The 144179-nt window shown below is 32.6% G+C and overlaps 4 protein-coding genes and 1 long non-coding RNA gene across 6 annotated transcripts; 4 read left to right on the top strand and 1 right to left on the bottom strand.

Moving 5' to 3' along the window:
• Positions 1–22816: 22816 nt before the first annotated feature.
• On the top strand, positions 22817–27962 carry LOC127720205 (uncharacterized). The gene is made up of 2 exons (XR_007990665.1): positions 22817–22925; positions 27496–27962. It is a non-coding gene; the product is annotated as an uncharacterized LOC127720205 (long non-coding RNA).
• Positions 27963–75688: 47726 nt separating this feature from the next.
• On the top strand, positions 75689–95693 carry LOC127720204 (sialin-like). Its single transcript, XM_052226680.1, has 11 exons — positions 75689–75954; positions 81421–81635; positions 83325–83558; positions 85691–85778; positions 86797–86892; positions 88317–88447; positions 89282–89431; positions 90485–90617; positions 91489–91639; positions 94064–94154; positions 95463–95693. The coding sequence occupies exons 1-11, from the start codon at positions 75909–75911 to the stop codon at positions 95610–95612; spliced, it is 1485 nt and encodes a 494-aa protein (XP_052082640.1). The 5' UTR covers positions 75689–75908; the 3' UTR covers positions 95613–95693.
• Positions 95694–104902: 9209 nt separating this feature from the next.
• Positions 104903–115735, bottom strand: LOC127720203 (uncharacterized). Of its 2 annotated transcripts, none has more exons than XM_052226677.1 (5): positions 115663–115735; positions 108628–109260; positions 107161–107199; positions 105977–106043; positions 104903–105731 (listed from the first exon to the last, which is right to left on the bottom strand). In XM_052226677.1, exons 2-5 carry the CDS (start codon positions 109255–109257, stop codon positions 104953–104955), a joined length of 1515 nt encoding a protein of 504 aa, XP_052082637.1. In that variant the 5' UTR covers positions 109258–109260; positions 115663–115735; the 3' UTR covers positions 104903–104952. The 2 variants fall into 2 exon arrangements, with proteins under 2 accessions (XP_052082637.1, XP_052082638.1); XM_052226678.1 differs by lacking the exon at positions 115663–115735 and adding an exon at positions 111507–111608.
• Positions 115736–117961: 2226 nt separating this feature from the next.
• LOC127720202 (basic phospholipase A2 homolog 1-like) lies at positions 117962–125392 on the top strand. The gene is made up of 5 exons (XM_052226676.1): positions 117962–117982; positions 120441–120504; positions 121705–121843; positions 123428–123543; positions 124812–125392. Exons 2-5 carry the CDS (start codon positions 120453–120455, stop codon positions 125000–125002), a joined length of 498 nt encoding a protein of 165 aa, XP_052082636.1. The 5' UTR covers positions 117962–117982; positions 120441–120452; the 3' UTR covers positions 125003–125392.
• Positions 125393–128354: 2962 nt separating this feature from the next.
• LOC127720201 (uncharacterized) lies at positions 128355–139284 on the top strand. Its single transcript, XM_052226675.1, has 6 exons — positions 128355–128497; positions 129070–129217; positions 129765–129847; positions 130524–130665; positions 132245–132369; positions 139071–139284. The coding sequence occupies exons 1-6, from the start codon at positions 128495–128497 to the stop codon at positions 139188–139190; spliced, it is 621 nt and encodes a 206-aa protein (XP_052082635.1). The 5' UTR covers positions 128355–128494; the 3' UTR covers positions 139191–139284.
• The last annotated feature ends 4895 nt before the right edge of the window (positions 139285–144179 follow it).

Genomic DNA, 144179 nt, shown 5'->3' with positions numbered 1-144179 from the left:
GTCAAATACGAAAGGAGAGAGTTAAATATGTGAATCGCTGTTAATGGCCTTTTTAACATATTTTTATTCGAGAGTCACTGATGAGTCTTTTGTAGACGAAACGCGCGTCTGGTGCAAATGCAAAATTTCAATCCTGGTATCTATAATGAGTTTATTTATTAACTTTACCTTACAATGTGCTAACATAAAAGAAATCACATGGATTTGAGATTTAAAAGCGGATAGGGCAAACAGTGTTCATTCGGGTATGGAACCAGAGTTAATCTTTTTACATGTTTAACACTTTTTAAATGGAAACAGCAGTAGAATTATTTATAGTTAATTCAAAACGCATGTAACCTCTTTCAATTTCGCCATCGATTTAGGAGCAAGGTCATGTTAGTATTTCAATATGATTACAAAACGCAAATGAGTTAGACTTCGAAAAGCATATATTACTTTGTATAACTAGCATATTTCTTTGTTTACTTGTATCATACCTTCTTAAAATATGGCAAATTAATATCTCCTTGATATTCACTACAATCGCTGTGTTTAATTAAACACAGAGAGTTTAATTAAACACAGAGAAACATAATGATGCCTATTTGGAGAAAGTGGTATTTTGGAACTTTAAAAACTTCAAAAGATGGCTGTTTCTGGTACAATATAACATAGATTGCATTCTGATTTGATGAAACAACTTCCTTGAGCTATACACCATAAATTCGCTTTATTTTAGACTTAATATGATTATTTATTGATTTTAGTGCAAAATTGCAATTTTCTGTAAATATTCGCAATTAACCTCTTATGAAAAAAAAAGATGTGGTATGATTGCCAATGAGAAAACTCTCCACCGGAGACCAAACGACATAGAGGTTAATAACTATAGGTTACCCTAAGGCCTTCAACAATGAACAAAATCCATACCGCTGTTCAATAAGATTCATTTCGTTTTAGAAAAAAAGGATAAAAATCACACAAGAACCAGACAAGGTCATTTTACTTTATGTTTCCAAAATGTACGAATGTTCATTTTTGACCTTAGACCTTTATTTAACGGAAGTTGCACCGTACAAATTATCGAAGAGCGAGCAAAACAAATGGTACAGATAATAAGTTTTCGAATGATATATTATATAGCCGTATGTTATGTAGATGCAGTACATTTGTCAACTTGGAGGTTTTTAACAAAATGTCATACGCCAACTTATATTTTCAACCGTTTTTTGTAAGTTTCGTTGTACTCAGGTTTTTGTTTTCTAATTATTATTTTGTGAACTGGCTTGATTTTTATCTTCGTCTCTTCGTCGACTTTTGAAAGTCCCTTCATTATTTCATCCTCTTTGTTGCAAAGCGCTATAAACTATTTCATGTATTTACAAGAAAGATATTTTCTGTGATTTTACCACAGGTAACTCACTAAAGACTGTAGGCAAGGCCAATAATAAAACGAATATTCTTTCAGACGATGGCACAGGCTACCAGTTTTTTGTTGGTGCTTCAGATTTGGAAAACGAAGGTGTGTGGAAATGGATCACACCAAATTCAATGAACTACTTCAATTTTAAGACACCACAGCAACCAAACAATTATGACATTCAATTCCCGTCTTTTCCTGCAAATTGTGGAACACTTTTTAGTGATGGAGGTATTGACAAAAGAGGATTCTTGTTTGATGAGTATTGCAACCAGAAAAAAAAGTTCATATGTGATATTTAAACATTCTAAACATTTGCGCTTTTACATTTTTCATATAACAGCAAATGTAAAAGTCAATGAAATATGATTCTCATGTATGTTAGATGTTTAGAAATTGTCTGAGCCATGAAGAAAACACTGTGTTGTAAATTTGAAATGAAGTTTTTGTAGGTGATAGAACATACCGTTTATGAAATACACTCTCTCGATAAATTTAAAATTAGGTAAATATAAATACAAGGGTAAACAAAAAAGAAACAACACTGTTAAAATCTTGTGTGTCCGAATCGCGCTTCATTTTTGGACTATGTATTGAGATATCACCTTCCGGAGATGTTCATGTTGAATAATATTTAGATCAAAAGTAATTAAAAGTCTAAGGGGGTTGTAAATATATGGAGAGTGGAAACAGTCAAATGTGAGAGATATTTTCAAGTACTCTTCTTAATCAAGATCTTGCAATGCTTGTTTATAGTTTAATAATTTAGGTGCAATAATTTGGTGTAACTATAGGACACAATAGGAACAGACTGATTTTGAAAATAAAGCGGAGTTTTCTGTTTTTTGTGATGAAGAAAATTTCTGATGTTGATTGCATTGATTCCATTATTTGGAAACGGAATTGGAAGGCATTTCCTATTTTCAGCGTGCAATGGTTCTGATCTCACTGTTGTAAATAGACGGAGAGTAAACATCACAAATCATACTTACGAGTTTGTATATTGGGAAAACATATCTATTTATCTTTTTTCAAGGGCATAATCTATTAAACATTTTTAAAAGTTTACAGTCAGTGAAAATAAAATGGTCTAGCAAGCAGATGATAGAGATGTAAAAAATGTCATCAAAGCTCCCAGTGAGTGATCTAGATTTGGAAGGCATTTAACATTAGGACTATGGTAATGTTTTTGACCATGACTACGCCTGGATCTTAATAAACTCATCATAGATACCAGGACTAAAATTTTACACTTACGCAAGACGCGCGTTTCGTCTACAAAAGACTCATCAGTGAGGCTCGAATCAAAAATATTTAAAAGGCCAAATAAAGTACGAAGTTGAAGAGCATTGAGAAACAAAAATTCCTAAAAGTTTTGCCAAATACAGCTAAGGTAATCTATTCCTGAAGTAGAAAAGCCTTAGTATTTCAAATTCAAAAAAAAAGTTTTGTTAACAGTTAATTCATTATTATGAACATATCAATGATAACTCAAGTCAACACAGAAGTGCTGACTACTGGGCTTAAGCTACTGTTGAATAAACGCATTACATTTACATCCCTGCAGGCTGTATTAGACAAATTTTCTACATCTTTATGTTATCATTACCTTTATCATAATCATTATCATTATCATTATCATTATCATTATCATTATCATTATCGTTATTATTGCCGTACCTATTTCCAATATCCAGAAATTCATTCTATCTGTTCGTAAAGGCGTACTAAGTATATTGATATTAGTATGGTTGTTAATTTTTTTTTTAATGATGCGTACTTTCATGAATAAATAAGGATCATTGTTATGTTATTTAAAATGGTTATAAATAATCCTGGATATCAGATTTTTATTATCAGACCGGTGTTGGTTTATCATATTACGCAATGTTCGTCGAGTTATACCAATATAAAGTAGCCCATACAAGGTACACTCTAGTCCGTAAATAACATGATTCATGAAACAGTCCAGAAGCTCAAAGGATTTTGTGTAATAGGTTTTACCTGTTAAATTACTAGTGAATTCTGGAGTAATGATAAGCATATTGTATATCTTACATGTGTTTTTTTTTTCCTTTTTTTTTCTGTTGGTATATAATATCTGATAACAATCTGAACACCGGAACTAAATCCAGTAGTTTTTCATATGAGAAGCAATTGTGTTGAAATATATGCAAATGAATCACTATTGAAGAATGGACCGTCACTATTTTGCATCGTGTAAATTCAAATTGAAACTGTATTTTAATATGGAAAACGAACCTGCAATTCAAATTAAGATGAAATAACACATGTTTAAATCATTTAAGTGTGTACATCTTTCAAAATAAACAAATGAAATCATAATTTAAAAAAATATATTAAATATCTCATTTTAATAATGAAACAAATAATAATAATAGTATTTATCATACCTCTATCTGTTTTTCTATATAAAATCAGATATGGATTTAATGCCTTTTTTACCTAGGGACAATAGTTCATCGGAAGCAAACCATTTCTCGAACTTCAAGTGTTTTTAGCTTTGACGTTTAGTAACTTCAATAAGAGAGATTTACAAAACACGAATGACGATTAATCAGACGCCACAGCTGGTATAGTTGTGGTTTGCTTTGAATATTTCGTCTATTGGTCGGGGCGTCAAGAAATAGTAATTGTCTTGAATTATCTAATGGAAATATCCCTCAATACAGCAGCTATCAAGTAATTGTACATAATACAACAACAATAACAACAATAATTTCAGTTCCCATGGCAACGACAGCCATCTTGATGATGCCATACCCCGATTGCACAATTTTATATAGTGGTCTACATTATGGTATAGTTCCATGAATATTGTTCAAGCCAATTCTGAGAAATAGCATAGACAAAAAAGTGTGGAAGAATAAATATAATAATAAGAAAAAAGAAACGAACAATAACAATATGTCACCCTAACTCCGTTGAGGGTGCCGTAAAAAGAAACGTAGAATAACAGTATGTCACCCGAACTCCGTTGAGGGTGCCATACTAATCTGTGTTTTGATTCTGTTCTTGAAAAACTAGTCATATTAAAACAAATTTAAAGAAGATTTAACATGTTTATAGATTTGTGAAAGTTCGTTCTGTATTGGGTGGAGTGGACGAAATTGTTTTTAAATAAATCTTATAATCTGGATACCAATATTTTAATATGAATCTTATTCGAATACAGAAAACAATACATCATAAAATATGATGAAGTCATTAGACAGTATAACTATAATAAGTAAATTTACTCTATTCATAAATTGATGCTATATTCAGTTCTTCTTATCTATCACTTTTTTAGACAAGTTATTTGGGATTCAAGCGAGGCACCGAACAGTAGAATTAACAAGAAACAGATAGAGATAACTAAAATGTCTTTGACCATACGTTTAAACCATGTTTTCAATTTACTTCAGTTTTCTGAAGTGGCTTCAGTGCTTTAAGATGCCAAAGTTTCTTATATTTAAACAGGAAAGAATTTGTTTGCCGTCTCCTGTCTGTTCGAGTACAATTAATTGATATGTTGATGTACTAACTTCAAAATTGACGCCCGTATTGGATTAAGGTAACATTTCAATGAGATGCAAAGAGAAAATCAGTATCAGTTAGAGAGACATTAGTTCGCGTAATGATTCTTACTTCAAATTCAAATTAATCAAAAGGTGCAATGACATTCAGTAGTGTGATACATATTGATGAACGCATGGCACAAGTTTCAAAAACCATCAGTGGGTACAATGTGGACAGCTAATTGGTCCAGCGAAAGTGTCAATGGTTTGCGTAATTGCACAATTAAAATCAAATGTCTACAAGTATTACTGTGGATTTTTTTTCCGTTGTATACCGTGGATATCGTGGTAACATGTGAACCACGAAATCAAATATCTACGAAAATTCAATTTTTTGTCAATCCACGAACTTTTTTACCATTTAAAATAAATGAATCCACAGTAGCCCAAGTTCAAAAGCGAAGCAAAAATAACTGAAGGACGAAAAAGGGTCCGTGCGATAATAGTGTCAAAAACTATCAGATAGAACAAGGTATGATAACGGTTTATTAGCAAATGATACTAGTTTTCCAATAATCATCATCGGGTACTCCGTACACCAAAAACATTTAAAGACGATAAGGTTTAATGTTTGGCAATTGCACAAATCGAATAGTGTTACACTTGAAGGTTCAAATCACATGATGTTGAGTCTTTTAAGCATATTCGGTTTTATCAACTCATCATAGTGCACATCTGGTGAAGTAAAATTGGTACAATAAATGTGAAACTTATTGGAGCCATGATATGGTACTGGTGAAACATGAATGAACCAACAGCTTCAGCGAATAATATGAATGTCAAAGGAAAGAATATTAGAATTATTGAAATGCATGAAATTAGAAAATAAATTTTAAAGAATGCCATATGAAAATAAATATTTGATAGTAGCTAGTTGAAGAAACTGCCGCTTTATTGTCACGCGCATCGTTGACAGTGATGTATCGTCATATAAATTGATTGATATGCTCATTTTAGTTTGGTGTAAATATTTTGCAATTTTAACCTTCCGTTTAAGTCTGATAAATGAGATAAAGGTCAATTTTAGCACAAGTTAAACTATTTCCATTTATGATCTTTTTAATTTGTTAAATTCAGGAATTTCTTATCAAGACTGATAAACCTTAGAAGCGACGAGAGAGTTTTCAGAGAACGACAAAAAGTGGTTGTTCCAATGATAGTGTCAAAAATGACTTGTTAGAATATGGTCATTTCCTTCAATCAAAAGGAGTAGGTCCGGTAAGGGCCGATTTTGGCCTCAAATTTCAGGTTCATATGACGAAGGATTTTGGACACTTTTTGAACACTAAAGTGTCTATTTCAGTTGATTCTATTAGTTTATGTGAAAGATTTTAACTGATTTAGTCATTAAAAACGCTCCGATTCAAGCTTAAATATGAAAAATATATCAAATATGCCAAAAATGTCACTTTTCAGATGGTTTTTGTCAAAAATGAAAGTGAACGCATCCGTGTTCATCCGCAACCTTTATATATGTTATGTATTATCATCAAATACAACTTACATTTCAATATTAAGAATGAACACAAATGCGGCCACTTTCATTTTAGACAGAAACCGTCTAAAATTTAACTAAAATGCTAAAATTGTGAAGATTTCAGTAATTTAGCCTGACTAAACGATGCTAGTACCCGATATATGTGCATTGTATTGTAAAAAACAGCCCATATTTATGTAGCAGAAGCATTCTTCTTACCAATAAATAACTTAAAGTTTACATTTTAACAATTTTGTAAAACTGCTATATTATGGGGCCAAATAGGGGTCTTACTGGACCTACTCCTTTATCGAAGAATGTATAACGATTTCGACGTGTGACCGAACAAAATATTATTTAGTATTTACCGTTTGGTGGCACAAGAGGAATAAATCTTTCTTTTTTATACTATTTGTTACAGGAGCTGGATAATTCCGGAATAATTATGTTCACGAGTTGGTTTATAGCTATTTTTTGAGTACTGACAAAAATAAGTGGTTATAATAAGTTATAGAACATAAGAAAGAATGTTTAAATTCAACTTATCATCGAGTTCAACTTGACGTTACAATTCATCACATCATGCAAGTATACACACGGGTATTTGTTCAAACGAATACATCTTCCCAACAAATGTTGTGAAAACATCGAAATTTTCCCACATTTATTTTCTTTTATGCGTTCCAGTTGAGATAGTTTTATTCTTTGAAACCAATCTTCTCTTATGAAATCAATATTAAGAGTTCTATCCCGTACACCATGCATTTCACGATTTAGGGACAAAACATTCAATGAAAATCAATTTGATATGTCTCCGTTTAAGAACAGTTCATATCGTGATTCAAATTAATAGTCAGCCAATTTTCCATCGGACTTTGGTGAACATTTAATCATTTAATAATAATTTATAACATACTTTTTTTGATTCGCTGATTATTAGAATTTAGAATCCATAAAAATGCGAAGGTTCGTCCAAGGTATTTTTTTGTTTTGTTTTATAAAAAGACCGTAAACCCACTTATTCATGGTATGGTATCAATATTTCTGACCTGACACTTCGTACTTTTTATTGCTTAATTCTTTAGAATTTAATATGCAATGTTTCGGGTTCTTTCGGGAAATAATCATCCCAGGTAAACCCTCATCAGAGGCCGACCTTTATATATTTATTTTATATCTAGTATAGTAGATAGATGTGTGTCTGTTTCATAACAGTTTTTTTTCAAATTTACTACACGTGCAAATAGGTCTACGTTGTAGCTAGTCTTTTTACAGACTCTTTGTTTTATAAAAAGACCATAAACCCACTTATTCATGGTATGGTATCAATATTTCTGACCTGACACTACGTACTTTTTATTGCTTAATTCTTTAGAATTTAATATGCAATGTTTCGGGTTCTTTCGGGAATAATCCCTGGTAAACCCTCATCAGAGGTCGACCTTTATATATTTATTTTATATCTAGTACAGAAGATAGATGTGTGTCTGTTTCATAACAGTTTTTTTTTTTCAAATTTACTACACGTGCATATAGGTCTACGTTGTAGCTAGTCTTTTTACAGACTAAAGAAACTGACCAAGTAGATCAGCACCTTTGGTTAATTATTCATATATATAAAATGAAAAGACTTACTGTCTTTATTCTCGTAATCTTATCTATCATAAATCTACACGAGATCTAATAGAGATAGTAGTTATCAGTGCTATACTGTTGAATTCACACTAGACTGTCGTGTATGTTTTAACACCTATTTGATAATATACAAATGTCTCCATGTTTAACAATTGAAGAGGTTTGTGTAGATACCATGTCGGGTCTATGCATGAATATAACAGGAACCATTCTGTTTTCCCTTGTACGTGATCTCTTGAAATAAATCGGCATCACGTCTTTTTACATCTGTTTCACAGTATAATGATTGTATACTAAAGCCTCCCGTGGTGGGGTATTGTGAATCAATGTCTTCGGCTTAATGATTAATTATCATGTTGCCAATATTCTTATTGTTTTTAAACCAATATCTGGTTTGGATTTAGATAGTTTTTTTTTTTTTATTTAGTTTTTTTTGGCAATCGGATCTTTCCGAATTATATACAAAATTTTGTTATTACCGTGTTAAGATATTCAAGATATTTCTGCCACTTGTTTTTTTAATATTTGGTTTCTTTCGAAGTTGCTGTCTGCATCTATGCTAACTTAGCCTAACTGTTTTGTTAGGGAGAAATCCGCAAGACATTTACACTTTAGAACGTATTTATACGTTTATCTTATAAGTACATGTTGCTATTGTTTCTAAGAATTCTCGTACCTTCAGAAGGAATGAAAACAATGTACTATTTCAAATAGTTGTTCACTTTGTTCACCTTCTTCATTAAATATATTAAATCCATCAATTCTCATTCTTTAGTGGAATTTAATATTATTTTCGTAGGGTATTTCTCTGTTTTATGTCTATAATTATGGTTAAATATAGCAATATCAGATATTCCCAGGGAGGCAACTCTGCCCATTCAAACGCCAACGATCTGTTGCTAGTATAATAGTATAACTTTCGTTGTTCATTGACAATCATATTTATTTGTTATTAGTTTCCATGTAACCTTCAACGGCTTGACATAATAGTTATTATCGATATTAGTTGCTTAACGTCCTGTTGCCAATATTTCATGTATGTTTAGGACTGTGATATAGTGATGACATAAGGTTGTTTACTAGTATAATAGTATAACTTCCATAGTTCGTTGACAATCATATTAGTTTTAGTTAGTTTACATGCAACCTTCTAAGGTTTGACATGAGACAGCGATAAATTAACGATTTTTGGTTGCTTAACATCCAGTGGCAAATATTTCATGTATGTTAAGGAATATGATATAGTGATGACATAAGGTTGTTTGCTAGTATAATAGTATAACTTCCATAGTTCATTGACAATCATATTAATTTGTAGTTAGTTTCCATGCTGCCTTGTAAGGTTTGACATGATATAGCGTTCTTATAAAACAATTTTTTGTGTCTGAACATTTCATTTAGGCCAAACTATGGCAACAAAGAAAACTTTGAAGCTCTGAAAGAGCCAATGGATAAATGTCTGATAGAGGCCAAAGAACAGGCATATCAGTCGGTGCTTAATATACTAGGTACCCGCGTGCAAGAACTAAATTCCACCATCAGTACCGTGTTAAACACAGGAATATCGTTCTTTGATATCAACAGCCCACCAAGTGGAGAGGCTAGGACTAAACTAGCCAAAGAGGCCAACAATATTAATGAGGAGAACACATTAAAGTTGAGAAAGTTCATTACGGACATGAGACACAAATCCCGTTCTGACAAAGAGAGCCCTAGAGGGCCAACCAGAGAAAGGGACGAAAGAAGAACCCCATACTCCAGGAACAAAAGACGAGATAAGACTCCCAAAAACAAATCTAGAAAACAAAGAGACAATGAATCTAAAAACAATGACCTGCTGAGTATGTTCAAGGACCTTATAAAAAGGCGCTAACACTAGTGAATAAACATACCTTGTTGTGAACTTCTAAACTATGTATATACATGTATTAATACTATACAGTTCATAATTATATGTTTTCACAACTCAATTTTGTTTATTATTGATTAATGAGAGTCATCTGATCAAGTACTTAAATATTGATTATCAATGAAATATGGAAGTTATACTATTAAACTAGCAAGCAACCATGTTTCATCGTTATATCATGTAAAACCCTAGAAGGAACATCGAAATTGATAACAAGTTAACATAAAAGGAAAGTTTGTACTATAATACTAGCAAACACCCTCAAGTAATCACAATAGCAGTGTCCTAAACCAACATGTAATATGTGCCACTGGACATTAAACTAACAACAATCAATCATACATCATTATATTAACGGAAGTTATACTATTATACTAGTAGACGAACTTATGTCATCACATTATCATCGTCCTAAACATACATGAAATATGTGCCACTGGACGTTAAACAAACAACAATCAACCATACATCATGATATCAACGGAAGTTATGCTTTTATACTAGCAGACGAAATTATGTCATCCCATTACCATCGTCCTAAAGATACATGAAATATGTGCCGCTGGACATCAAGAAACAAACAATAAATCATTCATCAGTGTATCTCATTGAGAAAGCTTACAATTAGTGTTTTAGTAAATACAAATGAAATACATGGCAGTGAAAATTAGAAGAAGTCACTAGTTAATATTCCTAAGGGAATATAAATAATAACACCAATACAGAAATAAGAAGTGTATGCCTATCTACCAGTGGCTACGCCTATATTCCCAAATCTAAGAATTCGATTGGTTGCCGTAATAATTATCATCTATTATTCAGTTTACATAAGGCTCTAATAATGACCTTTATTTCAACAAAGCGCAATTCTGCCATTGATCACTGACACCATTGATAATCATGGGTCATACTAGAAGATATTATAAAAACAAGAAAAGAAATAAAACAAAGAATAAGCATATAAGATTTAAACACAATCTTGCTATTGAATATAAGAAACGGGACCTAAACTTTCATAAAGAGTTCGTCCTTAACTTATCTAAAAGAGATATAACTGAAACTGAATTTAAAGTTATAGCAAAAGGTTTAAAATTTGTTCCTACAAACAAATGTAACCACAGACAATTGATAAAAGATTTTCAATCATTTGAGAGGTCGTTGCGACTGAAATATTATTTCGGTACTAATGTACGCATAGCAACTAAAAACCACCCTTTCAAAATTAAGTCTAACTTTCAAGTTCCAATCATTGGCGATAATTCAATAGAAAAATACATTTTCTACACAAAACACGAACTATCAAAATATATGCCGAAGATTAAATACAATATATCTAAATCGGAACGTGAATGCATACAGAAATTAAAAATCGACAATACTATATGTATTCATAAAGCCGATAAAAATAACACGACTGTAATACAGAATAAACGTGATTATCTTATTGAAGGCGAATCCCAATTAAATGACGGTATTCACTATACTAAAATAATAAATATTGACATAGAAAACACCAGAAAAATAGTCAATAAAATGGTATACCGTATGAAAGAAAATGATGAAATAGACGAAATGTCTTTCAAATTCTTACGAGAAGAAGGTAAAACATTTAAAACTCCAAAAGCCTACTTCCTTCCTAAGATTCACAAACTTAGTACGGAAACATTAGAAATGTACCAAAATAAATGTATGAATAAAGAAAAAGTACATGTACCAGGTCGACCGATTATTAGCCAATGCTCGGGACCACTACTAAATATTGGAAAATACCTAAATTATTTTCTTCTTCCACTGGTGAAGACACAAGATACATATCTATCAGATACTAGCGATTTTATCAGATACATAGAAAATACTCACACGGAACAGAGTGATTTGCTTGTTTCCTATGATATAACATCGTTGTATACTAATCTTAATTTCAATGAAATTAAAACGGCTATAGAAAATACGCTTACAGACCATGTAAATCAAGAATATGATATTAAAAGACCATCTACAGAAAGTCTACTTGATATTCTTAGTATTTTACTGACAAAAAATGAATTTACTTTTAATGAAAACGCATATAAACAAATCGTTGGCGTTTCAATGGGCTGAGTTGCTTCCCCGAAAATATCTGATATTGCTATATTTGACCATATAAATAATATTATAGAACAATATCCATACGAAGATAATATTAAATTTCATAAACGAATGAGAGATGATGGCTTTATTATATTTAATGGAAGCAGTGAGCAAATTAAACAACTATTTGAAATAGCAAATAAGAAACATAACCTGCTGAAATTCACGTTTGAAATAAATACTCATACTATGAAATTCTTAGATGTTGTATTGTATAAAGGAAAACGGTTCACCACATCTAAGATACTAGATGTAAACTGTTACACCAAACCCACTGAAAAGTTTCAGTGTATACATAGAAGCTCGAGTCATGCTCCTACCTGTTTCTCTTCTTTTATTAAAGGAGAAGGGACTAGAATTCTTAGAAACACCAGCAGTAAGGACGAATTTAATAAACGTATTAAACTGTTTATAGATAAATTATCTAGACGGGGTTACACGAAAGAAATTGTCAGTCAAATATTGCACAAAATTCTTATATGTCCATGTTTCTACACGGCAGGGTACCTACACATATTTCTTCAAATGCTAAACATGGAGACTTTTGTATAAGATAAGATAAGATATTTTATTTCCAATTATGGGCCCCAAAGGGCATAAACATTACAACATCAATAATTTTTCATAATACAATAAAAACAATGAGGTAAAAAAAAAAAGTTAAACGAGAACTATTTAAGTTCTTAAAGAATACGTAGATAAAGAATCTATAGTATGTTTTTTTTTTAATACTAATGCATTTTATTGCAAGTGTGGTTGATATAGAAAACAAACAAGCAGCCCAAAAAGAAAAAAAAGAAAAATAGATATCCATATATGTATAGTACACAAAAAGTTGGATCAATTAAACATATAATAATTAGCCAAAAAGAAAGTAGAAATTAAGCATGTCCATGACTCATCCTGTGTCAGCAGCAAATAGGAAAGCATTATGGTTTCCTAAAGGCAGCTGACACCAGGGGGCGATACCTTATGGGCCATAGGCATGTAAAATGTGTGTAAATGTCTCTTTCCTACCTGTATCAAAAGCAAACAAGGAAGCATCATAGGTAACTTGAATGCAGTTGATACCAGGGGACGATGCCTCAAGGATATAAGAGAACATTTGAATAAATAATATATCTTAACAATTATTTTTTTTTTTAATCGGCTAGTATGTTTGTGATATTCAGATGAATATAATTTTCTATGTCCAATCAAATGTATATACACACATAGATTTCCTTTAACTAATCTTCACTAAGGAAGATGTTTGTATATAAAATTACATATTATTTTAAGTAACTCAACATTTTCTACACTAAATAACCAGATAATTTTGCTTTGACTGCTCATATGATTAAAATAAGAATTATATTTTGCAATACTAGCTAACATACAATTTCTATCATCCTCAAATTTGTTACAATCAAATAGAAAATGAGCCTCATCTTCGACAGTATTGGAAGAACATTTATTACATATTCTGTTAATTCGGGGAATACCCTGATATCTACCTAATTCTATTTGTAATCTATGAGAAGATACACGTAATTTAGTAAAACTTCATCTTAGTTCAAAATTCTTGATCAATGTTAGATATTTTTCAAAACCAAAATTTGTTTTGTATAAAAGGTAGGTTTTCAGTTTACTGTCTGAAAATTTATCTATTTGTTTTTTCCAACAGCTAATAAACAATATTGATAGCTTGGTTTGTATATATTTCTTAAATTTGTATAAGGATTCACAAAATGGAGCATTTATGGCATTTGTATAGTCAATACCAAGTATTTTAAAAACAACATTTATTGAACCATACCATGATGTTATATTCATGTGATGTAGTGTCTTTGATTGTGTATATGCCTCTTTTAATAGAGGAAAATTATTACCTAAATTCTCTAATCTATACCAGTACAATAACATTCCTTTTATAATATTAAAATATATTGGAAATCTTCCAAGTTCAGATAACACTGCAGCATTTGTTGTTTTCTTGTGTACCCCAAGTATAAATTTACAAAATTTTATATGAAGTTTCTCACAGGGTAAACCTGAATATAATTTTTCAAAAGATATATCTTCCTTCTTACATTTAGAGGAAAGAGAATTAAACACCCCCCATATTTCGCTACCATATAATAAAATAGGTTTTACAGTGTGGTCAAAAACATGAATACTTGTTTTTACATCAGGATTAAGTGATAAAAGATCTTTCCTTAATTTGAAATGATATTATCATATAGATGATAAAACAAACACGCCAGTATACCCTGAATTCAACAATATGACATTGATAAATACTATCTCTACTATATCCCGTGTAGACTTATGTTGAAGTAATTAGTGATAAAAATAAAGACAATAAGTCTCTTCATTAATTAAACAAAAGTGCTGATCAACTTGGTCAGTTTCTCTTCAGTCTGTAAAAAGACTAGCTACAACGTGGACCTATATGCACGTGTAGTTAATAAATTAAAAAAACTGTTATGAAACAGACACACATCTATCTATGATATTAGATATGAAATAAATACATAAAGGTCGGCCTCTGATGAGGGTTTACCTGGGAATACTCCCGAAAGAACCCGAAACATTGCATATTAAATTCTAAAGAATTAAGCAATAAAAAGTACGTAGTGTCAGGTAAGAAATATTGATACCATACCATGAATAAGTGGGTTTATGGTCTTTTTATAAAACTATAAGGTCAGAAATATTGATACCATACCATGAATAAGTGGGTTTATGGTCTTTTTATAAAACAAAAGTATAAAAATCACACAAGAACCAGACAAGGTCATTTTACTTTATGTTTCCAAAATGTACGAATGTTCATTTTTGACCTTAGACCTCCATTTAATGGAAGTTGCACCGTACAAATTATCGAAGAGCGAGCAAAACAAATGGTACAGATAATAAGTTTTCGAATGATATATTATATAGCCGTATGTTATGTAGATGCAGTACATTTGTCAACTTGGAGGATTTTAACAAAATGTCCTACGCCAACTTATATTTTCAACCGTTTTTTGTAAGTTTCGTTGTACTCAGATTTTTGTTTTCTATTTATTATTTTGTGAACTGGCTTGATTTTTATCTTCGTCTCTTCGTCGACTTTTGAAAGTCCCTTCATTATTTCATCCTCTTTGTTGCAAAGCGCTATAAACTATTTCATGTATTTACAAGAAAGATATTTTCTGTGATTTTACCACAGGTAACTCACTAAAGACTGTAGGCAAGGCCAATAATAAAACGAATATTCTTTCAGACGATGGCACAGGCTACCAGTTTTTTGTTGGTGCTTCCGATTTGGAAAACGAAGGTGTGTGGAAATGGATCACACCAAATTCAATGAACTACTTCAATTTTAAGACACCACAGCAACCAAACAATTATGACATTCAATTCACGTCTTTTCCTGCAAATTGTGGAACACTTTTTAGTGATGGAGGTATTGGCAAAAGAGGATTCTTGTTTGATGAGTATTGCAACCAGAAAAAAAGTTCATATGTAAAATTTAAACATTCTAAACATTTGCGCTTTTACATTTTTCATATAACAGCAAATATAAAAGTCAATGAAATATGATTCTCATGTATGTTAGATGTTTAGAAATTGTCTGAGCCATGAAGAAAACACTGTGTTGTAAATTTGATATGAAGTTTTTGTAGGTGATAGAACATACCGTTTATGAAATACACTCTCTCGATAAATTTAAAATTAGGTAAATATAAATACAAGGGTAAACAAAAAAGAAACAACACTGTTAAAATCTTGTGTGTCCGAATCGCGCTTCATTTTGGGACTATGTATTGAGATATCACCTTCCGGAGATGTTCATGTTGAATTATATTTAGATCAAAAGTAATTAAAAGTCTAAGGGGGTTGTAAATATATGGAGAGTGGAAACAGTCAAATGTGAGAGATATTTTCAAGTACTCTTCTTAATCAAGATCTTGCAATGCTTGTTTATAGTTTAATAATTTAGGTGCAATTATTTTGGTGTAACTATAGGACACAGTAGGAACAGACTGATTTTGAAAATAAAGCGGAGTTTTTCCTTTTTGTGATGAAGAAAATTGCTGATATTGATTGCATTGATTCCATTATTTGAAAACGGAATTGGAAGGCATTTCCTATTTTCATCGTGCAATGGTTCTGATCTCACTGTTTTAAATAGACGGAGAGTAAACATCACAAATCATACTTACGAGTTTGTATATTGGGAACACATATCTATTTATCTTTTTTCAAGGGCATAATCTATTAAACATTTTTAAAAGTTTACAGTCAGTGAAAATAGAATGGTCTAGCAAGCGGATGATATAGATGTAAAACATGTCATCAAAGCTCCCAGTGAGTGATCTAGATTTGGAAGGCATTTAACATTAGGACTATGGTAATGTTTTTGACCATGACTACGCCTGGATCTTAATAAACTCATCATAGATACCAGGACTAAAATTTTACACTTACGCAAGACGCGCGTTTCGTCTACAAAAGACTCATCAGTGAGGCTCGAATCAAAAAATATTTAAAAGGCCAAATAAAGTACGAAGTTGAAGAGCATTGAGAAACAAAAATTCCTAAAAGTTTTGCCAAATACAGCTAAGGTAATCTATTCCTGAAGTAGAAAAGCCTTAGTATTTCAAAAGTTCAAAGTTTTGTTAACAGTTAATTCATTATTATGAACATATCAATGATAACTCAAGTCAACACAGAAGTGCTGACTACTGGGCTTAAGCTACTGTTGAATAAACGCATTACATTTACATCCCTGCAGGCTGTATTAGACAAATTTTCTACATCTTTATGTTATCATTACCTTTATCATAATCATTATCATTATCATTATCATTATCATTATCGTTATTATTGCCGTACCTATTTCCAATATCCAGAAATTCATTCTATCTGTTCGGAAAGGCGTACTAAGTATATTGATATTAGTATGGTTGTTAATTTTTTTTTAATGATGCGTACTTTCATGAATAAAAAAGGATCATTGTTATGTTATTTAAAATGGTTATAAATAATCCTGGATATCAGATTTTTATTATCAGACCGGTGTTGGTTTATCATATTACGCAATGTTCGCCGAGTTTTACCAATATAAAGTAGCCCATACAAGGTAACACACTCTAGTCCGTAAATAACATGATTCATGAAACAGTCCAGAAGCTCAAAAGATTTTGTGAAATAGGTTTTACCTGTTAAATTACTAGTGAATTCTGGAGTAATGATAAGCATATTGTATATTTTACATGTGTTTTTTTCCTTTTTTTTTCTGTTGGTATATAATATCTGATAACAATCTGAACACCGGAACTAAATCCAGTAGTTTTTCATATGAGAAGCAATTGTGTTGAAATATATGCAAATGAATCACTATTGAAGAATGGACCGTCACTATTTTGCAACGTGTAAATTCAAATTGAAAGATAAGATAAGATAAGATAAGAAAACTTTATTTTGATTCGGCATAAGTTAAAAGACACAACACAAGCTCTAAGGAGCTTTTGACCGAATATAAAAACATATACATAACATAAAAACAGTCTAATTTGACATATAAAACAACCTGTTATACGAAGTTAAATCTCACTTACATAGCATGCAATAAAAATTTAGCAACAAATTTAAAATGAAATAAAACATGCTAGACCAGAGCAAACAAAAGCAACATAAATAATAAACATCTCAAGAATTATCTGCAAGCAGAACATCGACATTCCAAACCATTCCAGGACTGAACAAGACTTTTAAAATGTGAAAAACTATTTTCAGTCCTGAAATGGTTTGGAAGGCTGTTCCATAAAGTAGCAGCAGCAAATTTGAAAGATTTTTTACCGTAACGGGTTGACTTTACCTGTGGAACATCTAGAATATTTACATACCGGAAAGAATACTTAGATTTTTTGACACTCACCAAATTTTGTAAGCACACAGGAGCTATATTATTTATAATCTTAAAAGTTTCTAGAGCCATTGTTCTAATCCGTCTAATCTGCAAGGAGGGCACCTTAGCTTTAAGTAAGAGGTCCTCGTAGGGGCTGGTAAAATCCTCATATACAAAACGGAGTGCTCTTTCCTGCACCTTTTCTAATTTTTTGGAATTTTTCTCAGTGCAAAAATGCCATGCCAAAGGACAAAAATTAAAATTACTAAGAATAAAGGTATGAAAAATAGTAAGTTTACTAAGTCTATCCAAAACTGAGCCCAAACGTTTTAAAACATTTAATTGCTGTGATGCCCTCCTACAGATTGAGCTGATATGAACATCAAAATTTAACTGATAGTCAATTTCAATGCCTAATAATTTAACTGTTTTTTCACATGTAAGGTTCGAGTTTTGAATACGTATAGATGGGTTTTGTTCAAAGGTCTTTTTGCCAACAGCCAAAACTTGAAACTTATCGGGATTTGCTTGCATTTTATTCACCCGGAACCACTCAATAAGTATTTTTGACTCAGATTCTAAAGTTGAAATTAATAAATCAAAATCTGGAGTACAGAAAGACAAAGTATTGTCATCTGCATAGTTATATAAACTACCATTTTTAACAAAAAGAAAAATATCATTTATAAATATGTTAAACAACAATGGCCCTAGTATAGAACCCTGTGGTACGCCTTTATGGATGTCAGCCAAATCACTCAGAACATTGTTGACTTTAATTTGTTGTTTACGATTAGATAAATAGGACTTTAAAAGAGCAACTGCATGGGGGGATACACCATATGCTGATAATTTATCTAGCAAGATATTGTGAGGCAGGCAGTCAAAAGCCTTAGAAAGATCCATTAATACCGCTGCAATGTACTGGTTTTTATCGAGAGCTTCACGCCAATCTTCTAACACTCTGAGAAGTGTGGTCTGACATCCATGTCCACGTCTAAAAGCACACAAAAAAGGATTAAATATTTTATCAAAGTATTCAGTTAGTTGAATTTCATATATTTTTTCAAAGATTTTAGAAAATATGGGTAAGACACTAACTGGTCTATAGTTTGTTTTTAATAATGGGTCACTCTTTTTATGAAGGGGGGTCACTTGGGCTTCTTTAAGTTTGTCAGGGAAACAGTTATTTTCAATTGATAAATTTACAAGAGTTGTCAGCTGTGGTGCAATATAAGATTTACAATTTTTTACTATTTTTGCCGGAATACCATCAGCTCCTGTAGCCTTCTTTATGTTTATTTTATTCAAGATTTTATTGACATTTTCGTTAGATACTTTCTTAAATTCAAAGTCAGAGACATGCTTTCTGTTACTCAAAATTTCTTTTATACTTGGGTGATTTGAGGGGTCATATACCACATCTGCTCCAATTTTGTCTGCTACTGTGGAGAAAAAAATATTAAAAACATTTGAAACTTCATTTGGACTATTTACAATTTTGTCATTTTCACACAATAAGATTTTTTGTTCTCCACAGTTCCCCTTTTTTGAGAAAAATGGTTTGACTGTTTTCCAAAACTCGCATGATTTTGACCCACCAGAGCAACGTTCTAAAAAGTATACTTTTATTGATTTTCTCTTTATCTTAGTTACCAAATTTCTTTGTTTTCTAAATTTCTCCCAATTTTTGTCACTCCGGTTTTTAGTATATTGTGAATAAAGCATTTGTTTTCTATATATGGCCCCTCTCAGTTCTTTATTCATACATGGCAGTGGTTTTCTTCTTTGACACCTAGATTTGACAGGTGCATGTTTATTTAATATATTTTTAAAATCTTTTTCATAATCATCATAAATACTATTTAAATCTTTCTCAGTACAGTTTTCTGAAATCTTTATTTTCTGTAAATCATTTGTAAATTTGTCAATATCAAAAGTTTTGTAACTTCTATATGTTACGTCCTTGCATTTTTGTGCAGGTAAATTCCCTTTCACAACTGTAGAAATAATATTGTGACAGTCACTAACACCATTTGGACTATTTGTTGTTTTAAAACACAAATTCTTTTTACTTGTAATAATAACATCCACAAGGGATGGGTTACAACCCTTTTTAAAACATGTTGGACCTTTAACCAGTTGTGATAAGTTGAAAATATCACATATATCATGTAAAGTCTGAGATTTTTCAGCAGACAACATATCAAAATTAAGGTCACCAAAAATAATAATATTTTCATATGACACAAAACATTTATCTAGTGATTTTGTAAAATTATCAATAAAGTCAATGGATTCAATGCCTTTTTTTACCTAGGGACAATAGTTCATCGGAAGCAAACCATTTCTCGAACTTCAAGTGTTTTTAGCTTTGACGTTTAGTAACTTCAATAATAGAGATTTACAAAACACGAATGACGATTAATCAGACGCCACAGCTTGTATAGTTGTGGTTTGCTTTGAATATTTCGTCTATAGGTCGGGGCGTAAAGAAATAGTAATTGTCTTGAATTATCTAATGGAAATATCCCTCGATACAGCAGCTATCAAGTAATTGTACATAATACAACAACAATAACAACAATTATTTCAGTTTCCATGGCAACGACAGCCATCTTGATGATGCCATACCCCGATTGCACAATTTTATATAGTGGTCTACATTATGGAATAGTTCCATCAATATTGTTCAAGCCAATTCTGAGAAATAGCATGGACAAAAAAATGTGGAAGAATAAATATAATAATAAGAAAAAAAGAAACGAACAATAACAATATGTCACCCTAACTCCGTTGAGGGTGCCATAAAAAGAAACGTAGAATAACAGTATGTCACCCCAACTCCGTTGAGGGTGCCATACTAATCTGTGTTTTGATTCTGCTCTTGAAAAACTAGTCATATTAAAACTAAATTAAAGAAGATTTAACATGTTTATAGATTGATGAAAGTTCGTTCTGTATTGGGTGGAGTGGACGAAATTGTTTTTAAATAAATCTTATAATCTGGATACCAATATTTTAATATGAATCTTATTCGAATACAGAAAACAATACATCATATAATATGATGAAGTCATTAGACAGTATAACTATAATAAGTAAATTTACTCTATTCATAAATTGAGGCTATATTCAGTTCTTCTTATCTATCACTTTTTTAGACAAGTTATTTGGGATTCAAGCGAGGCACCGAACAGTAGAATTAACAAGAAACAGATAGAGATAACTAAAATGTCTTTGACCATACGCTTAAACCATGTTTTCAATTTACTTCAGTTTTCTGAAGTGGCTTCAGTGCTTTAAGATGCCAAAGTTTCTTATAATTAAACAAGAAAGAATTTGTTTGCCGTCTCCTGTCTGTTCGAGTACAATTGATATGTTGATGTACTAACTTCAAAAATGACGCCCGTATTGGATTAAGGTAACATTACAATGAGATGCAAAGGGAAAATCAGTATCAGTTAGAGAGACATTAGTTCGCGTTGTGATTCTTACTTCAAATTCAAATTAATCAAAAGGTGCAATGACATTCAGTAGTGTGATACATATTCATGAACACATGGCACAAGTTTCAAAAACCATCCGTGGGTACAATGTGGACAGCTAATTGGTCCAGCGAAAGTGCCAATGGTTTGCGTAATTGCACAATTAAAATCAATTGTCTACAAGTATTACTGTGGATTTTTTCCCGTTGTATACCGTGGATATCGTGGTAACATGAGAACCACGAAATCAAATATCTACGAAAATTCAATTTTTTGTCAATCCACGAACTTTTTGACCATTTAAAATAAATGAATCCACAGTAGCCCAAGTTCAAAAGCGAAGCAATAATAACTGAAGAACGAAAAAGGGTCCGTGCAATAATAGTGTAATAAATTATCAGATGGACAATGGTATGGTAACGGTTTATTAGCAAATAATACTAGTTTTCCAATAATCATCATCGGGTACTTCGTACACCAAAAACATTTAAAGACAATAAGGTTTTAATGTTTGTTTAGTGTTACACCAATGTTCAAATCACATGATGTTAAGTCTTTTAAGCATATTCGGTTTTATCAACTCATCATAGTGCACATCTGGTGAAGTAAAATTGGTACCATAAATGTGAAACTTATTTGAGCCATGATATGATAATGGTGAAACATGAATGAACCAACAGCTTCAGCGAATAATATGAAGAGATAAATTAATTTCGAAGGAAAGAATATTAGAATTATTGAAATGCACGAAATTAGAAAATAAATTTTAAAGAATGCCATATGAAAATAAAGATTTGATGGTAGCTTGTTGAAGAAACTGTGGCTTTATTGTCAAGCGCATCGTTAACATTGATTGATATATTCATTTTAGTTTGGTGTAAATATTTTGCAATTTAAACCTTCCGTATAAATCTGATAAATGAGAGAAACGTCAATTTTAGCACAAGTTAAACTATTTCCATTTGTGATCTTTTTTCTTTGTTAAATTCAGATATTTCTTATCAAGACTGACTTTTTAAACCTGAGCAGCGACGAGACAATTTTCGGAGAACGACAAAAAGTGGTTGTTGCAATGATAGTGTCAAAAATGACTTATTAGAATATGGTACATTTCCTTTAATCAAAATTTATCGAAAAATGTATAAAGATTTCGACGTGTGACCGAACAAAACATTATTTAGTATTTACTGTTTGGTGGCACAAGAGGAATAAATCATTCTTTTTTTATACTATTTGTTACAGGAGTGGATAATTCCGGAATAATTATTTTCACGAGTTGGTTTATAGCTGTTTTTGAGTACTGACATAAATTAACATTTATTGTAAATAAAAGACTTTTTGGCTGGAATTTCCGATAATATTGATTTTATTAATGCCATGTGTGTAAGAAGGCATTTCTTTGTTTAAGTATATCAACATGAGGTCAAGGACTGCATCTTCAATGCATGATCATCTAATTACATTATCTGATTGGTCAGTTCTTGAGATCGGTAATTAATATCAAATTTCTACATGTGCTCGGACATGCGGTCATTCGCCTTTGTTTTGGGAGAGAGAAAAGATCGTTTTTGAATTTTATCTGAAAACCCTCCCATTTCCCTCCCTTTTAAGCGCTATTATATAGGACATTTATTTTTCTTTAAACATCAATTAAGGACAATATTCATTGTATTGTTTATATACTTTGTATATATATATATGTTGGTGAGTTAATTTTTTCAACTAGTGTATTATTAGTTTATTTAATCAGAGAATAAATCACGTCTTTCCCTATAATGGTTGTGTCACAATAGGGATCGATTTTGGTACAATTGAAGTACTTTATACATATTGGTTGGTTTTAAAAATTGGTTTTGGAGTATTAATTAGCATATCATAATCAAACTTAATTTTAAACATGAGTATATTTTGCTTGATATATCATCATATCAACTATGTTTAATTTGCCGGACAAGCACTTTGGTTTAAAAATTTTACTTATATAGTAACATTCTTTAAATTTTGTGATAATACAGGACTTCTTTTTTTATTTTTTGTTTTATGTATTTATAGCAAAATGCCAAAGCAGAAAAGCAGAACAAGAAGAAAGGCTGTTCCACAAAACCTGGTAGAGGATGTTCACGATTTAGTGGAGGAACAAAGTCAGGAGTTAACACCAATATACAGGCCACCAGTGCGGAGACGCAAGGCCAGACAAACAGCTCCTGAAAATCTGTCAGTTTGTGAAACAAATACTAAACAGTCGTCTGTTCCAACCGCAAATGACATTGCTGATGCTTTGTTCCTGAAGTTTCAAAGTTCTGGCGTTCAACTTGTCAAAGACAATACAGCAGTTCCAATTAATGACTTAACTGGTATATTGTCGTCATCATCTATACAACCAGAAAATTCTTCAACTTCTGACTCCCAGGGACCAATGTTAGCTGTCTTTCAACCACCAGTTTCCACAGATCCTAATATCAACACTCCTTCTGATGGTGAGCTGCTAAACTCAAATGAAGAAAATCCATATGCATGTGAAATGTTGAGACATACTATACCTTTAGATTACCATGTCAGCAATAAGGTTAAATCTGATGTTTGGTGTGATAATTATGTAAATTTTGCTCTATTGTTACCTTCTAATATTGATAATACATGTAATGAATCAACATTATTTGAAAATTTAAATATTACGATTTCAAATAGGAAACATAACAAAGAGCTTTTGTCCATTCACCAATGGACAAATGCTTTTGATATATTTATGTCTATATATCTTGAAAAGAATTTGAGGTCTGCTAAAGCATTGATAAAATATGGTTTTAATGTACGGTCATTATGCAAGTCCTTGGGTTTCCAAGCCGCTAAATTATATGCAATTTACATCAAAGTTTTGTAAACTTAAACACCAATGTGAACACTGCAGCAAGAAACACTGTACCCTTACATATCCAGAGCAAAAAGGAAAACAAGCAAACTTTGTCAAAACTTCCAACACCAATAAAGGTTGAAAATTTAAAACACTTTTTAGCAGGTTATGAAACAGTTGAAAGATAAATTGATTCATGGTTTTTCTTTTGGATTTTCAATTAATTCTTGTTTTTCTACATCCCTAAATAAACAGATTTTTCCTCCAAATCATAAAAGTGCAAGGGAAAATTATCATGTTGTGCAATCAAAACTGAATAAAGAGATTGAAGCAGGTAGAGTTAAGGGTCCTTTTACAAAGCCCCCTTTCCCTCTCTTTGTATGCTCCCCTTTGGGTTTAGTTCCAAAAAAGGAACCCAATTCTTATCGATTAATACATGATTTGTCGTATCCTAAGGGTGACTCTGTAAACTCTGGTATTTCCCCAGAATTTTCGGCTGTACAATACCAAAACATTGAAACAGTTATAGATTTAGTCCAATCTTATGGATCAAATTGTCTATTGTCCAAAACAGATATTGATCAATCAAAACACAACTCCCTACTACTTGCATTATTATCTACGGTATTGAAATTGATTCTACTCAGATGGTAGCTCGTTTACCTATGGAAAAAATTGAAAAAATTTTGCAATTATTGAGTAAATACAAATTTAAACGCAGTATCTCACTTAGAGAATTGCAATCCTTATTGGGTCTTTTAAATTTTGCATGCGGAGTTATCATACCTGGAAGAGCCTTTTTACGTAGGCTTTTTGACCTGACTATAGGCCATACATCTCCTCATTATAGAATCGATCTTAATTCTGATGCAAGATTAAATCTGAAGTTATGGTACAATTTTATTGAAAATTACAATGGTAAATCTTGTTTTTTATTTAAAGAATGGGTTTCATCAGATTTTTTAAAACTTTTTTCTGATGCTGCAGGTACATATGGTGGTTTTGCTGCAGTTTTTGGCAGCAAATGGTTTTCAGGTGAATGGCCACCGGAGTTAGTCGATTTACACATTACAGTGAAAGAACTTTTCCCGATTGTGTTAGCTATTGATATATGGGGCCCTCTATTGGCAAATCATAAAATACTGTTTTTAACAGATAATTCAGCTGTTGCTGAAATTATAAATAAAATATCATCTCGCGAAAAGAATATTATGAAATTGATTCGAAGATTAGTGCTAGCTGCATTAAAGTACAATATCTATTTTAGAGCCAAACATATTCCTGGAAAAACAAACGTTATTTGTGACTTGTTGTCTCGTTTTTCATTTCAGGAAGCTCATCAGATTGCTCCTTGGTTAAGTCCAACTCCTGTGGCCATTCCACCTCAATTTTTGCATCTATGACTGATAAGCTTGTTAGTGCATCATTATCTGATGCTACTGTGTCATCATATAATAGAATGCTAAGTGTGTATTCAAATTTTTGTCAGAAAATTTTTCCAGGAGTTATTGTACTTCCATCTACTCATGTCATGGTTGCTCATTTTATTTCACATTTGTTTATTCAAAATTATCAACCCTCTACAATTGCGTCATACATATCAGCCATCAGTTTTATACATAAAATTAAGTTCTTACAGGATCCAACAGACACATTTTTTATTAAAAAAATGTTAAAAGGTACAAAACAGTTGAGACATTCTGTTGATACACGGCTGCCAATAACCTATGATATTCTTGTAAAATTAGTTAAGGCTTTACCAAAAGTAATAGTTGACATTTATAATCAAGTTTTGTTAAAGGCTATGATGTCTACAGCTTATTTTTGTTTCTTACGTATTGGAGAAATTGCAGTTAAAACTGAGTCTGAATTCTATAGAGTAATTCAAAGGGAAGATATAAAGTTTGAAAGAGTAAATGGTCATGTGAGCAATATGACAATTACTATGAAGTTCTACAAACATAGTAATCTGCAAAGTAAGACATTATCAATAGCTAGACGTCCTGAAAATTATCTATGTCCTGTTAAAGCTATTGAGGAATACCTAAGGTTACATAATTGTCCACTTGGCCCTTTATTTCGATTTAAATGTGGAAAACCTGTTTCAGGTTTTTATTTCAATTCTTCATTAAAAAGTTTGCTTAATTTCGTAGGTTTAGACACAAATTTTTATAAAGGTCACAGTTTCAGAATTGGAGCTGCGACATCTGCAGCTGCCAGAGGTGTGCCTTTAGCCTTGATCCAAAACATGGGTAGATGGAAGTCAAACGCTTTTCAACATTATATTCGACTTGATAATTTTCACACTTAGATTTGATATAATCACAGTCGCTTACTAAGTGCTTTGGTAGAGGTCAACATGGCTTGCTTTACCTTATTGTGATTCATTTTTTGTAAGGATTAACAAGACTGTTTTTTACATGTTAGAATTATTTACTTTTGTAGAGGTCAACATGGTTTGCACTGCAAATTTAAGTTTTTGCCATCAGTCATTTACTATATATGTAATGGTATTTATTTGGTTGGTAGAGGTCAACATGACTTGCTTTACCTTTCATTTATAAGTTTCATTATATTTAGTATATATTATTTTTTGTTTTGTTTATAATCTGTGTTTATATTTTTGTAGAGGTCAACATGGTTTGCTCTACACTTTTACTTGAAATGCAAAAGTTAAAAGGTGTATATTTTATTCCATTTTGGGTGTTTTTGTTGAGGTCAACATGGCTTGCTCAATTTTTCTAGTTCTGGAGTTCCTTAAGTTGAATACAGAGTCCTCGGGTGGGGATCCCTCTTGGGATTTGTGGCACTTTTTCAACCCCACCTTTGCTTATTAAAGTCATTGTCATTTATGCAGTACTATTATAATTGTTAAGATGTAAGTTGCATTTTAAATTTATTTCTGAATAAATGACATTTTACTCAACTTGTTTTTTATTAACAGCAAACATAGCTCAGACTCTTTGATCTAGGTCATTTATACAAGGTTTTCTCGTTGTTATCTGTGTCTAGGAACATTAGCTGATAAAATAACATTTATTGTAGATAAAAGACTTTTTGGCTGGAATTTCCGATAATATTGATTTTATTAATACCATGTGTGTAAGAAGGCATTTCTTTGTTTGAGTATATCAACATGAGGTCAAGGACTGCATGTTCAATGCATGATCATCTAATAACATTATCTGATTGGTCAGTTCTTGAGATCGGTAATTAATATCAAATTTCTACATGTGCTCGGACATGCGGTCATTCGCCTTTGTTTTGGGAGAGAGAAAAGATCGTTTTTGAATTTTATCTGAAAACCCTCCCATTTCCCTCCCTTTTAAGCGTTATTATATAGGACATTTATTTTTCTTTAAACATCAATTAAGGACAATATTCATTGTATTGTTTATATACTTTGTATATATATATGTTGGTGAGTTAATTTTTTCAACTCACTTTTATTTTTGTCATTTTTATGATGTTTATTATGTTAGGGTGTGGAACTTTTTCAACCCCACCTTTGCTTATTAAAGTCATTGTCATTTATGCAGTACTATTATAATTGTTAAGATGTAAGTTGCATTTTAAATTAATTTCTGAATAAATGACATTTTACTCAACTTGTGTTTTATTAACAGCAAACATAGCCTAGACTCTTTGATCTAGGTCATTTATACAAGGTTTTCTCGTTGTTATCTGTGTCTAGGAACATTAGCTGACAAAAAAGTGGTTATGATAAGTTATAGAATATAAGAAATAATGTTTAAATTCAACTTATCATCGAGTTCAACTTGACGTTACAATTCATCACATCATGCAAGTACACACACGGTTACTTGTTCAAACGAATACATCTTCCCAACAAATGTTGTGAAAACATCGAAATTTTCTTACTTTTTTTTTCTTTTATGCGTTCCAGTGCGATAGTTTTATTCCTTTGAAACCAATCTTCTCTTATGAATTCAATATTAAGAGTTCTATCCCGCACACCACGCATTTCACTATTTATGGACAAAACATTCAATGAAAATCAATTTGATATGTCTCCGTTTAAGAACAGTTCATGTCGTGATTCAAATTAATTGTCAGCCAATTTTCCATCGGACTGTGATGAACATTTAATAATAATTTATAACATACTTTTTTTGATTCGCTGTTTGTCAATTTAGAATCCATAAAAATGCTAAGGTTCGTCCAAGGTTTTTGGTCAATAGCTTTTTAATGAGTTTAAGTTCTTTGCTTTCAAAATTTTGATTTTGATAGTTCCCAATGAAGGTAGATAAAATAAAGTTTCGGATGGAACACATTTTTACAAGTTTTTTTGTTTTTTGTTGTTGTTATTAAAATCATTGTCTGAGCTCTCCTCGGTGAACTGTTTGGTTTTTTTTATTTATTTTTTTTCATTAGGCTAGTCTTTTGTTTGTTGTTTTATACTTCTTTTTATTGCTTCTTGCGTTCAATTCGGTATCTAATTTTTATTGGTTATTGTTTTTTATATTATATTTTTAATGTCAATTTTCTAATTTTGTAATTGCTGTCTATAGTTCAACGATTTATTGCTTTAATTGCTCGTTTATGGTATTTTATCACATTTTCATTGCTATTTATAATAGCATTTATGACGGATGTCATATCTATAGCAAATTGTACATACCCTTTCAAAGCACCTGATGTCACCCACGGTTTTAGTGGAGTTGGGGTTCCATATCAATAGTCTTACAAAAATCGGCTTTAAAGCGTAGAATAATATATCATGTTTTCATATAAACAGATTATTTTTTGGTACGCCAGACGCGCATTCTGTCTTCATAAGACATATATCAGTCGAGTTCATAAATAGAATTGTATAATCAAAACAAGTTTAAGAGCATTACAAACATAAAATTCCAAATAGATGTACCACATCCTGCTGCGGCATTTACGCCTAGGGTTAGGACATCTCAGTCTTTTGAAAAGCTCAAAACTTAACAAACATTAAATTAGCAGAAAGTGGCCGTATCAGATCCAACGTTTTTTCATGTCAGCATAAGATCATCACCTATCGTAAGATCAACCAAGCTGACTATGTGCAACAGCAAAGGAGAAGCTGAAGATACCGAAGTGATTTTCAAACTCATTAGTCGGTAAAAAAATGACAATTCAATTTTTTGGATGACGAATTGTCGTTTTCTTTTTTACCTTTAAGTCATGTTCCTTTGTTAACATTGATATATAATTGAAATCTTCATTCAAATTCAATGATTATGTAGATTGCAATAAATCTCTTATCATTTTCATTTTTTTTAAATTAAATGTGACTGGTCTTTTATAAATTCCTTCGTTGGCTAAAATTTCGATAGACACTATATCATGTATATGTTACTACTTCGATGACTTATGTTAACTCTTTGTCGACTTAAATGTGATTTATTTCTGCTCGATACACACGGAAAGAATCATGCGGTTTTAAAAGGTATTTTTTAGAAGAAAAAATAAAAATAAAAATATTTTGTTTTAAAATCTTTAGGATTTAACACGTTTCTTTTAATCTTTTTTTTTTTTTAGTGCATAGGCAACTCAACACATCAAAAACCTAGAAAACATAAGTTAAACTTTCATTATTGTTATATAAACAATCATGTTATGGTAATAATGGGTTCAAGGATTACTCAACATATTTGTAGCTATGATCAACTTAGTAAGTTATTAATCACACTGCTTTGATAAATGTCAAAGTGTGGTTCTATCTGTCTTTCAGGTTATATCAGAAACGGAAGCATCGGACATTTTTCATTAGAAAATGCTGACAATATGTTTATTGATCATGAAAGCCATTAATAATGGTCCAAACGAAAACTTTCATTCAATGTTAATATTATGTACATGTGCCTGTCCCAAGTCAGGAGCCTGTTGTTCAGTGGTTTTCGTTGGTTCATGTCTGTCATATTTGTTTTTCGTAAACTATTTGGTTATGAATGAGGCCTTTGGTTTTCTCAATTGAATTGTTTCATATATTTCATGTCGGGGCCTTTTATAGCCGACTATACGGTATGGGTTTTTCTCATTGTTGAGATCGTACGCTTGCCTATAATTGCTTACATCCACTTCATTTGAACACTAGTGGATAATTGTCTCATTACCAATCATCATCCACATCTCCTTATTTTTATATATAGTCTACAAAAACGCCTTCAAAACATTGTCCTTGACATGCTTCACAAAAGTGTTGATTGATGTGGCCATTACCTTTTCATAAACGTGCACAAAAATGTAATTCCGACACATGCATGCGTGTTTTCCAACATCCGATACTTGTACTTACAACTCACTCTGCGTTTAAAAATTCCATTGAAATATTCATTTTCGCCTGTTCTATTTTGTAGAGATTTTTTGCCAGTTTATTGCTAACAGATGTTCTTAGAAAAAAGCCGGTAGAAAAAAAGGTGGAATCCACTTATTATCAAGGTTGATTAAAAATAAGATGTGATAAAATTGTTGAAAAAGTTCTTATCCACCCGACACCAACGAGAAAAACCGCTACCATACAGTAGGCTATAGGTAAAACAAACAAACAAACGTGAACAAATGAAAATCAATTCAAACAAGTAAACTTAATTGGCTTTTTTATGATAAAAAATTAATGTAAAATAAAATTTGACAGACAGTAACCATCGACATCTATTGACGTACAGGCACATGCAGAATGTAGCCGGGTTGAACAATTTTGCTAACATTTAAATCTCTTTCTCAGCTGGAAGAGTAGTGTACTAACACAATATAACTGCTAACTGTAAAAACAGTTGAAGAAGGCTATTTCATATAATTATTTCAAAGCACAGAAACAGCTAATTAAAAAAAAAAGATACAAACAAGCAATCTAAGAGTACCAACAGTTAAACAAAAGAAGTCAAAAATAATAATTAAGTCATGTTTTTCCAGGCTTCATATAAGTCATTTACACATCAAAAAGATTTAAGACGTCATAAACAGTGTGAAAAAAGCAAAGCATTGTGCAATGCCAAAACATAAGTATCGATATGATATAAATTAAGAAGCTTTAATTTATCAATAACACTATTATATGTATTAGTGTCGATAAAGACGATTTCCAAAGATCATTCTCGAGTGATCAGTTTTATTTTACACTGCAAAAGTGATTCATCCTAGAATGTTCGTTTACTTTTATTATTACAAAAGTAAATAACAAATAATGTATATTTAGTACATGTAATAAGGAAACTAGTTAAATCACATAAAGATTAGTTGTAGAACCCTTACTAGGAATTGAGTTCAAAAGATATTTGACAGTTTTATGAAGTTAAATAGCCAATGCAAAGTACAGATATTCGAATATTTATAGCCCTTAAGTTGAGATGAAGAGAGCTAATTTATCAACTAGTTTGAAATCAGACAAACGATCATTTCTGATTTTGACCGTAAGCTTTTATTCTTTACAATACGGAAACAGTTTACTATATAAAAGGGGAGTAACTGGTGGCCAAATGAATAACCACAATCTGCATATAATCTATGTTTCAACAAGTACAATCTTACAGCTTTAATCATCTCATACAAAATACAGAATGGTGATATGCATGACAATGAGTCATTTATTTTATTTGTCTTCAAAAGTTTATATCCAATGACTTTGACATTTGAGAGCAAGATACATGTAGAAAAAGAGTATCTGACAAATTCAACAGTATTTGCTTCCTAACTCGCAACTTAAATAAAGTATAAGTCATATATAGCATATTTACTTTATAACATGTAAGGATTAACATCGCATTGAGCTGGTCACAACGACGCTTTCATTCATATCCAATTCAGATAAGTACTTTAATAAATAAAGGTAACTTTAAACTTAGTACATGACGAACATTAAGTGACTAGTTCAGTAGATCATTACCATTAATCATGGCATGTTCTGTTAATAAGAACAAACATGAAAAACTGATTAAGTTGCTTAATTATTGCTTTATTACAGATATTAAACCTTCTGCAACTGCATTCGAACTTCTGGCCATTTATAATGAAGGCACATAATAAGCGTTCTACACAGGAAGTACGGTAATGTAGTACAACGATTTAGATATAAATATATCAAAATCAACATTTGCTGAATCTATTATTTTACTTTTCTTTCAAAGAATGTTATTTCTATATACAATACCTTTATAATAGATAAATCTATATCGAAAAATGACAAACGAAATCTAAAACATTTTAAAAACATTTAGATTCATTTAAAAGAAATACGATCGCGACAATATTATCTACTGTAACATGTAATTATTGACTACATATATTTGCATTAAATGTCTACCATTCAATTTAGGTTTATATTCACAAACAATGATAAACTAAAGATCTTGAATATGTCGAATACTGGTATTATTAGTATTATCATGCTGAAAATATTTAGCCGTAAGTGCACTTTATGTTAATATTAAATCTCCGAAACAATCGTTATGCTCAATTTTTCCTCTTCTTCTTTCTTCTTCTTCTTCTTCTTCTTCAACATATTCCTGAGTAGATGCTGCCCTCTCCCTCATAATGTTAAACTGTAGTCGGGCACTGTTTTTTTTGTATTGTAACGCGGTGTGTATCTTGGAATAACATTACTAAAATGAAATATGTTTAATTCTGAAATAGACATACGAAACATTAACACACACATCTCCTTTTTCTTTATAAAATAATTTTACATCTCATGGTAAGTAATTTCTAAAGTGATCGTTACAGACTTAAACCTAAGCTAAGTTCAAAGATTCAACAGTAACAGTATTTTGTGTTTTGAGGGGTAGTGTCGTCATCACTTGTACTTCAAAACAGTTTCCCGAGTAACTATTTGAGTATGTCTTCCATTTTACCTATTTCAAATCTAGAAACTATCTGGTCAATATAAGAATTAAAAGATGTGGTATGATTTATTGCCTTTTATAGCTTACTATGCGGTAAGGTATTTGCTCATTGTTGAAGGCCCTATGGTCACCTATGGTTGTTAACTTCTATGTCATTTGGTCTCTAGTGGAGGAACGTCTAATGGCAATCATACCACATACTCCTATTTTTATATGGAATGACATGAAATTCAGCAAAATGACAAAATTGGGTAAAGATCGTGATTATTTAACTTGTGCATTATTAAAAATAACGAGGAGCACGACTGACGCCCACAAATATATGTACACAGTATGCATCTGGTAAAAGGAGAAAAATAAGTTTTGGCGACACGTTCACACAATTTCAATTTAGCCTAATTGTTTTTTCAGTTAACCTTTTTGGCTAAAATAATGAAAAACTAAATATTCCATATGGCAACCTTTTTATGATTTCATAGCTAAATCGTGTCCTCAAGACATTTATTCACACACTTTCTGAACGCTTTTTATAAACTTAAAGCCGTTAATAAAAAATGACTTTCATACAGCTTTCCATTTTGGTAGATTTCTAGGGCTTAATATTCTCATTTTAATTTCTTAAAAAAGGGGTTAAGTCTTTGGTAAGGGACAAACCACTGTACATTGATATTACGTTTTTTAAACCATTCAAAAGAATGTATTATAATCTTCTTCGTTACAGTGATTATGTTCTTCTGTTTCACACGAGTGTTTACAAACTTATCGTCGATTCAACTTACTATAGTTTGAAACTCATCATTTATTGGAAGAGTTATCTTTCTTAACTAAGCGTACTCTATGTATAAAGTGAAATTCTACTTCGAATAAGAGTATGTTTCTTTTTATTTAATAGTTACTCGCGTATTCAAGTAGTTATACATTCTTTGATTTTGATATTTTGGGTTTGAGCGTTTTTTACGAAAGGAAATCAGAATAAAACTTCGGAAAAACCAAATTTATAATGTTCTTTTTGTCATTATCTAGCACTGGATCGGTATTGCTTCTCTTCGAGGATATCATCAGCTCAGAGGTTAGTGCTTTAATTGGAACAGAGACTATTTGTAATATACTTTTCTTAAGGTGGTACCCAACACCTTGACTAATATTAATTTGGCTCGTTTAATTTTCATAAAATTTTGACAAAATGTTTACTTTGACCCTTTGACAAAAATACAAAAATTTCAAAAAATTTGAACCAACCACTTTATCAGAAAAATTTCTTTGGTTATATAGCAGTTTGACAAACACTAATTTTGATCTTTGAGAAGCTTAATATTTCCTTAACAATACAACGTAATTAAAACGTTTAGCTGATTTTTACAGAGTTATCTCCCTGTAGTGTTAGGTACCACCTTAAATTATCAGTTGATAAATTTTGAAAATATAACAAATCAGAGGTTGTTTTAGGCTAGTACTCTATTTTTTGAAATTTCATAAGTATTTTATGTGCTTTTTACTGATCTGAGGAGCATTTTAAACCAGTTTCTCTAACGTTACTCTTTTTACATCTCTTTCTAACGGGAAAAAGAGGGTTGAGTTATAAAAAACATGTCTAACGGTTGCACATATTCTTTGTGAGATGAACATAATCATCATAAAAAGGGAGTGATAAAATGGAGAAGTTAGCAATTATAGGGCACCGCACGGCCTTCAACAATGAGCAAAACTCATACCCCATACTACGCTAGAAAAGGTCTCGAAATAACAAATGTAAAAAAAACTCAAACAAGAACTCTAAGTGCCTGGTTTATGTAAAAAAAACATGTCTTTTGAGGTCCACTAAAAATGTGAATAAGTTGGCCATCCTTTACTCTTATGGGTTACATATTACAAGTAAATTTATAGTGCTTACTTTTATAGAAAATGCTCCTCGTTACCTCTTTCTACTCCCTTTCATACATTCTGCAGCAATCAAAATGGTTTACAGAGTTTCTATGAAATCACTTTTTTAGGGCGGTGTATGTCAACATTGGTGTTAAACGTTAGAGTGCATATAAGATGTTTAACTTCTTCACACTACACAATCATTTCACATTCGGAATTTAAAGAAGGATTAAAATAATTGCTTGAAAATAAATGGAAAACGTAGATAAATATGTCTAATATTTTGTAATCATCTTTTGAAAAAGCGCTATCTACTAAAAAATTATGTTAAACTAATATTCTGTTTTCTTTGTTTCCTTTTTTCCTTTTAACGTTGTCAATTTGTTGTTTGAGTTATTACCAGCATATAAATCACGTTTGGTCGACGTGTTTTAAACGGAACTTCGATATTTCTATAGAAAGCAGCTGTGCTCCTTTTCTAGCTGATTTGATTCATACGTGACATAATTTATGCAGACGCTCATCAAAGGAGACTTAAAAAAGCTATGAGTAGGAACAATTGTCACCTCACAGTCCATTACGTGAAGCTTCGGCGACGATAGTGATCGTTTCTGTCTTATTGAACATGTGATCAAGGGTACTATGGATATGGTTAAGTATTCTTCAAGTCATGATCATCAACTAGAAATTAACAGTGAGGTTCATTTCAGACCTATAGAAATAACTATATATATCTTGTATATTTTCATTGCAGCAAATTTATACAGATTATAAAGTTCCTAGTTCCGTTGTCAATAAATAAAAAATTTTAACGAGAGAAATTTATGTATTACTGAAAAATTATTACACCAGGGTTTTCGATATCACAAACTAGTCAAAACATTTACTAAATTTTATCATCGGTATAAGGACATCATTCGTAAATATAGCTCAACATGCAGACTTCTTATACGTTCAGGTATTTCACATCCAATTTGTTTATGGAAATATTCTTTATAAAGCACAAAAATGTCAGTATTCACCTCTGAAACTAACAAAACCTTTAAATAGAATTATTAAGAAGGGATATAGTTACGATACTGTTGTCAGGTCATTAAAGATTGCATATTTTGGCGTTAATATTGATTCACTTATAGGGTCTTTGCATCGGCACTAAACACATTTATTTAAAAACCAGTTGTTGGCATGACACGGGTTATGTTCTTCTCATATATGTTATGATGGTATGATACTAAACCCCTAACGGGAAGGATTGTGCCTGATATTCATATGATGAAGACATAATCTTTCAATCAGTTTAATTGAAGTCTGGAGCTGGCATGTCAGTTAACTGCTAGTAGTCTGTTGTTATTTATGTTTTATTGTCATTTTGTTTATTTTCTTTGGTTACATCTTCTGACATCAGACTCGGACTTCTCTTGAACTGAATTTTAATGTGCGTATTGTTATGCGTTTACTTTTCTACATTGGCTAGAGGTATAGGGGGAGGGTTGAGATCTCATAAACATGTTTAACCCCGCCGCATTTTTGCGCCTGTCCCAAGTCAGGAGCCTCTAGCCTTTGTTAGTCTTGTATTATTTTTAATTTTAGTTTCTTGTGTACAATTTGGAGTTTAGTATGGCGTTCATTATCACTGAACTAGTATATATATTTGTTTAGGGGCCAGCTGAAGGACGCCTCCGGGTGCGGGAATTTCTCGCTGCATTGAAGACCTGTTGGTGGCCTTCTGCTGTTGTCTGTTCTGTGGTCGGGTTGTTGTCTCTTTGACACATTCCCCATTTCCATTCTCAATTTTAATAAATACTTGGTTGTCCGATAAATAATATCTGTTCCAAAAATTGAGAACAATATGTTCTAATTGTGACATTATAAATACAGTCAATTTCTATTCGTTTATCACATCATGGAACGCGACTTATCACAACTGTCATCTCTTTGGCAACATCTGAGTCCAACTTTGACTATTTTGTACTGAACATGTTTTGAACTTTAAGCTATTGTCTTTTCTTTCTTTTGTTTTAGATTCGTAATGTTTTTCTTCGACAGATGATATTGATTGAAACATTAGTATCAATATTCATACAGGAAAAATACAATCGAGGGCTTAAAATCAAAGAAAATGACAGAATTCTGCCATATAATTTTTAAAGATTCTATGTCATTAAATGATTAAGAAAATGAATTAAATCAGCAAGAAAAGGAGCACAGCTGCTTTCTATAGAAATATCGAAGTTCCGTTAAAAAGCACGTCCATCAAACGTGAGTGATAAGCTGCTTATAAAATTCAACAAAATGTAACAAAGTTAAAACAAAAGACAACAGAATATTAGTTTTAGTGAATCTATTAGTAAATAGCGTTTTTACGAACGAATATTTCATAATACTAGATATAGGTACCCACGCTTTCCATTTATCTAGAAGCTGTCATTTAAATCTGTCTTTACAAATCTGAATGTGAAATAATTGTATAGAGTTTGGAGAAGTAAAACTAGAGGCTCTAAAGAGCCTGTGTCGCTCACCTTGGTCTATGTGCATATTAAACAAAGGACACAGATGGATTCATGACAAAATTGTGTTTTGGTGATGGTGATGTGTTTGTAGATCTTACTTTACTGAACATTCTTGCTCCTTACTATTATCTCTATCTATAATGAACTTGGCCCGGTAGTTACAGTGGAAAATACTTTGTAAAAATTTACAAAAATTTACAAAATTTATGAAAATTGTAAAAAATTGACTATAAAGGGCAATAACTCCTTAAGGGGTCAATTGACAATTTTGGTCATGTTGCTTTATTTGTAGATCTAACTTTGCTGTACATTATTGCTGTTTACAGTTTATCTCTATCTATAATAATATTCAAGATAATAACCAAAAGCTGCAAAATTTTCTTAAAATTACCAATTCAGGGGCAGCAACCCAACAACGGGTTGCCTGATTGGTCTGAAAATTTCAGGGCAGATAGATCTTGATCTAATGAACAATTTTATACACATCAGATTTGCTCTAAATGCTTTGGTTTCAGAGATATGAGCCAAAAACTGCATTTTACATGTGTACTATTTTTTAGCCATGTCGGCCATCTTGGTTCGCGGGCGGAGTCATCGGACACATTTTTTAAACAAGATACCCTTATGATGATTGTGGACAAGTTTGGTTAAATTTGTCTTAGTAGTTTCAGAGGAGAAGATTTTTGTAAAAAATTACAAAGATTTACGAAAAATGGTTAAAAATTGACTATAAAGGACAATAACTCCTTAAGGGGTCAACTGACCATTTTGGTCATGTTGACTTATTTGTAGATCTTACTTTGCTGAACATTATTGTTGTTTACAGTTTATCTCTATCTATAATAATATTCAAGATAATGACCAAAAACGGCAAAATTTCCTTAAAATTACCAATTCAGGGGCAGCAACCCAACAACGGCATGCCTGATTGGTCTGAAAATTTCAGGGCAGATAGATCTTGACCTAATGAACAATTTTATACACATCAGATTTGCTCTTAATGCTTTGGTTTCAGAGATATAAGCCAAAAACTGCATTTTACCCTATGTACTATTTTTTAGCCATGTCGGCCATTTTGGTTCGCGGGCGGGGTCATTGGACACATTTTTTAAACTAGATACCCTTATGATGATTGTGGACAAGTTTGGTTAAATTTGTCCTAGTAGTTTCAGAGGAGAAGATTTTTGTAAAATATTACAAAAATTTACGACAAATGGTTAAAAATTGACTATAAAGGGCAATAACTCCTTAAGGGGTCAACTGACCATTTAGTCAGGTTGACTTATTTGTAGATCTTACTTTGTTGAACATTATTGCTGTTTACAGTTTATCTCTATCTATAATAATATTCAAGATAATAACCAAAAACGGCAAAATTTCCTTAAAATTACCATTTCAGGGGCAGCAACCCAACAACGGGTTGTACGATTCATCTGAAAATTTCAGGGCAGATAGATCTTGACCTGATAAACAATTTTAAGCCATGACAGATTTGCTCTAAATGCTTTGGTTTCAGAGATATAAGCCAAAATCTACATTTTACCCCTATGTTCTATTTTTAGCCATGGCGGCCATCTTGGTTGGTTGGCCGGGTCACCGGACACATTTTTTAAACTAGATACCCCAATGATGATTGTGGTAAAGTTTGGTCAAATTTGGCCTAGTAGTTTCAGAGGAGAAGATTTTTGTAAAAGTTAACGACGACGGACGACGACGGACGACGACGACGACGACGACGACGACGACGGACGACGGACGCCAAATGATGAGAAAAGCTCACTTGGCTCTTTGGGCCAGGTGAGCTAAAAAGGAAAGACAATGAAACAAAATAAAGCGACAATTATATAAAAATTTTCGCTTTTTTAGTACAACATAGCATAACATAATATTATCTGAAAAACCTTGCCTGATCTAATATATAATTTTTATTTTCCATGAATCAAAAACAGTGTGTTTTTGTGAGAGAGAGAAAAAACGAAACTATAAAAAAAGTGTTTGAATCTCAAGTATTTGGACCTTGAGCATCACTGAAAAGGCATTTATTGTCAAAATTCAAAGATGTCGACAGATTTATACAATATACAAATCCAGGTACAATAAATCTAGTGTTTCTTTTTCAATTATTTTCAAAGGAACGTTTGTCAGTTGGACATTTGAGGGGCCAACAACTAATGCAAGACTATATATCTGCATCAATAAACGTGTTTTGGGCTGTCATCATTGTCACCAGATTCATCAAATTATGCGTTGGTCAATACTTACACAAAGAAAATGCAAGGTGTGTTTTTTGGCTATTTGTTTCATATTAATTTCGTATTTACCTCTCATGGTGATATAAATGTTTCTTAAAACTATGAAGTATATTGATCGATTGATTGATTGATTGATTGATTGATTGATTGATTGATTGATTGATTGATTGATTGATTGATTGATTGATTTGTGGTGCTTAACGCCACTTTCAGCACTATTGTGCTATTTCGTGGCGGCTAGTTTATTGATGGAGGAGGCCGGAGTTCCCGGAGAGAACAACCGACCTTCGGTCGGAAAACTAACAATCCTAGTCAATTAAGATTATGGTCGAACATACCTGCCACGTGCGGGATTCGAACAAATCACAACATCAGTTAGACCACTCGACCACCGAGGTCCCATGGTATTGAAGCTTTGTGATATTTTGAAACATATAGTTATAATAGTTTGTTTAATGAATTAATTCAAACAAAATGACATGAAAACTTTTATAAAGCCCATGGCATGTACATTAAAACGATAAATACAAAATGTATTGAAATTCACCCCGGAATTCGAAGTAGTCTAAAGTTATTACTATCATAAAAATACAATATAGTGCACTCTTTAGATACCACTTTTCTCCCATAAGCAAGAATTTCCTTTGATACTTTGAAAATGATTAAGGTTGAGTACTTGTCTTAATGTAAACATGCATAACAAACTCAAGTACAGTGTAGGACATTATCACTATAATTTGGCAAACAATACACATGTAATTTGAGTTTTCGTAATTATGAGCATGATCTAACGCGGATTTGCCAATTATTGTTTTACTATTAAAACTGTTTTGCAATCTGTTATTATATCATTATTATAGACTGATTTGGACTTGTTCCAGGACGGAATTATATTGGGTTTTCTATACCTTTGTGTTTCAACTATCGACACTAAAAGGAGCAGGGTTGAAAATGTTTTCCCCGTTACATGCTCGTGTACCTGTCCGAAGTCATGTACATCTTCCGAGGATATATAAACATTTTTCTATTTAATAAATTTGATAAATTTGGTGTTGTTGGCAAATGTGTTATGAACACTTAATAAGATTCTCTGCGATTTAGAGCTCGACATATTATCTATACACAGCAAGTCTAATAGGCTGATGAAAATAAGTTTTCATTTGAAATTCAAAAACTATAAGTGTGTTTTAGCAAGAACGACTACTCTGTCGACGAACCCAGTCTCGCTCCATTTAGAGTTCATATAATTTCCTCCATTTTTGTCTGTTACCATGATTTATATCTCAGCAATCGATTTATGAGATTTCAACATCGATAGACAACTGTTGTCTAAATTTAGCCTCAGAAATTTCCATTTACATCAGTAAAAATATAAAGTTTAAAATTGTATTTAACATCTTCAAGTTTTATAAGTATCTGTTATATGGTCTTACAAGAATAACCTATAAAAGATCATGGATTTGCAGATTTATTAAGTTTCGAAAAAAGAATTTGATAAAACAAATGGATGGAATTCCAGGGATTTTTGAAAAATTCTCAATAAAATTGGGAGGAAATTGAAAAATTGCAATTTGGTGTAAAATAGTCTAATAGTATTTTATTTTCGTTACATTTATAGAACTTTTCACAATAAACAATATAACAGCTCAGGACCAGTATAAATATATAATTGTGATCAATCGTCAAATTATTAATTTAAATTATTTATTTTTAATATTTGGTTTCCTTATCGAATTCCCCCAATCTAATGAAACTAAACAATTTCTTAATTATTGTTAATTATTTAAACAGTCAATTTTGCTGATTTTACCTCCAATCCAATTTTCATGTGTTAATAAACTAAACAAAACAATTCCAATATTGTAAACTTACTTTTGATAGCATATAGTGTTACGTGTTTCTATTCTCTACACAAATGTCTAATTAATTATTTAGGAATTTGCCGAGTGTAAATTAATACGATCACGACGAAGTGGAAGTTCAATAGATGCATACAAATTTTAGGAACATAAAATAAATCAGCAAACAAAAAAAAAAGAAAATAGGCATACAAAATGAATTCTCCTAGACGGTTTTAAAAACTTGGTGATAACAAAAAAGCACAATTCAGATATAAAAAAAAAAGTTTAAAATTCTGTTTTCATGTTTTACAAACTATTATCATCGTGTCGGTTCTAAGCCTCAAATTTTCAATTTGTAATTATGATAGTTCGAAAATTACATTGACTCAAATTGTAAATGTACCCCTTTCAATGTTCAATAGATACAAGAAGATGTGGGTACACAGCAGATATATAATGGTTTAGAGATGCTGTTTTGATAAACAATTGTGTGAAATTAAATTAATGTAATTGAAACATTAATAATGAATTCCAAGCAGTCAAACTATTAAAGTAGTTCAATCATTTCTTTATAGTTGATTTAATTAAACGGGGGCCTCGGTGGCCGAGTGGTCTAAGTAGTTACTACTGTAATCACTAGCCAGTCAACACTGAGGTTGTGAGTTTGAACCCCGCTCGTGCGGGTGCACTCGACTCCAATCTTAATTGACTAGGATTGTCAGTTTTCCTATCGAAGGTCGGTGGTTTTCACCGGGCACTCCGACTTCCTCCACCAATAAAAACTGGCCGCCACGAAATAGCCCAAAAGCGGTGCTTATAAGTGGCGTTAAAACACCAAAAAATCACAAAAATTAACCAGTTTAACAAGGAAAATCAATTCTTTATAAGTATAAGTTACAACAAGCAAATATCTGATACTTTGATACATCTTTCAATAAACTCATCATTGATACCAGGCTTAAAATGTTTTACGGGTAAAATTGAATGAACTACCGAATGCTCCCATTTCTTCCATTTTCATTCCTGATCCCGTTAAAGTGTCCATGAAGAAAACGTTCGTCGAAAATATCCGCGTTCGTTTTTTTCTGAAAATGTCCGATATTGATTTCCCGACTTTCACTGCATCATCATAATGATACAACTAGTCTACTGCACATATAGTTCATTGAACCGAGTATAATACTGATGCTTTTACTGAACATAATGAATAATCTACCGAATATAAAGAAACCGGGACTACTGAAGGTAATACATAATGTACTGCAAATAATATTGATTCTACTGAACATAATGTCGAAAGTACTGAACATAATGAAAAATGCACTGAATATAACGTCAGAAGTACCGAACATAATTCAAATACCACTGCATATAATAATGAAACTACTGAACATATGAACATAATAACCATAATAACCAAAGCACCGAACATAATGTCAAAACTACTGAACATAATATGAAAACTACTGAACAAAATACAAATACTACTGAACATAATGCATAAAGCACCGAACGTATTAAACAATCAACATCAGAAGACAGTCATGGCGTTCCATAGAATGCATCGACAGGACAAGCGTCTCATGTAATGCATGCTTCAAAAACAGAGGCAAAATATACCAAAGGGACTTTCAAACTCATTAGTCAAAAACGAACTAAACAACAAACAGCAACACTCCAGAAAATAGATCTAGAATAGAATGAGAGCATCATTTATTTGGCACCACCTTTCGGAATTTTATGTCCTCAATGCCTTCAGTTTCCTGCCTTATTTTGCTTTTTCTTACTTTTCGCATTCGAGCGTCACTGATGGGTCTTTTGTGGACGAAACCTGCATCTTGCGTGCAAAATGTTAGTCCTGGTTTCTATGATGAGATTATTTAATTTCTCTTTTATAATACAATCAAATATATTAATTAAGCTTCCTATATAACACATAAAGACTCTTTAATGATGACATGTTTTTTTTTTAGCTCACCTGGCCCAAAGGGCCAAGTAAGCTTTTCTCGTCACTTGGCGTCCGTCGTCCGTCGTCCGTCGTCGTCCGTCGTTGTCCGTTAACTTTTACAAAAATCTTCTCCTCTGAAACTACTGAGCCAAAGTTAAGCAAACATGGCCACAATCATCATTGAGGTATCTTGTTTAAAAAATGTGTCCGACGACGACCTGGCCCGCCAACCAAGATGGCCGCCATGGCTAAAAATAGAACATAGGGGTAAAATGTAGATTTTGGCTTATATCTCTAAACTAAAGCATTTAGAACAAATCTGGCTGGAGTAAAATTGTTAATCAGGTCAAAATCTATCTGCCCTGAAATTTTCAGACAAATCAGACTACCCGTTGTTGGGTTGCTGCCCCTGAATTGGTAATTTTAAGGAAATTTTGCAGTTTTTGGTTATCTTGAATATTATTATATATAGAGATAAACTGTAAGCAGCAATAATGTTCAGCAAAGTAAGATCTACAAATAAGTCAACATGATCAAAATAGTCAATTGAACCCTTAAGGAGTTATTGCCCTTTATAGTCAAGTTTCAACAATTTTTCCTAAATTTTTGTAATCTTTTACAAAAATCTTCTCCTCTGAAACTACATAGACAAATTTAACCAAACTTGGCCACAGTCATCATTAGGGTATCGAGCTTAAAAAATGTGTCCGATGACCCCGCCTGCCAACCAACATGGCCGACATGGCTAAAAATAGAACATATGGGGAAAATACAGTTTTTGGCTTATATCTCTGAAACTAAAACAAATGTATAATGGTTGCATTATTTCATGCATCAATGGTAAACAAAAATATCAGGTGAGCGACACAGGCTCCTTGGAGTCTCTATTTTTATGCATTTAAAGACACTGGCTGCTTTTAAAAAACTTGTATCAAACTAAATTGTAGTTGATAAGAGTAGATTTAGTCAAAGATGTTTTATGTGACTTTTGTTTGACAGTAAATAGTTGACAAATATAGTTTTTATTATTTATACAGTATGATTTCACCTTTCAATCAGAATACATGTACTATCATCAAACATGTTTTTGTAACTTGAACTCAGTGGTAACAAAAATTTTGAATCATTGCATAATAGAAATGCTTAGCATGGAATACTTTATCTACACGTTAATTTAAAAAAAATAATAATAATTTGCATTTGTTAATCTAAATAGTTTGCATATCTACATGTAACTTTCCTTTTCCAAATCTACCAATGTGATTTATTGTTCTTTTTTCTTGTCCTGTACATGCATGAAATATTTGTCACTAGACTTGAAGCAACCAACGACCAATTAATTATTATACCAAAAGACTTTAACATTACACAAAACAATCGACTTTCAACAAATATCAATAGATTTATAACTCATTTCCATGCATAATAATGTGTTTTAATGTCCCTTTGGTATCTTTCTTCACTCTTTTTCTTGCTGAATCAATTTTTGCAATTTCAGCAATAAATTTTCCAACATGAATGTATGATTTGATTTTGATTTTTGGTGTTTTAACGCCACTTTTAAGCACCGCTTTTGGGCTATTTCGTGGCGGCCAATTTATATTGGTGGGAGAAGCCGGAGTGCCCGGAGAAAACCAGCGACCTTCGATAGGAAAACTGACAATCCTAGTCAATTAAGATTGGAGTCGAGTGCACCCGCACGAGCGGGGTTCGAACTCACAACCTCAGTGTTGACTTGCTAGTGATTACAGTAGTTACTACTTAGACCACTCGGCCACCGAGGCCCGGCCCCTACATGAATGTATGGCCTCTTTATTTACTACGTAGCAACATTCGTTAGATCACGATCAAACAGAAATAACTGTTGTTTTTTCACATTGAATGGGACCACTCTATTGACGAGGATGGCATTTTGATCCTTGGAAGCCAGGTTTGCGTTCTCATTGACGGTACCAAATGACGCAATTATGTGGCAATGAATTTTTTATGCTGATTTATCTTAAGCTTTATACTTTCAGATGCAAGTATATCGAGGAAATATTTTCTCGGCGCTTCAGATTTAGCCAAGGAAGGACAGTGGAATTGGTTGAAATCTAGTGGCTTAAATTACTTTAGTTTCGGAGGCGACCAACCAAATAATGTTGATGTTCAATTTATGGATCATCCGGCAAATTTTGCCGTCTTATCCAGTGCTCTCCCTTGGAGAGATGGACATTTATATGTCGAATATTGTAGTCAGACGATGAGATTTAGATGTGAAATGTAAATTTGTGCTTGTTATTAATCTTCAAACGATATGGGAGCAATACGGAACTACCGTACATGTAAATCCAATCCATTGGATGTTTGATGTGTATTGATTGATATTTTAGTATTTGAGCTATGATTTTCTATCAGTTGCTTGTTGACATTAAACTTGTTTTCAGTAACTGTGAGTACTCTCAGTATTCTGTGTCTTTTGCGTTTTTGTTAGTCTTTTGTGCTTTCTATCGATCTGGGGAGTTAAGCCCTATTCAACTGATTTTTATATAGTTTGTTCTAATGTTGTGCTGTACACACCACTGTCCTAAGTTAGGGAGGGTTAGCTAGGCACCTGCAGACATGTTTAACCCTGTCACATTGAAAAGTATGGATATATTTTACGATATCTAAACCATTGTATAAGAGTATTGTATTTATTTTACAAACCTTGAACTTTTACTATAACACATCGATACAAGTTTTTGATATATTTTTGTAACGTCTAAAACATAAAAACAAGGTATACAATACATGTGCATTGTTCGGGTTCAAGGTAAGAATACAACTATCTTGTTTTGTTTAAACACTTCAACATTTAAGAATATTAGTATAGGTTTTTTTTTCCTAAAAAAATATTCTGATCCCCAATTTGATGAAAAAAAATATTCTGAATCCAGATTTTCCCCATACCTTACAGTGTTAAATTTTGAAAAAAATAATTTTATTGATAGGGTCAAAAACCAAAAAAAAATTCTGACTCAGACAAAAAAACATACCCCCCCCCCCCCCCCTTTTGAAGTTGAATGGTTGTTCCCTTAACACTACATAGAAGGCATATAGTTTTCGAGAGACGACCCACCGTGGCATAAACTGCCAAATATCCCTTAGTGTCATGCATTATTTGTTTTAAAAAAAAAGTAGAATTTTTCAGCTTCGTAACGATTCAGTCTTAACAATAAAATGGTTTTGGAAATTGAAATGTAAACCCAGAACTGTTTTACTGTCAGAATGTAGCAAAGATTAACAGGTTAAAAAAAATCAATATTAGCATTCTAAAAATTTCTTTTTGATTGATAATTATTAAATGTGACACAATTTGCACTTGTACACTAATTTCAAATTATACCGTATAGTAGGTAATTTTAAAGTATGTCTATATAATTATTATGGTTTCGATGTAACCTTTAGTAACTTTAAATGAGTTTTAACGCAAACTAACATCTAGTACACAAAAGTCTTGACTGGCTGCCCAAGATCATTTTTGAACGTTGTATAACAAGCTTCGAATCGATATACAATTACTTGATATATCGATGGATTCTGGATTCTGAACGTCCAGGGACAAATATAAAAGGCAATTCAGGACGAATTCATGTTAACAGAATATTAATATATTTTGCTTTGTGCACTATCGACATGGTAAATCTAATTTTTAAATCGGTAACAATCCACGGAAACATACATCACCCTACTCCGACATGTTATTCTGTACCCGTTCCGATCAGGCTCTGCAGTTACAAATGTACTCATCAATACCGCTGTCTTGGTGCACAAAATATTTTTTTAAATATTAAATATGTCAATTTCGAGTTATTTATGTTATTGTATCTGACATCAAAAACTGAAATTGCTGTACTAAATTTGTCTAGATAATATCACACATTTATTTATTAATAAAACTCATATACTAGTAATCTATTGAAACAATAAGTTTTTTTATTACAGTACTGTTTATTGCAATTTCCCAATTAAAATAGCATCTCTTTTAATTCCTCTTCCTTTCTTTGGTTTAAATGCTTACTGATCTTTTATTTATATAGATATAAGAAGATGTGGTATGAGTGCCAATGAGACAACTCTTCATCCAAGTCAAAATTTATAAAGTTAAAGTAAACCATTATAGGTCAAAGTACGGTCTTCAACACGGAGCCTTGGCTCACACCGAACAGCAAGCTATAAAGGGCCTCAAAAATTACTAGTGTAAAACCATCCAAACGGGAAAACCAACGGTCTAATCTATATAAAAAACGAGAAACGAGAAACACTTATGAACCACATCAACAAACGACAACTACTGAACATCAGATTCCTGACTTAGGACAGGTGCAAACAAATGCAGCGGGTTAAAATATATATTTTCATAACCCAAACTATTATAACTGACTGCCTAAAATTGATAGAAAGAAATGTCAAAGAAATTGGAAATTAAAATAAGTAACTCTCATATGTAAACGGGTTATAATAATTGCAGGTAGTGACCCCTTTCAAAATTTAAAGCACTAGCCAGACTGATATTCAAGGGGCCTCAGTGGCCGAGTGGTCTAAGTAGTCGAACTACTTTATCACTAGCCCAGTTAACACTGAATCCCACACGTTGCAGAAGCACTCGACTCCAATCTGAATTGACTAGAATTGTCAGTTTTCCTACCAAAGATGGTGGTTCTTTCCCGGCACTCCGGCTTCCTCCACCAATAAAAACTAACCGCCACGAAATAGCACAATAGTGTTGAAAGTGGCGTTGAACACCAATCAATCAATAGAACAGACAGATATTCCTAAATAAAATGAATTTCTCATTGTTGAAGGTCTTACTTTTGCCTATAATTGCTTACATCCACTTTATTTGAACTTTGGTGGATAGTTGTCTCATTGGCAATCATACCTCATCTCCTTATTTTCATAATAATAGAATTTAACAGGACAAGACAATGCCTCCCATGAAAAGGGGAAAATCTAACAACTCGGATATTCAAACCAGATTTTCCAGACATGATACTTCTATAAGTTTTCTTTCAGATTTGTCATACCAGTACCCGACTCAATAGATAAACATAATTGACCGATGACGAAGTATCTTGTATTAGAAGATGTTTAAGAAAGCAGGGTTAATACTTAGATGCAATGAGAAATAAGAATGGATTTTGTCATAAAGACGAGGAAAGAAATAACGAACAACGCATTTATAATTGTTAAACTGATATTCCTTAAAGAGGTGTAAATTTTCCGTCTTTCACTCGGTATACAATTAAATAAATAGTTAGATTTTCGGTGGAAAAATTATATTGTGTTTTATGGAAAACAACATTGAGTTGATTGATTGGTTGATTGGTATTTAACTTCACTTTCAGCACTACCGTGCAATTTCTTGGCGATCAGTTTGTATTGGTAGAGGGAGCCAGAGTTCCAGAAGAAAACCATCGACCTTCTGTAGGAAAACCTAACAATCAGTCAATTAGAATTGGAATCGAGCGCACCTGCCATTTGCGGGATTCGAGCTCACAACCTCAGTATTGACAGGCTAATGATACAGTAGTACAGCTACTAAAACCACGCGGCCACCGAGGACCCTAAAAACAACATTAAGGAAATACAAATAACTTCTATCTTAAAGGGGTATACATATCAATTTAGATTTGTAATTCTATTAAATTGACCGGCCAAGAAAGACAATAATAACGCATTTATTTCATTTTGTCATTTTTTTAAATTGTCAAATACACAGATACTCTAGTTTGGTTTAATTATTAGAATTCGAAGCTTCACTTTTGTCTATTCTAGAATTATTTCGTATGCTTGATATAAATAAGGAAATGCAGAATGCTCATTTTGGTATACGTGTACAGCTCTGATCTAGAAACGACATATTTCACTAGCGTGACAATTTTAAAAATTCTGAGAGCAGTTTTAGAGTTCGTGTTTAAGCCAAATTATCACAGTATTGCCAATCTTTTCTGATACCGAATGTATTATATTTAGAGATTTGCTCGGAAACCTTACATAGAAGAAGACACAGAAGAAAAATTTAATTATTCTATAAGATATAAACGGTCTTGCCCATCAATATCTACGTGATTTAATTCCTATAAGCAAAGTACAACTATTTATCCACTGTGTGATGGCAATAAGTTAATCGTCCCCTTTGTAAACTCTCCTCAACACATTCTTTATGTATTCCTTTGTTTTTCAAAGAATGGAACACACTTAATAATTCTATTCGTACCCTACATACCCCATCTAAGATTGCATTAATAGTTAATTCGTTCTCGTCCAGAACATACATGGAATACGTGCAAATGAACGTAACGCAAACAACAATAAAAATCAACCAAGCAAGCAATCACAAATGCAGTAATGCCGTAGTTTCTGGGTAAGTCAACTGAGATATTTTCAAGTGAATGATGTACATAATGATTGCTTTGAGTCTAAATTGGAGTTAGTAAGGCGATTTAATCGGGGTCTTTTAAATAACTGAGCAATTTTTTATTTTTTTTGACAAATAAATTGGTATATAATTTAATTCATGATATTTTAAAATGGGGAAATGCGAAATACTTGACCATGACACAACTATCGACCAGACACCAAATGACGTAGATGTTAGCAACTAAAGTCTACGTACGGCTTTCAACCATGAGCAAAACCCATACAGCAAAGCAAGCTATAAAAGGCACCGGCATGAAAAAATGGCAAACAATTTAAACGAGAAAACCAACGGCCTGATTTATCATGTACAAAACATTACACAAACATGCTAAGGTACATGAGAATAATTCAAGAGGTTCCATCTTATTAAACGCATTAACAACCGATACTGTTGGGGAGCGAGAAATTATAATCATAAAATTATCTTGTTTCATAGACCAGGTGTTTCATAGTAGTGATCGATTAAGATCGTTGCTCCTATTATAAATATTCGTCTTCAAATTTGAGAAAGATCTTAAAATGTTCATGACACGGGTTATGTTCTTCTCATATATGTCATGATGGTATGATACTAAACCCCTAACGGGAAGGATTGTGCCTGATATTCATATGAAGACATAATCTTTCAATCAGTTTAATTGAAGTCTGGAGCTGGCATGTCAGTTAACTGCTAGTAGTCTGTTGTTATTTATGTATTATTGTCATTTTGTTTATTTTCTTTGGTTACATCTTCTGACATCAGACTCGGACTTCTCTTGAACTGAATTTTAATTTGCGTATTATTATGCGTTTACTTTTCTACATTGGCTAGAGGTATAGGGAGAGGGTTGAGATCTCATAAACATGTTTAACCCCGCCGCATTTTTGCGCCTGTCCCAAGTCAGGAGCCTCTAGCCTTTGTCAGTCTTGTATTATTTTTAATTTTAGTTTCTTGTGTACAATTTGGAGTTAAGTATGGCGTTCATTATCCCTGAACTAGTACATATATTTGTTTAGGGGCCAGCTGAAGGACGCCTCCGGGTGCGGGAATTTCTCGCTGCATTGAAGACTTGTTAGTGACCTTCTGCTGTTGTCTGTTCTATGGTCGGGTTGTTGTCTCTTTGACACATTCCCCATTTCCATTCTCAATTTTATCATTTATTTAATATTTATTGGAATATATTTTTTCAAAATGTACTAAGTCCACGTCTGCGTATCGAGGAATATATTGTTTTATATATCAAACAGATCACCCATTGGTGGCCTTGGGCTGGTTTTTGCTCTTTGGTCGGGTTGTTGTCTCTTTGACACATTACCCGTTTCCATTCTCAATTTTAGGTATCTATAATGAATGCTTTTCTGTGCTTTTTGAGATGATCCCGTCATTGTGTTTTTGTGCTATGGTAAAAACAAATTGTATTCTTGTCTTTCATTTTTGCTATTGTGCTTTGTCTACATGTATATGCCTTTTTGTGTTTCTTTGTTGACATATTTGTTTGTATCTATAGTGATTAAGATTAACACAGCGTTGACTGCCGTACCCCTATTTTTGACATTTTTACCTATTATGTCTGTTTGTTTTGTTCACATATCGTTGTCAATGTAATGGAATTTTATACGACTTTCATACAAGTGAGAGGTTTAGCTAGCTTTAAAACCAGGTTTAATCCACCATTTTCTACATAAGAAAATGCCTGTACCAAGTCAGGAATATTGAGTTGTTATCCATTCGTTTGATGTGTTTGAGCTTTTGATTTTGCCATTTGATTAGGGACATTCCGATTTGAATTTTCCTCGGAGTTCGGTTTTTTATTTTTTATTTTACCTCTTTCTGCACTTAAGCCTGTAGTAATATTCGTATTCATAATCAGCGAGAATTCTAACACGTCTATTACTACGGTTAATAAATGTTACCCATAATGCATTAGATTCTAAAATGAAAACAAATCTAAATTTTAGTTGTGTAATTAACTTTTAATAATGATTATGACACGGGTGTTCTAAATATTAGATAATCAAACAATTCAATGTACCTTTTGTAACATGGCTATTAAGATTCCCATACCAATCTGTTCGTTTTCTCAATGTGATAGACATCTCGCGAATATATATATTTGGTATTTAGTACACTATTTCACATTGGACGTGTTGGTGTTTATCTCTAGATGTATCAAAGAGGTCTTTGGATGAATGCGACCTTGTCTTTTCTTTATCAAACATGGAATAATTTCTGAGTAAGCAGCTCTAATATTATTGTTCAACAAACCATACAAAATGCTGTTGATGCAGCTGTTTGCTAATCCAAAGTAAAATGCTACTGCATTTAACCATGACACTTCCGTATTTGTATCCGCACCTATAATGGTAGAGGCACCGAATGGCATATATAGTACCAAATACGCTACAAATACAGCGAATTGTGATCTTGTAACGGTGAGTTCATGAAGGATTCTCTGCCGAGCTAGACCATTGTTCCAGCTTTTGTAAAGCTTGTATTTAGTTTTCCGAATGTACAAGTACAATTTCACATAACATGTACTTGTAATAGTAATTGGAGTGATTAAACAGAAAATAATGTAAATAAAAGTATAAGTTTTGTTCAGAAATCTGTTGAAGTTGCACATTTGTAGTCCTGCGTCAAAAATTATAAAGTTATCAATCCAGAAGATAGGTATCACGAAAACGAACCAGTAGAAAACGCAAAACAGAGTTAGTAAACCGACATTTCGGCGGGAAAACAATGAATCGAATTTGGTTAAATGACAGATTTTCACATAACGGGAAATAGCAATACACATAATGAACTGTAAACAGAGAGTGAAAAGCATATGAGAAAGAACTCCGAACACAGCGCATACAAAATGAGACGCCGGCGCTGAATTTGTAATAAGAATATACATAGTAAATGGTAACAAAAGTCCAATAATATGCAAATCAGTTATAGCCAACAAGACGACGAAAGCATTTTGTACAATTCTTAGCCGTTTTATACGGAGAAATGTCCATATTATTAATACATTTCCTGACATTCCAACTACAAAAAGGAACATTCCTGCTGTCAAACAAATAAATCGGACTTCAGTTGTATATAACTCCATAAAGTTAATATTCTTCTACAAAATTATATATATAGCGTCAGATTAAATACAATTGGGCGAACATAAAATGTTAAATTTGTTAGAACAATAACAAATTATGAACATATCGTGAATTCTGTTGTTAAGGAAATATATATAGAGACTTAACAAACCGTTTGATGATGATAATATCGATTGTAGCGTAGCTGTATAAAATATTCCAAACCTCTATGATAGGTTGAATGCAATCCTACAAGCTTACATACTATACGTTGCTATATCAATTGGTTATAGTTTAAGTCTTATAACATTTCCTAACATGAATTAATTTTCATTTTAGCCGAATAAGAATGAACATTATGAGAAAATGAAAATATTATTTGGAATGAAACCAACAATAAAGCATATACAAAATCACATCTAGCATGCGCTAAGTATTCTAAGAGCATGCTCCAAGTATTCATAATTTTGTATGTCATAATTCTTAAGACAGATTAGAATAAGAAATGATGCATGTTTTTGGAACCTATTTATTTATAATTATATATTGTTTGTGTTAATATAACATTTTTTTTTCATTGAATAACATAATTATGTTTTAAACCAAGTTAAAAGAATTGAGTGCCCACACTGCGAACTAGTACCGTAGTGTAAGAAAGTGTTTGGTTTTTTTTTCGTTGTCCTTGCCACCTTTTGTTAACCCTAAATTCAATTCATTTTTATTTGATACTTTGTTGTTGTTATATATAAAAAAGGATAACAATCATCACTTAAAATACTGGACAGTACATCAGACTACATCAACCACCAATACCGGACTCCAAAAAAAAAAACAAAAAAAAACAAGAGGCTCTCAAGAGCCTGAATCGCTTACCTTTAATTTTTTGCTTAAATCTTTCATCAATGATTATTTTTGCTTTTCAATATATATTAATGAATGGCTTAAAACTTCCATTGAAATGTTCTTTGTATCTGTCATATTTTCTTCAAAATCAAAGAAATGCATTTTACCCCTATGTTTCACGTTGACGTACAAGAAAATAAAATACAAAATTTATACTAGATACTCTGAAACTCATTCAGCCCATGTTTGGCTGAAATTGATTCAACGGTTTCAAAGGAGAAGATTTTTTTAAAGTAAGCAAACTAAATGAACAAATTGTGAAAAATTTATTTTAAAGGGCTCCTTAAGGGGACATTTGATAAACCGGACAACAAAAAAACAAACAACAAACAGAAGGTTTATTAATAATAAGAGGTTTAACATGCGCACCTAGCCCCTTTTTTCTACTAAGAATGACATGTCGAAATACTTAAGGTGGTACCCAACACCTTGACTAATATTAATTTGGCTCGTTTAATTTTCATAAAATTTTGACCAAATGTTTACTTTGACCCTTTGACAAAAATATAAAAATTTCAAAAAATTTGAACCAACCACTTTATCAGAAAAATTTCATTGGTTATATAGCAGTTTGACAAACACCAATTTTGATCATTGAGAAGCTTAATATTTCCTTAACAATACAACGTAATTAAAACGTTTAGCTGATTTTTACAGAGTTATCTCCCTGTAGTGTTAGGGACCACCTTCAACACGTAATAAAATCATGTACAGTGTAGTTACCAACAAGAATACCACTTACTTGAAAAATAAAATACAAAAGGGCACACCATTTTAAAAGCATAGTCAAACTGTATCCCCTACAACAGGCCAGGAAGCTATAAAGTACATCACAGAAGCTTTTTTAGCTACAGCGTGTTACTTTTAAATTGGCATATGACTTGTTTTCAATTTCGTTAAATCTTAAAGGATCGGTTGCTGTCACAGAGAATCCTACTTGGCAATCGTAAATGTTGGCAAAAAAAAAGCCATTGTACCAAATCAAAAGTTAAAATTAAGTTTTTTTGTTAAAATGTTAACATTATTTAGCATAACAGAGTTTTTTTTTTTATTTGTCTACTAGATTTTAAATTAGCTTGTGTCGATTACTTGTTATGGTACGAAAAGGGCAAAATAGAGAAACAAACGATGGTAAAGGAAGACAGAAAAAAAGGAAAAAGGAAAATAAAAGAGTATTGAGAGTTCAAATCAATGCGACATTTCCCCCTTGATACATAGATTTAATTAATAGCTGGTACGTATTTAAATAGACATCATTGACATATTTGATTAATTTGATTATTTTCAATATCAGTATAGAACAACATAACGTGACGAACAGATTGTCGCATCAGAAATTTAGAATGCAGATTTATGCATTAAAATACTATGTTGGTAATCTACAAAAGACTGATTCTTACATGGAAACTTTGTTTTAGATTTGAAAACACAATTGATTTGCAATATTATAGTATAAACCTGAAAATTGTACTACCATTACACTGGCCGATATTTGCATATTAAAAGAAACACATTGATCCTTCTTGTAGCCAAGTGAAATTAAAACGGAACAAAATACAAAACTGTTTCATGCAATTGTACATGTAAAAAAAATGTATGGTAAAAACTTTTTGAAAAATATGCACAAAAAAAATGTTTTTATTCATATAATATAGTTGATTGAAAATGATGTTCCAATAAACTTGAAATGAAGGTTAGTTTTCTCAATTGAATTTTTTCCTATTTTTCATGTCGGGACCTTTTATAGCCGACTATACGGTATGGGTTTTTCTCATTATTGCAGGCCGTACAGTTGCCTATAATTGCTTATTACATCGGATGCCCGTGAGGGCATTCCGGTGTATTGCTGTCGCCTAGATTTCCATTACGTAACTTTCGTGTTGGGATTGTAACCGATCTATAAACATGATAAATACGCGGACATTATCGAGTGCAAAATAACATTCCTTATCGCTTGTTATAAATTCATTTTTTCAATGGATACTCCTAAAAATATTTTTTGAGAACATAAATTAATAATATGAAAATGTTTTGTCGTTAGAAATATATATATAAGTTAAAAATCTTTAATATCTATGCACACGTACAGAAAATGTGTGTTAAGGCATGCGGAAGAATATCTCAAGAACGTTTGCAATCTCCCATGCATAGTTATCGGTCCTCACTCTCTCAAGGACCGATAACTCTGCATGGGAGATTGAAAGTTTGGCGGGAAAATATGAATGCCTACTCAAATCCAATTTATTAGAAAAATCGAATTATTACAGAAGAGTGTCCACCATGCACTTGAACTGCACTATTATTGATATAATAGAATAGAATGATATACAAATGGATGAACATTATATATACTTGTAACTGTAATATACAAATATTAATATAATAAATAACAACAAACCAGAGTATACTGATTTGTATTCCTTCAATACCATATTTATTACGGTGAGGTTGAATTCCCTGCTTATTTATTATTTATCATCCATGCACGAACTTGTCTAAGAAAAAAAAAATATATCTGTACATTAACCTCACTTTCAGGTATAGAGATGTGATTTTTTTTCTGAGACAAGTGCTTGTGACCATCCACAAGAACTTGCAGTCATCCGATGTTCAGTATTTCAGACTGAGTACTTTTATTTTGCTTTTGTTATCAGATGGGATATCCTATAGTTTCATTTCATCTTTTGATTTCACCTCCACGTATTAAATGAACTACAAGAAAAATAATGTACTTATGATCTTTTCTTTCCTTGCCTCAGTCGATTTATACTAACCATGAATGGTTAATTATTTGTGTTATAATCATGTTTAACCTGATGAAGTCACATAGAAAAAACACAATCTTTTTTGCGAATTATCTAAAAAAATAATTAACTTATCGTCTAGAAATTATAAAAGAAACAGATATCTTCACTATCGAATACGATACGATATTTCTCCACTCTCGGCAGTTGAATTATATATACAATTTAAAAAAGAGGCACAACAACACGCGTTTTGAATTTAAAAGCATATTAGAATCTACGTGCTGTATCAATGAACGTGTGGTTTGCTTGTTCTTCTTTGGTCAAACTTGATTAAATTATGATCATATCAAATTTCCATGCTTGAAGCCTACAATACGGTATGGGTTTTGCTCATTTGTAAAGGTCATAAGGTAATATTTAGTAGCTTAAATCCAGTTCATTACGCTCTGGTGGATAGGTGTCTCATTGAATTGTTTCATTGGCAATCAAAATAAATGGATACGAAGGTGGAAGCTAGATGTTTTTAAGGTGGTACCTAACACTACAGGGAGATAACTCTGTAAAAATCAGCTAAATGTTTTAATTACGTTGTATTGTTAAGGAAATATTAAGCTTCTCAATGATCAAAATTAGTGTTTGTCAAACTGCTATATAACCAACGAAATTTTTCTGATAAAGTGGTTGGTTCAAATTTTTTGAAATTTTTATATTTTTGTCAAAGGGTCAAAGTAAACATTTTGTCAAAATTTTATGAAAATTAAACGAGCCAAATTAATATTAGTCAAGGTGTTGGGTACCACCTTAAGTAACACCACAAGAAAAAGAAAAAAATACAACGATGATAATGAACTAGCTAGGTGATTGACGTTTGTTCGACGTCCAGAGGCAAATGTATCTATCATATTAGAACGAATAACAAAACGAAGACCATCAAATGAAACTATAATTATTTAAATGTTTGCGTATCTTCCTGTGGTCTTCCTCAAAACTGATTGACAGTGTATATAGTTGAATCACTGTCAGTTCATTGAACCTCTCGTTATGGAATTAAATGCAGCTGACGTTGTGATTTTATAGATCTACTTTACTTGGTAGAATATACTTACTTTACAAATTAAGAACACAAACCAGAAGATCACAGGGTGTATAAAAGGTTTAAAACTGATAGTTCTTATAAAAAAAACTAGTATCCCGTGGAGAAAAGCAGACTGAGCTTGAAAACTATATTAGATTGTGTTTACAAAAATGGTGGTGTAACCAATTTTAGCTTTATATTATAAAATGTTTAATTACACCTTATGTAAGAATCCTGGGTTTTGATTGGTTGATAGCCAGTGTATTTTTCACCAATTTACTGTTATCAAATGAATATCGTTCATTTTTTAACGCCGCCGGGGTATATGCAAAAAGGATATGCCTTTTTTACCCTTTCTGCCATGGTATTTGCCAAAAAATACTCTATCCGACTGGACGCTTGTAACGTCACGATCATCAATGAGATTTTGAACGTTAACATTCGGTGTAATTAAACAGATATAGCATGTTCTTGAGGGGTATTTGCGAAAAATACCAGTCTTGAGAATGAATTTCCCTCGCCTTACGGCTCGCGAAATTTAACAATTTCTCGACTGATATTTTTTGCAAATACCCCTCCTTAACATGATATATCTGTTCAATAATGTTATTTCCATTTGATCAAATTATTTCAAAGAATTAATCTAAATGAAAATATTTTTTTTCTGATAATCTTTCAATATAACCTTATATCCTGTTGTCAAGTAAATTTTCAGTCGCGAGAAAAAGAAATAGCTGACTATCTCCAATGTACTGAATTGATGAGCTATGATTGATGATTTTTGCTCACCATTCAGTGGCAAATATTTCATACATAATTTATTTAGGACGAAGCAAAATCAGGAAAACAAGCAAAATAAACTAATTATTTCATTATTTAATTGTTTCCTGCGATCTTCATAGAAATTCCTAGAAATTCCTTGGATATAGTTGAAACATTTAGTCAGAAACTACTGAACAGAATGACTTTATATATGGTCAGAGACTCAACAGTTATGAATTGTCAGACACATACTTCCTGTTTTCCAATACTGAATTACGAGTTTGGAACTCTTAGCACGACAACACCTGAATTCTTCTTATATATATTGCATTCACCTTGTCTGTCCTTTCTTCCAAGAAATAGTATCGTCACACTTTCTCAGTTAATCCTAGTATAATTATAATGACTTTGATCAGCAGCTTGGCAGTGATGAGTTGTAACGTGGGCGCACGTCTCGGATATGCCAGGCACCTTCTTCCTGTTTGTCGATACTTAGAATTTTTCACAATGATGAATAAACTATAACAGTTTCGTCACATATTTCTGCTGTACAACTGAACATAATGGCCTTCATATTTGGTTAGCAGCTTTGCAGTGAAAAGTTGAAAAGTTTGAGATCTTTTCGGATCTATCAGACGCCTACTTCCTGTTTTCCAATACTTTGAATTACGATTTGGGTACCCTAGGCGACAACGCGTGCAATTTTTTAAAATGTTTTCTAACCGAATTATTCATGATACAATTTTTATATTTCTTCGCAATCTAATCAATTACTTTACTTCAAAGGTTTCTATAGAATGACTTCACCATATCCTTTGAATATCCCATAAAACTCTGTAGTTACGTACATTTTTGTCGTAATGAAAGGAAATACCTGTCATTATTGCAAAGGTTCTATCTCTTTAATGCACTAAATGGAAGCCTTGAGTCGTGCGATTAATTGTCTTTCTGGTAGGAAATTTTGATTTTGTGAATATATTTTCTTTGATTTTTTACTATTTGTCGCTAATGAAAACAGTAAGTGATTTGGAACTCTCAGTTAGGCGTATATGCATCACCAAACACCGTAAAATGACCAGTGTGAAAATTTTACATTAAATACACTTTGTTTTATTGATTGGGTGATTGGTTACGTGTTGGTGTTATAAGCCACGTTCAGCACTCTTCGCTATTTCATTTTTATAGGTGCTGGAAATCGTTGTGGCCAGCGAGAACCACCGAAATATAGATATATTATACTATTGGCACGGAGATTATGTGGCTTGATCCTTCAGTCATGGCTCATTGAATGTGGATGTTATACATAGTTTGAATGTCAAAGTATTGTCATTTTATCATAAAAATTACAATTAGGTGAGACAACAGTTTAATTTTGCCATGTTGCACTTACAACTTTTGTATTATATTTTAGATATTCAAACAGTTTGGCCTCGAGCATCACTGACGAGACATTAATTATCGAAGTGCTCATCTGGTGCATTAGAATTGGTACTGTTTATGTTATTACAAAAGACAAAAATCGGTGGTTCTCTCCGGGCACTCCGGCTTCATTTACCAACAAAAACTGACCTCCACGAAATAGCACAATAGTGCTGAAAGTTGCGATAAATACCAATCAATCAATCAATAAAAGAAAAGAGAAAAAAAAAACGAAGAAAACAAAACATGGTCGGATTGTGGTCTCTTCTACACATTCCCCGCTTCCATTCTGAATTTTAGTGTATGACATTGTAATAATTGAATTGAAAATGTTGCATCCTACAGCAATTTTGAAGTCCTAACCTCCATATTGAGGTACGGTTTCTGTTTGTGACATCGTCTGAATATTAACGTTTAACATTAGAAGGCAATCAAATAGAGTAGAAACATTATTCATGAATATGGTTGAAGGATTGCTGCATGATTGCTTTAGGTCGGATCGGATAAGACCGAGTATTTTTACATCCCTGGCGAGATAACACGAACGCACAGCGAAAACATTACATGTAAAATCCAAGACGAGAACCGATTAAACTATACACCCAACCGAGATATTCTGTAAATTAAGTGGTTCAGTCGGAAAAGAGGATAACAGATCGAGATTGCTACTAAGAAGTGAGAGTAAGTTTCAAAAATTGAATAAGCACATGTTTACCTTGCAACGTATGCGGACCCTATAAAGTGTTGTTGCAGGGTTCTCTTACACGAATAGAGCGTATCATTGAAGCAGCAATCTGCCTATACAAGCAAAGAATCGAACAAAACATTCCTCCTTTGACCGCAAGTAGGTGTGTATTTATACATCCAGTGAAGAAATAACGAAAGCTCACTAGAAAATAGGTTTTTTATACTGAGGTACGTACCGGAGAAATTCAGCTATATGTGTATTTCAATACCATATAGTAATACCATTACGGTGAGCGAATTATTTAAGAATTGAATGTTTTATTGACAAAACTAAAAACTATAACGAATAAATCTTGGTTTTTTTTCTCAAAGTCCAGTAGCAAATATTTCTTGTAATTACAGGAAGAAGAACAAGCATGAAAACCTGCAAATGAAACTTTTATAATTGTTTGCATATTATCATGCGAATTGTCCAAGGTTAATTGCACACGGAGTATTCCAAACGATTGGATGTCTGACAATGAACAGTTTCTAAACTTTACGCATTTATAACTGACTTGGAGAAATCTGAAATAAACCAGTAAAATTTAGACAGTAAATATGAAAATTTCGTTAAAATTGTACAAACTGAGGTGGATTTAAAGTTAAAAAACGTCGAATTAATATATATGACGGCAAATGTAACAAACGGAGACATATGAAAAAAATAGTGGTGGAACGACAGTTTTTTGGGTTTCTTTTAACGATATATGTAAAGCCGAACGTGCGTGGAAAACGTGTCAAAGCGGATGCAAGAAGGATTTATGCCATGTTTTAGTGGAAAAAACGGAAGTTGTTAGAAACAAGTAGACAGAAAAATAAACGCCAGATTTTGTACAGTCAGGAATAACTTTTGGATGTCTAACAACGAGATCCTCGGAGATTTCTGGAAGAAGTAAGGTAAAGTAGGCGTTGGAAATGAACGGGAGAAGTCTATACCGATGGAATTGACACTAGACGATGGAACTATCAGTACTGATACAAAATATATTTTAAAGACATGGACAAATTCTTTTGATAAATTATTAAACTATTCAACTGTAATAATCAGACCATTGACACTACTGTAAAAAAATAACGAATTGATGTCAATTTTGCATAATTTATTTAATACATGTTTCGAGTAAAGACAAAAATCCTTTGTATGAGGTAAAGTATTATAAACCCAATTCCTAAGTCTTCAACCACAGATCCATGAGATCGTATAGGGCATAACTTTAGCTCCCTGAGCATATATTAGATTGTAGTTTACTAAACGATAGGTTATTGTTTTGGTTAGAAAAAGATATATTATTCATGATGAACAAAATGGCTTTCGTCAAGGTAGAAGTGCCATTGACCAATTAGTACATTGACTTCAATTACTGATAAAGTTGTCAACATTCACATCGTTTATGGATTTTTAAAAAGCATATGATACTGTTTAGTAGAAAATTATTGTTTACTAAATTGGATGATTTAGGAATAAGTAAAAAATTGTATTTGCATGGAAAGCAAAATGGTGTACATGTATTAAACTCAGTAATGGCAATATGACAGGATTCAGGTTTAAACAAGGATATGTATTATCGCCTGAACATTATGTTTAATACTTTAATTAATAGTTTAATTGATGTAATAAAAGCACTAAATATCGGTGTAGACATAGATGGTGAAAAGTTGTTAAACGATAATAAAGTACAAATAGTATCCTGTTACCAATATCTGGGTCTACTGTTGAGAGAATTTCTCGATTAAGTACTATGAGATAGCTAAAGCCGTAGCAAGGTCTGCAAGTCGAACTCTAAGTTTATTGATTGTAAAAAGTAAAGAACATGGTGGTTTAGAATAGAAAAAAATAGAAAATGTTATTTTAAGTCGGGTTTGCATGAACAATACAAACATAAGCTCTGTAGAGCTTTTTCCGACATCAATAACAATAACAACACATACAATATTAAGACATATAAAACACATATTAGACATACAAAATAAGACATTTATATTGCATAAAGCAAAATGTTCATATATAAAAGCATAGCACAAACTAGCAAAGCACTAAACTAGATAATAAGCACATGCTAAGCAGAAAAAATAAATAAAGCAAAACTAGTTACGACAAGCTGCATGGAAAACTCAACATAAAAATTAAATCAATCATTTAGATCTGCAGGAGCCACAACTGCACCAGTTGCCATTCCAGTTATAGATCATACCTTTAAACTGGTTCAGGTTCTCTGAACACGGATCGCGTCAGACAGCTAATTCCAGAGTGTAGCTCCAGCATACCTTAATGAATGGAGACTAAAATGTGTGGTTCTCACCTGTGGTACTTCAACAGTTTGTTGCTTTCAAAAATGTAAGGTACATTTTAAGAATTAATAATGGAGATACACTGATGACTCTTTGTGTAATATTTTAAAAGTTTCTATGGCCATCATTCGTAGACGTCTTATTCTCATATTCTAAAAGAAGGTAAAGCAGACTTTAACAAAAAAGTGTCATAGTCACTTCTTCATAGACGAACGAACCTCAAGGCACGTTCTTGTATTTTTTCCATTTTTTTTTCCTATTGCCCTCCCCACCCAAAACACCAAACCACCGGACAATAACTGAAATTAGACATTATACTTGAGTGATAAATTATAGTTAACCTTCTTAATTTTAATAGATGTTTCCCCAATTCTTTTTAGTACATTTAACAGCCGTGATGCTTCTTTACAAATTTCAGAAATATGTGTTTTAAACTTAAGTTGATAATATATTGCAGTCCCAGGAGCTTTACCGCAGTGTCACATAAGATTCGATTCCCATTCAATTTGAATTTAATATCCCAACTTTTTTATTTATTCCCTATTCCTTTTGTTATCAGCAAACCAATCAAAACTGCACTTTCCTTTTCCAAAGAATTAACTAATCTGTTTATATCTGGTCCTGACTGTGATAATGTATTGTCATCTTGTTAGTGATACAATTCATTTTCTTTCACAAAATTAAAAATGTCGTTACGAAAAATGTTGAAAAGCACAGGACCCAAGATTTAGCCCTGTGGTACACCTTTATAAATATTTTGCCAGGAACTAAAATATGCACCAACATTTACACATTGTTTTCTGTTTGATAGATAGTTATCAATAAGAATAGTGCATCATTTGACAGGCCATATGCCTTTAAATTTAACAAAACTAAGTTGTGGAGTGAGCAATCGTAGGCCTTTGAGAGGTTCTTAAGCACAGCTGTCTCATTTAAATTTTGATCGATCGTTTTTTTTTCAGTCCTCAATGACTTTAGAAGTGCTATAAAACAGCCATAGCTAGGTCTAAAAGCTGGCAAAGAAAGATGAAATATCTTACTAAAATTGTCTATTAGCTGCTGGTATATGGTCCTCTCAAAGAACTTTGACACAACCGGTAGTATGCTAACAGGTCTGTAGTTGTCTGCCTCTAACTAACTATAATCTTCTTATGTAATGATACTACCAGGAAACGCAGAACTTTCTATCGACATATTTATAAGTTTATAGGTTTAACAGTTACTGGTTTAGCTATTTTCAAAATTTTTACTGATGCACCATCAAAGCCAGTAGCTTTTTTTACATTGATCTTATCAGTTTGTTTTTGTATAAAGTCGTCATTGATTTCATTAAAAGATAAACTACCTCCAAAATTACAATTCTCTCTATAGTGGCTTTTATGCTACGGTGATTATCATCTACCTCACATTATCATTGCTAATATCTTTAACTACATTTACAAAATAATTATTAAACATTTTCTGTAACGTTTGATTGATCATTTATTATTTCCTGATCAGTGTATAATACAATATTGTTGTCAAAATGACTACCTTTGTTCGTTAAAAACGGTTTGACTGTTGGTCAAATCTTATTGTTTTTGGACCGCCAGTGCAACGCTCTATAAAATAATTGCTTATAGGCTGACGTCTATGTTTGGTTACCATGCTTCCTTGTTGGCGATATGTCTCCCAGTTTTTCTTTGATCTTACATGAAAATACTTGTTGTGTAGCATTGCTTCTTGTAGGTTGCAATTTTTAATTGTATATTCATTAATGATGCTGATTGTATACAATTTTTTCTTTTTTTCACTGGTATGTGGTTGTCAACTACACTCATTAATCTAATGGAGTTAAAGAACCTTTGTGAGAACGGTCACATACCATACGGCCCCACATTGTCAAAAGGCAAACGAAATCTTACTAGATTCCTACGTTCAGAGACTCCTACGAAAGTCAACTGTTAACATTTCTTGTGAATATGCACATCTGCATAGTATGTCCTTATTATCTACAAAGTTTCATGAATTCTCGTGTGTGGTTTCAGATGAGTTGCGATGACAAACTGTTGCAGTAGAATATTTAGGTCTAAATTCTAGCTAATTTCAAAGGGGAATAACTCTACCAGGAAGATACCAGTATCTCCTACATCAATCACATGCAAAGTCTTAGCACATATCGTACACAGTAACATAATGGACCACGTTGACAGAAATGAAATTCTTAATAATGCACAACATGGTTTCCGCAAAAGACGATCTTGCGAATCCTAACTCATCGTAACCACCCACGATATTGCATAAAAAAAAACTGCCAAGTAGATACCATCCTACTAAATTTTGCAAATCGTTTGAAAAGGATCCACATCATCGCCTACTTCACAAGTTGGAATATTATGGCGTCAACCCTAAAACCAACAGATGGTATTGCTCCTTCCTATATAACAGAAAGCAGAGCGTCATACTAGAGGGAGCTGTCTCCACGCAACTGCCTGTGCACTCTGGTGTACCCCAAGGTACAGTTTTTGGACCGTTACTGTTTCTGGCCTACATCAATGACATGCCAGAAACAGCAACTACATCAGAGACCAAACTATGTGCCGATGACAGCCTTCTCTAATGAACCATCACCAACCAAGCAGAGGTGACCTTCTTCAGAAAGACTTAACATCACTGGAAGATTGGGAAAATAAATGACAAATGAGTTTCAACGCCAAAAAGTGCCCTGTTATAAGAATATCACCAACAAACCGTGCAGTTATACAAACGACTAACAAACTCCACAGTCATTTAATACTAGAGACAGTTGAAGCCAGCAAATACCTAGGAGTAACAATCAGTAACCACCATACCTACGATAAACACATCGACATTACAGTTGGCAAAGGAAATAGAACATTAGGATTTATCCGCAGAAATCTAAAAGGCTGCGCAAAACCTGTAAAAGCGGCTGCATATGTATCCATGGTAACACCTGCAGTGGAATATGCATGCACAGTATGGGACCTATCAAACCAAAAATAAGGTCAAGGCAATAGAACAAGTACAGAAAAGAGTAGACCGAACACATGGCTGTGTCAAAAATATGTCCAAAACTTTAAAATGGGAAAGCCTTAGAACGGAGGAAACTAAACAAATTATGCATGATATTCAAGATCCAGCATGATCTAATAGACATAGATCGTCAACAATATTTGACCCCGAACGATAACCGGACAAGAGGTAAAACCGCTTCTACCAAGAAAGAACAGTGCAGATGCCGACGGCCAATCTTTCTTCTCGGGGACCATCAGGCATTGGAATAATCTACCAACATCAATATCATCGGCCAACACATTTGAGAGATTCAGAGCTGCGTTGACGCATGCTCTGAAATGACATATGCAACACCAATATTTACATAGTTTTAATTGTTAAAATACGGTATTGCGAACGTTTGAAATCTTAATAGTCAAGCGAGAACTTTGAGTGTTGCCCGACACTGCTCAAAGTTTTCGGGCGGAACCTTGTACATTCAAAATTTTAATCCGGATCCTTACCTGGAAGAAAAATAACTCCTAGGTGAAAAATAGAATCATAATTTCCTGTCGATATACACATCTACATAGTATGTCCTTATTATCTACAAAGGATCACGACATTTTGTTGTGTGGTTTCAGAGGAGTTGCGATGACAAGAACGGGACTGACGGACAGACGGGTCAAATCATTATACTTAGTTCCGGGGGTATAAAAATAGCGTAAGCCTCATTAACATTGTCAACATTACCTACAATTGTTGTTAGATTTGCTTGATTTAGATCATGCAAAAAAATTTCCTCGTCTCGCTGTTTATAGCTTCTGTATGTTTTGAAAGGTTTATCAGTTGGTGGAACATCAGATTTTATTTGTACAGCAATGATGTTAATATGGACGTCACTCAATCCTCAGTTAAAATTTGTGATATTTTTTAGCAAGTTTTTTTCTGTTTGCTAAGATGACATCATTTAGTGTTGGTTTTGCATCTTTTGTGAAACAAGTTGCACCTTTCATAATGTTTTCAACTCCGCATATTTCACAAACTGTGTTTAAAGGTGTACACTTATCTATTAATAATAAGTCATAATTTAAATCACCCAGAAAAATCATATAATCATACTTTACAGAAATTTTATCATGGGTCTTAGAAAAATAAATTAATTAAGTCATTGTCAGTGAATGCTTGTGGTCTATACATTCCAGGTACATGTATTAACAATTTCTTACCATTTACTTCTAGCTCCACTGCTATGGATTCAATGGTCTCACACTCTATAGATTCTTCTTTCAGTCGCATGGCAGATCGGACCGAATGCTGTATATTACTATTCCACCATCATGTGCGTTCCTGTCATCTCTCCTTATCCTTGTCAACCCTAAATTGGGCATTTTGGAATTACTGGTCTATTTTTGTATTTGCTAATATGAGAAGATCCACTATGCTTTTATATAAAAGTTCTCTGTAGAACAGACTTAATATTAAGGTAAGATGATGATGATGGATAGCTGCTTAACGCCCAGCCGGCAAATAAATATGCATATTCAGAACGAAAACATGTAAATGTAATACATGTATAAATATTTATCCTGCTTTGTACTAGACCGACACGCTGAGCCGGATTTTCAACGTGCTACTTCACAAGGTAATTAACAGTCCGGAGGAAGACATGTCACCTTACCCAGACACATTATTCTGAAAGCGAGCCGACCAGTCTTTGCTTTTACTCCTTAATTCCGCGTCCATAGCGGAGAAGCGGCAGATACCAATTTAAAGTCTCTGGTTTGCCTCTGCCGGGGTTTGAACCCACGACCTCCCGCACTCGAGGCGAATACGCTACCACGAGACCAGCGAGACGGTATATTAAGGTAAGAGTTGATGAATTTATTTGGATACCGATATATATTATAGTTCATGAAATATGTCATTGGATGCATCATTTTGATCTATAGGTGTCTCGATGTTTACATCATTACATCATGTGTGTCAATGTTAACATCGGAAGTTGATGTGTCAGCTAAAGGGAAATAAATACCGCTGCTATTACACTGTTATCACTCTCATTATTCTCAAAATATGATTCTGAGGACTGAGGAAGTAAGCACGAATGGCAATACCAGTCCTCACTCTTGTTTGATAGTTTATTATAATCGGTGACTTATGATAGAATGCATTTAGCGAGGTGCCAGTATGATCATCCGGAATATGGTTTCCAGCACAGTACTTTTACAAAACTAGTTGGTACAGTCTGGTCTGGCCAGTCATTAGCTATGGTGCATCCATTTGGGGCACTGGCATTTTTTCTTGTGTAAACGTTGTCCAAAATAGTTGGAGCTATCAGGTTTTTTTTATTGCTGTTAGCAAGTATACGCCAAACAGTGATGTTAATAACAGGGAAATGAGCTGGAAACCACCTAGTGTTAAACAGAGGACAAGTGTCTTTAGACACTGGGCAAGATGTAGTGTCATGGAAAATGACCGAATGAATTATAAGATGTGCAAATGGTCACATAAAAAAGTTGTAAATAAGAAGAAAAACTGGTGTAAAAGAGTCATGAAAAACTTAAGATTGTAATTTTATAAATTGTTTGCTAGTCTTAATAGTGCGTTTTGTAAGAATATTGTTTCACAACTTCAAGATATTTTTTTGAATAAATATATTAGAGAATGGCAAACACAATTTTTGTCACAGAATAATGGTAACTCTCTTCGTACTTATAAGCTGTATAAATCACAGTACTGAACAGAGTTATATTAAAAACAAAATATGTCTATAAGATTAAGAAGAGCGTATGCAAAATTTAGAAGTGGCGTTGCACCACTTAAAATAGAAACTGGAAGATATGAGAATAAACCAATAAATGAAAGAGCTTGCATTTTTGTAAAAAAGAAACTGAAGATAAAACATATTTTTTACTGTATGTCCTTTATTTGCAGACCTTCCAAATATTTTGCACTGTGATGCAGTAAAACATTGATCAATTTTATAGCATGTCTGTTGACGAAAAGTTTGTACTTTTATTCAGAAATGAAGAACTTTGTCAGGCAGTTGCTTAAACCTGCTTTAATATTTTATGTAGAAGAACAAATGTCTAGTTAATATATAACTGATGATGTACATTGTAATTTAAATCTTAAATATATCTGTTTAGTTTTAATATTATATAAAAATATTGTATATGATAATTCATTTGATAGTCTTTCATAATTTTTAATAGAATGGCACTTGTATATGTTTTAGTATTTAAGCTAATGATATTTTAGTAAATTACTGTTTTAGTTTTAATTTACGCTATATATGTTTTATATATGTATTCGAATGTCGTATGTTATACAAGTGGTGAGACTTAAACAAAATATTGAATCTGAATCTACATAGTTGAACCACTTTCGGTTATTGGACGTCTGCTAAAGGATCTACTTACACCATATATGATGATTAAATTGTATATTTAGAAATTTTATGTAAATAATATCTGCTTGAATAAAAAGATAAATTTACAAAACAAAAGATCACTATGTGAATGAAAGGTTAACAGCTGCTACATTTCTTACAAAAATAATAATAATAAAGGCATGTGTACTGTTGAGAAATTTGTTCTGACAACTATTATGTTTGGTTTTAAAAAAATGTTTTGAAATCGAATTTTGAGGGATGTTTATTATAAAACGTTATATCCATTTGATCATGCAAGTATTTCTTTATATCTACCTAATCCTATAAATAAGTTGACTTCAAAGATTTCTACAGAAAAGGAAGTTTGTCGTATCTGGGAAGTCTTTAACATTTCATTTGAATAGCATTTCATATCCTCTTGAAATGTGAATTCTATCGTTGGAAAAGATATACCTGTCATAATGCCAAGCTTTCTCTTTAATGTACACAATGGGAAGCCTTTAATATAATAATAAATTGTCCTTTTATGACATGTGGTTGAGAATTTTGATAAAGTAACAACGGTTGTTTTCTTCTACTTGTTCTATTTTATGACGCTTGCTATATAATTGGGTCTGGAAACATTAATGTATAATTCTTTAAGTTTTTTATCTTCATTTATGCCCATTACATATTCTTTATATTTAAGCTCCCAATTATTCTATAATATTCTAAATAAAATTCAGAGCATATGTCTCTATAATTCTCTATGCGTTGGCTATTGGCCCATTTTTCGTTACTCTTTATTTCTATTTGCCTATATTGATCTAATTGTAACCGGGAGATTGGCTACTGACTGGCTACCGGATTGACGATGTTCCTCCACCATTAATGTAACCGGGAGACTGGCTACTTGATTGGTAACGGTCCTACACCATAAATGTAACCGGGAGACTGGTTACTGGAATGACGATGATAACGAGCTGCAACCCACGACCGGTTGCAGAAGTTGGCGATGCCAACGTTAGACAATGACTAGGACCTAGTCACTTGCCTGAGAATACTCGCTTTAACTCCACTGGTAGAATCAGACACAAGTCCTATGCAGTAGTTAACAATGTAATGATTCAGGATGGAATACATGTAGTTTTTCAAATTAGGCGGATGTTGTCAGTACGACTGCCTGAATCTCACTGAAGTTAGAACTTCAGAAAGCATATTTAAACAAAGAATTTACAAGGTTACAATTTCATAATAGAAACGAGATTAGGCTGAATAGCGCTAATTGAAATGATTAAAGGATTAATTGTTCTTCACGTAAGAAAACTTAAGAATTATGTAAAGCTATGACTTTATCTATTATTTATCAAATGTATTACATTGAAACAAATTTCCGTCTTTGTGAAAATATACTGACACTTAATTGTTACTTATAACACAAAAAGCTTCATAAAGAAAAATCGTTACATGTTAATGAAAGTACAGTAGAGTTCACTTCTAACCTCTCATCAAATCTGTCAGAATCTGTCAGGAGAACTTTTCTAGGACAGTATGTAGAACTGTCATCCTGACACCTTTTAGACAGTTCTAGCTAGAACAGTTCTTATGTAGAACTGATTTGGTCAGTTTTACCTAGAACTGATTTAGAGAGTTCTACCTAGAACTGATCCTGACAGTTCTACCCTAGAACAGATCCTGACAGTTCTACCCTAGAACAGTTTTAGACAGTTCTACCTAGAACTGACCAAATCTTTGGTCAGTTCTACGGCTAGAATAGTTCTACGGCTAGAACAGTTCTACGATTAGAACTGATTTGGTCAGTTCTACGGCTAGAATTGATTAAGTCAGTTCTATCCATAGAACAGTTTTAAGAACTCTTTGTCTTAAATATAAATAAGTAAATATAAATAATAATAAATCTGAATGGTGACCAGTGAGATGCCCTAACTGCAGTGACGTCATTTAGAACTGTTCTACAATCCAGACAGGTTTGGTCAGTTCTACGGCTAGAACTGTTTTAGACAGTTCTGCTGACAGTTCTACGGTTAGAACTGATTTAGTCAGTTCTGCTGAGAGTTCTACGGTTAGAACTGATTTGGTCAGTTCTGCTGACAGTTCTACGACTAGAACTGATTTGGACAGTTCTACCTAGAACAGTTTTAGACAGTTCTACCCTAGAACTGATCCTGACAGTTCTACTTAGAACAGTTCTAGGGTAGAACTGTTCTAGGTAGAACTGTTCTAGGACAGTTTAGAAAAGTTCTATGACAGATTCTTCTGACAGTTCTAATGAGAGGTTAGAAGTGATCTCCACTGTACTTCGAAGAACAAATATTGCAAATAAAATGATTAAGATACAATAATAATAAGTATAACAATATAATAACAATTTATGACCGAACAGTTTGTCAGTGAAAGTTCAAAAATATCAGATTTATGAAAAATACACTTTTTAAATAGTTCCAAATGAAAGTGCACAATTTACACAAATTATCGCTATCACATAATCCCTACATTCGATAATGAAAAGTGATAAAATTAATTAATTCTTTTTATAACCGTACACTTTACATTGTAATGCCATTTAAATGCTTATAGTCATGATAAAACATAACTCGAATAGTTTTGCGCCCTCTCGAGGTTAAAAGAGCAATCGAAGGTCTACGGAATATAAAAACTGACGGTTTTCGGGTTAACAGACAGAGAATAAAGTATGTATCATTGGCGTACAATGTATGAATACCTAAAAATCTTTTTTTATTCATTTTATGCTAAAAGTTCTACAAGATTATAACTTAACCCTTCCGGAGCACCTGAGATCACCCCAAGTTTTTGGTTGGGTTCGTGTTGCTTAGTCTTTAGTTTTCTATGTTGTGTCATCTGTACTATTATTTGTCTGGTTGTCTTTTTATTTTTGGCCATGGCGTTGTCAGTTTGTTTTCGATCTATGAGTTTGACTAGTACTGTCCCTCTGGAATGTTTCGTCCCTCTTTTAAGGGAACGTGAAACATTCATTTCTCATTTTCACTACACTAAACTGTTGTTCTTTTCATTAATAATGCTTCATAAATTTTCTGTGCTGCAAGTTTAAATACATTGGATATGTACTTGTCCTATGTTTATGGAAATTTGTTTGAATGGAAATTAAAAAAAGCATTAAACTTACAATGTCAATTTATACGAAGTGAAGTCCCGGATTATAGTACTAGTATTGTACTGCATCAGGTGGGCGGGAAAGTGGGTTTCTGTTTTGTGAAATCAAAACCAAGGGTCTGAGATGAAACTTAAAAAATGGAAGAATAATTGCATTTATCTTACCTCCTATACATTTCTAGGAATATGATTGGTTAAAAGCAACCGCGTGGAAACCGTGTATATTCCATATTGGGTTAGTAGGCGGGACTTATTTCAATACACGATTAGTAGTGGTGTTACGTCCCTTTATAAAAATAACACGGTGTTGAGGAAAAATCTTACAGGTTTCCACAGACGAAAAAATTGATGATGAACGATTAAAATAAATTCATAAAACACATTTAAAGCTAACAAGTTGTTATTGTTGGCATTTGTTTTTGTATAGACCAATGGAAGTAGGTTCTTTATACTAATTAACGGTATTGAAGACTAATGATCACTTTGATAGGCAACTAGTCTAAATACCTCATATGTTAAGATAGTCGGTAAGATAAATTCGTTACATAGTGTGATAGTGACCTAATACGATATATATGGGGTCAGTAAATTCCTCTCATATGGAATTTACTGACCCCATAAATATCATATGTAACTAATAGTGGACATTCAAACTCATAGTCGAAAATAAACGGACAACGCCATGGCTAAAAAAGAAAAAGACAAACAAAAGTACACAAAACACAATATAGAAAACCAAAGACTGACCAACACGAACCCCGAGTGATCTCGGATGCTCCGGAAGGGTAAGCAGTAAAAAGCCAAATTCGGGGAAAAGGGGACGGGATTGTAGTTACGACAATTGAAACATATCCGTTGTCATTTGTGAAACGGATATTCAATAACGGTCAACCAACTCTTGATGGCGTCCGTAAAATTAACGAAGGGACGATTCAAGTTCACCACTTGGAAATCTTGGTTTAATAGATTCCTTGTAAGAGGAAATACAAGCCCTAGAATATCGTATCAACTGGGAGATATTTGAAAATATCAAAGAGGGTACCAATTTTTGTGTAATCAACACCTGCAGTTTTTAACCCGTTCCTTGAAACTGAATGTTTTCAAAACTATTGAGGTTATATATGTACCCGTTTTTATGGATTTGTATAACGATTGTATCCCCATGAATTACCATATATATTTTCATACAATCAAGCCTTAGGGACTTATCATTTTTTATCTGGGAGGGGGGGGGGGGGGGGCTGGTCAAAATGCAGGGGGGATCAAGTTTTTTTCTGTATGTGGAAAAGGGGGGTTCAATTTTTTTTATAAATTCAATGTGGGGAGATCAATATTTTTTGCACATAGAAATAAGTAGTTCACATACTTCAACGGAGACAAAATGTCAATGTCAAGAAGAATATTACAACAGTCAAATCGAAATATATTTTTAACACCATTCATATACAATTAAGTAAGACATCACAAGACTTTAGTGATGTAGGATTTGAAGCTGCCATTTTGTGTCATTTTGTCCCATATAAAATGCATAGGTGCTTCACAATCCGAATAATTTAGTCGTTATATTTCACTCATGCACTTCGATCACTAAATTAACAATTATTACTGCCAAGTTTTGTTATAATCAGCTTAATAGTTTGAGAGAAATTAAGTATAAATTAAAACGAAATCTACAGCGATTTGTGCAAAATTTTGTCCAAAAATACAAATCACGCCGCATCATGGAAGAATAAAGTGTAGAGCAATAAATTCTCCAATAAATGATTAAATATTCATCTAATCTGCATACAAATAGTTGAATATATTTATACAACAGACGATTCTGAGATGATGAACAACACTAATGTATCTTTTTGTTTCATTACAAGATCGCTTTGGGTCCATTTATACCTCTCACTCCCTCAAAATTTGTACTTTTTAGGCTAATAAATCAAAATTTTGAGGTTACTATCAAACATTTATGAATGAAATGTGACAATAAATGAGTAATTGAATTGTTCAAGCTGTAAGCATGAATTATCCATATAAAAGTTTAGCGACTCAATGGAGGTTTCAATAAGGCCTTACGTAAAACTTAAGTGTAAGCAGCGTTCAAGAGAGGGACATATAATAGATCCCTCTAAGTGAATAATGTGTTGTTACTGTTTCAAAAAGTTTACTTTTTAATGTATATTTTTTACAGAGTTACTTAGGATAAAGTTTTCTTTAATAGCCCAATATAGGAAATTAGAAAAAAAAGTTGGAAAAAGCTATTCAAAGCACTGGCTTGCTCTACCTACTAACATTCATGGAAGAGCCCTATTGCAAGGCAAGTTTCCCTCAAATGTGTTTTTGGACTCAATACACTGAGAATATTTCATTTTCAATATTTTCGTGAAATAACATGATACGTGTTTTGTATGTTAAAATTTTGGCATGTTTAATAGAGGGGGGATCACAATTTTTAAATGTTTTTATGGGGGGGATCAAATAAAAATAGTGAAATATTATGGGGGGGATCAAGAAATTTTGTATGTTTCATTTCAAAATGACCAGCACCCCCCCCCCCCCCCCCCCCTCCCAGGTTAAAAATGATAAGTCCCTTATAGTATTTATTTGTTGGTTGCTTGGGTTGCTGCCTCCTTTATGTATGTATCCAACATCTCCTCTTGCCAAATATTCATAAAATTAGAAACATATGACATGTCTCGAGAAATAATCAGTTGTTTTCAGTAAATTTATCTTCTTATCATGTAATATACTATTCAAACTACATCGATCTTAATGCCGACATATGGAAAAAAAAGACAAAGGATCGACTAATCTTTTCCCAGAAAAAAAATTATCTAAAGAAAATACTGATAGGCCTGATATGGGCCTTTCTTCGTTTTCTTTGACGTCTCTGCATAAACAAAAAAAATGTTGACCTTTTTACACTTTTTGATATTAACCCTAGATGTAAGTTATAACTACTGTCTGTTAATGAATATTATTATGATTAAATTAGTATCAATAAACCAACCAGCAAACTGCAACTGTAACAGATGTTTTAAAGCTCAAATTATTAGTTTCGTTTCACGTGTATCGTTTTTCTAGATCATTTCATAAAGTATATTGATTCTCACGTGTTATCTCCTTGTGTGTACCGGAAATCAATAGTGAATACACAAAAGTCCTTTATCTGTGTGAATGCAGTAGTAAATTACTTTACAACATGACCTGTGTACAAAATGTCTGTTAACGAACGTTTAATGATAGTGTATTCATGGCATTTATTTGGTAATCGAGACATGATCTTCATTTTCCGTGATCTATATTTGTAAATAACTAATGCATACACGTGCAGTGACATATATTACAAATACATGTAAACAAAGAGAAAATGGATAAAAATCTTGATAATAAGGATGACAATGAAAGGAAGAAAGGTAATGCGGATTTTATTTTAAAACTTGTTTTAACATGATTAAGTCAAGGATGTAATATGAGTGAAATGTTTCCGCTTAAATTTTAGGTTACGTACCATAATAAAGGGGCCGGGTGGACAGGGGGTCTCTGATACTTTAACTTCCCTCTCCTCTACCACCAACCCCCTGCTCCCACTTCCATCCCCCTACTCCCACTACCGTCCTCCTTACTCCCAGACGAAATTGGTAAAAAAAAAAAATCACAGAATATCAATTTTTATTCCCCCTTTTTTCCCCCGTTTACCCACACCCTCTTTACTCCCGCTTCCCCTCTCATTCCCATGTTCCCTTACCCCTGTCCACCCCCTCATTATAACCGGCGTAATGATTTTATACGTGTACTGTTAATTTGTTTCGTCTGCATGCATCGAAGGACCATTAATTAAATTGCTACATATATGTAAATTGGTCAGTAAAAATGAAGGTGTGAATTCCTCAGTTAATGTTAATACGTTACAATTCATACCAAAACGAATATGAAATAAACGTAAAATGTTTATAATTTTTCATGAAAAAAGGGGGGTGGGTGATACTGACAGAACATTAAGTTCGGAAGTGGTGAAATGTTGACCTACACTTTTTCAGAATTTACACAAGTAGTCTTTAACGTGCATGAAGCGTACCACTTTCTATGTATATGGTTGCATAGGACTTCTGTATTGTAGCCCGATTACTGACCACAGGACCAGGGGCACGTCCTTTTTTTCTGCAAGCTACGGTCACACTAGTTTGCTGCTTGTGGGTAGAATAAAACGTTTGTGAGGTCCTATATAAAATACTACCGTCATCCCTACACGCGATACTGTCGAGCGTTTACCTTAAAGTTTTTTTTCCCTTTTTTTAACAAGCACTATTACAGTCAGACTGTATCCTCTTTTTAAATAGTCAAAAACTTTGTAAAAATATAAAATTATTCGCCTACTTACGTACCCTTATTTTTGTCAGCATGTTAGCTTTAACAACAAGTATTATTTGTTTAGACCTAATTAATACGAATTAAAATTAGAAATATATATAAGTAAATATTTGAACAGTTTATATTTCGTTTCATTGCAACATTATCAAATCCATGAAATCATAGTGATTTTCATGATGTCAATCAACGTTCAAGAGGGTACTTAATTGGAAAAATAAATATTCTTATTCTTATTCTATTAATTGGTAGAGCTACTTATACATGTAACAATATTGTCGCCAGATTTTCCCAAGTTGTGTAAATGAATAGAGAGAAAGGAAACAATTTTATAAAGGAGGGACGAAAGATACCAGAGGGACAGTCAAACTCATAGATCGAAAACAAACTGACAACGCCATGGCCAAAAATAAAAAGACAAACAGACAAATAATAGTACAGATAACACAACATAGAAAACTAAAGACTAAGCAACATAAAGCACAGTCACTAAAAATGGGCCACTAGCACTGTCTTTATTCATGTTATCCATCCATTACAATAAATTGCTTATTTATTAATTTACACTGCCATGTACAATACCTTTCAATTTGAAATTATTCTTATCTATTATAAACGTTCTACGTGTCCTATATCTTGATTTTCTGACCGACATCGTAATTAAGTGAAATATCATGAATATGGAAATAGATATACCGAAATAAATTCAATTACATTCTTAATTTACAAATGCCATTGTTTTAAATACTTCGCGCCTCTGGTTTTAATGCAGGACATACATAACAAATTACTTTAGTACATGATTTGGTAACTGAGTTTGTACAATGTAAATACGCTTCCCCAGGTAATCCTCGTATCAAAATATTAAAGATAAAAAAAACCATTAAAGAAAACCATAAAAATTGAAAGGGTCTAAATAGATGAGTCAAAATCGCTTACATAGGCGGATCCAGGGGGAGGGGGGGGGGGGGGCTTTCGTGGGAAAAATTTGGTTGAAGCATGACTGGAGCGGCCCCCCCCCCCCCCCCCCCCCCCCCCCCCATGAAAAGTTTTGGATCCGCCACTGGCTTTAGGGCAAATTTTAATGGAGAGAGAGAGAGATTACGAATGTAAGATGGAGACGTAAAAAATTATGCTCCTCATATAAGTAAATTTTTTGCTATATTTCCTATATATATATATAATGATAAATAATTCGTAAATGATCCAATTTATGCTTAGTTGTGGGACCTTCCGCCAGGATAATTTATCTGATTTAGTTATCAAAAAAGACATTTTCAGCTTTAATTTCTTGACTAAGTGAATGCAACAGATTCATTCATAACTTATGTAAAACTTAGAGACCATAACAATCTACCTGTAACCCGAGAGGAATTGAACTTTAAGTGAACTGTAATCAAGTGTCGGGCTAAACAATTTGAGGCTCTTTACGTCTGGGATAAAAATGGATGAAAAAAATACTTCCCAAATATTAAACACTAGTAGAGATGACCTGTATGGATCAACCCAAGAAGGTGTAACTTTGGACAATGTCTATCTATAAGTGCTAAGTATGAATGAAAGACTTAATTACGGCTATAGAGAAAGGAATGTCACATTCAGTTTTGAATCCGGTTCCTTACCTGGAAGAAGAAGTAAATCTTTGACAAATATAGAATCAAAATTAAAATTGAGCCAAACGTAAAATTAAAATTCTCAAAAGCAGATGTGATTCCAGTGATGAAAAAATTTTCCAGATAAAATACGAGCACACCAAACTAAATAAAGAAGTTAAAAATAATAAAAAAAATCACTGATCCTAATAATAACTTGTAGGGAATTAGCGACTTCGTGGACGATTTTAAGCTAAAACACGAGAACAACGTTAAAACAGTGTTCGTACGTCAGTAAAGAAGTATATGATCTTGCAGATAACAGTTTGGAGCTGAAACCAGAAAAATAGACAGTCTTCAATAGCGCAAAACAAGAAAATGACATACTATAGAGCACCATGATTCACCTGCAATGCAGGTAAATGTAAAACAACTTGGTATTTACTGGTTTGGTTTAAACCGAAGGAGAAAACACCAAAGAAGGGATCAGATCCTTTATACGAAAACACCGACATATAACACACCGAATAGAATTTGGTAATGTTCATAGGTTCGGCTATGGCGCTAGACCAGGTAGACGCGGACGTCCTAGACCGATTGTAGCTAGAAACCTATATTCATGCAAAGATCTATCACGAGCGCTTGCAAATACGAACAGATTTAAAGGAAAACCATTTGGAGTCGATCAAAAGTGTTAGTTTCCTGATATAATCGAACAAGCACGCAAAAGCCTGAATCCAATTATTAAGCAGAAACGCGAAGAAGGGCACATTGTTAAGCTAGTGAGAAACAGTTTGTATGTGGATGGTGAAATATATAACGACTGACGATAGCCTAACGTCTCACATGCGCACACCAGACCACCATCAAAAATGAAAACGACCCGAAGTACGACTTCATATCTCAGTTATTGCGGGATTATTGAAACTAATTAAATTAATGTAATGACTTTATCTTCTTGACAGAAACAAAAACTGATGATTTTGAAAAACATTGATATACCAGTTTATACTTTTAAATTGAAAAATAGAAAAACAAATCAAAAGTCAAATCAGGTGTTATTGCATTTGGATACACAACAGAATTCGAATATTATGTGCAAAAACAATAGAATCAGGAAGTAAGTTTAACTTAGTATTTTGGGTTAAAATCTCGGCCAATAATTAAAAACAGAACAAGATGTTATCATTCGTACAGTGTACATACCACCGGGAAATTCTACTTATTGGGTACCAGATTCAGTAAATAAACTAAAACAGGATTTTTAAAAAAACATTCAGTTAACCATGATTCTATTTTTTTCCTTACAGGAGATTTTTTAACAGCAGAACTGTTGGGGATTTGGACTTCTATGAAATGACAAATACTAATCATGTCGATTGACACATCAGATAATTTTAATGTTGATTTTTCAAACAAAAATATACATTGTTTAAAATCTTTATCAAATCAAATAGAGAGTGAGCTAAATAATAATTATGTATTTAAAACTGTTTATTGTACTGTACGTAGACGACACTGTACTTATGTCAGAAACGCAAGCAGATCTTCAAAAAAAAAAAACAACAATTAGAATCTTGAATAATGAAGTTCAATGTATAAAACAGCAAAATTGTATTATTTTTTTTCTAAAGGTAGACCACTACAGAATAATGTTATGTATTATAGATATGATGGATAAGCGTTGATTCTTGAAAAAGAAACCATGAGCCCGGAATGCGAATTGTTTGTTTTTCATGAATCAACGCTTATCTATTGTGTCTCTTACTTTTACTATTGTGTTGATGTCTTTTCAAAATTAAAGCCTTTTCTTAATTAGAAGGTATTGCAAGTGAGTTTAAATAACCGTGTTATCATGTTCAACGATGCATTAATAAAGTTCACAATTCATTGGTTTAGAGAAATACAAATATAACATAAAACGTCTGTCGTTACATTATTATGCATCTGAATATTATCCGTAATTTACAAAATAAGACATATTTGAATTTATTTTTAAGTACATATAATAAGTATGTTACCGAAATTTTCATTCGTTTGATGTGTTTGAGATTTTGATTTTGATGAGAGACTTTCCGTTTTCAAAATCCTTGGAGTCGGTATTTGTGTTATTTTATTTTTTTCTAGCAAGAAACCTAAGTCTAGGCACATCACGATTTACTCGTATAGGGATTTGCGAATAACCATTTGTAAAGATATGTAGAAAAACAGATGAAATCATACAATATTAATTTTATAAAACAAAAAATGGACAAATTGTAATGATTTTCTATTCAAATACGTGAAATAGCCAAAAATAATCCAAAAATAAACGGGAAAACCCGCTTTTATTTCAAAAATATCCACAATAACATTCACAATAAGAAAACCGGAAAACTAAAGAATAGGGACAACAAAGAGAAAACAGGGATTCGAACCTAAACCGACAAGTCTCTACTTCTAACTTGACTCTTTAACTCATTTATCTTAAACCCGCTACTACCAACTTATAACTTTACGAATGTCTATTGTGTATATATATATAAAGATACAAGCCCTGTGTGTCTGTTGTTCCGATGTGTATCATATGTTTCACATTATCATTATAATACTACATGCTAAATTGCAAATATTTATTGATGTTTGACTAGTTTAACATCTACTCTACCTACTAACTTTGTAAATGTTACTCTCTCGTATTAACCAATAATAAAAACGAAATTAAAAATACAAGCATAACTGAACATTCAGTACAATAAGTTTTATTACATAAATCTGATATTGTTAAAGAGCAGATTGTTACCACTCGAAATTTTGTTTTGTCAATCTCTGCTTCGTCTCGGTTGACATTTTGTTTTCCTTTGGTAATACTCTACTTATAATCTTCTCAGTTATGTGTGTTTAATTATATGTCATAATGTTCACGAAGTTACTCCTTTTTAGATAGCCTTCCTGTCTTATGCTCACAGAGATGGATATTGTCATACCTGTTCTTTTGGGGATTTTTCTTTGCATACTCATTAAGAGTGAACTTCAGTGTGGCCATCGTTTGCATGTCGAAATCACCAACAAACAATTCAAGTTTATCGAAGATATTGACTAATAACATTACACAGGATCGATGCGGGGCACTAGAACACACAAATTATACAAATGAGGTGAGAAATTATATTATAAATTCATACACATTGATCCATATTTAGTAGTTTCACATTATACTTAGTCCTGACATCAACAAAACAACAGTTTCGAGGCTTTTTCACCCTATCCCCAGATTGCTCTGTCGTCTGATAGCTTTTTTAGGTCCCACTCTGACTTCAGTCTGCCTTTTTTGGACATGCTGGGACAATGCGACATCAATGACGGAAAATTAGTTATGACAAATAGCAAACGACGAAAACCGCCGGTTGGATTTTAGGCTTTGGTTTGCTTGAAGTATCTGAAGTCACTACTCATGGAATTTGTTCGATATGGTAATAAACACGATATACAGAGTATTGCTTTCATATATTTAAACAACTTGGCTTTACCGATTTTGTTCCATAATAGAAACACAAATGATAAGGGGTATCCATCCATGACACAAAACAGTACATGCACAGCAAAAACCACACAAAAAGAAAGGAACCCATTAGTCAGAGGTTGTTTTGCCCACGGTCCAAACCAGATTTGCTCATTTGTGAAGGCCGTACGGTGACCTATAGTTGTTAACTTCTATGTCATTTGGTCTCTGGTGGAGAGTTATTCCATTGGCAATTATACCACATCTTCTTATTTTCATATTGAAAAGTAGTATACTTTCAGTTATTCAGAATTTGAATTCATTTATTATAATGATAATGTGGAACATATGATATACACATCGGTAAAACAGACACACAGGGCTTGTATCTTTATATATATACAAAATAGACATTCGTAAAGTTATAAGTTGGTAGTAGCGGGTTTAAGATAAATGAGTTAAAGAGTCAAGTTAGAAGTAGAGACTTGTCGGTTTAGGTTCGGATCCCTGTTTTCTCTTTGTTGTCCCTATTCTTTAGTTTTCCGGTTTTCTTATTGTGAATGGTGATGGTCTTAATGTAACACGTTTTGTTTTGCAGTATGATACATTTAACTAGGATGAAAGTCCTTACATCAATGACGTCATTTCCAAACATATGACATCACGCAAAGAACAAATGCACGTAGAAATAGTCAACTTTTCAATTTCCAGTTTTAACAGTTTTGCAAAGGGAACTTACGTACATCAAGCATATGCTTCTTCCATCTGGTTTGCATGGACATGGAACCTACTCAATATGACAAAAAAACTTAAGCGTTGTCTCCTTTGTCAAAAATTCTCAAAATAGGAGACAAAAACTGATAATTTGAAATAGGAAACAAAAGCCGGTTATTTGAAAATGGATTTTTACTGACAGCCCTTCTACCTTTACAAGAAGAAACATATTAAGTGAAATCTACTTCTGTAATATTGATAACAATGTTTTTACTGGTTATTCTACTGCATATGAAATACACATTTTCACATGAGGATCCAATACAAGTACATCAGATAATTTTATAAAATTTGTTTTAAGTTCCAAAGTAAGGTTTACATCTAAAAGTACAAACCCATCCAAATGTGATTGATATCCACAAAATGAGACACCACAGGCATATAAAAACATATTCACTTTTTACCAGGTTATAGTCATTTTTTTCACCAAAAATGTCCTAAGATTATGATCATATTGAGAAAAAAATATAGTTCTCAAACATAAAACATAAAAATTCAGGGTAAAAAAATTCTACTTATTAACAAACACTTTATTCATTAATAAATCAGAATTTAATACCTTATTTTACAGAGAGCTGAATTCGACTGGAATAGGGAAACCAGGTCGTCACTTCTGTCTGCGTTTTTCTATGGGTATTTTGTAACACAAATTCCAGGCGGTTGGTTGGCAGACAAGTTTGGGGGCAGACGTGTGTATGGCACAGCTCTAGCTGTGGCCGGTATAGCGACAGTCTTAATTCCCGTATGTGCTAGAACCCATATCATCCTGTTGTACATATTGCGTGTAATATGTGGTTTAGCAATGGTAAGTTTTATATTTTGCCTATGTTATATAAATGATTCTCTAATTCTTCGTCAATTTATCCCTTTCTGCACCCATTGTATAAAAAAAATTTAATCGTTTGATCTCAGTTCTTCATTGGTTAAAATCCGATTATGACGTCGAATTTTCTTGCTTTCCTCTGAATTTCCTATTGTGACGGCATGAAAAAAGGCGACCATGCCTGATGACGTCACATAGAAAGAACACATCTTTTTGCAGATCATTCGAAAAGGAGGAATAAATTTGCCTTCGTATTGTTTGAAAATCATTAGAGAAACAGATTCCACCACCAAATCTCGTGTAATACGATATTTATCCACTCTCGACAGTTAAATTTTAAATATTCGAGCCTCGCGTTTTAAATTTGAAAATTTAACTGTCTCGAGTAGATAAATATATCGTATCACACTCGATGCAGTGGTAGAATCTATATTTATCACACATTTTGTACTAATATGTACGTTTTTGCATGGCCAATAATAGCCGGAAGTCAATGTTGGTTATTTGCTATCGGGGCCAATATCGATATTAGACCTCGAAATCCATATGGAGCGTCCGAATTTGACTTCCGGTAACCTGTCAATCAAAAACTATTTGTAAACAAGATGTCATCTGAAGCAGCTAGACGATCGGTGCAAGTAAATTCATACAAGAAATGAAAAATGAGAACACAATGAAAAAAAACAATGAAGTCTGTAAAACAATAGAAAGTTATGAATCTGCTGAAGCAGAAAAAAATGTAAAAATCAACAGTGGAAATAGTTATTTGTCATTACTGGACATCACAAAAGTTCCCGTAAAATTTTGACGTCATAATAGAAAATATATGACGCCACAATGGAAAAGTGATTGTTGTATGACATCGAAATTTCAAGCGGAACAGATTCTCGGGTTAAGCGGAACAGATTTCCAAAAAGCGATAAGGTGCATTCTTCCTCAGCATTAATCGGAAATGTAACACTTAATGACTTAATATCTATAACTCTGAGAAATAATATGTTTATTGTTAATTATTTGTTAAACTTTTCACAAAACTTTGTTTACTCACTGTGATACGAATTTTGTTAACTCACTGTGATACATTTTTTTGATTTTTTTTTTTTAATGATTTTTGAATATTTGTTGAAAATATTAAACATAATTTGATATATGCTTTATTTTTTCTCCAGCTATGAAAATATGTGATCAATAGATTATTACATGTCATTTTCCATATTGGCCGTGGTATCAGCCCTCGGCCAATATGGAAAATGACATGTAATAATCTATGATTATCATTTTCAAAATGTGTTTTCGGCTATATATATATCATTCGAGGATTTTATGCGATTACAAATGACAATAACACTGTTTAAATTGTATGCGTCCGAAACGCTTTTCTGTATTGCCTTCGTCATGAACGGTTAAGGGAGCAACCATTTAACTTCAAAGGAGGAGGGGTTCTGGTTTTTTGTCTGAGTCAGTAAGGTTTTTTTTAGTTTTTCGACGCTATCAATCAAATTATTTTTTTTTCAAAATTTAACACTATAAGGAATGGGGAAAATCTGGATTCAGAATAATTTTTTTTGTCATCTGCTTGACCACGATTTTTTTTTTATCAAATTGTTGATCAGAATATTTCATTGAAAAAAACATTACCCCCCTTGAAATTAAATGGTCGTTCCCTAAAGCCAAATAAATGATATCCAGAGATGTATATACGTTCCGAAACACGTAAAGAGCTATATGATCATGGTATAATTTCTGGACTGAGGTATAAACATTTTACAACATGACTAAACATGAAAATAACTCAATAATTAATATCTTCCCTAACCTGCTGCTTGAAAGTCTCTCACCAGATTTATGCTTAGCTTTAAAACTTTTTATAATATAATTTTAAAATTCTGACTGGTTACACCAGAATAAAGGTATAATTAATGGATTATATGGAAATACAAATTAACATAAAGAGCACATGGCTACCTTCGATAATTTTCAGGAGAAATGAACACAATAATCAGGTCCGTTCTTTCTTAAATTGTATTCTATGATTTTTTGAAAGGCTTTATCTCAGACTATATTTATATTTCTTTTATTTCATTCACAAAAAATCATAAAACAAAATATTATAGGGAACATGCTCGCCTTCAGCCACATCAATGTGGGGAAGATGGGGTCCTCGTCTGGAACGTACAAAGTTAACAGCCTCACATCAAGTCGGTAAGTGTCCTTAGTCAGACTTATTATTGGTTATATTTACGTATTATCGTATATTTGTTTACAATGAAACTTACATATCTACCAAAGACATATGATAAGACAAAATAATAATAGAAATACTTAATTTGTTTAAGGTTTTCCTACCAACCCCATTTGTATGCCTGAAAATGCTTACCCGTACGTTTTTATAGGAACATTTGGTAGTGAATCGTGACAAAATTGCAGGGGGTCCCATATATTCGACGTAAAAAAAATATAAGCAAAAAAAGATAAACTTTTGCGGAGTAAATATACACTATACATGTTTTGTACATTTTTTATCGTCATGATCGTACGTATCATTTAAATCGATTTTATGATCGCATGTGTTTGTTATTCTATGTTCATTTGTAATTGATTAATCGATTATTTTTATAGATTTTGAGGTATAAGTGTTTAGAGCTTGACAGTTTATTTAGATGACATGGCTGTCTATTGTTGAAGACTTTTGCCAAACTTTAGATCTCTTTTGGTCTTGTTGCAGTGTAGTTGCTGTCACGTTTACCCCATATCTATTTTTTTCATTCATGCAAGATTTAAATCGTACCTTTTTAAATCTCTGCGGAAATAAGAGGACGAACTAGTGAAAACAAGTCGTTTTCCAACTTCTTCCAAATATGTATAAATGACCGACATAATTGAAGAAGAAAAAATGATAATTTGTACATGTCAATTCAATGGTTAATTGTTGTTTGATTAACGTCCAGTAACACTTTTTTAATACCTGTTCAGGACGAGAAAAAACACAATTAGTGAATATATGAAATAAGTACGTACTGCAAAGTTGGTCGAATGTGATGGAGGTCTAAAATTTGAACTGCTGCGGGAACAGTCATTATGACAGTATAAGTGTCGAAACTTCATCAAAAATTTTTTAAACCATTTACATTGTATATTCGTGTTTTATATAAATTATGTTAAAGAATATTTAACAAATAAACAAAATGTGTGTAAAGTTACAACGTTAATTTGTTTTCAGGTTCTATGTTAGGCACTGTAGTTACATTTTCTGCGTCTGGTGTATTATGTGAATCAGGATTTGACAACGGATGGGGTTCCATTTTCTATTTGACAGGTAAATTTTAAGGTTAACCCCTTTTTAGTTTGCTGTTCGGTGCGAGCCAAGGCTCCGTGTTGAAGGCCGTACTTTGACCTATAATGTTTACTTTTACAAATTGTGACTTGGATGGAGAGTTGTCTCATTGGCACTCATACCATATCTTCTTATATCTACTAACACATTAAATAAACGACCGTCAAATCGCCAACTGACAGCGTCAACTCTTCAACTACAGTACTGTTATTTTGATTGTCATATACGACACCACCTTTAGTAAGAAGGAAAAAACACTTTAACGAAGTTTATGTATCACGTAAGACGTACTTTTTTTTTATGTAATTGTCACGTATGTGTACGCATGAAAATTTCCATAAACTTATTTTAAGAATTTCGTTTCTTTCCATATATTTTTTATTTGCGACATTTTTGAGTTGACAGTCGAATACACATTACTTCATACAGTTTCTTATGATAACGGCTGCTTAAATCGGATTTTTTTTCAACACGAATTCATTGAATACCTTGAACAATTGTTTTGGGTTCTAAACATACACGAATTCATTGAATACCTTGAACAATTGTTTTGGGTTCTAAACATCCAGCGACATGTTGTGTTGATTAGACAAATAGGGATGTCACAATATAGGAAAAGAGGACGGGACTGTGGTTACGACAATTGAAACATACCCATGGTAATCTGTGACACATCATATAACGGTTAACTAACTCGTGATGGCTACCGTATAACTTTCGAAGGAATGATTTCAATAATTGGAACCCTTGGTTAAATAGCTCCTTTTTAAGAAGCAACCCTCTATCAGGGAAATCATGGTAGGATTCAAGATACAATATATTTTATTAGCCAATCATGGCACCCATTGCTGAGCATAGTAGTTATTCATAAAACGATTCTATGATTACAGAATTCCATCTCTTTCGCGTATACATTTTAAATAGTCCATTTAGCTTAGTGTTAACTTAAAAGCCACAAAATATAGACTGAAAGATTTATATGAAAATTATAATTGTATGTACGCGGACCGTGAAGAGAACACCAAAATTTATTGTGACGTAAACACAACATTTTGAATACGAAATATATTAACAAAATTAGGATATTATGATGTAGATTTATATGATTTTACATAACACGCGTGTATTTGTACGCCACCATAAATCTTGTGTATAATTGCATCCATATACTATCATTTCCATGATTGGAGGATAAATAATTATATATGAAATTCATGTTGTGTGACATCAAAAATAATAGTATTAAAAATTAGCTCTTTCACGGTTTAATTTGCCTGGCCGTTGGTATTTACAAAGTCAACGAAACTTGATATAATTGATATCTAAAGCTATACAATTTAGTAATTTTTAATGATACTTTATATTTCATTTTAGTAAGGTTGTTGTGTTAATTGTATATTTTTAAGGTGGTTTGACTTTGATCTGGGTTTTTCTGTGGTTTTTCCTCACCCGAGACACCCCGAATGATCATCCAAGAATCACCGTAATAGAAAGGAATTACATTGTCACAAATATTGAATATAATGCTAATAAAAGGGTGAGTTGTAAAATAAAATGCTAGACATGTAGAATGCACAACATGATAGATATTAAAAAGAACATGAGATATACATGTTCAATGTAGCAAGTCTCAACCACATCACTCTTACGACCTCGTCTACATCATGCGCTACACATTCTACGATGTAACATAATAAGACAATAATTTGGAAGTGTAATTTTATGTAGTTTTCGTCAAAGTTTGGCATAAATCCTGATGGCGTGAAGTTGAGATTGCTATAGAAATGGAATATCTCGTGCAATTCTCATACACGCGATTTTTAACATTGCAAATCTTTGGTTTTTATATCTCCGAGAGGAGGTAAAAATAGAAAAGATACACTGAAATATCCTCGACAATGATCGTGTAACGATACTTAAAGTTTGTAGATCTCAAGTTCAAATGATTATCTCTGACAAAATGTAATAATTACGTAAGATTATAGACAAATTATACATTGTACATTTTATACAATGTGACTTGGTTGGAGAGTTGTCTAATTGGCACTCATACCACATCTTCTTATTTATATTAACATAATGTGTCTCTAGTTAAGTGAATGCAAAATAAACAAGTATTCTAATCTTGCATGGTTAAACCTGGGACTATTAGACTAATCAATATTTTATGTCCCAGGTTAAACCTATTACTATTTTATGTTAAATTGAAGTGAATACAATGTTCGTATTTACCACAATACTACGCTAAATAATGGCTCTGAAACTCATATATTTATTTCTAATTATAATATTTTAATATCTTATATCCTTTCTATTCATCAGGTTACAGAGAATTAATCTAAGTTTTTTTCTTTGATTTTGCTACTTGCAGACAGGAAAGGTTCCCTGGGTTGCCATGGCGAAATCTGTACCACTGTGGGCAATAATTATCGGACATACATGTAGTAACTGGGGAATATATACCATATGGACAAGCCTTCCTGAATTTATGAAGCATGTCTTAAAATTTGACATAAAAGCTGTAAGACTTTTGTGCATTATTTTTTCTTCTCGCTGATTGTATGTAGTTCAAGTTCAAATTGATTGTAAGGCGATTTTGTATCTGAAATAAATGGATAAGATACGAGATATACAATATGAATACTATAACTGTTCTTTACCTTTGATATTATATAAATAACACATAGCTGAGAGGGTGATAGAGCAGATTGTTACCCCGAGAAAACATTGTCAACTGAGGCGAAGCCAAGGTTGACAATGTCTTTTCGAGGCGTAACAATCTGCTCTGTCACCCTCTCAGATATGTGTTATTTAATTTATTATACTGAATGTTCTGTTATTAATGTCTATTAAATTTCAAATTCAAAGTAATAAACTATGATGTCTTGTACATAACAACCATCCGTATTTAATAAAGCGCACACTTGATCAAGCGTCTCCGTGAAAGGTAATAGAGTATTTACCATACTAGGATAGAGTAAATTGTCTCCCTGGTATCAACCAATCAAAATCTGGCATTTTGACATGAAGTATAATAAATAATATTATTCTACACCCGACAAGGAGTGGAGCTAAATTGCATGCACCTTGTTTGTCTGTTCTTTCCTTCTGTTCATCCAACAAATATTTCCGTTGCATTTTCTCGGGTACTATGTTATTATTAACATAAAGACTACATGTTTGGTCAGAAGCTTATGCGTGATGAGTTGTAATGTGTGACCACTTTTTTTTAGATCGTTCAAACACTAACTTCTGTTTACCTACACTTTCATTGTTTAATAGGTTGAATGAACTTTAAAAAAACGTGTGTCACACTCGTCTCAAGTACTTCTAAACAGTATTGCTTCATATTTTGTCAGTAGCAGTGATGAGTTATAAAGTGTGAGTGTTTTTCGGATCTGTAAGACACCTACTCCATTTTTTCCTATACATAGAATTCAGAATAGAAACGTGTACTTTAAATTACGAGTAGGGTATGCTTATCACGACCATGCATCCAGTCTTGTGTGTATTATAATTGGTTCGCACATCAGGGTTTTCATTTTTGCCAAATACATATTCTTTTATTTTGCAGAATGGTGCACTATCTGCAATACCTTATATATGTGCTGCCTTCATGGCTTTTGCAACAGCACATATAGCAGATTTCTTGAGAAGTAGAAAAATTTTAACAACAACACAAACTAGACGATCTTTTCAGACGGCAGGTAGGTTAAATGTCGGATTATCAATATAAATATACAGCTGTCTCTTAAACGAGGTTGAATGTAAAACTTCTGAAACAAATTTCATTGGTTGAAACGAATATGCGTTCAGGACCAGTAGTAGTACTATACTATCAAGTAGAAGCTAGCTTTATAAAGATTGAATCAGGAAAAAGATATCAGATCACATAAAGAACACAAACAATAATCGAGAATTGACAATATTTACCGAGCCTCGGCGGCCGAATTGTCTAAGTATTCTATCTTAATTTATCACTATTTTGTCAACTCTGATGTGAGTTTGAACCGCGGTCGTGGCGAGGTGTGTTTGACTTCGATCTTAATTGACAAAGATTGCAAATTTTCCTGTTGTAGATGGATGGTTCTCTCTGGGTATTCAAGCTTCCTCGAACCATTGAAACTGGCCGCAATTGTATAGCCAAGGTCGCTGATCGCGTCGTAAAACACAGATAAACAAACTCACAAACAATGATTTGCAGTAAAAATGTGGAAGGAGTAGAAAAATATCAATTTTACATTGTATTGCCCCTAAGACTTCCTTAGTTCTCAGATATCTTGTTTCATAGGAATGCTTAAGCTTTACGGAATTTGATTTAATAATTTGATTTTTGAGATATTAAATTCCCCTTTAGATACAATTAAGATTGACTTAAAGAAATATGCTCTCATATGAGTCTTAATTATTTCTTTCTTTGAAAAAAATGGTCTCTTTAACAAATTAATCCCATTTTCATATACAACTGAGAATATTATACAAATTATATATATTATGCAACTGTTTTTAAAATGCTGTAGGAAAGATTTATCCTTGGCAATATGACAAATGAATTCAAATTTCAAATGATTTTTTCAGCATTTATTGGAGCAGGGATATTTCTAATAGCAACTGGCTTTGTAGAATGTGAGAAACGTGGACTTGCCGTAGTGTTTTTATGTTTAGCATTATTGTTTACTGGTTTTGAGCGGGCTGGTTATGCTGTTAATCATATAGACATCGCTCCTAAGTATGTACATAATCCGATTTTCTCGTATGTTACTAATCTAAAATCCACAAACAATCTTAAATTGAAGTTAACTACTTCCTGTTATTTCAAAGAAATAAATGTATGATGTTCTATATCTTTTTTATAATTGTACAATTATATGAAAAAATAAGGAGATGTATAATTTCTCAATTTCGTTAGTATAAGGAGAAATTGTTGTATTAACGGTACTAGCGTATAGTTTTAGAAGTTTACGTCACTATACTTGCTGGGCTATCGGCAATACTATATATATTGTATTCATTCGTGCCTTCATAGAATAATAGATATCAACGTATAGGGTATATGTGGTGTAATTGCCAATGCGACAACTATCCATCAAATTCCAAATTACGTGGGGTTAAGCAAATATACGGTATAGTCAGCGTTAAAGGCCCCAACATGACAAAATATGAAACAATTCAAACGAAAAAAACATCATCGTGATTTATGACGAAACAATGAACGAAAAACAAATAATTTATTTGATGAAGAACAGGAACAAAGTCAACCACTGAATAAGAGGCTCCTGGCGGTGGACAAGCACAGATAAAAAGTGGCGAAGTTAAACATGTTTATGAAAGATTAACCCTCCGCTAGTCTACGACAGTAGTGAAACAGTACAAGATAAGAATAAACTGTACAAATCAGTTGAAAAAGGCTTCAGTTAGATTGGCACGAAGCTCATAAAACAACTAACATAAGGATAAAAGACAAAAAGTACTGATCTATGAGTACTCGTTGTTACTGAAATCTAGTTAAAAGCCAGTATCAACTAATGAATCATTTTCTATCAGATTAAAGTATCAATCAGTACACATACAACGGATTTAACGAAAGACGCCATAAACAGTCGGACAAAGGCACGACCTTGATTAAAGCATTTAATAGTTAGCTGTTTGGGTTGTCTAAATTGATAGATTATGGAAACAGTAATATTTTAACAAAGAGTGTTGAACTTTTTTTTATGCCCCCGCCGTAGCGGAGGGGGCATTAAGTTTTTCCCTTGTCCGTCTGTACGTACGTTCGTACGTACGTCCCGAAATTGGTTTCCGTTCTCTAACTTGAGTTTGCCTCAACCAAATGTTATGAAACTTATACACAATGCTTATTACCACCAAACACAGATCAAGTTTGAATTTTGGTGGCGTCACTGTAACCGATCTAGAGTTATGCCCCTTTATAAAAGGAAATATTGCAAAATTTTTAGTTTCCGTTCTCTAACTTAAGTTTGCCTCAACCAAATGTTATGAAACTTATACACAATGCTTATTACCACAAAACACAGATCAAGTTTAAATTTTGGTGGTGTCACTTTAACCGATCTAGAGTTATGCCCCTTTATAAAAGGAAAAATTGCAAAAATTTTGATTTTCTTCTAAATATCAAGTTTATATAATATATTTTTAAAATTGGAGTTATCTTCCTTTGACCATGATTATAGTTGAATCAACTACAATCAATGCTTTATACAATGCAATGTTTAATTTTGACTTCCACTGATAAAACACAGATCAAGTTGAATTTGGGTAGTGTCACTTTAACCATTATTGAGTTATGCCCCTTTATAAATAGAAAGATTGCAAAATTTTTAAGTTTCCATTCTGTAACTGAAGTTTTCCCCAGCCAAACATTATGAAACCTATACACAATATTCATTACCACAAAACTCAGTAAGGATCAAGTTCAATTTTTTTGTTTCAGTTCTCTAACTTGAGTTTGCCTCAACCAAATGTTATGAAACTTATACACAATGCTTATTACTACATAATACAGATTAAGTACGAAATTAGGTGGCAACACTTTTACCATTCTAGAGTTATGTCCCTTTATAAACATAAAAATTGCTGAATTTTTTAGTTTGTCTCAACCAAATGTTGTAAAACTTATACACAACCGTTCTAGAGTTGTGCGTGTTTACAAATAGAAAAATTACTGAATTTTTAGTTTCTGTTCTCTACTTAAGTTAGCCTCAACCAAATGTTATGAGACATACACACAATGCTTATTACCACAAAACTCAGATCAAGCTCAAATTTGGGTTGCGTCACTTTTACCGTTCTTCAGTTATGTCCCTTTATAACTATATGATATGCAAGCGGGGGCATCATCTGTGTCCACATGTGGACACTATCCACATTTATTTTTTAAATAAAGAATAAAGTTATGTGCTATGATTGCTAATGTCTCACTATCCACCAGAGACCAACGGACGATGACACATCTTTAACGATACTTTGTCTTTAAAACAGAAAAAAAATAATCCAACAATATATTTATGATCATGGTAAAAAAGCGTACATATAGCCGTCATTGTTTGGCTCTGTAGATTATGTTTTCCTCTCTAATGAAAGATATAAATATTAATATGTATTTATTGGTATAAAATGTGTAACATTATTTCAGGTATGGAGGTATATTGTATGGTATAACTAATACTATAGCAACTATACCTGGTATGGTTGCACCTGTTATAGCTGGTGAACTGACCCCAAATGTAAGTCTAGCTTATTGATTGATTGTTGGTGTTGAACCACTTTTTTATATCAAATTAGGATATATCATAACGGCCAGTTTTTATTGGTGAAGAAAGCCGAAGTGCCCGGAGAGAACCACCGACCTTCGGCATGTAAACTTGCAATCTTAGCAAATTAAGAAAGGAATCGAACGTACCTTGCCATGAGCGAGGTTCGAATTACAACCTCATTACGATCAAAAGGTTATTGATTACTGTAGACCAACTACAAGCTGTGAAAGATGTACGAATACGAATCCATATCCGGTCGGAATGAGGAAGTAAAATAAGATGCCTTGTGAAGGGAATGTTCAAACTTAATGCCATTAAAGAACCTTTGCAATAAATCTGAGGAGTCTGTAGGTGACCTATTGCAAGGCCATATCTAACATCAAGTGCTGGTCAAAAGTCTGGTCTTCACTCGGGTAGATTCCAATTTGTCGAACCTACCATTTGGATATATTGGATATTTGTTCTTGTCCTAAATATGCATGAAATATTTTCCACTGGATATTAGGCAAACAACAATTTGCCACTTTTATAGAATTACGCACTGTAATTGCAGTCCATGTATCAGCCAATGACTACTGAATTGGAATAATACAAATTTATATTTTAATTATTCTGTAGTAACTGCAAGATATATTATGTTAGCTGTATAGTCATTGTGCATTTAATGCATCGTTTATGTATACAAACAACTGTTTGTAGTTATATTCAATAACAAAATTTGAGTAAATTCCAAAAATGTGAATATGCTGGCAGTGGCGGATCCAGAACTTTTCATAAGGGGGGGGGGGGGGGAGGGGGGCCCGCTCCAGTCATGCCTCAGTGATTCCCTATATAATCAACCAAATTTTTCCCACGAATTGGCCCCAAAAATTACTAGTGTAAAACCATTCAAACGGGAAAACCAACGGTCTAATCTATATAAAAAACGAGAAACGAGAAACACTTATGAACCACATCAACAAACGCCAACTACTGTACATCAGATTCCTGACTTAGGACAGGTGCAAACAATTGCAGCGGGTTTAAACGTTTTAATGGTACCGTAGGTATGTTATCTGCATTTTCAATACTTTATGAGGACAATTAAGGAATAACATAACTGTAGTTATCATATGGAGTTATCACCGTCAATTTTAGTATTTAAGGTTGCAAACGCAGTTTTGTTGATTCGCGGCTCACTCCTTAGTTGCCGCATGTCAGTTCTGGATTTTACGCCAGTTTTAACCATGAACAAATTGTTGCATTTAAATTTCATTATAATATTTCTTTCTATTCTAGGATACCTCTGAAGAATGGAGGAATGTATTTTATGTCACAGCAGCATTTTATGTACTTGGTGCTATTATATATTGTTGTATAGCCAGAGGTGAAATTCAGCCTTGGGCATTAGATAAGGAAAATCTTAGAGAAACCGAAGTGTTTATTTAGAAAAGCTGTAACAGCTAGGGATTTTCCTTACAAATTTGTATTTTGTTGATATATTTTATTAAAGAGTTTGTTTGATTTTAATATTTTAATGCTATTCACAAAATGTAGAACATGCAGTGTATCAAATGCAAAAAAAAAGAACAGAGAATAATGGGATACTAAATTATAAAAAAATCGAGAATTATGGGCCAAAAAAATTTGGAAAAAAATAAGAATAGAGAACAAAAATGGCCTAGAAAATTAGAGAATATAGAGAATGACCCCTTTTCAATGAAGAGCAATTCATGGACAGAAGTTTACCAAAATATGTTAAGCAAATAAAGACTTTATTAATTTGTTCGTTCGACGCGCTTTGTTGGGGATATCTTCATTAGAACCGCTCAAATCCTAAAATTTGAAAGTCAAGGATGTATAAATATCTTATTACGTTGAGGGGTATATGACCAAAAGGGACATAAAAAGATTACAGAGGTATTATGTTCAAGTTAAATTATTGCAGAGCCCTTTTAAGAAATAAAATAATTCAGGTATACCGTCAAGTTCATATAATATCTAAGACCTTTTTCCATGAATGAACAAGAATGTGTCCATAGTACACTGATGCCCCACTCGCACTATCATTTTCTATATTCAGTGGACCGTGAAATTGGGGTCAAAATTCTTATTTGGCATTACAATTAGACAGATCATATCATAGGGAACATGTGTACTAAGTTTCAAATTGATTGGACTTCAACTTCATCAAAAACTACCTTGACCAAAAACTTTAACCTGAAGCGGGACAGTCGGACGGACGAACGAACGGACGCACAGACCAAAAAACATAAAGTCCCTACTACTATCGTAGGTGGAGCATAATAAAGATGTAATCTTTGTACGACTACATTTCTTTTCTATGCATATGGGTACATACATGTATATGGGTTTGTCATCGTTTTTGCTGTCCGTCTGTATGTAGACTCTATGGTTTTGCAGTAATCTTGATTAAATCTCTCAAAAATTTGAGTGCAATGTTCCTTGGCACAGATCAAATGCAGGTATTATAAATTGTGGCCTCCATTTCTGAAAAAGGGTGATTTAATCAATATATTACCTACATGCACTTTGATGTTAAGCATCTATATCATCGGATGAAATATGACGTGCAATGATAATGATCAACTTCATAAAAAAGGGAGTAGATAATTTTTTGGAATCGGCGAATAAAAAACAAAAAAATAATGTCTATGAATGCTCTTCAGGTAATCTTCCGCGACTGTCAAGCTTTACAATAAGAAACCTTGTTTTCGAGTAAAACATTTCGAAATATCTATTCATTGTATATCAACACGGCGGTATAAGCAGTCACAAGCACACAATTTGATTAAAATCATATGGTTTTTTTTTTTGTGGCTTCGAATGCAACGTTTTTATACTATGACAAACAAACAGCTGATTTTTATTAGATTGAATTGCTAAAATGCTTGATTAGCATCTTTTACACACCGAGAAGAACTCTTATCATAATAAGTGTTAGCCAAGTTTGAATTCAAAGAAAGTCGTGCTTCGGTCTCTAAAATATTGGAAAAAATGTACCGAACTATAATAATCCTTTGGCGACTTCTCATTAAATTATTGGCTTCTCGTTATCTTAATAATTGGACACGAAATGTCCGAGAAACGAGTTTTAAATTTGTCATGCCAGGGGCTTGGTTAGAGATGTTATTACTTTGACGCAAACGAATGATGTTAATCAGGAATGTTTACTACGTACAATAAAGTCTTTGACTTTAAAATATAATAATATAAGTATGACTGTTAGCATTTTTTTCCGTCGAGAAATAAATACATTAATTTGCTGTCTACAAATTAAAAGAGGATCAAAAACATCCTGAAGTCAATTTTAAAATTGCAAAAATTAAGAATTCAAATAATTCAAAATTATAAATTGCAATTGAAGTATGCCGCTTACTTTTAAATTCCGCAATAAGCCATTGCCACTTATAGGAGGATTGATTCAACACCTGCATATCAATGTTGAACTTTGTGAATCATATTTAATGTTCAAACATGCTTATGTGTTATGCCACCAACCTATCGGAATATAATTGTGTAACTATTGATAAATAAAAAGATAATAAACGTAAGATTGATAGTAAGAAAAAAATAGTTTGTGGTAAATCCATAAATTAAATCAATGCTCCATATAGATAGATAGATATTTCTAATTTAAAGCACAACTTGGTGCATGTATATAACAATTTTAAACACATGTATGTAGTTAATAAACATGTATATCTATACCAACCAGCCCTTAGAGGCTTATGATGCGCTGTCGTTTATCTACGAAATATTATATAAATTATTAAATAAATTTCAAAGTCATTAATCCTTATATATATACATGAACTTGCTACTTTGGTTTAGGGGAAGAGGGGTGTATGTTTGCATAATTTAGCAAAATATATGACATTTTTCTGAAAAATTAACATTGGCGCCTTCACTCTCCAACAAATATTTTAGCTGTATTATTTTTAATATACCATATTGTTTACTTTTAACCAAAATTTCAATGGGAGAGACGTGGCGCCACATCTAAACTAATGAAAAAAAGTTTTAAAAAAAAGGTGACACATTTCTAGATAAATGAACCAAAATGAAATCTGTTCTATTTCAGTCTTATATATTGACTACTATGAAGCAAATATACAATTTTATTATTATACTTTCCAAAATAATACATTTAGCAATACGTTAGATTAAAAAAACAATTGCAGTTTAAAAAATGCACCCTTAAAGGCCCGTTTATTTGGGGTTACTGGCTCCACTCCTTTATAGAGGCAAATCACTAACTTCTGAGGGGATGACTAACTTATAAAGACTTATGGATCAAATAAACATTACAAATATCAATAGAATGATCAACTTCATGAAAAATGTTTGATATAATTTTGTTCTTGTTTGACAACCTTTTGGTAACAAAATTCTGAATTGTAATGAACGAGACGTGGCAATTCCCCTTTTTGCAATATTCTAATAGACACCACATAACTTCCTTGTTCATTAATCTAAATGAAAACCACATTATATGATTGGGTTGATATTCATTGAAAAAAGTACAATATTTCATTATTAAAATGTACGTTCCGAATCCCTGGTCGGGATTTTGATTAATCTAATTAGGTTTAAAGACTTTGCTTTCCGGTTACAAGACTTTATTGAATATTTTTTTTTCGCTATGATATCAAATATGTGGAGGCTCAAATAAAACAAAATACAAACAAAAAAAAAGCTTTACATGATAAAGTTTAGATTATGGCTTTTATATATATAACACAAGTTTCTGAATACTTTGAAGTACAAGTTTTAGCTTTCTAAAAAAACGTTAGAGTGCTTCGCTTTATAATAATTTAAGGAAAGATGTGGTTTAAGTGGTTGTTTAAGTACGAAACAGGTGTTTTTTTTATCCCCTTTGTGAATATACTCATAAGTGTGGTCTTCTAAGCCCGTCTTAGATGGGTGTATTGTGGTATACTACATGTAGTTTGTCCACGAATACTTCCTACTAAAACTTAAATTTGCTTTAAACAATTCCTACGAAACTAAACGGAACATACGGATTGATAGACGAAACTTCCTTTTGATTTTAAAATTCTTATGTGTCGTCATTCCAGAGATACCTTTTGATTTTGAAAATTTATGATTTGTCATTCCACAATTATGGTAATATTCTACATGGCATACTCTAGCTCTAGAATGTTTGGATTAACTACAAACTTGACATTATTGTTGTTATTGGCGAATCTAGACTCGCGTTGACTTTGAAATTTTATAGTTTGTCGTTCAATAAAGTTATGGGACTTTTAACAGTCAATTTTGACGCAATATTTATTTTCATATGGATATCCTCGACGTGCATGTTTTCTCACACAGTAATGTGACCAAGTTGTTATTAGATGCATAAATATTTCAGATCTTCTCACAATAATGCTAATTCACAATTATAACATGGAAAACACGTATTCTGACAATTTTCTTGAATATCACTGGTAACTATATATATTTAAAGTGTTGGTGTATATGCATATATAGTCAGATGAACACTCAGAAATTTGTTTTATCTTTGTCCCTCTTCTAATTTTGCAACACGAATGGACTCGAGTCACTCGACATTATATAGCAATGTAAACCAGTAAAGATAAAATTATTCATTGATCGGGTATCAGTTCGGATCTTGAATACCCATACTGTAACTATGTTCGTATTTAATATCTTCTCATGTCCGGGACATGTTTCCAGTTATATATCTCATTCTAGCCAATAAATCTTTACCACATCAACAGACAGCTAATGAGAACCGATATTTGTACGTAATATTTTCAAGGTGGCACGAATATGGTATAAAACTAATAGCTTCGCACCGTGATGCGAAGCAAAAACAACAACTTCGACTTAACTGCTTAATTGAATGAGCCTTTTTTTCGAGAATACTAAAAATGTGGATCAAGCAAAACTAAATAACTAAAGGAAAATTACAAAGTAAAGATAAAAGACCACAAAAGTATCTTCGCCAACGGAAGTTGAAGCTTGGTATCCATATATGAAAATTTACACGTTTTTTTTTTGTTTGTAATAGTCACAATCCCGTCTTTGTTTGTTTATATCTCTTCATCGAAAAAAAAATCACAGTATTTTATGTATATGTCATTTACAAAATGACGGGTACCATTTTCCAAGTAAAAACTACTTCTGTCTGAGTTCATCTTCGGTTTTGATTGAGTTCTTGTTGCATATTCATCACTTTTTTGCTTAAAGTTTTTGAGGACATTGATATTGTGTCAGTCCTTCTTCTATACTGGCTTTTGACTGAGTATCCTCTTTTAACACAAATATTAATAAATTAACTTAAAATTGACAAAACAAATTATATTTGTCATAACAAGTGTCATTGTTAAAGCAGTAAACTAACTATTGATACTTTCGGTAACTAACACCCCGAAAACAAAGGTATTGCACCAATTAAAAAGTACGAACATTCTTTGATACAATTAGGTATGCTTAAACTTTTTTGATTGTAATTGTTGTTGTATGCCTAGCAATTACATCGCCGGGCATATAGTTTGACAAATGTCTATCCTTCCGTTCTTCTGAAAAATCCGACATTTGTCAATTTTCAGTTATCCTGATTTTTGGTACGTTAGTGTTAACGAAGACATACAGTTCGAGTTTGTGTTACAGTTGACAGACTATGCCGAAATATGACAAACAAAATTATATGAAAATTGTACTTGCTGAGCTTTTTTGTATCCTACTGATAGTTAGATTTTTTTAATCCATTTTATTAAGGTTTGTTTATTCCCAGAGACAAGGTGTTTAATAAAATCTTGAGAAAGCAGACCCAGATTATGATTAGCATCTAGATTGGCATTAAACACGAATTTATATATTTTTCTTATTATCTGAATTAAACCGGCGAATTTGTAAAAAAAGTTCCCAATTATTTCAATGATTTAAATTGTAACTAATTTCACGAATTCACTGTGACATATGTACACGTACCGTAAATGTTTGTATATTTTGTTCAACAAATTTTGTTTTATTAAACATTTTATTCCCCATTCCGAACGTACGTGACCCACTTAAGGAAGGGTTTTACTGCCGGACGGTAAAGCCCAGGAATGACCATATTTCTATACCACAGACAACAAGAGTCCACCGGAAAAAAACATAAGTAATGCTAGGATCTGTTACATAATGCATTTGTAATGTGTAGCAGATCACAGTTCAAATTGGGTAATCTTTCGTTTACCAGGGAAAATAATCTTTATTGACAAAAAAAAATCATTGTTTATATGTTATGTATATGAGGTAGGTTTAGATAGTTAGGTAAAAAAGTATAACAAAAATATCAAACTCCAAAGTTATTTGAAAAAAAGGGAAGTCCATAACAAATGACAAAATTAAACGTTTCCAACCAACGGATCGAGTGAAAAACAACTGTTATATTCCTGACTTGATACAGGCATTTCCTGAAGAAAATGGTGGGTTAAACCTGGTTTTATAGCTATGCAAACCTCTCATTTGTATGACAGTTGTTTATAGTATAAAGTATAAGTTGTCGATTTTCCGGACACATAGATGATACCCTGGAATCCTGCTGCCATGTTGAAAATCCTGCTTTAATGTCGTTGTAAGACGTAGTTAGCCTACGCACTCAATGTGTAATAACTTTTCTTGACCATACAACTTTGTCATTCAATTGAATGTAACCGATTTCATTCCATAACAATTCTAATTTGATACATGTGGGTTTGGATAATGGGATATTCATTCTGTATTCGTAAGCATTTTTTCTCCATTTTTTTCAGTTATTGTCTATTTCATTGTATTTCAGCACCATATTGTACTCTACCCTTTTTTTTTTGGCCCGTTTTTCTGTATTTTTATTTATTAGACAATTATTTTTTATTCTGTAAACGCCATTCAGAACCAGATGATCCTCGTACATTGTACACGTTTGTTTTTTTTGAAATCGAAAGAGCCAAACAGTTAACTTCATTTATAAACCAAAAAAACTCCAGATTCAGCCAGTGCCTGTCAACTTGAAGACACATAGATAGCCTTAGTCTTCCAATGATTATTTCCACAAGTATTTTACATTTTGCTTCCGACGGATTTTTATTTATCTAAAGCTGTGCAAAAAGTTAATTTTGAGTAGAAATCTATTTAAAACTGCACTATAATAACTCTGCTCACTCCTTCATTCTACAGAAATAATACCCTTTCCGCCATATCACCAATTTTTTTTTTGTAAACACCTTGTCCTTCCCTAACTTATCTTACATCCACCACCGATGTGTATCAACAATGTGAATCATCGCAACCGGAAATTGTCCCCTACGAAGCCAATAGAAAAGACAACTACAAGATTTTCTTTCATTTAGACCATAATGATTTCTATCGATTTAATAAGGTAAACGCGTATGAAATGATTTTCTTAGATATGGTACTTTAATTTTATATGCAGATAAATACCAAACACTGACAAGATTTTGTGTTCTTCTAACAAATTGTGCACCCATTACATAAAAAGTTATAGTTCGTTCGTCTTCCATCGCCCCGCAAATTGGGAATTAACTGTTATTCAATATTTATCCAGATGAGTTTTAAGCATATGACAATGTGACTTCATATTGTCTGAAATTCTCTTTAAAACATAATTTTTGGAAAGGATATTTGTCAAAACAGTATTTGTTTATTGTACGGTGAATTGCACGGCGGTTTACGTCGTATAGCAGAGTAACAAGTTATTTTCTGTAAGACATCTTGCAAATAACTGCAATTTGAACATGAGTTAAATCACTATCATTGATAATAGCAAGGGGATTTATCGGGTTAGCAACTTTCCAATATACGAAATGTACAATCTGATTAAATACATATCATCTGTCCAAGCTTTGCAAACAATGATTTGAAAAGGCGTCGTTTTACTTACTGGATCCTCTGGCTTTGTGGAATTAATACGCACTTTAGAAAACTGGAAGCCCAAATGTCATTGGCTGATGTAATAATTACCAGAATAGAAAGTAAAATGGAGTGTTGATATATCAAAGCTTGGACACAGGATAATTATGTATTTTAACCTATAGGATCTTATAGTACATGTATATCATCCGTTAGCAGATTAAAATTTTGTAATGATTTTCCTGAAATGTGTCGCCGGATTAATTGTCAGCATGCTATACCTTGGACACGTTTTCAGTTCCATTGCTCATCAACTTTCTGTTTGCCAAATTTTTAAAACGGAGGTATTATTTGTGAGCAGTAACTCACAACTATACTTGTTGTTAATGTGTTCTCCTCCTGTACATGCAGGAAACATTTGCCCCATGACATTAAGCAAACAACAAGCAATCAATGTAGTAATCAACTAGTCTGTCCGTCTGTCATAAATATTTTATGTTCTCTAACTTTCAAACTCCTTGGAGTTCATTAATGAAATTTGATATTTGATTATAAACCACTACTTGTTCGTATCTCGCTTACGTGGATTATACAGTCATTGTCATGTCAAAAAAACTAAGTTAAACTTATTAACCCCTGTGTATATGTACAAAATTCGCTCTATTACTATCAGACCCCTTACAGTGAGTGATGAAACTTGGAAAGATAGTTAAAACTTATTAGATGGTATGTTGCATACAAGGCAGAAAATTATACAGTGAGAGTCATGGTAAAGAAATTAGTTCAACTTATCCATTCCTTTGCTTATTGTACAAAAATGGTTTCAGGTCTCTAAATTAACTTCGTGCAGTTTCGGGACAAATTAGGTTACCATCTAAAGAGCCAATTTTAGAATGTCTCTTTCACTTTTACTTTACAAAAACACAAACTCATAGTTCAATGTTTTCCCTCTTTCCCATATGTATGGTTTTATGAAACAGCCCTCACAATTCCTTTCTTAATTATACTATATGATTACAATCTAATTTTTTTAAATGGTGCAATAACAAAAACTATAAATAAGATGTACATTTTATTTAAATCATGAAAACAATTATCAACAAAAATACTGAACTCAAAGATAAATTCAAAAAGGGTGAAGTTCACAAAACCTTATAAAACCAAACGTTATACTATATCAACCAACGTAACGTATTGAGAACAACTGTCTTTATCCATTGTCCGACGAAAACGGGTTTAATCTGGTTTCAAAAGTATTTAGACAAAATCATACCCAGTGCATTCACTATTAGTATACTGTACTAAATCACTGTTCAGACTGATATATAGTCGGAATTAATATTAAGAATTAAAACTCTTTATAGAAAAAGTACAAATGGTCAATCAGACAATAATTTTATGTTGACAAAAGGCATAAAAGTATATTAAATGATGCTTAATATCTAGAAGATACATTTATCTTTTGAAATATCTGTCGTAACAATGCCATTTGAATAAATTTATCGATTTCCAAGCGCTAAATTGACAGCGTTTCATCTCTACAATTGCTTCCATTTTCACGATTGAACAGATTAGGTGGTATATGGGGGATAATTTTGGTGAAGAAGAATCCTGATTGGGTTGCATGATTATGGTTTAAAATTCATCCATAATTTACCAACTTATTGCATATATTAGATTATTTTTTAGAAATCTTGGGTATAGGACCAAACTTCTGCTTCGACAACCGTGTCAAAATTAATGAGGATGTGTATTGTCCGGTTGTACGGCGACATGATCTTATTCAAAACATTGTTTATGCTAATATTGAATGATTCCATTTTGAATTTCGGAGGAAAAAATCACTACAAGTTCCATATTTTATAATTCATGAAGTATTTTCATTCCAAACTGATAACTATATGTGACCATTTTTTTCTGATTTTGAATTGTATCGTATCTGGCCAGGATAATTGAAAACGTGGGATTGATTTGTTTTCAAAGTTTTGAACTGTTTCCCATTGGATGATACATGTTGTACAGATCCATCCTCACAAAGAACATACAGACTACCGTCTTGTAGTGTAGTCATTGGATATGGGATGGATGGTAGTGTTAATGTGTGTATTTTGTCATCGATAAAGCTGTAACAGTAAAGGTTGTTTTCCATTTCTTCACTGAAGAATATTCTGTTACCAGAAACATTTATTCCCCATGGGTGGCAGTGTGTTCCTATTCTCCGTAATATCTCGTCTGTCTGATAATCAATTATCAATAGTTCCCTATCAGCACCTACTACTAAATTGTCATTTATCATTGTCATGCCAAAAGTATCCTCAAATCCAAATAGTGATATGGATTCAATTTTGTGTTTATTGTTTATGTCATACAACTCGATTCTAGGATTACTGAACGGTTGATTAACAATAACTGCCACTGTGGAGTTGTTGACAGCAGTAAGACTACTTCCATCTGCATCGACTGGTATAGCTGCTATCTCTGATCCATCTGTGTTACAGATAAGTAGTCTGAACTGGAAGCACGAACAAAGCACAAGTCTACCGTCATCCATCATAACGACATCTAATGTCGCTCTAGGCAATAATGTACTGAATTCTGACTTCAGATTAATCTGATGATGAGGATAAAAGATATTCTGCCCAAGTTTGTAGGGACTAATATTGCTTTCATCTATGCCTATGAAAAAAGAAATAAACTTTGTACTTTACTTATCACATAAGGAACATTTTCGACATTTTATGCTCGTATTCAATTTACAACATAATTATATGTAAATGCAGCAGTTACTAGTATGTTGAAATTTTGAGATGATTTGGATCATTCATGATCATGTCAGTAATGTATTTATTTATACAATGATAATATGTAAATTCAAATTTTGAAGCATGTTTGTCATTATAATTTACTGTAAAAAGGCTGACCTTGTTCAATCAACTTTTTCTTGCAGTACTGGCAAATGATTTCATTTCTGTGGTAACTCAATATCTCCTGTTAAATAGCCAATTGAAATAATCAGGAAAAGTTTACTTCAGATATTTGATGTTATTAAAGAAAGTGTACTCTTATGTATACTCTCAGAAAGAATCAAATAGTTTCTTTACTCCTGAAATTTAAAAGTCTTCTGGACATATCTCCCATGGCCAGTACGTGTAAATGATTTTGAAATACAAAAAAGAGATGGGATATGATTGCCAATAATACAACTATCCGCCAGATACCAAATGAAATGGATGTGAGAAACACCAACCTTGTCGACGTACCCGGTTTCGCTCCTTTTGGAGTTCAGGCAGTTCCCGCTGTTACTGTTTTTTTACTTGATATGACTCTTCCTAATCGATTTACGAGATTTGAACATCGGTGAACTACTGTCGCTACTAACGTTAACAATAAGCAAAACCCACACCATAGTAAGTTTTAAAAGTCCACTAAATGACAAAATATGGAACAATTTAACGAGAAACCAAAAGCTTAGTTTACGTAAAAACAATAAACGAACAACAAATTCCAATAACTGAATTACATGCTGCTAACTTAAGACAAGCATACAAAGAATATGACAGTAAGAGTTCACAAAACAAATAATGCCTTAATTATGTACGAACGATGTAAGAACGCAAACGAAACGTTGTCCAAACATATTTTTTACGGATAATAAACGAACCATGTACGAACAAAAGTATATTTATTTTAAAGCATACGATAAACGATGCCTCAAGACAATAGTTTTGCGTACATCGTTTTGCTTAGCTGTCATCATATCGTTTAGCGTATCTTTTCAGCTACCGTTATTTCGTTTAGCGTTCATCGTAAAATTTTTACGTTACAGGGATTGAAAGCATGTTTTGTATTATTTATTTCTTCCGTTAATTCTTCATTTAGCAGTAGCAGGTAAACTATGCTTTTAAGGGTTCTTTTCTAAGAGTTTTGAAATATAATTTTTATTCACCTATCTTCGGGATCACATTTGCTTTTCACAAACCTACAAACTATAAGTTCTTCAAATATTTCGAAAAAGGTTAACATTCACACACAAACAATTGCACTGAAAAATATAAAATAGATCAAAACTGTACTCAAATATGCATATTAAAAACAATAGACATACCTGCACAGCGGAATCAATTCCTTGCATACGAGTGTCCATCTGTAAAATGTATGTTTTAAAATCTTAAAGATCAACTAAAACAACATGAAGCAAATAAAAAAAACCTTCGATCCTTTATCTCTACCACAGGCAGAGTTTACATTAGATGGATTTGACTATTTTCTATCTAATACGTGTTGTTTCAGTTTGTATTACTATGTATGCATTACTCAGTGTCTAGAATACTCTTGATCTTTCTCTGAGAGATTGAATCTACTTTTTTATTGGTTTCATTCGATTGCTGAGGAAGAAAGCTATCTGTATCCTAAGAAGCAAACAAATGACCTACTGATAGAAATTGACATATTCCAGGAAACTAACAAACTCTGTCAACAATAATTGCCTTGTTAGAACATCAAAATGAAAATAATTTTTTCTTTACGTTGGATATTCATTGCTAACGATATGGGTACCAATAAAAATTATTTTGGTGTACATTTGTGAATATATTATCCTGAGTGGCCAAAAGACATTAGAATCTGATAGTTTGTATAATGTGGAGTTTATTTTCTTCATTCTTCAAAATGAAAAGTTCTTATATCCATTTTGAATTCATGATAATTGAATTATATACATTGAACCTGAAAATAATTGACATAAGTTATAAAGGAGACTGCCTGCATTTGAAGAATATATTATTAGATGGAATCAATTACCTGAAAAAGAGATATCTCAACTTGCATCCTGTCTTCTGCTTGTAGATGTAGGAATTTGTTACTGTTTTAACAGGGATCAAATACACAACTAGAGGCACCGAGAACAAAGCGAAAAAATTAATACATCCGCTCCTATTACCCACTGGATAACTATAAGAGGTTAAGAACATGTTTAGTTATGGGAATACATGAACACATACTAAAGAAAAAATAAAGAGTAGAATAATGTGAGGAAATCTTACTTCTATAAACCCCTCTGCTACCTCTACCTGTTTAATAACACAGGTCATAGAGACGGACTCGTGGATGGGGATGTAATGATCATAATATGAAAGAGCAAAGTCCATGTTCTGTATAGAAAACTTCAGACATCATTCTGATTAAAACAAAAAATAGGAGGTAATGGCATAATGTCATGAATAACTTTTTTTTTTTTAAATTAATCAACTGTTTATGAGGATAAGAATAACTCAGTTATTGCTTGGGGCTGTTCCCCCATTAATATAAAGTTGACGAAAAGTCCATATTTTGGTAAAGGACACGCAAGAAATTCTGATCACAAAGGAGCATAGGAGATGCACAAGTACAATAAGTTATACAGAATATATAAACGTTTCGTTGAAATTCACAGACGGACGGACGGCGGATACCCCCAACAATATATAAAAACTAATATAGAACCGGTCAAAGATACAGCCACTTAGTAAAAAGCTAAAACTAATATTTTAATATTAATTTTTTCCAACTTTAATCCGGAGAGAAAAATGCTTACCTCGTTCAGTTTTTTGTGAATGTTCAAAAATTCTGTACTGTATCTCATACACAGTCCTTCATCAAGAGGTCTGTTATCTATCCTGATGAGGTCATCTTGTTTATTTGGATCTAGCTGTAGGACAAAACTCGTCAAATCTGTCCATAAGCTCTTATACTCTGTTTCGGTAATTTGACCTTCGGTGTTGTGGCTGAGATAATTATTCTTGAAGCGACGTAATTTGCGTACAGCGTTTTCTTCAGATGGTTGTAGATGGCAGCAGTTCAATAAGATTAAACTTGCTAATGTTATATCAAGCTCACATAGCTGTACTGGGTTTGCTATGAACTTGCAATGACAGTTGTGACCAGGTTGACTTGAATTCTCAGTGTACAGCAGATCCCACTGACAGTAATTCAGCGGAAGATTTGATTTATTGAAACATTTGAGGTTGTCTTTACAGCAGCTGGCATTTCTGTGTCGTAGATGAAACAGTATGTGTATTACTGGTTGGGTGCTAAGAAAAGCTTGTAAAGATCCCTGCCCTTTACTTCTGTAGTCATTTTCTAATCTGGTTCTGAACAGTGGTAGAACAATCTCAAAAAATACTGATCCTACAATAAAATAACGTCGACGATCCTCTACATCCATCCTCTAAATAAAAAAACCCAATAAAAATCTTTTCTTATTTACTGATTTAGATAATCTTTTTTGATATTTTTTTTGTTTGTTAAAGGATGATTGAAGTTTTATCTAACCAGATTTGATTGAATATGTTGTTGTGCAATGTGTAATACAATTTTGTTTTTCTATTGTTGTATGCTTCAATTGGGAAATATTTCATGCAAAATTGTAATCTTCTTTCGTGACAGCTGATAAAGCAACCAAAAGTACACCATCGGCTCAGTAGTCAGTGCTTCGGTCCTGACATGATTTTTAACATATATTTCAAAAACTCCCACTAGATAAATAAAGAAATTACAAACTTAAGAAATAATGGTTCCAACCCAATGAGGTAAAGTTGAACTGATCCGAATTTTGCTAAATTGTTTATGTCCCTTTTTGTCATAAAGCTTCTAACGCTTCTACTTACTGTAAACCAACTTATTTTCGCGAGCGATTTATTTTCGCGACTTTCGCGACTTGAAAAGTTACGCGAATATAAATCGTCGCGAATTTTTATCTTCCTAATATAAATACGTCAAAATAATTAGAAAATCGTGAAAATAAATCGCCGCGAAGTCGGCTACGAAGGGATAAACGCGAAATAAAGTATCCGCGAAAATAAGTTGGTTTACAGTATGAATACACCACTGTCTTTTAAATGTATGGGTTTGAGCGTTCCTGATGAAGGTTCATCAGAAATAATGAGCTTGGACGTACAAGTGTATATGTTATTTTCATTTACCTTGAATTTGTGGTAACATCAACATGAAACTTAGTCCAACATACGTGTATCATGATGTCAACTTTTTTTATATATATGCCAATAAGGTTTGTAATCAAACTTTTACTGTTCACTAAACATGAAAATGCAAAAGAGTGATTGGAGCTACTGTCATATAAACATGTTGTAAATCATATTGTTCATTTTAACAAGAAATGTTTCAATTTTACCAACATGACTTATATCTTGGTATTGACATTGAAGGTCGGTTGAAAACATAACTTTACAATAAAAGAGATGATTTCAGCTTCCCAATTGTAAACTTTCCATTTCTATGTAGCAACATTCTAGCAGAGCCTGAATATGGATGGTAGTTGATGGCTGCTAAATGTCCAGCGGCAAATTAATATATATATTCAGGACGATAACATGTTAATGTAAAATGAAAATTAACCCTGCTTTATACTAGACACGCTGGGCCGGATTTTTAACGTGCTAGTTCACAAGGTAACAGTCCGCAGGAAGGCATGTCACCTTATCCGGACACATTATTCTGACTTCGAGCCAACCAGTCTTTTCCTTTTATGCCACGTGCTTAGCGGAGAAACAGCAAATACCAATTTTAAAGTCTTCGGTTCGACCCGGCGGCGGTTCGAACCCACGACCTCCCGCACTTCAGGCGAACACGCTACCACGAGACCACCGAGGCGGTCGTCTGCATATGGAGTATATACCTCCCAGTTGATACGATATTCAAGAGCTTCTATTTCCTATTATTTCTTTCCTTCGTAGAGGGTTGCTACTTACAAGAAGGATATTTGACAAAGATTTCCAAGTGGTGAAGATGCAATCATACCTCTGAGAATTTTAAGGACGCCATCACGAGGTGGTTGTTTATTATGGAATATCTGTTTCACAATTATCGTAACCACAACCCCGTCCTCTTCGAATATGACCTACCGAATTAGACGTATCACTGGGTTTGTACTTACACGAGGAATAGGACGGGTGCCACATATGGACCAAATTCTTCCTACCCTTCCGAAGCACCTGAGATAACTACCACCCGGTTTTTTGTTGGGTTCTTGTGGCACCGCCTTTAGTTTTCAATGCTGTGTGTTGTGTACTGTTGTTTGTCGTTTCGTTGTTGACATGGCATCGTCAGTTCGTTTTCAACTTATGAGTTTAAATGTCCTTTTGGTATCTTTCGCTGCTCCCTTGTCATATTGATAAATGTAAAAAAAGAGATAAGTTGTACATATCTATGCTACAGCATATAAACTTAACAAAAATACCTAAAGATGTGATTGAGTAGTGCATTGATAGGTCAGATATTTGGGGTGCCCACTAAATAATAATGAAATAATCTGATCCAATAGTATAGGAAAACAGAACTTTAAACGAAAGTGAAATAGTTCCAGATAGATCATTTGTTGTTTGTTTATCATGTTTATTGCTAATTTCAGTTGTTGGTTTGGTATTAAAATTTATTGAATAATATAATGTGACATACCGTTTAAATTGAACTGGCTAAATTTTTTTTAACTGAAGCTAGTACACATTCCAGAGGAACCATACATTTTAAACCTCCTTTGATATTTATAGTAACAATCACATGATATTGTTGTTAAGGTAAATATTGATCTTGAGTTCAAAAGATCTAAAAAAAAGCATTTTGCAAATAACTGAACTGTAAATATGAGCTAAATCACTATTATGAATAATAATAAGTGGCGATATCACGTTAAGCAGTTTTCCAATGTACGAATTGAAAATGTCATACACTGACTGGTCTCTCTATATAGAATCCTATGGTACAAAAAGTCATGTATATTTCATCCGTACTCGGACGTAACAGGCAATACTCTTCTGTGCTAGAATTGTAAAATACTTAATTTCTCATCAATAAAAATGTAATCATTGTATAAAAGACACATTGTCATGATAACCGTTAACATTGCATCATTGTGATCACCTGAGGGGAAGTTGTCTTTTGAAAGACATTATTATGTTTCTTTTTATCTAATTATCACAATTGTATATGTAATAGTTATACACTGAGGAATAGGTGTGTCCGGAGGCTGGAGGTGTTTCTTATCCAGACACGCCGTATCCCGAAGTGTATAACTAAGTTACACCCGATACTTAACCCTATATCTGTTCTTCACTTATATTATTTAATGAGGATTTTGAAAGTAAAAAAAGAGTACTACAAATTACATTGTGTATTTCGAACTAGGAAGAGTCCCACTGTATGTACATAGGTACTGTAAAATGATGAAATATTGGTGTAAATTGTAAAAAACTGACAATTGTATTCTGAAAAATGGTTATTTGAAATGCTGGAGGCTAGCAATGTAAAAAGTAAAAATAAATTGAATTGGTTATGTAAAATAAGAGATTTATTATGTAATTATGGTTTAAGTCATGTATGGTTGACACAAAATGTTTTAGATGTAGATGTTTGTATAGCTGATTCCAAACAGCGTGTTACTGAAAGATTTATATCTGAATCGATGTCATTTTTTCAGGAGTCTTCTAAATGTCAGTTTTACAAATACATATATGACAGTCATGGTTTGCAGTTTTATCTAAGTAGACCCGTGAATTTTAGATATAAACCATGAATAAGCAAGTACCATTTACATGCACATAATTTGAACATTGAAACAGGAAGATTTTTAAATATAAACAAAAACGCTAGAATATGTAATATGTGCAACTGTAATTCTGTTGAGGATGGATATCATTTTATTTTGGAATGTATTGGATATAAAGATATTCGTATGAAGTATATTAAACCTTATCATTGGAGAAATCCATCAGTATTTAAACTTATACAATTGTTATCTGTTCGTAATATAAAAGAACTTAATAATTTTGGGAAGTATTTATGTATTGCCGAAAAAATTCCTAATCATTGAGTGTGTATATCATACTTCAAAATTGTTAAACTATATTAATTAATGTCATGCGCCTAAATTTGTTTTAAATTGTATGAATTGTATACTAATGAAGTACTGTATTGTACTATGTGATGATTACTATATACATATTTATTGTAACATTAATTGAACTTGATACCTATAAGCTGTATTGCTTTTGGAATAAAGAGGTATAAATATATTGAATATTAAATGAAAAAGAACGAATAGCATTTTTATTGACAATACCAAATCATGATTAATAAGAAAAAAACATTTTTATATGAAACCCAAGTAGTAGCCTTACTTTGACGATCTTCATTCGAACATTGACAAGTGAGTAGATTTTACAAATGTCAAAGTTGCCGTTGTGCATATTCCCGTAAAATGCATGTGATAATATGGACCAGCAGGTCAATGTTGGCCGTATCGTGCATTTTTATTACAAAAAAATACATCATGCTTCTTGTATACAGTTGTCAATATGGACGGGTATAAGACGGACGACATTTTGAGTCAGGCTTTGGATTTGGCAGAAGAGACTGAAGATAACGCAATATTTATAACCCAAAGTACTTGCTTGTATCAATTTAATGAAGGTAAACATAAATGTAATTTACATGCTACGGTTTTATCAAAAAGCCCCCCCCCCCTCTTTTATCATCATTAATCAAACATTCATATTCTAACATACTGAGGGATAGGTGTGTCTGGATTAGAAACTACGACGACCAGACACGCTTAACAAACAAAAATACAGATTGCATATGTAGGACCATCCAAGGGGGGGGGGGGGGGGGGGGGGAACCTCCCTTTTTGACGATCAATGCTTTTGATTGGGGACATATGGTTGGAACCCCCCCAAACTTTTTATCCTTGGTTGAAACCCCCTTCCCCTTTTAAAAATGGCTGGATCTGCCCCTGGATGCCATCATTTGTCTTCAACAATCCAAATATTAATATTTATTTTATGATTTAGACTAAGTCCAAATGAATACTATAATATATTTATGCTTTTAATGTTTAATTTAAATAAAAGTTCTATACATGTGTGTTCTTTAAGTCATTGCCATATGGGATTAAAATTCTAACGTCAAGCAAAGGACTATTTAAAGGATTTTTTTTTAATTCAAAATAGATGCTAAATATTTTTTTCGCTATTGGAATTTTCTGAAATATTTTTTTTTTTAATATGTCTTGAAACACTTTGAAATTAACACTATTAGTAATCTCTTCTGTTCATGCTATCACAAAAACCAAATTTCTATTGGTATGAATAACAATGGACTGTGTTTTCGGGATGCAGAAGCAGGGGTTTCCAGAAACCCCGCTCGTCACACCCCATTTGTATTCGTAACAATAAATCTATTCAGTTTACATTTGTTTCAGTAATAGAAACTATAAAGTATAATAATAGAACTGGGGTGTAAATGTGCATGCCGTCATACTACTTACAACTATTTTACTGCTGGTTGTCAAGACGAATTTTCAAACGTTTGATTAAAAAACATTTAAATACTTCTATAAAAAATATTTCCGGAAAGAACATTCTAGTGGTTGTCGTTGTTTCATGTCTATCATATTTGTTTAACGTAACTTGTTTTTTTTTTTTTGTAAATGAGGCCTTTGGTTTTCTCGTTTGAATTTTTTCACTTTTTTCATGTCGAGGCCTTTAATAACCGACTAAACGGTATGAGTTTTTCTCATTGTTTAAGACCGTTTGGATACCTTTTATTTCTAACATCCATTTCATTTGAAGTCTGGTGGATCATTGCCATTCATACATCTCCTTTTTTGCATATAAACATTTTTGAAATCGATCTATCGATAACAAACAAAATTATAGTTGATTTTTTTTTAAACTTTGCATTTTTGATAGACAAAAATAAAAGTCTACCGTTCAGATGTTTGTTAAGATGTTTGACTGAAATTTAAAAAGGGATGACTTCTCTTTTGAAGTACATTTTCATGAACAATGTGAACTTGTATAGATCTTTTTGATTTAATATTGTGCCTAATAAAATGAAATTTTACAGGTAAGACTAGATCTAGTTTAACAGCACGAGGTGGTTTGGTGATAAAACGAGTCAGGTTCATTTACTACCAGTGGTAGGTACAGACGACGTGTATGTTCCAATTATTGTAACCGCAATCCCGTCCTCTTCGAATATGACCTACCGAATTAGACGTATCACTGGGTTTGTACTTACACGAGGAACAGGACGGGTGCCACCTTTGGACCAAATTCTGCCTACCCTTCCAAAGCACCTGAGATTACCCCCCCCCCCCCCCCCCCCCCGGTTTTTTGTTGGGTTCGTGTGGCTCCGCCTTTAGTTTTCTATGCTGTCTGTTGTGTAATGTTGTTTGTCGTTTCGTTTTTGACATGGCATCGTCAGTCCGTTTTCAAATGATGAGTTTAATTGTCCTTTTGGTATCTTTCGCCTCTCCCTTGTCATATTGATAAATGTAAAAAAATGAGATAAGTTGTAGATATCTATGCTACATCATACAAACTAAATAAAAATACCTAAAGATGTGATTGAGTAGTGCATTGAAAGGTCAGATATGTGGGGTGCCCATTAAATAATAAAGATATAATCTGATCCAATAGTATAGGAATACAGAAATTAAAACGAAAGTGAAATAGTTCCAGATAGATTATTTGTCGTTTGTTTATCATGTTTATTGCTAATGTCAGTTGTTGGTTTGGTATTAAAATTTATTGAATAATATAATGTGACATACCGTTTAAATTGAACTGGCTAATTTTTGTTTAACTGAAAGCTAGTACACATTCCAGAGGAACCATACATTTGATACCCCCTTTGATATTTATAGTAACAATTACATGCTATTGTTGTTAAGGTAAATATTGATCTTGAGTTCAAAAGATCTAGAAAAAGCATTTTGCAAATAACTGAATTGTAAATATGAGCTAAATCACTATTATGAATAATAATAAGTGGCGATATCAGGTTAAGCAGCTTTCCAATGTACGAAAGACACGAACTGAAAATGTCATACAATGATTGGTCTCTCTATATAGAATCCTATATTTAGCATCTATTTTGAATTAAAAAAAATCATTTAAATAGTCCTTTGCTTGAAGTTAAAATTTAAATCCCATATGGCAATGACTTAAAGAACATACATGTATAGAACTTTTATTTGAATTATATATTAACTGGGGTGTAAATGTGCATGCCGTCATACTACTTACAACTATTGTATTGCTGGTTGTCAAGACGAATTTTCAAACGTTTAATTAAAAAAACATTTAAATACTTCTATAAAAAATATTTCCGGAAAGAACATTCGAGTGGTTGTCGTTGTTTCATGTCTATCATATTTGTTTTACGTAACTTGTTTTTTTTTTTTTTGTAAATGAGGCCTTTGGTTTTCTCGTTTGAATTATTTTACTTTTTTCATGTCGAGACCTTTAATAACCGACTAAACGGTATGAGTTTTTCTCATTGTTGAAGACCGTTCGGGTACCTTTTATTGCTAACATCCATTTCATTTGAAGTCTGGTGGATCATTGCCATTTATACATCTCCTTTTTTGCGTATAGACATTCTGGAAACCGATCTATCGATAACAAACAAATAGTTGATTTTTTTTTAAACTTTCCATTTTCAATATACAAAAATAAAAGTCTACCGTTAAGATATCTGACTGAAATTTAAAAAGGGATGACTTCTCTTTTGAAGTACATTTTCATGAACAATGTGAAATTGTATAGATCTTTTTAACTTTGATATTGTGCATAATAAAATGAAATTTTACAGGTAAGACTTGATCTAGTTTAACAGCACGAGGTGTTTTTGTGATAAAAAGGATCATGTTCATTTACTACCAGTGGTAGGTACCGTTGCTGGTGGGAACCTACTTTTCCAAAACCCATTTTTAAAGGAAAAGAAAGTGTTTTTTTTAAATCCAACATAGGAATAAAATAGAAAGATAATAGCTTTAAGAAAAGAAAAAGAGAAAAAATAGTACACCGTATTTATTCCTTGCTACATGTACATAACAAATAGCTAAATTTTCTGTACAATCCTTTATTAAGATTTATTTTCTCGGTTCTCTTATGTCTGTTTGTTTTGTTCACACATTGTTGTCAATATAACGTAATTCTATCCGACTGTCATACAAGTGAGAGGTTTAGCTAGCTATAAAACCAGTTTAAATCCACCATTTTCTACATAAGGAAATGCCTGTACCAAGTCAGGAATATGACAGTTGTTTTCCATTCGTTCGATGTGTTTGAGCTTTTGATTTTGCCATTTGATAATGGATTTTCCGTTTTGAATTTTCCTTGGAGTTCGTTTTATTTTTTGTTATTTTACTTTTTACAAGGAAACATTACATTTTGATTAATTAGTCAAACAGTTTTCTTTTTCTGTATTTGCACAAAAAACATTTGTCAGTGTTTGTATGTATATCATATATAGGTGTATTATGATAATGGGATGCGTAGACATACATTCAAACGAAAAATACTGAGCACCTTATATAGATGATTACATTAAGTATACCTCTCAAAATATTTAATTCAATTATCGTTCATTCATAAAGCTGTAAAACTTTGCCTTTTGAAAAATGTCTACATTGTTATTAAAAATAACGTCAATTTCACTCTTTTCTGAATACCATTACAAAATACTAGTAGTCAGAATGTATCTTGGGACAGATCCAGAATATTTGATTAAAATGGCATACTTTATTGTATTTTTTTTTAAATAGTTATTGAACAGTATTTCAATCTCCTATAAACTTTTTCAAAATTCTACAACTTTTTACCTTAAGCATAATTTCATATTGAACTGGGTGGTTAAGTGAAGACACATTTTATTCTCAAAACGGGGAAGACGGAAGACCTTGAACTGGAAATTGTTAACCTCATCAAATCGATCGAAATGGATTGAATGGTAGAACATCGTACCTTAGCTATTTTTTGTCCTGTCTCTCCGCTTCGGTGATCAAATATTTCCGTGGGCGATTATACAAAGTTTAGTTTTTTTATTCACTAAATTTTATAGTATTCGTCTGTCGACATGCATACGAGGTAAATGGAGTTTTATTTTTTTTGATTTTGACCCGAGAGAAATGGATTAATATAAGAGTAATTCTTTTGTTTACAAATACCCTTTTTTTTACTTGATGTACACTTTGTATTTGTAAATATGAAATCAATCAAAAGGTATTGATCAATACTGCAGTATGATCGTCATTCGTCATATTATTTAAACGACATATTTTCGTTCGCCATATTTTACCTTTGACCAGGTAGTTCACGTTTGAATGGTTTTTCTTTGTACGTTGTCATAAGAGCATTGAACAGGAAGTGTCTTTACCAAAACATGTAAAATCCGATTAAGGTCAAAATAATGGTAAGTATTTATTAGTACATGTTAAATGTGTTGTTGAAAAAAATAAATCTTGAATTATTCTATTACAATTTTATTTCATGTAGTAGCCATTTGAATATATTTTAAAAAGAAAACCGGGAACCCACAATTATCAAGCAATGGTTACCATTCGGATCAATGAACACAGTCATATTTAACTGTATGCAAACATTGTTTTTTATCAGATCTTTACAACTTATTCCTGAATATATATGGATTTGCATTCGTATGGATTTAATATAAGAAAAGTAGTGATGTTTTGATATAAAGAGATTTATGAAAATATTGACCTTAAAATCAATGACCGAAGAAAACAACGAAAAAAGTTAACTTTATTCTCGTTTAATACATTAAATACCAATGTAGACGGAGTGTTATCCGCCCTTTACCACAACCACAAAGAAAAACCCAAAATAAGTTACCCGCTCTATATCACCACCACAAAGAAAGCCCAAAATAAGTTAAACACTTTTCTTTTTAATTCATCGCGTTTTCAATAAATCAGTCAACGGTTATTAGGCTGATATGTTAAATTTCTTATTTTATTCAATAAAGAATCTTGAAGGTAACATCATAAAGTGGTTAATAAAAAATCAAAATGATGAAAACCAAACAATTATACATGAAAAAAAAATAGGAAAAGTAAGTTTCGCCACCTTTCTAACATATATTTATATAAATGTAGGACTATTTTCATTCTAACAGGAGCAAAATGAAAAAAAGTTATATATCTTAATATCCTATACTATATGATCATAAAATTTTCATTATAATGTCCGAATATATCATTTTCAAATTGATGAAATGCTCTGTCTTACAATTCAGGTACATGTATGTATGGACGTTCTATGCTTACAACCCATTTTTTAAAATAATGTACATACATCATTCTGTCCGAGATATTAACACAATATGTAATTGTCATTACTGTTATTCATACAGAATCTATATCTAGCTTCTGGCTACAACTATTTGCACATGTTTTTATTGTATTATTGCATTACATGTATAAATATTATGTACTCAATATTAACTAAACAAAAGCATAATTTATATTAAAAAAAAAGAGTTCGGTTTACGCGGAAGTCTTTTTGTTAAATTTATAATTGAAGTGCAAATTAGAGTTGAAAAGGATGTCCTTAGTGTGTAAAATTCTTTTTATGAATGTATTAATTAAAATGCAAATGTATCTTCATTACTGTCAATTAATAATTAAAAATGCAAATCATGTGTCGTCAGATCTATAACATTTTTATATTACACAACAGTTAGTTCACTAGTACATGTTATACTTAAAGTTGTTTAATTGTTATCACACGGAAACACATTGTTTCAGAAACAAAAGTTAGTGTGACTAATTAAATAATATTTGTTCCTGTTTTTATTTATTTGTGCATTTAAACATTCGTCAAATGGTGACCAAACCAGGACGTTCAATTTTAAGATTACTTAAATTTTCGGTTGTGACGTGTATCAAAATTTAATAGGATTAGACGGTTTCAGCAAGATTGAATAAAACGTAATCTTGTAACGTGTGTACATTGTGTATTTCCTTCTATAAAACTGCATGTATATTGTAAGTATTTACTAATATACTAGCGCTATCTTCTTTGAACAAATGAATAATTTCTATATATCAAACTTTTTTTTAAAGTGTAATCAAACTGTACAAAAATTCGCCTCAGCACAGCTTCAAATGCCATTGTACAATCTGATGTTCATACATTTGTACATGTACTTAAAATGGCGTATTTTGAACAAGTACATGTAACACAGAAAACCATAGGCGCTTTGGACATGGAACGCCTCCCCCACATTTCTCATTTTTTTCGGTGTGTTAAATTTTTTTAGTGAAATACCATTTAATTTCACTTATTTAATCAATTTTATTCTTGCTCTTTTCTAAAAAAAATAAAAATAAAAAAAAAAAAAGACGACTTAAGTGAGACTTCCCAATATCTTTAATATAAAATGGATGTTTCATGCAACATATGATGTGAATTGATTTGAATTCACCATGTTTTATATTCCCATGTAAATGAAGATACAGTTAAAAACAACATACTAAAGTTGTAACAGGTGCTTGAACTAACTGTATGTTTCTTTTACTTATAGGTTTTGAAAGTTATGATGACTGTCCAGGTGGCGCTGTTTGTAGTCATTCTTGGTTTAGTTGAAGGTAAATAAGGTTAATTATTTATTGGTTTATAGACCTTTAACATAATTTTCATAGACACTAAAAAAAGGATAGCAAGGATCTCAGTATCGCAGTATTCCTTTTATAACCTTCTATAAGATATAAACTTATTACTATCCAGTTAGTAACACTTATACATTCAAGACATATATCTGTCAAGAATGATATTTTTGTATTGTACTAGGTCAATTAATTTTAAAGACTGCTTATGATGTCTTTTCTGAATCCATTAGAGGTACATGTATACCGAATATAAGTCGTTATATTCCACTGCTCCACGATGACTACATTCTGAGTGGGAGAGTCGATCATATGGGAGGGACTGAATTATTTGGGTTACTGAAAACATGGTTTATTTATTTGTTGAAGTTAGGAATTTGTACTACCTTTCAGTAACTACGAGCACTCTTAGATCAGTTATTTGTGTCTTTTGTGCTTAGTACCGATTAGATGAGTCTAGCCGTATATTTGTACAGTGTGCTCTATTATTATACTATTACACCACTATCATAGGTAAGAAAGATGGTTAAACTCTAAAAATGTGGTAAACTCCGTCACAGTCTACATGTGTCCGTCAAAAGCCAGGCATCCGTAATCAAGAGGTGGTCCTTGGTTGCTGTCTGTCTGTCATAATTAATTTCTATTTATTGTTTTTAATCTAGATTAAGTACGTTGGTTTTATCTGATTAATTGTTTAACATTTGTTTATCCCGGGCTTTTTATATTTCATTGTAAGATATGGAGTTTGACCATTTGCTCATCGTATGGTAACCTGAAGATGTTAAACTTCTGTCCTTTCTGTATTTGGATGATAGTTGTCTAATTTGTATTATACCATATGTTCTTTATAGTAAGTTCAACTTAATAGAGGCTTACAATGTTAAAAAAAAAACAATTCGTGAGTGGTTTTCTAGACGAATAAATGTGTTCTTTGGAAGTAACAAAGAATTAACAGCCGGTTCTAGCATCGATTTCTTTATCCAATTGTATTCATTCCATTCTCCTTGTATTGAAAAAGGTTGTTTAAAGTAGTTTGTACAAAAAAAAGGTAGAATAGAAATATAAATTCTCTAATACTTACTCTCATGTTTCTTAGCAATGCATCATTTAAAGAAAAACTAAGAGATAAAAATCCTGTTTCAAAATGATAGAGTCAGGAATGATGTTTCCGATTACTTTCAGGGCTGAGAGTGAAACGAGATTTGTTCCAGCTAGCCGAGATGATAGTAGATACCACAGGAAGAGATCCACTCAACTTCAATGGATATGGATGTTACTGTGGATGGGGAGGTAGTGGAACCCCTGTGGATAAAGATGACAGGTGAGGAGAGAATAATGAATAAAGATGTGGAATATATGAGTAACTGAGTCTTCAGCATACAGTAGATTGTTATGGAATATCAAATGACTGAGTCCTTAAAATAGAGAAGATTGTTATGGGATATCTGAGTAATTTAGTTCCTAGAATGGAAATAGGATTGACTTTTATAGAATATCTGAGTAGCTGAGTCCTCAGAATAAGGTTGACTGTTATGGAATATCTGAGTAAGTGAATCCTCAGAATAAGGTTGACTGTTATGGAATATCTAAGTACTTATAACTGAGTCCTCAGAATAGGGTTGATTGTTCTGGAATATCCGAGAAACTAAGTCCTCAGAATAGGGTTGATTGTTATAGAATATCTGAGTTATTGAGTCATCAGAATAGGATAGATTGTCATGGAACATCTGAGTAACTGAGTCCTCAGAATACGGTTAAGTATTATAGAATATCTGAGTAGCTGAGTCCTCAGAATTGGGTTGATTGTTTTTGAATATTTGAGTAACTGAGTAACTGAGTTCTCAGAATGGAGTTGGTTGTTATAGAATATATGAGTAACTGTACTCTCAGAATAGGATTGATTGATGTGGAATATCTGAGTAATATGGTTGATTGTCATGAAATATCTGAGTAACTGAGTCTAAAGAATATGGTTGATTGTCATGGAATATCTGAGTAACTGAGTCCATAAAATATGGTGGATTATCACGGAATATTTGAGTTACTGAGTTCTTAGAAAAGTGTTGATTGTTATGGGATATTTGAGTAACTGAGTCTTCAGTTTAGGGTGTATTGTTATGGAACATCTGAGTAACTGTTATTTGCTGAAATATGTCATGTATATTCAGGGCGAGAATCCTCAGAATTAAGATTAGTTTCTTATAAATACCGGTAGATGAAATTAATTTTTTTTTATTGGAAATGCCAATTTCAAACATTTAACATCAGATACATTTAACTAATTTTAGTATGGTTTACGGTTTTTGACTATATTGAAATTAAATTTTTATCAAGATAATTGCAGACAAATTTAAAAAACCAACCACCTATTCAACATTTTATGAGCAAATACATAACGTATTTAAATAAGTCGTAACAAACATTTGTTAAGACGTGTATAAATTTGATTCGTATAGTAATTATGACTACCTTTTAGAATATAGACGACGGAAATCATTCAATCTACACAATTCTTAGAGTAAACTATATCTTATTTAGTTTGGTATTCATAGGTTGCTTAATTGCAATATTTATATAATGATTCAATATATTTTCTTCGTATTGGTTCACTAAATCAGAACAATAAGAGTAAAATTAAGTACTTAAACAACACAACCTGTCAATGATACCAGTAGATGAATAGGTTAGAACGGCATGTGCTCTTAAAAGCTAACAGCTCTATTTTACATATTGCACCTACGTTACCGGTGGTAGAAATCTAAAATAAAAACGGACATGTTTTATGTTTGATAATTGATTATTTTACAGTTTTTCACCATACTTGAACGTTACAAAATGTTCCTTCATTAGACAAAACCTTAAGAAATGTAAACGCAATAAAACTCTGACGATAACACTGTTTTAGATGCTGTCAACAACATGATGACTGCTACGGTCAAGTAACAACAGACCTTCCGGACTGCTCACCAAAATGGAACCACTACAAATGGAACATCATGGATAAAACAGTTGATTGTCTTGGTACGTACCATGATTGTGTTGATTTTATATCTCTTTTTTCTTCCAAGCAAAAGACAGCCGATAATTTACTCGTTTAGCTAAATAATTTTTATGAAGGTCGAATTGCACCACATATCGACATGCATCATATATTAAATTAAAGAGAGATACAGGGCGTACCTTTATTATGACAACTACAAAATAAACTAAAAGATTAACTGAGAACAAAATCATCTAAAGGTATGCATTCGGCCTTAAACAATTATTATATATATTTCCAAATATTTTTTTTAAAAAGAGCACATAATTGCAATAATAATCTTTATTACATACTTAATATTTAATACAACCAATGGCAAACGTTCTTTATCAGCCATCCGTCATATCAGTCATGGTTGCAAATGCTTTATCAAACCCCTTCTCTGTATTACTTCGTGTCACGTGAAAACTTCTATTTTAGTTATATGATATGACTTTTTCAATATCACACACATTTTCGCCCCTATTAAATTTAAAAAAAAAAGCTTTCAATTCTTAATTAAACCGATCACACAGATCAACATTTCTGCTTGAATGTTCTTGCATCCCAACTTAAAGCATGCAATTATAACTGTACCTGTACCTTTATATAAATCAAATTCTTATAAAAACATTTGTATGCTGTACCCATGAATTTATGACTTAAGGTGGTACATAACACTACAGGGAAATAACTCTGTAAAAATCAGCCGAACGTTTTAATCACGTTCTTTTGTTAAGGAAATATTAAGCTTCTCAATGATCAAAATTAGTATTTGTCAAAAACGAATATGAATATTTTCCAGCAGATATCTAATGACTTTAATCATTTCTTTGCCTATTCGGTTAGTTTATTTTTGTATTTCTGAAAAGTGAAATATAACGACTGCAACCGATACATTTACATCCAAATGCTATGTATCCAATGAATTTTTTCCCATAAAGTGTGTGATTCAATTCTTTTGAAATTTTTATATTTTTATCAAAGGGTCAAATTAAATATTTTGTCAAAATTTTATGAAAATTAAACAAGCCAAATTAATTCTAGTCAAGGTGTTTGGTACCACCTTAAATCAAGCTTTTAGTTATTTTCCTATAGATGCATTGTTGTAGCCATGTCATGGAGAGAACGTTTAATTATAGTTGTTGCAATTTTTGTGGAAATAAAACTTAATTTTGGAATGTCTCGCCAATATTGTCTGCAAATCAAAATTACAGAATATGTAACATCTATGCAATGTTATTATTGAAATATATCTTTTTTTTCACAGATCAAACGAAAAAGGTCAAAAGTAAAAGCACATCTATTTTATTCAAGCGCAATGAAAACTGTCCAAGACGAATCTGTGAATGTGATAAAGCTCTAGTGGAATGTTTATACAAAAATCAATATCACAATGAAAACTACAAACTTGACAAAGGACTAAAATGTAAAACTGCGGACAAAAAAGGTCAAATGTAATTTAGAATCAATTAAAATGGGAGATGAACAGACATCAGTATCATATCACACCAATCTGCAGATGAAGATCTTCTCTCAAATGATGGTGCTCATTACGCTTGACATTGGTTTTCATTCAAAACATTGGTTTTGGAAGACATTGGAATTTACATCGACACTCTAGAGCTTAGTTCTATCTTAAATATTTCATTTTCGATAAACCAAATGAATTGCACTTTTTTTTAAATTTCATTCTATTTAAGGGGTTGGGGAGAGGACGATACGGTATTTTGGCCACGGTGTACCTACAGAACGTGCCAATGCTAAAATCGTTGCTCTTTTGTCGATAAGTCTTTAATGTCATTTGTATCTCTCATATACTGTAAGAATAAACTACTCTATGGATTTGTATTCGTCTGTTTAAAAAATTCCGCCGATTTTTTTTATCTGGAAAATGAGTTAAGTTCAGATAAGGTACATGCATGTACGAGTTAAAAAGAAAGAGAATATGTTGAACGAATGCATAAATACCAGATTATTTTCATACGTATACACCTGTATCAGTCTCCATCAAAGAAAACTGATGAGACGCCAAAAATATCAAAATTTCTGGAACCAAGACAAAACACGACACAAATTATAAACACTTAAAAAAAAATCAAAAGACAAATAAAACAAATCACTTAAACTACAAAAAATAGAAAGACAGATTCAACACGGTGGTTTTCGTTGGTTCATTTCTGTCAAATTTGTTTTTCGGAAATTGTTTTGTTATAAATTAGGCCATAAGTTTTCTCTTTTGAATTGTTTAACATTTTTCATGTCGGGGCCTTTTATATACGACTATACGGTATGGAATTTTCTAATTTTGAAGGCCGTACGTTGGCCTTTAATTGCGTACTACAACTTACGTTTAACTCTGTTGGATAGTTGTCTCATTGGCAATCATACCATCTAATATTGATTTAGAATATAGCAAAGTGCTCTCGACCAATGAAATTGTAGGATTTGTTGTCTCTTAATTGTGAAGAATGAATGTAAATCATGTTCTTAGTAAAGGATTATCCTATTATTTAGGTCTATTTACAGTTCAAAACAAAGAGTTTCTATAAATGAGTTACAACTGCCCCGAAGCACATTTATCAGATTGAAAGGATTTATCACACAGTGATTGAAACTGACTAAAAGTTGAATTGTGAAACAAACAAAAAAATCAAAATAAGTTGAAATTTATTGGTGCAGTAAAATTGGTACCTTTAATTTTATTATGAAAATATTAATATCTTCAAATTACTAAAAAATTGAATAATATCAAAGCAATGCAAAAAAAGAAAAAAAAATTAAATAAAAAATAACCTAATTATTTAGTTTCCCAAACTCTGATTACTGGACCAGCGGTTTTGAAGAATATTCCGATAAAATAAAAAAAAATAAAACAGGAATTAATTTAAATTTTGAATATGTTTAATACTTTAAATGGCATTTTATTTGAACATTCCCCTGACTGAATGAAATAGTATTTGATTTACAAAGCCGGACCAAAATATTGCCTGTGAAATAAAATTAGTTGTAACTCAAAAGTATTTATTGATTTAAACTGTAAATAAACAGTAGATAGTTCCTCACTAAAATATTACATGATTTACAGTCTTACTCACAATCAGGAAACATATACAATTCCTACTTTTTCTTTGTACTGTTGTGTAACCTAATGTCTATAACTCATTTTTTTTTATATTTCCCAAATTATAAGAAAGTCCTTACATCACTAAAACTAATCCATAAATGAAATGCCGAAAAAGGAAGTCATGCATCAATTACAAACATTGCAATGACAATGAAACTAATTCTTGAATGCAACCAATCAAGAAATCATTTGAGCCTTGAGCACTTTACAATATTCTAAGTTTGTAAGAGAATGATAATCCCTTACTTCATGATAAGTACTCGCTAACGCTCGTACTTAATCACGAAAAAAGGAATTATCATTCTCTTACATATACTTGGACAATCTTTTATCTTAATTGAACCTTTGTTACTAGTTTCTTCACACGTTTCTTTGAAGGTCCGGTATGTGATTGGTGCCCGCCAAAAATACCGTCCAAATAAATTTAAATCTAGATGGTTTAACCTTATTGAATAATACAAAGAAATAAACAGAGTAAGCAAAATGTGTTCTCGTATAAATTTGGTAGCCACCAACGTCAAACGTAAATATTCCAGTACAACTCCAGGAATCGCAGTTATTTCTTTATTAATGTTGACTATTTCAATTCGTTATACATCTTTGAAAGTGTTGATAGTGCAATATTACTCAATGAATCTATACGAAGAAAATATTGATTAAAAAAGTGTAAACTGCCGGTCCTTAAAATGTGTGAAGACTCATCATAAAAATAAGAAGATGTGGTATGATTGTCAATGCCACAACTCTCCACCAGAGACCAAATGATTTGGAAGTAATTAAAGGCTCTTGACTTAGGACAGGCACATACAAATTGCGGCGGGTTTAAACATATTTGATGGTGCCCAACTCTCCCTATTAAACATGGGACAGTGGTGTAACAGAACTGCATTTAAACAAATTATAAAAAATAGTTGAAAAAGTCTTTTAACTCATCAGATCGATACAAATCACAGAAACAACTAACAAAAACACAAAAGACACAAAGTACAGACCTGAGAGTACTCGCAGTTACTGAAAGGTAGTTCAAAGCCAATAACAAGTAATAAAAGATCATGTATCTAAGACTTAAATATCAATCAGTACACATCCAACATCCAATGGCATGGGTCTAGTATAAAGACATCATTAACATGACCTTGTCTTAATGAACTTGAACTCTTTGGTCGGGTTGTTGTCTCATTGACATATTCCCCATTTCCATTCTCAATTTTATTGAGTTTATATCAGATAGAATAGACACAGACATATACATTTTATGTCATCTATCGGATTAAAGCTGATTGCGCATCTACAAATGGTATGCAATCATTCTGTCGTCAGTTAAACATAAAAGGGGATGTTACACAAAAAGGTTCCACAGGAGAGAAAAAACGGACGTGCAGGAGGATTGATTGATTGATTGGTGTTTAACGCCACTTTCAGTACTAGTGACTATTTCGTGGCGATCAGTTTTTATTGGTGGAGGAAGTCGGAGTGCCCAGAAAGAACCACCGACCTTCGGTAGGAAAACGTGCAGAAGGAGATAATGACTCTCTGTCCGAATTTTTATAAAGATCATTACTTTCAATCTGAAAAATATTTTATTAATGGTGTAAAACACAGGCCATTTAAAAATTTCTATTAAAAAAATCATAATGAGTGTTGTTAATATATTAAAGCGAGTTATCAACAGTTACTGTACATGTATGTAATTTATCCTGTGGATATCCGTTTGATGTAATGGGCGCAAACATCCTTCCTGACATGTTCTTTTTTATGTCAACTACCCAAATATTATAAATTTAAAAGTAAGGGACTACTTCTTGTGATAATTTGATAATAATACAATGGTAAGACCTTTTGTTACGCGTATAACTTTTATAACGTCGTGTTTTATAGTAATTTAAAAGTTTGCCTATCTTGAAAGAAGAAATATCGTACATTGGCAGAATCTGTTGATGTCTTAAGACGAGTGGTTTTAGACGATGGCAAACTAAACTTAATATTTATTTTTTTTCTCAATGATCTGCAAAAACTTAAGATTCTTTCTGTGAGACGTTATCAGGCATGGTTGCCTTTTTCGTGACGTCACAATAGCATGACCAGAGGAAAGCAAGAACATTTATCGTCATTATAGATTTCTACCAATGAAGAATATTCAACTTTTCTGAGATAGTATTAAGAATCAGCTCGACAATTTTAGTATTTTAGTATTATATAATTAGTCAACGAAATTGTACGATCTTGTTTCGACGGAATTGCACGAACGTGGACAATGACTTCTTAATTGTACATTAAGGATAAGATAATTTAATATTTCTTTCCCTTTGAAAATTGAATACCCTGACGCCTGCAGTCCGACAATAGAACGGGAAACGATAGCGATGTTCATTGTATATTTTATTTTGTCCATATTTTAAAGGAGTTATTTTTGAAGAGGAAATGCTCTGGGATTGTTTTGGTTTTGTATATATTTATACATTGTTCAAATGGCAAATCCTGTTCAGTCTCCGATTGGATGGATGATCTATTTATACCACAGTTTGAGTTCTGTGGATTAAATAATCTAGGTACGTAATTTGTATGCATGGTAAAAATAACAGGAAGAAGATACAGAACAAATTCTTTAAGGAATGACTGTAAAAAATTTACTGTCTATCAAGAAATAACATCAAAAATGTGGTGCACACTGAATAACCCGCGTAACGGGTTATTAAAAAGTGTGCACCACATATTTTAGGTCATTCCTTATAATTTAATTCTAAGTTCCATTTGTAAGGAGTAAATCATGAAAAAATGTTGATGACGTCACGGTCACATGACAAAACTATTATGTCTATGAGCTGACAGATAAAAACTTTTAGCCAATCAGAAGACGTGTTACATCCAACATTATCTTTTTTTTAATAACACAAACCCTGACTACAGATATCAATACTTCTAAAAAGACTACGGTAAATTATAGATATTACTATAATAACAGATTTTTTTAATTCTCTTATTTAAACGAAAAGTTATCAATTATCTTATTAATTTCGATTTTATAGAAAAAAACTGAGATGTCCTAAGTACAGGTTAATTAGTTTGCTAAGATATCTATCGTGATTTTCATTGCAGTTTTCAGGGGAACTGTCCAGAGTAGTAACCTTACACAAGACAACAAAAAGATGTATGACATTCGCATAAATGAAGTTTTCAAGGTAATTTAAACGAATCGATAAGTTATCAAAACAAAAAAATGTAAAAAATGTGGACAAAACTTCGAAGAATAGTCAGACTCTGGTACATTAACATTATAAATGAAACATAAATGGTAAGTCCGTATAAAATATATTAGAAAACTGCAGGTTTTTTTGTTGATTACCTAGCAAAACAATATTTTTTAAACAAACAAATTAAGGAAAGGGATTATCTCTAAAACATTTGTTAAGGTCTATAAATTAAACATAACCAAGGGGACATTCAAAACTCATAAGCCGAAGGGAAACTGAAAACAGTTTTTAACACCATAGTCATCAAAGGTAATTGGTCATTCACAGATAGGAAAAATAGGCTGTGGACGTCGTATGGAGATAGTAAAATTCTTTCTGCAATTAAAGAACAGTGGTTTAAATATTTATTGGGAATCCGTAGGTGTCCTGACGTCAGGAACATTTCTGCCTCTTATCAACATGCCCTCATTTTCCATTGACAGTCCAATTTTTTTACTTGTTGTTTTGATTGATCATAATTTGTTCTCGTCCTGAAATCGTATGAAATATTTGCCACTACACGTTAAATATGCAAAAATGAATTATATCTGGGATCTTGCCGCATTCTGGGAAAAAAAGGTGAATTGTACTGAATTATCATTAGTAGACCCTTAATATCTTACAGAGACCAAAGGAAGTGACCATCTTTGCCAATTATACGGATGTTGTCCCTGGTGCTTTGGTAACATTTTGGACAAATTACAAAAAAGTCAAGTGCACCGTTGACCTGGAAAATCATGTTGACTACTACATTTTCACTGTATATGGTAAGCGTTATTGTGTTCATTTATGTGATAACTCATATCTGTCTCTCCTTGTTGACCATGGTGCAAATTTTTTAAGCATAAAATTAAGTTATAATGGATTTTAAAAAACGTAATGTTAATTTTCCTATATTTTAAAAGAGGATTAGTTATTACAGTAAGAATTGTCAAAATTCAGTTTAAATATTATTATGTTGTATTTAATATTCAAATTTATCTCTGATTTTATCTATTTATAAATTATATATTTACAAGCTGATGGCAAGAATCAAACGCATACTGTCGCGATTTTTCTCAATCTGATAAAAATACAAACCCCGTGTCTACAACGATCGAACAACTTTCCGTTCTTTTTTCCGTTCTGGTAATTTCACATCAGCCAATCAAATATCTGTCTCCATTTTTTGAAGGTGTATAATTATCGGTTCTAGCATTGATTTTTTTATTGATCAATTGAATTATAACTATATATTCATTCCTAAACAGAAATGAACACTTAGGTCCTACATCCTATCGGTACTTATACAAAAATTAAAATAAGGAGATGTGGTATGATGGCCAATGAAAAAACTATTCACCCAAGTTCAAATGAAGTGGATGTAAGCAATAACAGTCAACCGTACGGCCTTCATGAGAAAAACCCATACAATATAGTCGGTTATAAAAGGCTCAGACATGAAAAATGTGAAACAGTTCCATTGAGGAAACTAAGGCCTAATTCATAAAAAAAAACAATGAACGAAAAACAAATATGACAGACATGAACCAACGACAACCACTGAATTATAGACTCCTGACTTAGGCCATGACTGGCATATTCAGAATGTGGCGGGGTTAAACAGGTTTGCGGGCGCCTAATTCTCCCCGTAACCTGGGACAGTGGTGTAACAGCACAACATATGAACAACAAACTATAAAAATCAGTTAAAAAGGGCTTAACTCATCAGATCGATACAAAGCAGAAAAACAAGTAACAAAAACACAGACCCACAACAAAAAAGACACTAAGTACAGAACTGAGAGTACTCGCAGTTACTGACAGCTATTTCAAAGCCAGTAACAACTAATAAAAAAAATCATGAAAGGAAGGGAAAAATTGTATGTTTAAAATTGAGAATGGAAATGGGGAATGTGTCAAAGAGACAACAACCCGACCATAGAGCAGACAACAGCCGAAGGCCACCAATGGGTCTTCAATGCAGCGAGAAACTCCCGCACCCGGAGGCGTCCTTCAGCTGGCCCAAAAACAAATATGTATACTAGTTCAGTGATAATGGACGTCATACTAAACTCCTAATTATACACAAGAAACTAAAATTAAAAATGATACAAGACTGACAAAGGCCAGAGGCTCCTGACTTGGGACAGGCGCAAACATGCGGCGGGGTTAAACATGTTTTTTTGAGATCTCAACCCTCGTCTTGGAAATTAGCAGAAAAACTTTACATTCCAAACTGAGTTTACAAAATATATTTTGTTCCTGTTTATTATTGAAACAAATATGACCCCTACAAAATACGAATGGTCGGTGCCTAAACAAGAAAGACTAAATAGTAACTTTGATAACATATCATTTCTACAGGACGAGTCCCTGGTGAGCCACAGGAATTAACTAGTATTGACTGGATTGCACCATTTAATACCTTCACAGAAACACAGAAACGTGGTTTCCGTGGCCTTTACGATTGTGATGGATGCGGGGGATTTGTAAGTAGCATATATTAAACTTGGTGACATAAAATAGACACTACAACAAAGTCACTAGTGGAGCAGGAACTACTGACCCTTCCGGAGCTCTACTGAGCTCACACACTGTGTTTTTTTGGTGAGGTTATTGTTGCTAAACGTTTAGTGGCTGTCTTTGCCTTTTCGTTGATGTACTTTTTGAACATGACATTGTCTGTTTTTATTGGTTTCATATGGTCTTCTTTTTATCTTCTCCCACCTTTTTTTTACAAAACATCCAATCAATTTTGGATATCAGGATCGGATGTGCTGGTTATAGAATGATGTTTACAACACATACCGTAAAACACAATATTGATATACATTGTGTAGTACAAATAATCAATGTCAGTCTTCATCACGACGAGTGTCGCATATGGAGCAGGTTATGCTTACTCTTCCGGAGCACCTGATATCACCCGGTTTTATGTGAGGGACATACGCGTGTTACTCAGTCTTTATTATATTTATGTAGTGTTTTGTATACTGGTGTTTGTCTCGCTCTCTTCGTTAATTTTGTTTTGCCATGACTGTGTTAGTCTCTCTTCGGTATGGTATCGTCCGCCTCTTTTTTTAAACGTTTCTCATGCAATAATATAAACAAACATTTGACTTCTACAGGCATTACAATTTTTCCAATTAATCATGAAAACAAACAGTTTTTCATAAAAAATATTAATTGGTTTTACATAACTGCCAAGTTCTGACTTGTTTTAGGAGAAGATTACATGCATATTGTAAAAACCAATCTGATTCTTTGAAAAATTCCCCAAAACTTATTTTAAGATGCTTGGTTATTTGATAGACTATTTTTGTTACGACCGGCATTCTTATATGGAAACCTATTGTGTTCAACTTCTTGTTTACCTTTTATTTCATTCGTGTGAGGCAGACATAGCACAGGCTTGGGACTTGTCAAGAAATAAAAGAAAAGAGGCTAGCATTATCCCTTTTTACATTCCGCTATATAGTTGATATCTTCTCATTGAATAAAATCATTCTTTGGTGATAATGGCACCGTCAACGGAGTTGGGGTGACATATTGTTATTCTACGTTTCTTTTTTTTCCCTTATTATTATTATTATGGCACCCTCAACGGAGTTGGGGGTGACATACTGTTATTCTACGTTTCTTTTTTTTCTTATTATTTTTCTTGCACAAATTTTGTCCAAGCGAGTTCTTGGAATCCAATGGACCAATGTTGATGGAACTCTACTATAATGAGGACCCCCATGTAAAGTTGTGCATCTTGCTATGGAATGGTAAAAAATGGCCGCCGTTTCCATTGAAACAGCAAAAATGCCAAAAAAACAAAGTGTTCCAAACTGGAAGAAACTCCACAGGAATGGTAACTGGCATGTGCTGATTTGCAGTTTGACTTCGGAATTTTCAATATGGCTGCCGTTACCATGGAAACAGCTAAAATATCAAAAATTCTAACTCTTCCGTTATAAGACCCAACTGGATGAAACTTAATGAAAATGTTACCCAGTATGCCAAGATGTCAAGACAATATTTGGATACTCCAAAATGGCCGCCGTTGTCATGGAAACTGGGGGCAAGTTTAACATTGACCCTATGGGAAAATGCATAAAATCAGCATTTTCTTAAAGAGTATTTCACCAAAGTCAATGAAACTGTATTGATATATAACATGACATGTGGCAATGAGATGTCTGCTTTTAGAATTTTGGAATTATCCACTGTAACCATGGCTGCAGCATAAATGTCCAAAATTTCAAAAAAAATCAAAATGCTGCAAACTGGATGAAACTTTACAGAAATGGTAACTGGCATAGGCATGGTTGCATTTTGAGGTCGGAATTTTCAAAATGGCCGCCGTAACCATGGAAACAGCAAAAATGTCCAAAATTTCAAATGCTCCAAACTTAATGAAACATTACAAAAAGGATAATTTGCATGTGTAGATGCACTCTTTGACTTTGGAATTTTCTAAATGACTGCCACTCACCTGGCAACGGGGGAAGGGTGCCATCCGCTATTGCTTGCAATTGCAAATCTAGTTATGGCACCCTCAACGGAGTTGGGGTGACGTATTGTTATTCTACGATTCTTTTTTTCCTAAATCTTCTTCCACACATTTTGTCCACGCAAGTTCTTAGAATTTAATGGACCAATGTTGATGGAACTATACCATAATGTAGACCAGCATGTGAAGTTGTGCACCTGACTTTGGAATGGTCAAGATGGCTGCCGTTTCCATGGAAACAGCAAAAATCCGAAAATATTCAAAGTGTTCCAAACTGTACGAAACTTCACTAAAATAGTAACTGGCATGGCCTGAGCTGCATTTTGAACTTGGAATTTTCAAAATGGCTGCCGTTACCATGGAAACAGTTAAATTGTGAAAAATGCTAAATCTTTCATTATAAGACTCAATTGGATGAAACTTACTGGAAATGTTACCTAGTATGCCAAAATGCCAAGACGATACTTGGATACTCCAAAATGGCAGCTGTTGTCATGGAAACTGGGGGCAAGTTTAACATTGATCCTATGGAAAAACGCATAAAATCAGCATTTTCTTAAAGAGTATTTCACCAAAGTCAATGAAACTGTACTGATATATAACATGACATGTGGCAATAAGATGTCTGCTTTTAGAATTTTGGAATTATCCACTGTAACCATGGATGCAGCAAAAATGTCCAAAATTTCTAAAAAAAATAAAAAAGCTGCAAACGGGATGAAACTTTATAGAAATGGTAACTGGCATGGGCAGAGTTGCATTTTGAAGTTGGAATTTTCAAAATGGCGGCCGTAACCATGGAAACAGCAAAAATGTCAAAAATTTCAAAATGCTCCAAACTTAATGAAAATTTACAAAAAGGATAATTTGCATGTGTAGATGCCCTCTTTGACTTTGGAATTTTCTAAATGGCTGCCACTCACCTGGCAACGGGGGAAGAAGGGTGCCAATCGCTATTGCTTGCAATTGCAAATCTAGTTATGTCACCCGTACGACAATGTCGGGTGACATATTGCTTTTCCTCCGTTTCTTTATTATTATGGCACCCTCAACGGAGTTGGGGTGACATATTGTTATTCTACGTTTCTTTTTTTTCTTACTATTTTTATTATTCTTCCACACATTTCAGAATTGAGTGATACAATGTTAATGGAACTCTACTATAATGAGGACCCCCATGTGAAGTTGTGCATCTGACTCTGGAATTTTTTAATATGGCCACCGTTTCCATGGAAACTGCAAAACAGTGAAAAAATTTCAAAATTCTAAATCTTTCATTATAAGACCTAGCTGGATAAAACTTTATGGTAATGTTCCTTAGTATGCCTAGATGTTGTGACAATATTAGGAAATTCCAAAATGACCGCCATTGTCATGGAAACAGGGCGAAAGTTTAACATTGACCCTATGGGAAAACACATTGAAGCTGCATTTCCTGCAAGAATGTTAGATCAAACCTTCTAGAACTTAATGGATATGTAACATGGCATATCCCAAAGTGGCACCTGTTTTTTGGAATTTCGGAAATTGTACCCGTTACCATGGAAATAGCAAAAAAATTCAAAAATTTCAAAATGCTCCAAAATTGATGAAATTTACAACAATGTTAATAGACATCTGTAGATGCGCTCTTTGACTTTGGAATTTTCAAAATGGCTGCCGCTCACCTGGCAAAGGGGGAAGGGTGCCATCCGTTATTGCTAGCAATTACAAATCTAGTTATTATTATTATTATTCCACCTTTTTGTCCTAGAGTTTTCTCATAGATTAGTGGACCAATCATAATGAGTGGGTACCATAATGAGGACCACCAACTCTAGTTATGCAGGACACATTTGGAATTTTTTAAATGGCCACCGTTTCCATGGAAACTGCAACAATGTGAAAAAATTTCAAAAAGCCAATTCTTTTAGACCAAACCAAATGAAACTTTATGGAAATGTTGCCTGGTATGTGTGGAAGCACCGACTATATTTAGAAATTCCAAAATGGCTGCCATTGCCATGGAAACTTGGCAAAAGTTTAACATTGACCCTACGGGAAAACATATTAAAGGTGCATTTTCTTAAAGAATATAAGATTAAACCAAATGAAACTGCAATCATATGTAACATGTCATCAGTCAGTGTGGCATATGTCTCTGGAATTTTGGAATTAATAAGCGTTACCATGGAAACAGCAAAACTTTCAAAAATTTCAAAAAATGCTCCAAATTTAATGAAACTTAATATAAATGTGAACTGGCAAGTAAAGATGAGACTCTCCACTTTGGAATTTCCAAAATGGCCGCCGTTGCCATGGAAACATCAAAAATGAGAAAAATTGAAAAAGCCTTTAATGTACTGAAAATTTGCAGAAAGGTGTATAGCAATGCATATATGTGCAACCACTGTTTAAAATTTTGAATTGGCTGCCGCTTAGTGGCAATGGGGGAAGGGTGACATCCGCTATTGCTTGCAATTGCAATTCTAGTTTTTATTATTTTTCTCCACACATTTTGTCCAAGCGAGTTCTTGGAATCCAATGAACCAATGTTGATGGAACTCTACTATAATGAAGACCCCCATGTAAAGTTGTGCACCTTGCTATGGAATGGTAAAAGATGGCCGCCGTTTCCATGGAAACAGCAAAAATGCGAAAAAAATCAAAGTGTTCCAAACTGGAAAAAACTCCACAGGAATGTTAACTGGCATGTGCTGATTTGCAGTTTGACTTTGGAATTTTCAAAATGGCTGCCGTTACCATGGAAACAGCTAAAATATCAAAAATTCTAACTCTTCCGTTATAAAACCCAACTGGATGAAACTTTATGAAAATGTTACCCAGTATGCCAAGATGTTAAGACAATATTTGGATACTCCAAAATGGCCGCCGTTGTCATGGAAACTGGGGGCAAGTTTTACATTGATCCTATGGGAAAATGCATAAAATCAGCATTTTCTTAAAGAGTATTTCACCAAAGTCAATGAAACTGTACTGATATATAACATGACATGTGGCAATGAGATGTCTGCTTTTAGAATTTTGGAATTATCCACTGTAACCATGGATGCAGCAAAAAAAATCAAAAGGATGAAACTTTACAGAAATAGTAACTGGCATGGGCAGAGTTGCATTTTGAAGTTGGAATTTTCAAAAAGGCTGCCGTAACCATGGAAACAGCAAAAATGTCAAAAATTTCAAAATGCTCCAAACTAAATGAAACTTTACAAAAATGATAATTTGCATGTGTAGATGCACTCTTTGACTTTGGAATTTCAAAATGACTGCCGTTACCCTGGCAATGGGAGAACGAGGGTGCCATCCGTTATTGCTCGCAATTACAAGTCTAGTTTCTATTGAACTTGAAGTAATATGAATTACAAATACAAAAAGGTCTGATACATCTACCTTAGCTTGCATCTATAAGCTGACATTGCGAGTCGGTTGAAAACGGCACAGGAGATAACTACTTTTCCTATTTTTATCTTTCCTGTTGTAGTTGTACTGAAATGGAGGTTGTAACTCACTCAGGAAAATTTTTCTTTGATAATTTTGGCTTATATTTACTATTTTTAATGACTTTTTGATATTCATGCTTTCATTCATTATATATTTCATTAAACTCACACCAGTATCGATGCACTTTCGTGTTTTTGCCATGGCATTGTTAGTTTAGCTCGACTTATAAGTTTTGAATGTCCCATTGGTATCTTCCGCCTCTTTTTCAAATCTTTAAAGACATTTTGGAATAACTCATTTCGTTGTTTATGTCCATAGACATATGAGAAGCACAAATGTCGTTTTTAAATGAACCATATAAAAATATAGAATTGTTCCACCGGACAATTTTTCCCTGCACTAAAATCAACTGGCATATGAAACGATATCTCTTCTTTGATTCACGTTGATATTATAGTGAGCTCATCTGTATTTTTTTTAACAAAATATTCCCAAGTTGCATCCACATACTACGGCTTTGAGTTCTGTCATTGCAAGCCTGAAATAATTATCGGAAGCAGAGAATACTGTACTCTTTATAATGTGGAGGTGACTTCAAATACTGGTTCAACGAATTTTTAATACACTACAGATACGTCCTTTTACATGCTTCAGAGCCCTTAACTTTGTTTAACCCAAAGCCAAGATAAAAAGAAGACAAATGCTTATTACAGGTTATTATATTATTAATTTGATTACAAAAAGGATATATTTAAAGGGCTATTTAAATGAATAATTTGTATTTGATTTTCAATTTCAATTAAATTCTTCATTCTTGGCTATCAATTTCAGATTGAAACAAACAATTCTAAATAATTTGCCTATTGATTATATATTTCGACCGGACGACTGCAGTACATATGGTTGTGGTGATGCACGATTACCGAAATAAAATATGACAGACATGTGTACATGTGTATTATATAATAGCAGATGAAGTTAAGGTTTCTACCCCCAGGGATAGATATTACCTTAGCTGTTTTTGGCAAAACCTATCGGAATTTTTGGTCCTCAGTGCTCTTCAACTTCGTACTTTACTTGGCCTTTTATTATCTTTTTTATTCGAGCGTCACTGATGAGTCTTTTGTAGACGAAACGCGCGTCCTGCGTCCAAATTTTAAGGTGCTTCTCTATGATTAGTTCATTTAATACTTATTATTGATTTTAACATTTATGTATTTATATTTTTCATATTGCTGTTATCTACACCAGAACACTGGTTTTAAGAAATGTGACCGACGTCTTGTTAACGACTGTTACAAAGCCAACGCTGTGTGTGAAAGAGATGCTGGCCAGGAATGTAAATGGCGACTTATTGAGCCATGTAACTGATGTTCAAAATTTTGTATTCCCTGTATTGATGTTTGAATTATTGATTTTATCTGTAGTATAAGAATATAATTAATAATAAAATCATAGGGGAATACGTTGTTTCATAATTAATTTTAAAGAACTATAAGTCGTTTTCCTCTGTTCATCGTGGCGGTAACATTCGATTCTAATCTTAACTATTGAAGGTCAGTCACCGTACGGCGTTCAACAATGAGCAAAACCCATACCGTATAGTAAGATATAAAAGGTCCGACATGACAAAATGTGAAATAATTTAAACGAGAAACCAAAGGCCTGATTTATGTACAAATAAATTAACAAAAAACGAATTTGACAGACATCAGCCAACGAAAACCACTGAATGATAGATTACTGACCTCGGACAGGCACATACGAAATGTGATGGGGTTGAACATGTTTGCGAGCGCTATAAACTGTCCCCTAACCTGGGACAATGATGTAACATGCCGTTTATGACCAATATTGCTGAAAAAGTCATTATTACACAGCTTCGCCTCGATTGACAATGTTTTTCTTGCGGTAACAACAAAACATTTGTTCATGTCAATTAAATTTAAAAATTGAATAAAAATAAGTCCTATACATCAACATACGTATTTTTCAGTAATAGACTGAGCCGAAAAGCTGTATTTATATAAACCGGGCGCGGTCATCAGTGTTGCGTATGCTGATTTTCGTCAAAATATCATTTAATAACATTCCAAATTACCATCTCATCTATGTGTTATTTATATATTGACTACCTAAAGTTTATATATATCGATAATAATTGCGCTCGGTACATTTGATAAGGTGATAATGGCTTTGGTTTAGTATATTAACCTGGGTCCACTTCAGTATTTATCACCTTCGTTTATCATGTTATTTTATTAGACATTTTCGAAAAGTCATCTACACGGACACTTATACCGACACCGACACCTACACTGACTAAAAAAATAGAGGGACCGTATCAAAATGTCAAAATACACTAAATGAATTTAATTTAACATTTATAACTATATTAACGAGGTAAATTATATTTAAAAAATAAACGCATATATTTTTTATATGGCGACCCTGCAAATAGGATGGATATCCCATAGAAGAAAAAGACTCCCTCGTAAAACTTTGTTTGACTCAGCAGATTAGGTAGAAAAAAAATATAAATTCATTATTCGTTAGTTGGTTTTCTTTAATTTTTAATTCAAAATCTGAGCTAGAAACACAAAGTCCTCCCATCAGTATTGGAATTCTTTTAGTGCCGATTTGTGATAATCCAACTGTTTTCTTCTAATTGTCGAATTATACTGTTTGATCTTTTTCAAGCAGTAAATTACATTTCATGTAGTTTTTGGGGTAAAATAACCAAAATGGGTATTCATCTTATCAAAAGAGAAAATCGGGTACACCTTTTTACGTTCAAGCGTGTTCACTGTGCTTAAACGGCTGTGGGTAAGTTACCCACAGCCCAAGATGGAGGCGCCTGGCTTCGGTAAGAAACTTCTCTCCTATATAATAACAATACAATGAAAACAACACAAATGTTCAGTAATTAAAAAGTTGTATCAATCTTTTAGGGAAACACCTAAACATAAAAGATGATTAAATACTGCAAAATAAACGATCACATTACGATTTTCGAAAACACTTAGGATGTCCGTAACTTGAAAACAACTTGTCCGTAACTTTTTTCATTATACCAATAGGGATGTCCGTAACTTTAACGGTATGTCCGTAACTTTAACATGATGTCCGTAACCTGGGACATAATATATTATAGTATAATAGTCCCAGCTGTAACTTTCAAAGAATCGATATTCATGGATGTAATAATTAAACATACTAGTATTATAGAAATTGCATCGAATATATAATCAGAAATAAAGTAGATTTCTAGTATGATATAATTCTTTTGTGAATTCCATGATTTCTGGTATTGTACCCAGCTAATAAACTAGAAATTTGTTTTTAAATTACATGTGTTAGTTTATCTAGTGACATAGATACCATGTTTATCACTCAATCAGCCAACACAATGGAACTTCAAATTTTAGCATAAGGAAACACGTTTTGGACGAAAAATCAGGACATGCAGCTGATAAATCTCACCACTTCCCACTGCAGATATCACAAATTCAGATCAAATTACTAAAGGCTTTAAACCATACATTAAAAGTGAACATACTAAAATCACCTTTAAGAGAACAAGTTCAGATGTCATTCCTGAGCGGAAATTCATAGACGGAGCTGTCCAGACCCCTGAAGAAGATACTTACGCTTTGATAGCAAGTGTTATTGAATCCCTGAGGTCAATGAAACGTTTAGAAGATTTTAAATCTACCTTAATTGCTGTTATAAACGGACACCTGTTCAACAATTTAGCCTTCCATTTACTCTAAGATGTTTCATAACACTAGGTATAATGGAGACCATAACTTTTTGGCTAACAATTCGGAAACTAAAGGAAAAGGTATCAATTTTTCCCGCGGCTAAAGGGCCAAGGACTCAATAGTGAACAATCTATAAAGCCAGAAGATAAATTTCGCCGTACCATCAGATCTTGTTTTATGTAAACACTCTGCAAAGTATACTTTGGATGCTGCTAACCAGGTTTACTGGTTTAATCTATCAACATATTATTCGAAAATCGGGAATAAATTGAAAAAAAAACAACGGTAAATCCGTTAAACTCGGGTATGATTTTTTACAGCTATGTTCTCTTTTCTCTTGGTTATTTTGACGCATATCGTAATAGTATAAAACTAGGTAATAAATACGGGATTTGATAGTGTTTATTGTCCTTTAATTGTTGAAATTACCAATCTTACAATTTTGAAAACAAAAGTTACCCACATTCGAAAATAAAGTTACGGACAGTCTGATTAGTTTTGACCATAAAGTTACGGACATCGTATGCATTTTTTAAAGTTGGCCTTGCGCTTAAATGAACTCAAAATTAACAAATTTATGGTAATGGTAAGTGATTTCTTTATTCAAGAATCCTATAAATATTTAGATAGTTCATGAAAAACGTCGCAAAAAGCAGATTTTGTATCAATTATATAATATCAACGAGTTTAGAGACCGCCATCTTGGGCTGTGGGTAACTTAAGTTACCCACAGCCGTTTAAGCACGGTGGTGTTTGAGTTGATTGTTTTGTCCTGAATACGTATAAAGCAAAAGTATTGATACACCAGTCTCGCTTCAAATCCATTATTTTTTTATATATTTAGGCTACATTTTGATATAATAACATTACACATTCACAGTACCAATACCTTTCTAATGTGTCATAACAACAGAGTAGGTGTGTTTGAATAAAATAAGAAAAGCTTCGTGCTATTTCAAATGTTTAAACTGGAAGTGTATTTCTGAGTTGTATTTTGTATGTTGATATAAAAATATGATGTGGTACGATTGGTAATGATGCAACTATCCATCAAAGTTAAAATGACGTGGATGTAAGCAATCATAAATGGCCTTCAACAATGAGCAAAGCCCATACGGTAAAATCAGCTGTAAAAGGCACCGACTATACAAAATGTGAAACAAGTCACACGAGAAAACTAACGGCCTGATTTATAACAACACAAGTTACGAAAAAAATTAATATGACAGATATGAACTAACGACAATCACTGAATTACTGGCTTCTGATTTGGGACAGGCACATAAAGAATGTGGCGGGGTTAAACATGTTTGTGACCTAGTTTTGACTTGTCTGTGTCATTGTGTTTCTGTCGCTCTGACCTTCATCCTGCATCATTATTCATATTTACATGTCGTTCATTCTTCATAATGAAATAGACCAATTCGACAAGTTGAACGTGTATTTTCAAAAGAATATTTACAGTATTGAGAAAAGAAGTAAATTTTAGCCAAATGGCTGTAAACTTGAATAGATTTTCAAGAATCGAAATTTGAGAAATTATTTCTTGATGGTATGATCTGTTTTATTAACGTCCAGTGACAAATATTACTTGTATATATGTATTCAGGGCGATTCGAATTCGACGCTCAATTTGTTTTTATAGAAATATTTGAATGCTTAATCCCCACCCCCCTCCACACACACACACACACAAAGAAAGGGGTGGGGGCAAAAGAAAAAGAGAGCGTAGCTCGGGAATTCAGTTGAAGCAAGATAATATTATAATTACCGGTACATTCACCGCCTATAATAATACTGTCATGCCTAGACAATATTCGTACATTGTTGGAAATATTTAAAATTTATTTGTATGAACTTTCGAAACAGAGAGAAAAGTGAAGCTCGCCGAGCTTTTCTGTTGTTTCGTAGCAAGTACAAATACAATAAGTAACATTTGATATTTTCCTACAATGTACGAACATTGTTTCCTTCCTGCAATTTAATATTTACTCTTTAACGTATAGTTTTTTTACTTCCCAACCGTTGGATTTTTAAAAAAAAAAATTTTTAATATGAAATCACCACGACTTGAACGCGGACCGTAACTGTGACGTAACCAATAATTTGAATATAACCAGTCGCTAACAACAGAAGCGGAATACCAGGCGACTATAAACGTATATTTGTATAGAAGAAACGGGTCAATTCAAGGATAAATCTATATAATATCCTCAACCGTGGTATCAGTGATAATAATTTTGTTGTACATTATATAACTGAAGATATTTTAAAACCAATGTTTGGCCTTTATTTCAATAAACTTATTTGCTTATTTCTATTGACTTACAGATTCTTTAAAATTTAAGTTTCAAATTATCAATATTAAAAAAAAGTGGTATGGAATTCTAATGAACTGATAATTAAAAGTTATCAGCATTTAGCAATGCTAGGGGTGGATAACCGCAAGGCCGTCAACACAATGTTTTGGTTTATACGATATTTAACACAATATTCTAGACGGAACACGTTTTAAGTTGATCTTTGAACTGCATATTTTATACCATATTTGGACAAATAACATTCCTTGCTTTTTAACAAGAAAACATGATTATTG

The sequence above is a fragment of the Mytilus californianus genome, unplaced genomic scaffold (assembly GCF_021869535.1).
Source record: "Mytilus californianus isolate M0D057914Y unplaced genomic scaffold, xbMytCali1.0.p SCAF_11, whole genome shotgun sequence".
Classification (NCBI taxonomy): domain Eukaryota; kingdom Metazoa; phylum Mollusca; class Bivalvia; order Mytilida; family Mytilidae; genus Mytilus; species Mytilus californianus.
The sequence above is the reverse complement of the archived record's forward strand: the minus strand, read 5'-3'. Positions and strand labels throughout refer to the sequence as shown.

What these genes read in the sequence shown, in the direction of transcription:
- LOC127720204 (XM_052226680.1), top strand. Translation starts at nt 75,909, where the DNA reads ATGGATAAAAATCTTGATAATAAGGATGACAATGAAAGGAAGAAAG. An exon ending in ACGATCTTTTCAGACGGCAG is followed by an intron (nt 90,618 to 91,488) that starts GTAGGTTAAATG and finishes TGATTTTTTCAG; the next exon opens with CATTTATTGGAGCAGGGATA. An exon ending in CTGGTGAACTGACCCCAAAT is followed by an intron (nt 94,155 to 95,462) that starts GTAAGTCTAGCT and finishes TTTCTATTCTAG; the next exon opens with GATACCTCTGAAGAATGGAG.
- LOC127720201 (XM_052226675.1), top strand. An exon ending in CTGTGGATTAAATAATCTAG is followed by an intron (nt 129,218 to 129,764) that starts GTACGTAATTTG and finishes TTTTCATTGCAG; the next exon opens with TTTTCAGGGGAACTGTCCAG. An exon ending in GCATAAATGAAGTTTTCAAG is followed by an intron (nt 129,848 to 130,523) that starts GTAATTTAAACG and finishes AATATCTTACAG; the next exon opens with AGACCAAAGGAAGTGACCAT.
- LOC127720202 (XM_052226676.1), top strand. Translation starts at nt 120,453, where the DNA reads ATGATGACTGTCCAGGTGGCGCTGTTTGTAGTCATTCTTGGTTTAGTT. An exon ending in CATTCTTGGTTTAGTTGAAG is followed by an intron (nt 120,505 to 121,704) that starts GTAAATAAGGTT and finishes GATTACTTTCAG; the next exon opens with GGCTGAGAGTGAAACGAGAT. An exon ending in TAAAACAGTTGATTGTCTTG is followed by an intron (nt 123,544 to 124,811) that starts GTACGTACCATG and finishes TTTTTTTCACAG; the next exon opens with ATCAAACGAAAAAGGTCAAA.
- LOC127720203 (XM_052226677.1), bottom strand. Translation starts at nt 109,257, where the DNA reads ATGGATGTAGAGGATCGTCGACGTTATTTTATTGTAGGATCAGTATTT. An exon ending in GAATTGATTCCGCTGTGCAG is followed by an intron (nt 106,044 to 107,160) that starts GTATGTCTATTG and finishes GCTATTTAACAG; the next exon opens with GAGATATTGAGTTACCACAG. An exon ending in GAAAAAGTTGATTGAACAAG is followed by an intron (nt 105,732 to 105,976) that starts GTCAGCCTTTTT and finishes CTTTTTTCATAG; the next exon opens with GCATAGATGAAAGCAATATT.